This window comes from Aristolochia californica, unplaced genomic scaffold (genome assembly GCF_029961685.1).
Source record: "Aristolochia californica isolate CCGP_79_NKW_82.1479 unplaced genomic scaffold, dmAriCali1.0.hap1 SCAF_7, whole genome shotgun sequence".
NCBI lineage: Eukaryota > Viridiplantae > Streptophyta > Magnoliopsida > Piperales > Aristolochiaceae > Aristolochia > Aristolochia californica.
In genome coordinates this window covers 41,343,958-41,480,524 of record NW_027182268.1, presented here as the reverse complement: position 1 = coordinate 41,480,524, position 136,567 = coordinate 41,343,958, and the positions used below count along the sequence as shown (strand labels likewise).

The 136,567-nt window shown below is 39.1% G+C and overlaps 18 protein-coding genes and 2 long non-coding RNA genes across 33 annotated transcripts; 9 read left to right on the top strand and 11 right to left on the bottom strand.

The window, feature by feature from the left end:
- Positions 1 to 2,237: 2,237 nt before the first annotated feature.
- On the top strand, positions 2,238 to 6,833 carry LOC137936669 (grpE protein homolog 2, mitochondrial-like). Its single transcript, XM_068781486.1, has 6 exons — positions 2,238 to 2,553; positions 3,792 to 4,023; positions 4,112 to 4,296; positions 4,380 to 4,547; positions 5,780 to 5,908; positions 6,458 to 6,833. The coding sequence occupies exons 1-6, from the start codon at positions 2,410 to 2,412 to the stop codon at positions 6,542 to 6,544; spliced, it is 945 nt and encodes a 314-aa protein (XP_068637587.1). The 5' UTR covers positions 2,238 to 2,409; the 3' UTR covers positions 6,545 to 6,833.
- A 1,268-nt stretch (positions 6,834 to 8,101) lies between these two features.
- On the bottom strand, positions 8,102 to 9,273 carry LOC137936884 (ribulose bisphosphate carboxylase small subunit, chloroplastic 5-like). Its single transcript, XM_068781827.1, has 3 exons — positions 9,023 to 9,273; positions 8,691 to 8,822; positions 8,102 to 8,576 (listed from the first exon to the last, which is right to left on the bottom strand). The coding sequence occupies exons 1-3, from the start codon at positions 9,191 to 9,193 to the stop codon at positions 8,340 to 8,342; spliced, it is 540 nt and encodes a 179-aa protein (XP_068637928.1). The 5' UTR covers positions 9,194 to 9,273; the 3' UTR covers positions 8,102 to 8,339.
- Positions 9,274 to 13,506: 4,233 nt separating this feature from the next.
- LOC137937752 (uncharacterized) lies at positions 13,507 to 17,212 on the top strand. The gene is made up of 3 exons (XM_068782907.1): positions 13,507 to 13,712; positions 16,439 to 16,644; positions 16,827 to 17,212. The coding sequence occupies exons 1-3, from the start codon at positions 13,611 to 13,613 to the stop codon at positions 17,092 to 17,094; spliced, it is 576 nt and encodes a 191-aa protein (XP_068639008.1). The 5' UTR covers positions 13,507 to 13,610; the 3' UTR covers positions 17,095 to 17,212.
- A 1,647-nt stretch (positions 17,213 to 18,859) lies between these two features.
- LOC137937497 (protein NEGATIVE REGULATOR OF RESISTANCE-like) lies at positions 18,860 to 19,264 on the bottom strand. The gene has a single exon (XM_068782554.1). It carries the CDS (start codon positions 19,262 to 19,264, stop codon positions 18,860 to 18,862), a length of 405 nt encoding a protein of 134 aa, XP_068638655.1.
- Positions 19,265 to 23,405: 4,141 nt separating this feature from the next.
- Positions 23,406 to 23,714, top strand: LOC137937496 (protein NIM1-INTERACTING 1-like). The gene has a single exon (XM_068782553.1). It carries the CDS (start codon positions 23,406 to 23,408, stop codon positions 23,712 to 23,714), a length of 309 nt encoding a protein of 102 aa, XP_068638654.1.
- Positions 23,715 to 29,770: 6,056 nt separating this feature from the next.
- Positions 29,771 to 30,662, bottom strand: LOC137937693 (uncharacterized). Its single transcript, XR_011109636.1, has 2 exons — positions 30,200 to 30,662; positions 29,771 to 30,091 (listed from the first exon to the last, which is right to left on the bottom strand). It is a non-coding gene; the product is annotated as an uncharacterized lncRNA (long non-coding RNA).
- A 4,613-nt stretch (positions 30,663 to 35,275) lies between these two features.
- LOC137936759 (LOB domain-containing protein 41-like) lies at positions 35,276 to 36,681 on the bottom strand. Its single transcript, XM_068781625.1, has 2 exons — positions 36,319 to 36,681; positions 35,276 to 36,188 (listed from the first exon to the last, which is right to left on the bottom strand). Exons 1-2 carry the CDS (start codon positions 36,506 to 36,508, stop codon positions 35,509 to 35,511), a joined length of 870 nt encoding a protein of 289 aa, XP_068637726.1. The 5' UTR covers positions 36,509 to 36,681; the 3' UTR covers positions 35,276 to 35,508.
- Positions 36,682 to 41,619: 4,938 nt separating this feature from the next.
- On the bottom strand, positions 41,620 to 48,381 carry LOC137936930 (NADH dehydrogenase [ubiquinone] 1 beta subcomplex subunit 10-B-like). Of its 2 annotated transcripts, XR_011109587.1 has the most exons (4): positions 47,987 to 48,381; positions 47,869 to 47,906; positions 46,717 to 46,798; positions 41,620 to 41,789 (listed from the first exon to the last, which is right to left on the bottom strand). XR_011109587.1 is itself a non-coding variant. In XM_068781905.1 (3 exons), the coding sequence occupies exons 1-2, from the start codon at positions 48,270 to 48,272 to the stop codon at positions 47,875 to 47,877; spliced, it is 318 nt and encodes a 105-aa protein (XP_068638006.1). In that variant the 5' UTR covers positions 48,273 to 48,381; the 3' UTR covers positions 41,620 to 41,789; positions 47,869 to 47,874. The 2 variants fall into 2 exon arrangements, 1 of the variants encoding a protein (XP_068638006.1); XM_068781905.1 differs by lacking the exon at positions 46,717 to 46,798.
- An 828-nt stretch (positions 48,382 to 49,209) lies between these two features.
- On the top strand, positions 49,210 to 54,433 carry LOC137937730 (uncharacterized). The gene is made up of 3 exons (XR_011109638.1): positions 49,210 to 49,503; positions 53,638 to 53,991; positions 54,118 to 54,433. It is a non-coding gene; the product is annotated as an uncharacterized lncRNA (long non-coding RNA).
- Positions 54,434 to 58,932: 4,499 nt separating this feature from the next.
- On the bottom strand, positions 58,933 to 60,797 carry LOC137937495 (NAC domain-containing protein 92-like). Its single transcript, XM_068782552.1, has 3 exons — positions 60,644 to 60,797; positions 59,527 to 59,792; positions 58,933 to 59,436 (listed from the first exon to the last, which is right to left on the bottom strand). The coding sequence occupies exons 1-3, from the start codon at positions 60,795 to 60,797 to the stop codon at positions 58,933 to 58,935; spliced, it is 924 nt and encodes a 307-aa protein (XP_068638653.1).
- Positions 60,798 to 64,002: 3,205 nt separating this feature from the next.
- On the top strand, positions 64,003 to 66,538 carry LOC137937494 (uncharacterized). Its single transcript, XM_068782551.1, has 6 exons — positions 64,003 to 64,130; positions 64,227 to 64,594; positions 64,696 to 65,031; positions 65,117 to 65,491; positions 65,701 to 65,912; positions 65,994 to 66,538. The coding sequence occupies exons 1-6, from the start codon at positions 64,003 to 64,005 to the stop codon at positions 66,237 to 66,239; spliced, it is 1,665 nt and encodes a 554-aa protein (XP_068638652.1). The 3' UTR covers positions 66,240 to 66,538.
- A 1,092-nt stretch (positions 66,539 to 67,630) lies between these two features.
- On the bottom strand, positions 67,631 to 72,630 carry LOC137936826 (F-box protein At5g46170-like). Of its 5 annotated transcripts, none has more exons than XR_011109579.1 (3): positions 70,899 to 72,629; positions 69,563 to 69,651; positions 67,631 to 67,925 (listed from the first exon to the last, which is right to left on the bottom strand). XR_011109579.1 is itself a non-coding variant. In XM_068781729.1 (3 exons), exon 2 carries the CDS (start codon positions 71,950 to 71,952, stop codon positions 70,915 to 70,917), a length of 1,038 nt encoding a protein of 345 aa, XP_068637830.1. In that variant the 5' UTR covers positions 71,953 to 71,990; positions 72,144 to 72,630; the 3' UTR covers positions 67,942 to 69,651; positions 70,899 to 70,914. The 5 variants fall into 5 exon arrangements, 2 of the variants coding, with proteins under 2 accessions (XP_068637830.1, XP_068637831.1); XR_011109578.1 differs by lacking the exon at positions 67,631 to 67,925 and adding an exon at positions 67,942 to 69,506; XM_068781729.1 differs by lacking the exon at positions 67,631 to 67,925 and having other exon boundaries at positions 67,942 to 69,651; positions 70,899 to 71,990; positions 72,144 to 72,630.
- A 997-nt stretch (positions 72,631 to 73,627) lies between these two features.
- LOC137936996 (vacuolar protein sorting-associated protein IST1-like) lies at positions 73,628 to 78,818 on the top strand. The gene is made up of 6 exons (XM_068782000.1): positions 73,628 to 73,932; positions 74,332 to 74,464; positions 74,541 to 74,644; positions 76,024 to 76,195; positions 76,992 to 77,132; positions 78,192 to 78,818. The coding sequence occupies exons 1-6, from the start codon at positions 73,883 to 73,885 to the stop codon at positions 78,642 to 78,644; spliced, it is 1,053 nt and encodes a 350-aa protein (XP_068638101.1). The 5' UTR covers positions 73,628 to 73,882; the 3' UTR covers positions 78,645 to 78,818.
- Positions 78,819 to 79,466: 648 nt separating this feature from the next.
- Positions 79,467 to 86,118, top strand: LOC137936083 (caffeoylshikimate esterase-like). Of its 4 annotated transcripts, none has more exons than XM_068780622.1 (9): positions 79,467 to 79,614; positions 79,786 to 79,983; positions 81,547 to 81,576; positions 82,000 to 82,126; positions 82,205 to 82,351; positions 83,649 to 83,779; positions 83,866 to 84,003; positions 84,288 to 84,386; positions 85,490 to 86,118. In XM_068780622.1, the coding sequence occupies exons 2-9, from the start codon at positions 79,843 to 79,845 to the stop codon at positions 85,715 to 85,717; spliced, it is 1,041 nt and encodes a 346-aa protein (XP_068636723.1). In that variant the 5' UTR covers positions 79,467 to 79,614; positions 79,786 to 79,842; the 3' UTR covers positions 85,718 to 86,118. The 4 variants fall into 4 exon arrangements, with proteins under 4 accessions (XP_068636723.1, XP_068636722.1, XP_068636721.1 ...); XM_068780621.1 differs by having other exon boundaries at positions 79,778 to 79,983; positions 83,905 to 84,003; XM_068780620.1 differs by having other exon boundaries at positions 79,778 to 79,983.
- Positions 86,119 to 91,333: 5,215 nt separating this feature from the next.
- Positions 91,334 to 93,976, top strand: LOC137937493 (zinc finger protein STAMENLESS 1-like). Its single transcript, XM_068782550.1, has 5 exons — positions 91,334 to 91,353; positions 92,201 to 92,325; positions 92,538 to 92,669; positions 92,780 to 92,867; positions 93,287 to 93,976. Exons 1-5 carry the CDS (start codon positions 91,334 to 91,336, stop codon positions 93,747 to 93,749), a joined length of 828 nt encoding a protein of 275 aa, XP_068638651.1. The 3' UTR covers positions 93,750 to 93,976.
- A 6,589-nt stretch (positions 93,977 to 100,565) lies between these two features.
- LOC137936966 (cleavage stimulating factor 64) lies at positions 100,566 to 104,748 on the bottom strand. Its single transcript, XM_068781951.1, has 7 exons — positions 104,564 to 104,748; positions 104,397 to 104,474; positions 102,417 to 102,455; positions 101,794 to 102,333; positions 101,599 to 101,691; positions 101,036 to 101,221; positions 100,566 to 100,951 (listed from the first exon to the last, which is right to left on the bottom strand). The coding sequence occupies exons 1-7, from the start codon at positions 104,654 to 104,656 to the stop codon at positions 100,829 to 100,831; spliced, it is 1,152 nt and encodes a 383-aa protein (XP_068638052.1). The 5' UTR covers positions 104,657 to 104,748; the 3' UTR covers positions 100,566 to 100,828.
- Positions 104,749 to 105,680: 932 nt separating this feature from the next.
- On the top strand, positions 105,681 to 107,597 carry LOC137936622 (non-functional NADPH-dependent codeinone reductase 2-like). Its single transcript, XM_068781412.1, has 4 exons — positions 105,681 to 106,323; positions 106,527 to 106,770; positions 106,855 to 107,028; positions 107,141 to 107,597. Exons 1-4 carry the CDS (start codon positions 105,758 to 105,760, stop codon positions 107,363 to 107,365), a joined length of 1,209 nt encoding a protein of 402 aa, XP_068637513.1. The 5' UTR covers positions 105,681 to 105,757; the 3' UTR covers positions 107,366 to 107,597.
- A 279-nt stretch (positions 107,598 to 107,876) lies between these two features.
- LOC137936782 (caffeoylshikimate esterase-like) lies at positions 107,877 to 115,587 on the bottom strand. The gene is made up of 8 exons (XM_068781659.1): positions 115,127 to 115,587; positions 114,578 to 114,607; positions 112,047 to 112,176; positions 111,796 to 111,942; positions 111,300 to 111,430; positions 109,335 to 109,472; positions 108,797 to 108,895; positions 107,877 to 108,150 (listed from the first exon to the last, which is right to left on the bottom strand). The coding sequence occupies exons 1-8, from the start codon at positions 115,430 to 115,432 to the stop codon at positions 107,938 to 107,940; spliced, it is 1,194 nt and encodes a 397-aa protein (XP_068637760.1). The 5' UTR covers positions 115,433 to 115,587; the 3' UTR covers positions 107,877 to 107,937.
- A 998-nt stretch (positions 115,588 to 116,585) lies between these two features.
- Positions 116,586 to 126,910, bottom strand: LOC137936989 (synaptotagmin-2-like). Of its 6 annotated transcripts, none has more exons than XM_068781982.1 (15): positions 126,715 to 126,910; positions 125,496 to 126,349; positions 123,439 to 123,513; positions 123,176 to 123,283; positions 122,964 to 122,996; positions 122,784 to 122,873; positions 120,876 to 121,001; positions 120,552 to 120,695; positions 119,759 to 120,175; positions 119,531 to 119,665; positions 118,099 to 118,317; positions 117,700 to 117,975; positions 117,485 to 117,622; positions 117,062 to 117,367; positions 116,586 to 116,966 (listed from the first exon to the last, which is right to left on the bottom strand). In XM_068781982.1, exons 2-15 carry the CDS (start codon positions 125,682 to 125,684, stop codon positions 116,754 to 116,756), a joined length of 2,469 nt encoding a protein of 822 aa, XP_068638083.1. In that variant the 5' UTR covers positions 125,685 to 126,349; positions 126,715 to 126,910; the 3' UTR covers positions 116,586 to 116,753. The 6 variants fall into 6 exon arrangements, with proteins under 6 accessions (XP_068638083.1, XP_068638084.1, XP_068638085.1 ...); XM_068781983.1 differs by having other exon boundaries at positions 126,736 to 126,910; XM_068781984.1 differs by having other exon boundaries at positions 126,833 to 126,895.
- A 1,312-nt stretch (positions 126,911 to 128,222) lies between these two features.
- LOC137936037 (E3 ubiquitin-protein ligase ORTHRUS 2-like) lies at positions 128,223 to 136,088 on the bottom strand. Its single transcript, XM_068780545.1, has 9 exons — positions 135,564 to 136,088; positions 133,782 to 134,314; positions 133,285 to 133,410; positions 129,916 to 130,015; positions 129,661 to 129,722; positions 129,473 to 129,575; positions 129,159 to 129,300; positions 128,751 to 128,968; positions 128,223 to 128,674 (listed from the first exon to the last, which is right to left on the bottom strand). Exons 1-9 carry the CDS (start codon positions 136,035 to 136,037, stop codon positions 128,354 to 128,356), a joined length of 2,079 nt encoding a protein of 692 aa, XP_068636646.1. The 5' UTR covers positions 136,038 to 136,088; the 3' UTR covers positions 128,223 to 128,353.
- Positions 136,089 to 136,567: the final 479 nt, after the last annotated feature.

Genomic DNA, 136,567 nt, shown 5'->3' with positions numbered 1-136,567 from the left:
TGGACACACTTAAAATAGTTGGGGATTTTGCAAATGTTAACTAAGTTAGCTCTAAAGAAGATAAAAAATCTACTTTAAGGGTAATATATATTGGTACAAGGTAATTGTCACAGGTGGTTCCGGTCCACCTCTCTTGATTAAGTTAGCTTTCGGTACTTAAACGAATAGTCTTTTAGGTTGTATTGGCTAGCCTCTTTACATGGTATCAGAACTAGGTCCAACACGTCCCGCCTTCGCCTTCGAATCCCGCGGGGAGCGGTAAGGGGTAGGGTGAGTATTAAAAAGGTGGTTCCAGCTAAGGTTGGCATCGAGCCGAGCCGATGTTGAGCCAAACCCGAACCTGCCCATGTTCGAGCCGAGTTTGATTTTAAATATTTTGAACTCGAGCTCGAGCCTAAAATTGTTATAGAGTTAGAGCTTCAACATATATTTAAAATTTTTCAAAAAATATATATCAAATAAATTATATATATAATTATGCATACATTTTACATAAAATTGGGCATAACCTATATATATAATACCTATATAAGATTGGACATAACCTCTACTTAAAATTGGGCATAATCTATATATATAATACCTGTATAAAATTAAGTATAATCTATATATATAATACCTATATAAACACTCCATAAAATTGTTTATAAGCTTTATACACTTTGTAAAATAGTCTAAACACTTTATACACTGCATAACATTATGAATAAACTCCATACAATAATCAAACACTACAAAATTAAATAATATATTACTATCAATTTAAAATCACCCAAATAAAAACTATAAATCCATTATAAATTTACAAACTATAGTTATTTAGACCTTTCGTTTTTTCCTGAGAATAACATAAATAGATATATACATTCCTCGTGATTTGAGAAAGTTCACCGTATCTTGCTTTCCTTTAGTATTTGGATTTACTGGCTCTGACTCCTCGATTTTCTTTTTGTCCGTCTGTCTTGTTCTCCCTCGCTGCGTTAGGGGAGCACGAACATGGCCTCTGCAAACTGCAAACTCATTGTATCTGTAAGGGATGCCGATGGCAGCATTTTATCCTGAGAAATCTATTTTTTCCCCTGTTCGAGTAGATAGTGAAAGAAGAACGCTATTCAGTCCCCACAAAGGAAACTGGTGTGTGATTCTCTTTTTCAGGTTGAGATTGTGTTGATGACATTGACGAATAAGATTGATAATGGCAAGCAGAGAGGCGACAAAAGCTTCACATTTGAAGAATTTTTTTAGATTGAGCAATAAGCAGACTGTATTGATGAAAAATACGAATAAGATTGATAATGGCAAATGCTTCATATGTTGATGAGCAAAGAGACCGTAAAAACAAACTTCAAATTTGTAGTTCTCGTGACCACTTTCGGAGCGAGGCTTTGTTAAACCGTGCGTCTTACAAGAGATTTCCAAGTGGATTGTGCGAACGATATCCTGTCTTTCTCTGCGGACGTGCGTGCCTCACAAAAATGCCGCCCAACGACGATAGAAGCACATCATCTCGCCATCTCCATTGTTTCTCATTAATATTTCTCTCCCTTCCTCAGAAGGGTACGACGGTTTCTTCATTTCATTTACGCTTCGAGGGCAGAGACAAAATCCCGAAAATTTCCCAATTCCCCCCATTCCCGAATCGCGGCTCGTTAATCAATCGAGTTCGGCTCGGTTCTTATGATGTATGCTCCTAGCTTGTCTCCAAGTAGACTTGCTACATTCTTGATTTTTATCTGTTTGAATGATTAATATGCCCTCACCTTAAGTTTTGTTATTATGGACATAATTATAATCTCCTTTAAAGTAATAATTAATAACCGAGACATTAGGGGTTGAGATTTTTAACTTAAAAACGTGCCCTCTCTTTGCCACCTTTTCAACACTCTCTCCACTCAAATTTCTCTATCACTCCTCTCTTCCTAGTTGAAAATTATGAAACCCTGAAAGTAATAATAATAAACATTCATCGGATCACCATCGAGTATGCAATTGAGGTAGAAGCATAAACAGTGAAAGTAGATTTCCTGTAATAGGTATTTCCATTAAAGCGAGTTACAGAGAAGTGTAATTAGAAGAAAATACATGACTAAAATGAGAATAAAGTTGGAGATTAAGAAAATGGGACAGAGATGGGAATGGTTTTTAACCTTGAATTGGAAGGTTCGGTTTTTAAAACCCACTTCTTAAACCCAACCCTAGCCCCCGTAACGCCGTGCCGGACGCTAGTCAGAGAGTACAGTGTACTTGAGGAGTCCAGGCCTTAAGAGGACGGTAGTTGATCAACTTCCTTGCCAAGCAACTAGTGGCAGCACAGACATCCACGGTCCATCTGCCTCTAAGAAAGGCCTTGCGGTCGACTTTGGTTTCTCTCGAACCATCTGCTATTCCCGCTTCCTGTTGAAGACGACGATGGCTCTTAGGGTTTTCTCTAGGTTTTCTAGGATTGGTGTCGGTCAATTTCGATTTTTGGGCACTTCTTCTCGATCGCAATTGCTTCCTCATCGCTCGAATGATTCAAAATATGTACTCGACTCTTCTAATATTATCTACAAGGTCAGTTTCTCAATTTTGTTTCGTTAACTTTGTTACAGTTCGATATTCAACGGTTTGAGTTTTGTTCTTGGCTTGTTTAGTTTGGTGATATGGGCGCTGTTCTGAAATGCTCTTCCAAGGGGTTGTGTGTTAGGATGGAAAGATTTGCTTTTTACTGTTTTTTTTTCTAGTTAAAGGTGAAAGCATTGTATTAGAGGATCTCGGATTACTTGCCAAAGGAATAAATGATATATGGCTTTCAGCAAGGTAGGGTTTAGGGTTTATGAGAATCTTCCTGACCTGCAGCTTCTAACGAAAAGGAGAGGCATCCGTTCAGTTTTTAACTATTACTGAATAAGCGCCCAGTGTTTCTTTTTTCTTGGAGTGAGCACGGCGTGGAGATTCGATTACGTAGGCTATGGTTAACCGAGGAGTTCAGACAGTTTACTTGTTTGTTTGTATTTTTTCTGCGCTTTATCGTTTGTTCCTTCCTTAGCTGGATTAATGATCTTATTAATTCTTCACTTTTTTTTTCGTTATGCTTTATTGCAAGGTCCTTGCTACATCATTAGAATTTTAGTTAGCCCTTTTGGTGTATGGTTATGATCCATTAGGTGAATAGACAAAGGTTTTTCAGGGAAAGGAAGAAAACTTCTCCAACTTATTTGTTTCCCCCAAGAAAAAGCTCAACTGCTTGAAAAAACCAAATTTCTGCTTCCTTTTTTTATTTTTATTTTTTGAAGTAGAAGAACCGCGAACCCTGGCATAGTGCTTTTGGTCAGTTACCCATTTAAAGAATGCACTAGAGAAAGGAAGTAAACGCTTTGATATTCTTATTTCCTAAAATATTTTTTGACATTATTTATAGAGATATGTTGTGGAATCTGCAGAAGAAAGTTCAATCGTGAGGGAATTTCCAGCAAGCTGGATGGATCTGTTTCAAACTCTATTTGTTCTTATATTGGTTTATTTTTTGAAAAGTACCAGTATTTTGTAATACATATAATTGTTGTTTCTTCTTTGCATGTTCTTGTGTATTGACTTTGATGTTGTTTGATTTGTACCATAGTGTTCATCTGTTAGATTGTATTTTGTTGTTTATTGTTAATATTCAAATAACATGATGCCCAAGTTATTGTTTGTAACAATCTACTGATGAGGTCTGTGTTAATCTATTTTCTACATTATTTAGCTTGCAATATTTAGTGATCATATTGACGTTGCATTATTATATGTTATGTTTTCCTACTCTGTGGTAGTGGGCTCCACGGCAGGTGGCTCAGTTACATCATTCATACATTGGAAGAACCATTCAGCGATTTAGGTTCTCCTCCTCCGCAACCCCACAAACATCTGATAAAGAACAAAAACAACCTGCAGATGAACAAGCCACAGAAAGTGGTAAGATTTCTGATAACACCTCTCCAGGTGAGAAAAACACTGCCCCAATTAGTGAAGCTCCTGACGCTCGAGAGCAAGTAGAAGAGTCAGGTTCAAAAGCAGAACCCAAATTTTCAAAGACTCTTGTCTGCTAAGAAGAGGAGAATTATTCCTAAACAAACTGCATTTTTTGTTTCAGATGAGGAGGATCTCTCTGTTGATGATCTTGTAAAACTAATTGTTGAGAAGGAAGAGCTACTGAAAGCCAAACAAAAGGAGGTGGAACTAATGAAAGACAAAGCTCTACGGAGCTATGCAGAGATGGAAAATGTCATAGAACGGACTAAACGTGAATCAGTGAACTCTAAAAAATTTGCTATACAGGCATGTTTGTCATGAAAATTTCTCTGTTTTTGCATTAGACCTGCTATAATTATAATTTAAAATACATAGAAATACATGTGCAGAGCTTTGCCAAGAGCTTATTGGATGTTGCAGACAACCTTGGAAGGGCTTCTTCTGTTGGTAAGGATAGCTTGACAAAGGTTGAGCAATCGACGGATCCTGCTGAAGGTGCACGCCGTCTTAAAGAACTTTTGGGGGGTCTTGAAATGACAGTTAAACAGCTTACAGAGGTAATTACGCTTTAGTGAATCTATCCTACTGTATTTTGGAAACTCAAATGCAAAACTTAGTTAAGTTGGAGTCAATGTTCCAAAAAGAATTACAGAGTAATTTAGAAAAGCCAAAACCAGTATCTAGTGACCAAGTTCAAACAAAAAGTTCTTCATTTTCAATTCTTTCAGCTTTTGGATTAAAAAGAAAAAGAACAAGAAACCACTTAGTTTGCATTTGGGTGTTGGGGTACAACTTTTATGTCATTGGCAAATACATTCTAGGACAGACCTATATCATGTTGGTTTGATGAGGCTAAACAGTCTTTTTGATTGTACATATATCCTAAGTTCACTTCCTATTTTCTGTTAAGATGTTCACTGTTCAACAGCAGAGAATCACTGAATTTAGGAATGAAACGGCAAACAGGTTACACTATTGAATCATGGCCCACCATGAATTAAGCATTGTACGGTTACCAGCAGAATCAGGATCAGGATCCCCCCTTTGACAAATGGGTCCCGAAACCCTCACATGGAGGTTCCTTTTAATTGATTGATTCATTCAAGGTTGCTTTAGCCATTGACTGATGGTGTAAGCTAGCATCCCAACCAAAGAGACCATCATTTAGGCAGGTGCTCCTGCTGCAAGCTGCAGCTGAATCTCTCCTCATAAAATTTCCAGAAAGAAATGCTTGAAGTTTTAAAATTTGGAGTAGGATCAATTTTATCTGATCTTGACAGTCAACTATCAAGTGATTGACATGGAACTCAGCCATGGTCAAATTCAACACGTTGTTTTCATCTTCATTAATAGTGCTTAGTTTATGGCTTTTTTATATTATTATTGCTCTCTGTTCCCCTACCCAAAAGTGGATCTACTTGATATTCCAACTTCCCTATATCTTAACCATGAATTTGTGGCCCCAATCATTTTACCTTGATCTGACCCTGATCATTACCACTTAAATATATGTGTCTATAATCTAAGCATGTGATTTTGTATCTTATTGGTTTTATTTGGATTTGGTCCCAGAATTCTGAGGTTAGGTATGGAAGAACGGCATGAAGCTCTTAGGTAGAAAGGAAAATCTTTATATATTGTTAAGCATCAGTAATTCAAGAACATACAGTCAATTGTTTGTTTTTTTCTCTACTTTTGTAGGATACTAATGTCTTCCTCTTTTTTCTCTCTCATTCTTTTCTAATCATTAGATATCTTCTGACTCATTTTCTACAATTTGTTATTTTAGGTTTTCAAAAAATTCGGTGTGGAGAAATATGATCCTCTTGGTGAGCTGTTTGATCCAAATAGACATCACGCTGTGGTTCAAATACCGGATGCTTCAAAGCCACCAGGCACTGTCTCAACTGTATTAAAGGTATTTCTTCTTCTAAATGATATTTAGGTTGTGGAAGAGAGATTGGAGAGGAAAGGGAGTGTGGCGGCTGTGGGCTTCTATATGTTTCTTGCAAATCCTACTCGAAACCTGCCTATTTCTCATTTGAAACTTTCTAATATTCATTTAGTAGCCAGAGTTGTATGGTATGTGAAACACCAAGGTCTAGAAAAACTAAAGTACATAGACTATATTATACTAGGCTTTTGATTTGCTGTTTCTGTTAGGACAATTTATCAATTACACTGCTTGGAATGAAATTTTGGTGATATGGTTTCTTTAGGAGTGATGGATTGAACGAGCATAAGAAAATGGTAAAATAGAGGATGTAAAGGCTATATTCAAATGGTTAATGTTATGATTAGGGCACTCATGTGTTTACTTATTGTTTACACTCTCCTTACCCAAGTTTCTCTCCCCATTTTTTCTTGTAGTAGTAATTGAACGCTCTTGGATTGGCTCATCTTCAATTAGGGAACAAGAAAAGTGAAAATTGATGAATTTTATCTTATTTGCTCATTGTGGTTGCAGACTGGATACACACTACATGAGCGTATTATTCGGCCAGCCGAAGTTGTTGTTGTGAGTCAACAAGACCAGGTTGAAAGGGAGAGCTAAGCAACGTCCGGCGGCAACTTAAGCTTTGTGCGTGCGTTCAGGGCATGATGTAGGACGTAATCTAGGGAAGATTGTACATTTATTTGAGCAGAGTTATGTGAAAAAAGGTACTTTATCCGCCTGGATCAATGTTGGACGTAACTATCTGGTACGCGAGAACAAAAAATTTTGACTCATTATTTTGCTATAAGTTATTGCAGTGGTAGATGTGCGGTAACAAAGATTAGTCTGCCCTCTGACACGACATATTTTTGTATACAACATTGTTATTATCAATTCTTTTCCCGAAGTGCGATAAATTTGTTTGGTTCTGTCTGCTGCTGATAAATTCTGTTTGAGGAGGATCAAAAGGGGACCTTTTTCATCGAAGAACTGAGATTAATTGAGTTTTCCAATTTGTTCGAGAATTTTTCTGAACTGATCCGTGAGTTCCACAAGAAGGTATCCCCGTCATCACAAAGTTAATTAAGTTTGGTCAAGGCTTGAGTTCAGGTTAGGTCTAATAAAACTTGTCCTCGCTGCTAACTTTCATGGGTTTGTTCCAATCTCATTCCCACCATTAGAGGTAAGAACGAAAATTCGAACCCAACTTTTTCTGGTTTAGGTTGAGTCAGATATGCTCACCTCTTGTTGAAACCCAAAAAGCTTTGTGCAGTCTTATGTAAAAAGATAGTACAAGAGGATATTGTTTCTTTGTTCATGGAAACACACATGTATCGAGTAATACTACATTACATCAGCCAAAACATATCAATCTCTAACACCATGGTTACTCCCCATACAGTGTTTATCATAGCTAATCCAAATCTGGGGATGGTTCCCCTTCAATGCATATGCCCATCTCTCTAGAGGTCACGAAGTTGGCTTCTTGCAATCACTCACGTACTGGGGACGAACGAGACCCGTTTACATGGGAAATGAATCCTATTGATGTCGTCTATGTGAGCGGAGAGGTGCTTCTGAGATTTTTTTCCCTTTCTCACACCACAAAACCAGAGTCTCTCAGTGATGCAGGTGAATGTTAAATTGGGTCTGAGGCAATTTAGGAAACCTCTTTACGCACGGTATTCCTTCTTATACCATATTAAATTAGGTATAAGGCATTTCCCAAAATAATGAATCAACCTAAAAAACCTCTTTTTCAACGCCTAAACTTAAATTCTAATCTTACGTGAGACTATCCCTCAACAGTGAACAATCTCTGTCAACTATGGGTTAGCGTATGATTACACGCATTCGTAATTTGTTCGTGAAACAGCTCAAAGTTCGAGGAACGGCACCCACTAGTTATTTATGTAGCGGAATCGGATATCAGATATCGGAATCCCGACCCAGACCGGGTTCTCAACTGCACCTCCCAGCCTGTGGTCGAGGATAACTTCCTTATCTAATTGTGGATAAGATGGCATTCAGTCTTGGAACTGGGAACCTGTAACATTATTTTTTCGTCATTAAAAAAGGGAGATATTTTGCGAGTGTGTGGAGAAAGAAGATAGAGCGCGAGTGGTGATCGATGAGGCGAACAAAAGAAGCAGAGACAAGGTCATCACTGAAAGATTCACCAAACTCCAACCGAGTAGCAGTAGTATTTAAAATAAAAGAGCCACAACTTATTATGTACCAGGAGGTTCAAATGTTCGCCTCCACCAAAAGACGATCAGTTACACACCACTTGTGGCCATTCTCAACCGTTGGAGATTGGAAAAACCAGAAACAAAAGATGGAAGAGAACAAATAAACAAAGACGGTACAAAAAAAAAAAACGGGAATAAGATCCTAGGAGGCAGCGCGTGACTTAGGTGGCGGGGTTGGGGGGCTTGTAGGCAATGAACGAGGAGCACTGGACCTGGCGGACGTTGTCGTAGGAGATGATCCTGGCATAGTAGTTGGGGTACTCCTTGCTGCACTCCTTCAGCTCCTTGACCACCAAACCCGCGTCGTTGCATCCGAACATGGGCAGCTTCCACATGGTCCAGTAGCGTCCGTCGTAGTACCCTGGGGATCTGTTGTTCTCACGGTACACGAATCCAACCTATATTTTTCATCAAAACGCAACACTGAAATTAATTAATCCCCTGCTTCTTTAGTAATTGGCTTAATAAAATCCTTCTCCACCCGCCAAATGGAGAAGCTAGCGTAAGCATACCTTGCTGAATTCGATGGAAGGAATCCATCCCTCTCTCAGAAGGTACTCGACTTGCTTGAACAGTTGCTCGTCGGTGAGTGGTGGGAGGTAGGAGAGAGTCTCGAACTTCTTCAATCCCTCCGGTGGCCACACCTGCACGATCACATTTGAAAACGAGATGAGCAAATTCGTAAAGGACTCCTCATGCTAATCACCCACTTCTTTTTCCTCCTCCTTGTAATTGTTGTTTTTTCCTGTGTCCATCGATCTATCATCCATTATGAAGAAGCTCCCCCTTCTTTTTCAGGACGAAATTGAAGCGAAGAGCCGCTTTCTGAAAATCCATCACCTACCTGCATACATTGAACCCTTCCGCCGTTGCTGGGGAGGTGGGACAAGTCGTTGTTGGCCTTGCGGGTGGTGGGGAAGTTGGCAATCGACTTGAGCCCAGTGAAAGGAGCCACCCTGGTGGGTTGGACGGGGGAAGCTACGGCAGCTGAAGAGAACATGAGAGAGGAAGCCATTGTTTCTCCTTGCTACTTGGAGCTTTGAGAGTATAGCACACCAGCGTAAATCTCCTCTTATCTGTGAATGGCCTTCGTCTTCCTCCGCAATCGCATTTTATAAACTGCAAGCTCTCTCATTGCAGACTCTGCAGCTCATCGGACGACTCTTGTTGCGCGCAGTAGATCTTGGAACCCCTGTGGCCGTTGGATGGTGTGGTAATGGGCATTATCGCCATAACGACCACACATGATGGGAAAATTGGATGACATTCTTATCGTTAGGCTCCCCTCTCGGGGAGCCACGTGTCGGCAAGTGGTTCATCTTATCTCATCCGACGACGGGAATGTGTGATGGAGGTGAATGAATTTTATCAGTCCGGTTGCTGGCCATCCCTTTTGCCCATATTACCAATCTCTCAGCGCCTGCTTCAGGGGGCTTTTGGACCAACCATTTTTTTTTGGACTAGAACGAGAAGATAGACTGTTATTTGTCCAACAGAATTACTGGAAAGCCCCTCACTTCGAAGGAGCTGAATCCTCATTCATGTGTCCAGCAGGGTGTTTTAGGGGCTTATCAGAACTTAAAAATTTGAGAACCCGGTTCAGTTTTATTTGAAAGAATTTCTTTTGTATGAGCTCTTATCAGAAAAGAAAAAACAGGAAAAAGAGGAAAAATTAAATCGCTCAACCACATTTCACATCAGATAATAGGAGACCGATGGGCATCTCTCAGCCCTGTGTTTCTCTCCATAAGCATCCAAAGGCACCTAAGCCACTCTTACTCTCCTCCGTCATCTTCTCAAAAAATTTCCTCCTCTAATTCAGGGATCTGGGTCCAAAATATCTCGAGTCACAATTCACGACCTTCAATTTTTCTTGTTTTGATCAATTTCTTTCTTCTTGGCTTGTGGCCGTGATTCACTGCATAGCTCCGTCTGCTCCTTTTCGAGCTTCTACTGCAATTATACCCTGTGTAGCAAGTGAGTGTACATTGTTTCGTCCGATTCTAGTCCAAATAATTTTGGTTTGTTGTTACTTGTCTGTTAATATAAGCGCGCCGTTTCTGTATTTTGACGCAACCTGTATGTATCGCTTCTATCCCTCGGAAATGTTGAACTTTCTGTATTTTCACACAACCTGTATCCGTTGGAAGTTTGAAGAATACAGTTTTCGGCCCAGTCCGTAGCACATTTGAGGAAGTTAGCCATGAAGTGAATGACCGGATAACACCTTTGCAGTCTCAACTGTGTGTGAACCAAAACTAAAGTGATGACTTGAACCAAGACTGAAGTGATGACTAGAACCCAGCGGTTAAACTCAGGGAAAGGGAGGAGGCGCTAGGAAACGTCCATGCCGCAAATGTGGGTTTGTAGTCCTTTGCACTAGAATCGATCTTGGATCTTATGTTAAGCTCCGTTCGGATCCAGCGCGGTTCGTGGTCGTTTAAGTAATCGAACCCAACTCGAGTGAGCCATGGTTTGGTTCGCCAACCGGCTCAATTACTAAATAAATATCTCTTTTGACTTCGGGACTAACCAGACGGGAGGTGAGCTTTTCGAACTCAAAAGCCTGGAAGAAGTGCGTCATCACCAGGAAGACTAACAGTGTATGTTAAGCGTCAATTGCCGCGACAGCCTTGCTCGATTCATGAGGCTTTTATCTGTTCATCGCACTTCTATTTGATTTTTGCTCATGATTTTTTCAGTCTTGATGTTGAGTTGTTGATATCTCTCTTGTTCGATCTATCGTTTTCGATTTTCTTTTTCCCCCGTGTTTTGTCAAAGTAGGGATGTTGGTTTACTAATTCCTGATTTCCTTCCGGGCTTTTAAGGATTTCATAACAAATTGAACTATTTTTCATTGTGAATGATAAAATCTTAAATCTAATTTTTGGCATTGATGCTATGTTATTGCTGATCATCTGCTGTGGGGGGTTTGGTGTCATCTACGTTTTTGTAATATGCTGCTTTTCTTTTAAGAAGACTCAAACTGGACTAAGCGAGTGGAGTCGTAGGGTGAGATTTGTCTGTGTTCCGATCAAATCTCTTCTGATTCGCCCCCAAGTCAGGTCACTGAACTTACGAGTTCCGATCCGTTTCGGTTGGTTTGACTCGGATTTTTATATAACTGAGTAAAAAAACCCTGCAATAAACTACAAGAAGCCTTTCATCTTCAAAATTGATGCCATTTGTTAAAACAAATCCATCACTGATCCAAAGAAGTTATAGGTCCAACTGAATCTTATTGAACCCAAGACAGGCCAGTTAAGTTGTTTTTACCTAATTTTTCCTATTTTTTTTACCCATACAAGAATTATGGTGGGGTTGAACCCAGATCAATAAAATGGTTTGGTCCGATTAACTTAGTTCAACCGCTCTGGCCTGAGCACCATTTTTTTTTATTTTAACATGGACAAAAATTTGAAACGTTTTTTTAATTATTTCTAACTCTTACTCTCATTGAATGGTTTCGGCTCGTACTCTTGAAAAAAAAAATTCTCCCCTATGTACTAACCGTTCAGTATATAAGAATTCAGTTCATCCACATTAGTAGTGTGGTGTTTTGGCTCCCACTAGAGAGCTTATTCAAGTAAATGAAAACCGGTTAGGCCGGGAATTGTAAGTTGAATTGGTGGATTTATGTGGATGAGAGATTTGGCTAGAACAAATTTTATATAGGGTTTTTATGTATAAAATTCATATCCAATTTTAAGTAAAATATATGTATAATTTTATATATATTTTATTTGATATATATTTTATACAAAATTTTAAATATAAATTAGAACTAGAACCAAAAATTGGTTAAAATTATTGGAATAGAACTCAATTCTAATTTTAGGCTCGACGTGAATATCACCCCCCAACTAATGCCTCCTACAAAATGTTGCAACCATTTTTACTGTGCTCCTCTTTTGAAGAAACAACCAAACCATGAAGTGAATTTTATATTCCTTGCCTTCTGATCATTGGCACGGCAACTGGTTAAGATGCCATGTTCAGCTATGTCGTTGCGTATTTATTAAGTGGACCTTCACTCCTTTTGCTTAGCAGGGCGTTACGAGTGGACGTCACAGGTACAATTTTGTGGCACAGCCAGCGGCCCAATTTATGACGGTCGGCATCAACTCATGGTTTGGGGCCCACGCATAAGTGGATTCACTAATTCGATCACACCTTTCGAAGACCTAGTTTGGCAGTAGGCATCTCTGACTTAACATCTAAAACAAGGACCAGAATGATGATTCCCTCGGCCACAAGAAAGTAATTTTGCCGAGCAGTTCACCAACTACATCGTATGTGAAAAATGGATCTGGGAAAGGAGCATTTGCAGGTTTTTTATATTTAAAAATTATGAAAAATCTTACAAAATATAACTAACGATACATTTGTTCAAATTACGATAATTTAAAATAATTATCTTTCCATCTATTAGTTGTTTATGATTTTATCGACATATTTTTTTTTATCTTCTTAGTAAAATAATTTTTGTTTTGTTTTCTCTTTGTGGCTTACATGTTTTTGTACAAAACCACAAAAACTCACAAACCAAGATATAGAAGAATTTAATTTAATTGATGAATGTTTTTTACAAATTATGATTATTTTCTTTTCTTTTCTGAAAGGACGATTCATGATATTTATACAAAAATACCCTCACATAAAAACGGTTGACTCTATAAAAGTAAGTCACTCTTCAACATGTTTGAAGTAAGCGACTCTTTTTTATGTGATATTTGTATTAAAGCACTCAACCACTCTCATGAAACTGATTTTATGCGACGCTTCTTATGCAAGAGAATACTTGTTTTAAACCAAAAAAATTTAAAATTATAATTTACACATAAATTCATGCATAAAATATAAAATTTATCCTTATTTCATTAATACGAGTGAACTAAAAAGGCACCGGTGGCATTAAGTCAAACCGGCTCACAAATAGTTGGGTTTAAGCTCAAATTGAACCTTGAAATAAGATTTGTTAAATATAATAAGTCAAACTCGAGATTTTCTAATATTGGCTTGATAGTTCGTGAACTGTTAACACAAATTTTTTTATAAAAAGATTATTTAATTATTCTTTACGCCTATTAAGTTGATTATTATTCAATGATATTAAATTTATCATAATATTTTATTTATTTATTTTGGAAAAACTCAATTAAAAATTTTGAGTTCGTATTCAGCCAAAACCGGAATATTCATAGTGTAAGTGGTAGTTTTCGAAGTATCTCCGATGACCAGGGGCAATCTCTGACATACATTTGTCGGCTTGCATGTTTTTTTCCCAGCGATGACACAGCATTCTCATTTTCCCACCGTCGCCCTCCCCAAAACGCTTTTTATGCCCTCTTTCTTTAAAAGCAATATTCTTACTGTGCCGGAGAAAGGAGAAGTGCATGTCCTGCAAGCTGTGACACTAGGGGGGGAAGAAAATGGCAGAAGGAAGAGGCTCCACTTTAGTTCATTTGCTTATCGTCGTTCTTTGCTTGGTCGCCTTTGGTTTTGCCGTTGCTGCTGAACGCCGTAGAAGCAAAGTGAGCTTATCCTGTTCTAGTCCTTTTACTAGACTGCTTTAACTACTTCAACTTTCCACTTAAAATTAGGGTTTTACTGGTTTTAGGATCTAACTCCGCTGGAGTTGCATTTGTATTTCTTTTATCTATTAGTTGGATATTTCCCTCATGCGGACTCGTAGCTTATATTTAGAGCCTGTGTTCTTAGATCTTCCTCATCTTTCTGATGTTTTTTTCTTAATTCCAACTTTCGCTTAAAGAGAAAAGAAAGTAGCCTTTATCTTTTAAGAATCTCCCTTTTTTTTAAAAAAAAACCAATTATAAGATCATAAACTCAGGAGAAGCAATGCTAGTTCGTTGATGCTTCAGCTCATGTGCCACTATCCCTGTTTCTTCCGGAGTTTTATATGCGCGTGAGCGCGATTATTACGGTTTCCAGTGCTATACTCATCATTTATCATTTATTTGAAGAAGGTTCAAGTTAGCAAAAGAAAATTTTATTCGATCAAACCTGTATGCTGGATTTTCTGAACGGTGTGTGCCACTGCAATTCGCTCACATTAAAGTTTAATTCTGTAGTTTACCGGTAAGGACCCTGTTACATGTTTTGCGGTCTAATATTCTTGAACACAAATCCTTTAGTTGAAAAATCCTTTATCATATTATCTGATTCCTTTTCTGGACAGCGGGAATTGTGTGATGGTAGTTTGGTTGCTCGCTTAATGGATCTACGGTTGTTGCAGTTTCTCCTTTGACTTATACCCATTCTATCCTAGTTCATCAATATCATCACCATCTATGCTGTGAATTATCCTGACTTGGACTTTTTGCAATGCAAGCATTGCAGTAATATGGTTGTACATGATACAGAGGCTGCACTTGTCCCTGCCGTTCTATTCCATCATGTTAAGTGGGAGAAAGTATCTATCTTTAATTTTAAGTCATTTTTTTTAATTGTTCATGGCCAAATGATCCCTGTTGTCTCTATCAAATGAAATTTCAAAAGAGTGGAAATGAAAAATATCGACTAGAAAAAAGAGGCAGAAACTGATCATGAGAGAGTGAGGGAGAAAAATCAACAGTTATAAAAATTCGTCCTGGAAAAATATTCTGTGTTGTCTTTATCGTGCTTAGACCAAATTTTCTTCCTCTGCTGCTGTCTCAGTTTTGCATAAATATAAATGGAGCGAAGGAGTAAAAGAGTCTAACATTCATGAAAAAAATAAAAAAAATGTGAAGGTCTTCATGGAAAGCCATTGTGTGTTGTCTTTATTGTGATTAAAACCAAAGTTTCTTCCTCTGTTGCTGTCTCAGTTTTGTATAGATGTAATCATGTTTAGTATTCTGTCTTAATGCCAGCTTCCAGCTTTCTACCTTAACATCTTTAAAATACTTTGTCCACAGACTGGTTGTCACTCTTAAAATACAGTACGTGACTGGTGTGATATTGGCACTTGGAGCTCTGTTAAATAGTTAATTTATTTTATGGTGTGATTGTCTTGCATGACTTTGTTGTTAGTGTGACTCTATGCTCCTGATTAAGTTTTTTTTTGAAGGATAATGTGATTTCTGACCATAGGATGCAAAACTCTATCCTTCTTCTCACTGTTCAAGATGAAGATAAAGTTTAAACATTGATACAAGTTGAGTTTCTTTGCCTAATTTTTTTATAAGATTTATAATCTTGTAAATTTAATAGAGATTTAAAGTGGGACATTTGTTTGATGTAAAGAGGGAGAAAGTAGGCTTCCTTTATTATTGTTCTTGCTATAGATGGGGGAAGATTGTTGTGATCAGACATGGAAGCTCACTTTTGGACACCGATTTATACTATTATCCTAGGAAGAGTACCATGAAAATGGTGGGGATACCATCACCATGAGACTTGGCATGCCAAACCTTATTTTGTATGTCTTGTGGGAATTCCATCACCAAGACACTTGGTGTGCTAAAACTTATTTTGTACGTCAGTCATGATTTCACTTTTGTGCATCTTTGTGCGACAGTTACCTACAACCATGATTTGAATCTGTGTATAAGTTTAATGTATTTGTAGGTTTCCACTTTTCTGATGTTCATTGTGAACTATACTGTGTGATCCATTTTCCTGGTGAAAGTTTTAAAATTTTTGACTCTTCAAAGATAACACAGAAGAAAATCATGAAATTTTAAAAAATGCACTGAGTGTAGCATTCATTATTTAATAACCATATCAGCACAGTATCTCAGTTTATTCATATTGTTACGATGTGTCTGGTCAATCTTATATATTTATCTTTTGGAGGATAAGTGGTGTCTAGCATGATGATTGCTTTGCTTTAGGCCTATTGAATCATATTTATCCAAAGTATAATGCATCTTCTGGCACTCAGTTATCGTGTACTAGTGAGAAGTTCTTGCAAAGTTATATATGGGTCTGCTGCTGTATAAAACTAAAAATTCATTAGAGTGTGAGGCAGCCAATTTTGTTCCAAGTTAAGGTAGAATTAAGATTACTATATGTAGCCTGAATTCTACAAGGTAAGGTTTATGGAACATAGCATCTCAGATGATCTTGCAAAAGCTCAGTGGTAGGGGAATCCATGTCACTCTCTGCTGAGTATTGTGGCAAGGGCCTCCTAATATTAGAAGTATTATTACTTATTTATTTATGAAATAGTCCTTTGGGTAAAGAAAAAAACGTCTTAGTGCTTTATGGACTTGTATAGTTGATTTGTACACTAACAGATCCTTGTCTTCACCTGCAGGGCCACATAATCGCATTTCCAAGAGACAATACTACCTATTGTGCATACAGCTCTGATGTTGCAACTGGTTACGGAGTTGGGTCTTTCTTGTTTCTTCTTTCGAGCCAGTCTTTGGTCATGGGATTCACGAAGTGCATGTGTTTCGGGAGACCTTTAGCTCCTGGAAGCAACCGAGCGTGGTCCATCATTTATTTTGCCTCATCATGGTGTGCCTGTCTGTCTCTGTCTCTATGTTTTTCTTTGACTACTGACACAGTCCTTGAGCAAGTTGATGATACTAAGATCGTTAACTCTGTTGTTCTTACATCAAGTTTTGTTTACTCATAACACCCTGTTCTTCCATCATGTTTACTACTGACCTGTTGGTTTGTTGGACAAAAATTGGCAGGCTAACTTTTTTAATTGCGGAGGCATGTGTCATTGGCGGTGCTGCAAAAAATGCCTATCATACCAAATATCGAAGTGCCATTTATGCTCAAAACGTATCTTGTGAAACTCTGCGGAAAGGAGTGTTCATTGCAGGAGCTGTGTTTGTGGTTTTCAACATGGTTCTCAACGTTTACTACTACATGTATTTCACCAAAGCTACGAATCAGCCGGCGTCACACAAACCTAACCGACCCAACTCCTCGGTTGGAATGACTGGCTATCCTTAGAAGCCAAAAAATGTGTCCTAATTCCTGATATATTCATGTTGGCCCATGAGACTGAAATACAATGTACACTGCAATTGTGTTTACTTACCAAAAAACCGTATAGAGTACTGGTACTATATGAGATGGGAAGTGGTCTCTTCCGAAGTCGCAATCCTGTCCTCGGAAGTCCAAGTGCAGGCCTTACAGGTATCATCTTTGAAATGTTGTTTATCACGCAGGACTGGGTTGGACGAGCGGCTTGATCGTTACGCTTTTTGTTGCATGATGCCTAAATTCGGAGTCGGGTGAAGAGTCTCCAATGACACGCGTTGTTAGTGGTGGTCAGAGGGGGAAGTGTTGATAACTTGATGGCCAAGTTTGCTGAAGCAAGATGTCGAAGGTATTGCACCTCGGGGAAACAAACTCACAATGTCTCGTTAATTTAAAACTCTTCCCACACATCACAAGCAATCAATCGGACAAAAAGTCACTCACTCGTGATCATTCTATTTCAGCTTTGTTCCAGCTGTTGCTTCTCTCTGTATCACCCCCCCTTTCTACCATGTTGTGGGAGAGGAAAATGATTTAGAACTTGAAGTGAATTTCTACTTCTGAGCCAATTTGAATTGAACAATTGCGGTGGTGGATTCTTTTGGGTTTAGCGAGACAAAGTTCCTGAATAATTTTAGGAATGCCCAATGTTTGCGGCATGTCTGTTTGTTGTGACACATTCTCGAGCTTTGTGTCGTTTTGGCTGCACTCATTTAGTGTCGGTGGGATCATGTTGTTGTTTTTTGTGAACTTACCAACTCGGTTAATATATGTATATATTTAAAGATGATTTCGACATTTTTTAAATGGTTGGCTGATTACGAATCAAATTGTTATTAATTATTAATGGTCCACTTAAACTATTGTGATCGATACATTAAAATTTGTTTGAATGGTTAGAACTTGTGAGGTAACTTTTAAGAAAATATCTTCTGCAGTTAAAAATTTAAAAGTTTAACCATTCTATTAATCTGGTTCATCGAGAACAAGAAACTCCAACCCTAAAGTCCTCCAAATGAAGTCATCAAGTAAAAATCAAATAAAAGTTAAGTCAGATCAATAAAAAACAATAGACACGAGAGGGAACGGCTGAGGCCTGAAACGTCTGCAGGTGGGTCAACATTCCATGTTACAGAAATAAATAAATTATGGTTACTGGGAAATTGTAACACTTGGTGAATAAAAGGAGAATGGTCGTCCCTGTGTGCACTTCAACCCGTCCGCTGCAATTCCTCCAGTACAAACATAAGGTGCAGGGCCCGCTTGGCTCAGTAGTTCAGTCACTCCCTGCAGATCTGTGCCGCACTTTGATTGCAGGGAGGTTTCAGATTTAATAAAAGTTGAAATATGCAAAAAAACAGAAGAAGAAAGGAACATCTAAAAACAAATACAAGTTTGGTTGGTCGCATTTAGTGCACGTTAATGAAAGAGATCCGAAACTTCTTCGGTTTTTCATCACAATGGCCACATGCAAAGACGAAAAAGACCAAGGAATAAGATCCATATAAGTGCACATCGTTAGTATCTACGCTTTGCATACCGAACCAGACTGGGTTTTACTACATTTCCCCTTTGATGGACAAAGGGATACCGATTACAGACCATAGATCATACTACAGGATGAAGAAATATATTGAAGGAAACAATAGAAACAAAAGAGCAGGACACTTAATGAGCGAAAGAGTGTCGACTGCGAAGGGCGAACACGGAGACGCGCATTGAAGTCAGAACGGAGTCAACTCGGCTGAGTCTCCGGTTCGGGCTCCGTGTTCAAGTCGAGTGATCCCAAAAGCCGAGTCTTCTTCGCTCTTGCCTCACCATCGCTCTCCAAACCCACAGCTTTTCGGGCTGCATCAGAAAGGACGCTGCCTTCCTGGGATCTTAAACCCATACCACCCTCAAAATCCTCCCACTCGAACGTCGGCCTCCACTTGGCATCCGTAACTCCCTTGTGACTCACCCCTGCGCGGGTCGTCTTTCCTTTTCCAAAATACCTGGCAGCGGCGTGTATTCGCCGCAGAATCGCGAAGAACTCCTCCACCTCGGCGTCCGTAGCCGTCCCGCCTCCGTCGATGCGGACCCTCGCTTTCCGCCCGTCCTCCTCACCTTTCGCAGGCCGTTTCCGACTTTCCGTCTCCATGTCACTTAATCTAAGAGCGCCAAAAGATAATTCCGATCCCCCTCCGCCTCTACACCCTCATAGATGGTAAAACCCCTGCGTCCTTTCTAAGCCTTAAAACCCATCAGCTTTGTCTCTGCGTCGAGTGAGCTCCTCTTTCCTTTGGCGTCGTCTATTAAAATCGGCTTAGGTTGGGCTAGGGGCGGGTTACGCCAGCAAGCCGCGCGTCACACTCGTCCCCTGATTCCGGGTTATGACGCAAGGATGATGACGTCATTCCATCGATGGGCCCACCACTGCTTCGACGTTGGTTCCAGTCTATTCAGACAAAGAAAAAGGGTGACCAAGGTTGGTCAATCTATATAATGGAAAATGTGAGTGCCTTCATAATTAATATGCGAGTCTATTTGGCCCATAAAGGAAAAAGAAAGAAGACTCGACCGGCCATGCCAGCGGATGTGCGTCGTGGACACGCACGGTAACCTAAACACCTTTTCTTTAAACGTGTGAGTACCATCTCAAATCTGAGGGCTGCAAGTGCCCTTGAAGGATCTCTCGTATAATCTGTAACCACGCTTGATCCAGTCAGAGAGACTAGTGGGTTCAATTTCACCCATAGAAATACGTTTTCAGCCAGATATTTGATAAAAATGAAACAGACAGATCTAATAATTTCAAAAAGCCATTCATCACAAAACCCACAGAAAAAAGCCACTTAACTCTGATCTGTCCACTGTCGCACCAGACAGTTTTCTTTTCGCTTTTACTTTTTATTATTTACTGTTATTATCCTGTGTCAGGATATAATTAAAAATTAAAAATTAAAGTATTTTCATCCTAAAATATATATGAATCATAAATACAACATCTTTGATGTATGAATTATAAATTCATTAAATATAAAATCTATAAATTGACTAAATATTTAAAAATAATACTCATTTGATGTAACCGATCAATGCATTAAAAATTAGCTTAATTTAAGATGACCAAAACGCCGAGGTCTCCGTCTTAGTGGAGCGGACCATACTTTCTTAGGAGGGGGACCTCCCAATTTCCTCTGAAAAAGCACGTTCGCCGATCAAAGACGAACAACCATGGATCACGAAGCTTCAAAAGGTCAAAGTTGCTGACCAAATTGGAATCTACTTTTTCTCTACAGGCGAGAGGAGAGTAATTGCAGCGAAATTATTGAATTTCTCACTAGGTATTGGCTTCCATGTGTTATACGAGGGTCGATTCGATTCTTCCCGTAGACAACGACTCCAAGACTACCGAAAGTCTCACATATTGGCACCGACTCAATGGCCGACCGCAAATTTCACCAAACACTTTCTTTTCATGGACCCCTCCTGTCGAAGTATTCTCTGATCCAAGAACTTCTGTTCGATTTCCTTCTTCACATTGGGTTTAAACCAGAAGCTGCAGCAGTCGTGTGTTCCAACATCCATGGCAGACACTTTTTCAGCTTTTGACTAGCTAGAATTAACGGAGATTGATCTTCCCGTCTTACCCGTCCATTATTATAAAGAACTTAGCTACCTCTTTTGTAGTCTTGAGTAGATAATATTCTTGGCCATTAACGTAAGTAATTGTCTCACTGTCATTGCAACTTACGTCGCAAATTCCTGGGTGTTTCTCTGAAGGAGGTGAGGGGTTTGCCAAGGCGCCACTGACACGTCGAAACAAAAGCTACTAGTACTGTTATTCCTTTTCTATTTTTTGTTGTTGGAAACGATGGCCGAACGTCTCCCGCCTCGGAGAAGAAGTGCTAGTGCCTTTCTTAGTCTGCCTCATCTTTAGAAACCCTGTTGCTTGACCCGAAATATTTACTGGTGGCTACCAATCTGGATGATCACCACATAAAATCATGTCGAATAGTCACCGGCGAACCGTCGTGTTGTTTGCCGGAGAAATGACTCATGACGACGTTGCAAATGGTTTAGCTCCAAGACAAAAGAGTAAACATGGGTTCGCCGGTGACATGTCTCGTGAGATCGCGTGTTGAGCCTTTAGCAACTTGTTTCGCTCCTTCGGACGTATTTCAGTTTTAGGTTGTTGTAGCTGTAGACAGGTGCGCTGCATACAAAAACACAGATGTTATCTACGAAACGAGGAGGCGACAACCAGTAAAAGAAAACCAGTTCCTCAGTTTCCATTTTCTAACTGTTATCTAACCAAAAGAAGATGCACTGCACCTAACTTTTAACATCGATAGGGGGCGTCTGTGTCATTGGATGACATGAGTGATGAGTAGGAACTGGGAATTAATTTAGGACCCATTACTCAGTCATCTTAATCTAAGGAGCCTTGGGCGAACGAGTTTAGAGTTGTTCATCCGTCGTACATACCATCGAATCAAACGGATGAAGATAATCAAAGAACAGACCATGTGAAAAAGAGAGATGCATTTAGAAAGACTATTTTTTGGTTTGTTTTTTTCGCTTCATCTTGACCAGGGTGAAATCTAACCCAATGACCAGCGTGTAACCACAGACACTGACATGAAAAACGACCGGTGACGTCTACTCTTTCGAATCAATAGTTGTTGAACTACTGGATCAAAGTGGAGCAGACATGGTAGGTGATTAGTGGCCTTTCATTGGAATGGACAGAGAGTGATCATAGGGACTTTATAGGATTGAACAGAGCGGCTTGCTGGTCCGATAATCGCTGCACACTGGAAGGGCACAGCACACCATTTCGCCACAAAGAGTTGTTTCATTTTCCTTGAACAAATGCTATCGAAGTGCTCACATGGGAGAATAGGAAGGATTGTCGCAGCTCCACTATGGTTTCATTAAAATTGAACTTTTGAAAGTTCAGCTTTGCATTTCGGTAAAGGTGATTCCGTATGAATTCATTTCCTATTTATTTATAACAATTTACACTGGTTCTATTAGAAACATCTTTGGAATTTGATAGAAATACTCTCAGAACTTGTGTTGCCACGCGTTAATTAGAAAAAAAATGCGAGGAACTTTGTTTCGATACGAGTATCTTGCAAAAATATCGCTGTAATGAAACATTTAAATGGTTCATTAAATTGATCTGCCAATTGAACTTTGTTCTTGAATGATATGGTAAATCTGAATGCTTCAGCTCGATTGTTCTTAATGCACAGCATCAGCCTGAAGATCACTCTCGCTAATTGGACAATAAACTCAGAGAGTAAAGGAAGTTCTATCTGCCGCTTCCATTTGTTCTCTTTAAGTTTGTTTGAAACAGGGCGTTGTGCGGGATTTGACTCGATTTGGTAAAATCCGGGTTGGGTGCCTCAAGTTTAAGGCAAAACTTAAGGTGATTAGGGGTAATCACAGGAATATAAGAGTGACAAGGCCACCTCTGACTCTGACCCAGCTCAAATACATGTACGTAGAGCCGACTTAAAGACGAGCTTCATTTTGGAAATGGATTCAATTTTCGAGGTAAAAATAAAAGACGATAACTTGTTTGTGGAGAAAATTGTGCGTCGACGACTTACTAGGCCGAATTAAAGAAATAAAAAATCTCCCGAGACGAACCTCGAGTTTCACGTTTTCCTGTATTTCTGTTCGACAGCGAGACAGAGACAGGCGTGACGCCTAAGGCAAACTGATAAACCACTCAGGAATCTTGTATGAGGTCACCAGCTTGTGTCAGTCCAGACGCTAGGCCTTTACGTCACTTATTTGACGGCATTGAAAGCATATGTTAAAATGACTTACGTACCCTCCCATGCGCCAAACCTTGGCCGTTTAGTCAAAATGATGCAGCTGCATCATTCACCGCGAAAGGTTGTAAAAATTACAAACCCTCAGCTTGAATTTTGTAATTTGTTGATTACGTACCTTTCACGGTGGCACTGGACCAGGTTTGTAGTTCAATCCGAACGTCAAGCCCCATTCCTCCCACTTGACCACAAATGCTGCGCTTGTTGTTTTTAACTTTCAAGTACTACTTGGTCCTACCGCTGCCGCAGCCCGCGTGAAGGGTATTCACCGGAAGAGTGACACCATTTACGTGACATCATCACACGGCAGTTTCGTCCTAGAATTTTTCTTGGCCAAGTTCGGTATATATATCAGACTTCTGCAATTGAACTTTCCCGTCCGGAATTCTCTCTCAACCTGCTGCAAAGTCGCATCCGTGTATTGCGCCATTTTTGCGTATCTTTGACGTCATGAAGAGAGAGAGCTCAAAGAGGCCTGCGCGGCACGAAGACGAAGCAGACGAAGAGGAAAAGATGGATCGGTTCTACGCGCTGCTGAGGCGTATCAGAGCTGCCAAAGATCGTCTGAGAGCCGACGAGTCCAGCGAATGCAAAAAGAAGAAACTGACTGAAGGGAAATCTCCTTGGGTGCCTTCCTTCGAATTGGAGGACTTCACACAGGAGATCGACCTAAAAAACCCCGTGATTTTTTGGAGTCCCTCGAAGAAGATCCAAAAGATAGAAAAAGATCAGAGTTTAGACCTTAACCTCTCCCTGTAACCCAAATTTATAGATACCCTATCACCGATTTCTTTTTTCCTTCCTAGTCTCTTCCTTTTATCTTTTCAGTTATCACTGTAAAACAAAGAAGATGAATGAATGATCGACCTGCTATTAAATCTTGTCGAACTGAGACGAAAGCCCTCCTGCATGCATGGCGATGGCGTTCGTTTGGATTGATATCATAGGAAGGACCGATTCGCTAGTACTGGGCACCCCAATCCCCAACGGGGTAGTCATTAAGAAGGAAACATAAGCTAATTTCCTCATACGCTATATATTTTTTTTTTTCAATCTGACGATTGAATTATTAGACTCATTAGTCATTACCGATGCTTACCAAGCCGTCGATTCCCCAAAACGATCTTTGAGTTTTACGCTATTGAGCCGTTAAATGGAAATTGCCATCCAGAAATTGCAATTCTAATCAAATTTTCTTTTCCCTCTGATGGAGTTAAAATTTTCGTTTACCAACTGCTGTCGTCCAAGTTAGGTTAGGGGTTGTTGTGTCGACTACAGAATAGATTTTCTGGACGGCAGTCACCACACTCTCAACTTCGTTCCTTGTGATTACGTGAGCACACATGACGTATAAGGTTTGACGTCATTAGTTAATCAGCTGCATTGACACCTTAATTTGACACTGCGGGTGGAGTAACTCGTCGCCCTCCTCTTATTTATTTTAGCTATTTTTGCTCAAGAAGATCAGAAAGAGACAGCGCAATCGGCTCTGATCGGCCGTCTTCATGGAAGAAGATAGCTCGAAGAAGTCTAAAACTGCAGTTCCTCCTGCCCCACCTGAGGATGCGGAAGATGGACTCACAGACGAAGAAAAAATGGAGGAGTTCTACGCGTTGCTTAGACGTGTTCGAGCTGCTAAACATCTTTGCAGAGACGACTCAGGCGACTTCAAACAGATGAAGCGATTGAAGGAAGAGAAGCCGATTGACATTAGTCCTTCCTTCCATTCGGAAGAGAAAACGATTTGCTCTCCTTCCTTCCAATCAGAACGATACAAGGAAGAGATTGCAACCCCAGACGCCGTGGTCGTCCTTGATCCTACCGGGACCTCAGACAAGGAAGAGGAAGCGAAACAGGAAATACCCAGCTTGGACCTCACTCTCTCTTTAAATGTAAATCCTTCATCTTCAAAACTAAAATAAAATTTTCATTTCCTGTTTGAATTGGTTCTTACGAAAGAAGTATACGAAATCTGGTATACTAATCGATCTTCAATCGTAATAGAGAAATAGAGCACAAGAGCAGTGCCCAGATAATTCGCATGTAATCAATGGCCTTACCGGAAAAAGTACAGTAGCACCACTCTACTGAACTGAAAGGACTATTTTAGTTACAAATTATTCTAAAGACATGAACATCTACACTTTCTTTTTTTGAAATTTCGTCGCCGGTGAATGAAGTGGCGGTCATTTGTTGAACAAACAGTTCTCATCTGAATTCTGAACAGCGACATGGAGGAATCCTCTGTTCTTCGATTCTTTTTGCTCTGGGCGTATTTTTAATCGGTCCTAACACAAATTGTCGTCGTGGAGAAAGTTGAAATCTGTTTAAACAGTTCTTACAATTGTTTCGCCACAGGTTTGTTGGGATAAATTTAATGTCAGGTTCATGGAACCGGAGTTGAGATGAAGAGATTTGTTTAACCAGAGCTGTTCTCTTAATTTTTGGGTAAGAATTATTGAGAATCTTTTGAAAGATCTGATCAGATGAGATGGGGTACCCTGTCTACTTCAAGTTCAACATGCAATCCATGTCTCTCCCTTCTTCAATACGTAAAGAGGATTCAATCATTTAACATTGTCACTCAGACGCAATAATTATGAGAAAAACCTGCTTCATTCAGGAACGCCGGACCCCTATTCCACTTCTCATATGGGGCCCTTTCACCGCTATGCTGCTCCTATCCTTGCCATCGTTTTAGCGTTAATTCCAATTTTCAAGTAGAGCACCGAATTTTTACCGCCAATTATGTATAACTACACACTAACAAATTGGAATGTGGCTGGTTTGGTTACTTGTGCTCATGACTATTTCGTATTTACTCTATTTACAAAGACGCCACCGCTTAAAAACAGTTTATTTTGAATCCATATTGATTAGAATGCCAAAAGATGACTGATACGTAACAGCAATAAGATTCGGTATGGTGACTGTTCCTCATTATTCGGTGTAGACAAGGCCATTCGGAACAACAGGAGGCGAAATTCTCTCAATTATTGGAAGTTCATGATGAGATTCTAATAAGACGAAAAAAGGTCTGTGAACCCTTATCCTCTTCAATATTTCCTTCCGAGTTTGAGGCGGTGTATTTGTACGACTCAGTGAAACAGCATCCTGGTAAACAGTAACGAGCCTGTCAAATTGACGTCGCGAACACTGACGGAAAGAAGAAATTCCAGGTGTAGAAAAGTTTCCACCTCAAGCAACTCGTTAGCAAACCATTTACTCTAATTGATCTTGTTAATTCTCTCATTAGTTAGTTCATAGTTACTTTTATTTACCTCAAACCTTAAAATGATCGATATATATATATATATATTAGAGTTTTAAATGTAAGTTGGAGTTAGATCCCAACTCAAACACATGCTCAAACTCGATTAAATTTTTTTGCCTCGAACTCGATTCCAATTTTAGGCTCTAGACTGAGCTCAAGTTTGAAGTATTCAGATAAGTTAAACTTGAAGATATGTCGATTCAGTTTGGCTCAGCTGAATGCCACCCCTACATACGGGTACAAAACTCTGTACCAAATACAGATTTAAAGAGAAAGTTCAGGGGGAAGGATACCCAGAGCAGAGGTCAAAAGGTCAAGTAGATCAACTATAAAACAAATTGGATGCTTTGATGGACCCACCTCCACCATTATTTCAATAATAGCTCCAACGAATTCAAGTGTGTGATGATAAAATAGTTGTTGGCGGTTCCTTTGAGCCGTTTGCGATGCCTAAAGAGGAATCGTTTGATTTTGGGCCATAGTGACCTCACCCATGGGCTACTCCCAATTTCAACGATACATGTGGATCTTGTGACGCTAGCTCATAGGGCGTCTTATTATTTTTACGCGATAAATATTAGAGTTAACTAATAAAAACTAGTCAATTTAGTTAATTTTTTTTGTTAGTTCCATTCCCTGTAAGATATGATTACTTGTTGAAGCTGTCGGCCTACTTTAAAAAAAACGTCAGACAGAAATTAGCTGAAGCATAAAATATAATTATTCACTTATTAAATTTAAAGAAAATGAAGAAAGACTGATTTTTTTGGCTCAGTGAAAATAAAGCTAGAAGCCTGAGAAATGGTAGATTCCCTCTTCTTTGGGTTGTCAGGCATAGAAGGGAGTATGAAGAAGAGAAGGGAACCCTTTCAATTGCTTACTGACCCATTGCCTTATTATGCAATGGCGTAGGGTCCGGGTTCCAGCCTTCCAGCCTTTCAGCTTCCAAAACCCACGAAAAAACAGAGAATCAGTGAAAGTGTCTTTTCCAGCTTCCTTCCTCTCGCTTTTGAATTTTGCTATTTCCGTGTGAGGACCAGTCTTCACGTCTTGCAGATTTTGGCTCGAACAACTCTTCCACTCAAAATTAAAGTTCCATACCATTTATATGTAAACTAGTCCAGATTAGTAACGTTCATCAGACCCCTCTTGGTGAAGCGACACGATCTTTACGTCCCTCGAGTTGATTAGATTTATCGAGCAACTTCCTTATTCACTGGAAGCCGACCAGCACCTGCTGCTGTCCAGCTTGTTTGGGTGGAAGGCGATCAGTGCCAGCCCCAACGGTGTTCTCCTGATGGTTCATTGCTCTGTCACGGTGAAATCCTACGCGCTCTCATGCTTGAGAATATATAATCTACCACCGATAGGAGCGACATGAGAAGAGCTCCATTGAAAAACTTAAAAACTGTTCTGATTCCTTTACTGCTTTCTGCACTTGTGTTATATAGTTACCAAAAATTAACCGGTTTCTACTGACAAGGGATCAATGATTGGGTATAGTTCATTAGGGGCATCGCTTACTCTTTTTTACTGACGGATCTTGGCTTTTTTTTTTTCTGTTTATTTGTCTCTTATCTGCCTTCTCTAACTCATCCCTTGGCACATTAGGATATTAATATGCTAGCTGTGCAGTTTTCTTCTCCGTACTGGTTAAATCTTATACCCAGTTCTTGTTGAGAGATCAAATATGCTAGAGGGAGACTGAAAGGATTACTTAAATCATATCAAGGCAAGCCAAACACACGGGGTTAATGTCTGGTGGGCACCTTGGAATCTCGCCACAGAAAGCAGCTTGATCCAAAAGAGCGATGTAAGAGATCGAACCAGACTCTTGATCAGCAACCGAGTTGGGATCCTCTCCTGGGTGATCGATTTTCTGCTTCTTTCCTGATTCTCTGCTTAAGTGCGTCGTTATGATGTGTAAATAATGATGAATATATAGTTAGCGGAGAATTTCCTGTATCGGTTAACGGTAATCATAGGAAAGAGATGGTCACATGAAGAAGAGGAGGCTTCGAGCAGCGTGAAAGAGTTTCGAAGGAAGAAGTGAGAATGAAGGTCAAATTGGTTCCCCGTCCAAATCACAACACGACAAATCTCCGTTTTAACCTTTTCCGCCGCATCCGACGTGGCACTTCCTACTTTGGTATCTGCTACCCTTTTCGTCTCTCTCAAACTTCAAACTCAGTGACCAGAAAACGAGACTCGTAAGTCGCAAACGGGAACGCTCGCCATGACGAGACACCCCCTCTTTTGTTCAGAAATTACGCGTTCATGCCACTCAGTGCTTGTGCTGCGTTTGACCACTGTTTGGTCAAAACCTGGCTTGACCACCCCCGTCAGAGGAACGAACAGATCTTGTAAAGATTTCCAGGTAAATGCCAGAGTCACCGACAATCCGGCCCAGGTGTGGACAACGGAAACGAAGCTGTTTTTAAACAATTCTTTTCTATAGGTAATTATGAGGTACGCCATGTTCAGCGACGAAGAACATGGGAACGTTAACGTACATCTCGGCTGCCCGGCCAGCGCCGTACGACCTCTTATCCATGGAGCTCAGATTCTCGATCAGTTTCGGACGCAGAGACTTTCAAAGGGGCTCGACGATTCTTACTAGATTTGGTCGACAAAACTAAGTGCGGATTTAGACTATTAGATGCTTACAAATCCGAAGCCGACGATTTCCGACTTTGAACCCACAAAACGCGGATGATTAAGTCCAATCCATTAGCTTTCTCTTCGTCTCAAACCCGATTCCGAGGAACATTTTTTGTTTCGGTTGGACAATTTGCTCGTTTAAACCTTTTAAAATATAAGAGTAAAACCAAAGTGTGCCAGCCATCGTATATTTTCCTTTCCACCGGAGCTGACAATGAAACCCTGTAGATTAAAAGCAAGCTAGATTATGTGGGCACGTTGTAGTCGTCGTAGGCTGAGGTACCGGAGCTTCTCTTATCATCTGCGCCCACAGATTTAACTAGCAGTAGCTGCTAGCAGAGCAGAGGAAAATGGAAGGAGTTTGTTTCTGTAGCAGACTAGCAGCAGATATTCATGTAGTTCAGAAGATTCAGAAGACAATGTAACAGTTGCTTTACTTAGATGTTAACAGTTGATCATACGTGGAGTCCAAATAGATATTTCCCAGTGTGACCCTAACGAAGATCTTAATGATATAAAATGACAGAAAAAAATCATCTGCTAATAATGGTAGGATGAAAGACAAATAATTAAAGATTGAAACGTCCCATACATAAAAAAAAAAAAACATTCCAGAGTTAACAGGGCCAGCGGCCTGCTGCCAGTATGCTGTAATTTGTAATTCGCTATCGTAAACCTTCTCAGTTCCCTCAGAGAGCCGGCGAGCATTCACACCAAAAAATATAAAAAAATCTGAAAACAGATCTCTGCAATCCGAAACTAAGTCACATCAAGTATCTCTCTCGTACCGTAATACCCACAAAGCAGAGTGCCGTGGATCAGACTCAACCAACAGTAGATGATAAGAAAGAAAAAACCAAAAAAGCTCAAGTATTTACCGTAGAAACAAACCTTCTGTAGCTATTATTTTTTTCGTTTGTACTCGACATGCACAAGAGTAAAAAAAATTCTGTATAGGCGAAGACAGGCTTTGTATCGAAACAGACAAGAATCTAAGTAAAATTACATTTCTTTCTCCTCTTCTTCTCTTTTCTTTCCTGCTTCTTCTCCCTGAAACTCAATTTGCTCGTAATGACCACTACAGATTACAAAGATTCTAGCAATACAAAGTCCGCCAAGATTGTCTACTGTACACATGCTCGTCCGTTGGAGCCGTTCATTCACAGAAGGCCCAAAAACCAAAATACCCCCGGTTTTCCCACTGAATCAAAACAAGAAAAGCGTCCTCCTCAAAACGGGGCGATCAAATACCTGTTGAGTGACGGAAAAACGTGGGTATTTAGGGAAACGAACGTTCGGAAGAGATTACCGGTTGTGGAGAGGATCGGGGCAGCTCGGGACTCTACGTTTGCTCTCATCAAAATCTCCATTTCCACTCGAATTGAAAGTCACCGTTGTCGTCGTGAACTCCTTCACCCATTCCTTTGTCGAAAGTAACCGAGCTGCCATAGCTGTGCTGCTGTGAGAGAAGGAGATGTGCACGATAAGGGTCACAGAGAGAAGAAGGAGAGACAGAAAGATACGCCTGTGGCCGGCCGACTGCATTGCCGAGAAGGAATCGATTCTAACTACATAACCGGGAAATAAGCCTTTCTCCGACAAACATGATGCACTGATACTGTTTTCGTGGCGATTGAAGATTAGACTGGGAGAAGAAGAAGTGGGTTCTCGTTGATCTTCTATAGACAGCGAGAGGGCCTGCAACTGGGGTAGAATTTGAGTTTCTGCACATAATAAGCAGAGAGAGGGAGAGAGAGAGAGAGTGATGACCAAGTACCTCCACGTGATGACAGACAAACGCAGCAGCCTGGCTGTCTTAGAGAAGAGGTGAATGAACGTTTCCCCACCGTTTCCCCTATAAATAACCATTATGCCACGAGAGGACCCGGAGTTTGGACTCTGAGGGTGCATCGAAATAATGTAGTCCTAACACCTGCCTGTAGTATTGCACACGTGGGTCCCATTTATCTCTAAGTAGGGCGATAACTTAAAACCATCGTGTCGATACTTGATTTGCAGACTAGACTGCAGCTACCTGTCCGCGTTGTTTCCTCCAACGACGTACATCGGCTTACGTACTTAGTACATACTCTTTTTAAAATATAATATTTTAATATTTAAAAAAAAATCATTTTCAAATATAATGCCTTAAATATGAAGATGTAGATATCATAATATGATTATATCTTTATAATTCAAAGCTAACGAGGTAAAATTATATATTATTAGATTTTCTAATAAAAATATAATATTTATAGATAATCTTATCCGAATAATATATATTTTATAAAAAAGGAAAAACCCCTTCTAGAAAGAAAGGGAAGGGTCATCCTCCCCTACTCCCAAAGCTTTACTCCCTTCAAATGGCAATAATAAAGGGGAGAGTTAGCCTACCCTTTCTTTTGTGGATGTAGGGGACTATGAAAAGTTTGAAAAGTGCCCCCCCTACAAAAGATGGAGGAGGGAAACTTGTGGATCTCTATTGGGTTTATTTTTATTTTTTATTTTTTAAAAATAATATAATTGTAATAATTAATAATTAATTAATTTATAAAATTTTAAAATGTAATTGAAAATATATATCCTTTTCAACATTCATCAACCTGCCGTTTCATTTCATCGCCGGCTTTTATGAGAATGAGATGTGGCTTCCGGGTGCTTGTAACTCACCCAACTCGGTCAGCTGCCCAGAGTCCTATTCCTGTCGAGCTTGCTTGGATCTTCGGCGGGGATACCAATAATGGAAACTGGTGGCATGGCGGTAGTTTTGGGGAAGGACGGAGGGCAGAAGGGTTAGAGAGACAGGGACCAACATCGTTATCGAACATCGAGAACATACGAATACTAATCATATACATTGGCAGCGTTGTTTGGAAGCTGGTTCTTGTTTTTTTTTTTTTTTTCTTTTACTTCCGTTTCAGCTTTTCCTATAAGGGGCTTCTCAGTTTTCGTCCCCGATGCGGAAAAAGTTGGTTTTGGAACTGTCCATGGGGACGACCCAGAGAGACAATATAGACCAACCTTTTCGATCTTCTCGGCTTTTGCACTGTTTTCGCTTAATTTCTTTGTCCGTAGCATTCGTTGCTTTGCTGGCGAAGAGGGTTCAATCCAGTTATCCTGTAGTTTTGTTCTTACGCTTTGGGTGAGCGTGCAGTGAAGCGACACAAATGGTGAAGAGGTAAATGTACTCTGATACGCTGATCGTCCTCCTTCACTCTTTCTGTTCATCTGGACAACAAACAAATCAAATCGCTCAAATCTCTCAGACTGTAATTGTTCTTTTTCTGTTCCTAATCTCTCTGAACCCCTTTCAAACATGAACGAGTTTTTATTTATTTATTTATTTTTTGTTCTAGGGAGAAAAAGTATGCAAATCGATGAAAACAAACGAGTCCCTGGGGGGTGAAAGTGAGAGGTACATCATTGGCTTTTTTAAAAAATGGATTGCAAGACATGTTGATCAGTCCGGGCTCTGGACAACCCTTTTTCTCCAGTCTTTACAAAACCCCGAAGCCTATCTTACATTGGGAATGCCTCATCTACCTTTCAGTCACGGAAAGGGGCCGGTCGTAGAAGAAGAAGCAAAAACTTTTTATGAGAGGAGTTTTTCGAATCATGCACGCAAGGAGAATCGACTTCATATGGAAAAACCTGACTTGGGAGTTCGGGAAGTACCGACTAAGAAAATGCATCGAATATCCACGGGTCTCCTACTGGGATTGCAGAGACGGAAAGCCATGGACATGACCCTTCCGCCTCCAGCTTTGGATGTTCTGATATGTGACAAATATTCAAAGTGACCTGACGTGCTAGACGTCTCACCTTCGTTTGCAAAAAGATACTTTGCCCTAGGAATTATTTACCTGGAAAGTCAAGTGAAACATGCATTCTTATTTTCGACATGAGTAGGCAATTCTGTGAAAAAAATACAAGAATCAGTACCTTGCTTTTCGAAGTGCATGTTGTAGCTGGTTTAAAGCTTTGAAATCCCACAGGATCAAACTCTGGTACTGTTGTCATCCAACCCACTAGAGATCGATTCCGATTACGAAACCTTTTTGAGTTTTTGGTAAGAAGCGTCGCCCCTAGAAAAATGAATAAATATTTTTTGGATTTATTAGATGGGAAAAATTTATATATACGAGGGAAAGCATTGGAAAGAACCTGTAAACTCTCCAGTAACAAGTGAGAGCCCACTCTGGGATTGAAACAACTCAGAGACGAAGAAATTGAATCCATCCTGGACTATAATTAAACTCACAAGACAGAGAGACATTACCAGAATCAAGATAGAACTAGATGCTTTACTCTAGGATGATACAATGGCGAGAGTACCATTCCTAATTCTTGGGAAATATACCTCGGCGATCCACTTGTGGCTGTGGAACCTGAAAAGGTCTACCGTCAGGTGAAACACAAATTTGTACTAAAAAAATGGGCTGAGTTGTGTGATCAAGGCTTGAATGAACAAATTAGCCATTTGGTATTTGATGGGCTGCTGGACGTCCCGAACCAGAAACAGATTCGTGTTTACCCACTCAAACTCTGACCTTTCTGACCTTATTAAAATGGTAATTCATGTGACACACTCATTGCCGACAAAAAAGAGCAAATGGACTATTATTTAAACTGATAGTAGACACTACTAGTATTTAGATTAGAATCTTAACATTTCTTTAATCACTTAAAAAACGAACAAGAAGAATATGTGACTGTGGATCTGTGGTACACCATTTTTCAACCTCTCTCTTCTCTCTCAAACTTCAGATTTAGACTGAATCTTCGGGAGAGGGGATCTAATCAGAGTCTAAGACCCTGGTAGTTGAAAAGTCATCGACCTTTTGCAATTTTTAATCCGTTAATGATATCATCTCGGCATTGATAAATGAGTACCCATCGTCTTTATCTTGTTCATCTCGAAACGAAAAAAAAAAAAAAAAAATGAACTCCCTAGTGGGGTTGCGTCTGGCTGACAGCAGAGAGCCTCATCAATGGGTGTTTTTTTATTGAAAATTCTATCAAACGCAGAGATTCCGTTCACTCCAGTAGATATTTCCATATTTGTCGCCGTCGTCAATCGTCCGGTTTCTTGAATTTTCTAAGGGGTCTACATGTTGCCAAATTTTAGGCCTGAAAGTGAAATGTTTGCAGATGACAAAACCCTCTGACCGGAAGAGGAAGGAAGATGGCTTAAATTAATCAACCCACTCCAAAGAAGATAAATGCGTGCGAATGCTTCCAAGCTGTTGGTGGTGTTTGTTAAACGAAGCAGACGAAGGGAACAAAAGACGGAAAGGGATAAAGCATGGAAAGAAGAAGCTACCAGAACGTGCCAAAACTGATCGTTATTTCGTGGGACGGCTCCATTTGTCTATGTGGCATCTACTTCAATAAACTGACCGTGACTCGCATAGAAACTACTGGTTGTTTAAACGACCGATCCCCCCTTTCTTTCCCCGGTTTTCTCGTACTTAAAAAAAACTATTTAAAATTACTTAAAGAAACCTCTCCTTTGACCGATTTCCATGAAGTTTCACTCCGTTGTCTACCCAAGTTCCCTTAGAGCATGTGGCTTTAACAGCACATGGGACGGAGAGAGACTCGGTACGTGATCACGTACCCATGTTCATGCTTAAGAGTATGATTTGTTATTCAAAAGATGTGTGTCTTCTGCTCTCGAAAGTGCAACTACAGCCTACATGAAATGTTAGCTGAGAGTTTAAACTCCGCAGTATAATTAGGCTGTTAATTGCACAAGAAAATAAATACAAAACCCTAAACAAAAAGAAGGCTTATCTAGAAGACATTAAAAGAAGCCGATGGGTGCCCGCCGACGGTGATCGTGGGGAGCGACTTTGATCGACTGATTGCTAACAATCCCCACTCGCAGACTTCAAATGTCTAATCAATTCATTTTTTTCCGGAATAAACTAAGCGAGTGATGCAAAGCTCTCAATTATTAAAGTGACAGCCATATCCATCCGTCCCTTCAGTTTTTATAATAGCCCTCTCGTATTAATCCAATTCGGGACCTCAAGTTGGAAGGAAGAATATCAATTCAGGATTTGTATGATGAGAGTCTAGAAGAAAACTCCAAGTGCTAATTAAAAGAAATAAACAAATGGACCTGACGGAATTAGATTTGCGAATTGGTGCCTAGACCCAGTAAAATGGGGAAAAGATGGTCACACCACAGTACAGAGATGAAGACGATGAAACAATCATCAGTGGTCCCCGATGAAAAGTTAAAGAGGCCAATCATATCGGGATCCTAGAGGGGCTCACCCATTCTTACTGTACACAGATTCTGTGCATTCATTCCAACTGGGAACATTACACTCCCCCTGGGACAAATTTGCCATTTCTGAGGTCAAAACTCGCTCAATTGGACAGGTGAATAACGTTAACATGATTTATATAATAACAATGTGGAGAAAGAGTATTGGTGTGAATCTGTAGCATCTTTCTTCTATTCGCTATATATTTATATAATATCTGATTTATACAAGGAAGCAAAAAGACAAAAAGAAGAAAAAACAGAAACGAGCTTATTGTGATGGCTAGAAAACGAATCCCGCGCACCGCCAAAACTGCTTTCTCGCTTGAAGGACGCCAAAATTACGCCGGTAAATCAAGTCCCAGCTCCACCTTGCATGATTCGACGACTGGGCCGTTCATCTTCTCATCATCACTTCTTGCAGGGTAGGAGGGATGGGCGCGACTCCCGTGCTGAGCTTCGAAACCGAGGGTCAGCTCCAGCTCCACCTCGCCATCCTCGCCCACCGCCGGATCCGCTAGCCGGCTCACCAACGATGCCTCCACAGTCTCCACCGAGAACATGCTGTCAGTTTCCCTGCTCTCACCATTAGGTTCGGACTGCTGGCTCAGCGACGAGTCGTGGCTAGCGGCTCGCTCAAAGCCGCCGTTCGGGTAGCACCGGCGCCACCTCAGGTTGCAGACGGCCGCAGACTCGGGGTTCTCTGCTTCGGCTGCCGAGTCGAGCTTGGTCTTGGGCTTAGCCGGCGATCTCTTGAACCGGTTGCGCGTCTTGACTTTGTGCAGTTCCTGCCCCGCGGGGTTGTTTTCCTTGGAAACATGCCTTATGTCGTAGGCTTTGAGCGGAGGCGTGGGGGCAACAGCCGCCTCGGAGGGTATTTGCATGATCGGCGCGCCTTTGAGAACGGCCTCAACCGCAGACTGGCAGAGTTGCCAGCTGCCGGACCAGAGCAGCCCGACGGAACCGTAAATGGGATTTACGATCCTCCCGCAAGCCTCGTACAGGAGAGACCTGAAAATTGCTGAAAACCGAACTCCTTGTCAGTGAATGAATAAATCAATCAACCAATTACGAATCGGTAGATTCGAACAGAGACAAAAAGTAGAACCAGAGACCAGGACAATCAAACACGAGCAAAGCATGCAAATTACCTGGACGGAGATGTTCTGGACCGGCATTGATAAGGTTCATCAGTCCAGCGCGACCGTAGAATTTGGCGAGGAAGACGGTGGCGTTGGCTTGAGATTCAGGATTCTTGATCCATTGCAAGCAAGGTCTGATGCTGCAGTTTTCGCTGCATCCTTTGCGAAGGACTCGGCATCCGTTGCAACTCATCCGCATGGTGGGAAGCCCGAAGAGTGGCGCTTCGATGACTTCTCCGAGTCTATCGCACGCTACGAGGGAAGGGAAGGGAAGGGAAGGGAAGGGAAACAAAGGAGAGGAGATAAAAAGGAGTAGAGTGGAGTGGCGAAAAGAAGGGGCGGCTGTATTTTGTAGAGACTTGTGAGTGACGAACAGCGAATAGGAGAAGGTGGGTACATTTAAGTAGTAAGAAGCGAAGAAGAGAGAAAGCCGCGGGTTTGTAAGTTGGCCAGTGGTTTCCAATGTAGCGGTAGAGTTGGAAACCCGGTTTTATCATTTCGGAAAGCCTTGGGCTGCTGCCCACCACCCTATTTGCCCCTTCCCAGAGAACCTCGTCTCTCTTTACTTTGCCCAAATCGCTTGCTAAATTACCCTTTTAACCTCCTACAAAAATTCTTGTCTCCTTTCTCTCTTACAGAGAGAACCCTTCCGACCACATTGGATGGGCCGTCACCCAAATCCTTTGTGACATCTCTTCCTGCTGAATGAATCCTAGATATCTGTCTCGCCGATCATGAATGGTAGGTGTCATTTAGTCCCGGTTCGCTAGTCATATCAGACTTTAGTCCCCCTACGTAGTTTTCAATTCATTATGAGTCTATGACCTTTTCTCACCGAAGCAGAATCATTATCCATGACCTGGATGCGTTCAATTCAAAGCTCATCACTTGTGAATCCACTTACTTGATTGTTGGATGTACCTCTAGTGTAACACTTTCTTAGGAAACGTTATATTTAAGAGCGGTGACGGGAAAAAAACGTAAAGATGCCTCCCGGTGGTGCCCCTTTCCAAGCGGGAGAGAATCCTTAGGGTGACGGAGGGCAAAGTGGTCATGCAAGTGGGAAACGAAGGGGGCATAAAGGTCAAAGTGGTAAAGCAGATACCGTCGAGAGGCGCATGCAAGTGGGTCCAAAACCGTGAAAGCTGGGAAAGAGGCGCGTGTCAACCACGTTCACGTCTCAGACTGCGGGCGGATCGCCACATATCCTGGAAAGCACTCCCGGTTTTCTGGAATTCGTACAATACCACTTTTCCTCCGTCCGTAGAAAACCGCCCTACCCCGTTTCCAGTTTTGTTGCTCGACTGTGGGCGCCCGACGAGACTCGGTTAGCGGTTTTGCTCTCTAATGCTTATCTCTAAGGACTTTCCCTTTCTAAACCAACCCACCCTTTAAAGTATTTATTATTTTTTTTTTAATCTCTAGCTTCCCCCGGCCCCGTTCGCCGTATTGGGACCGCCTTTTTTTCTTTTTTCTTTTTATAATTTCTCGTGACAATCTCCGATGAGGGAATTTGGGCGACTGCGACCTGGGACGGGGTTGGGTTCGTATTTATTTGAGGTCATTGACTTTCGCTTTCCATGCTTTTTTATATTTTTCGGACAGGTATACCCGCAATTGTACTCCTTCTCCGTGTGGACTGAGGAGGGTATTTAGGCCATCTCGCCCGAACGAGGATAGCGCCACGAAATTGGTGAGCGGGACAACCGAATCAGTTGTGGTTCGGTGACGAGCCCAGGAGATGGAATTGCGAAGCTGCCGTTTGTAGGGAAGCGTCTGGGAAAACGCCACCTTCCCATGTGATACGGACATGGGTTGAAACGTGGCGAGTGGTTGGTGCGAAGTTTTGGTGGGGCCTCTGATATATTGTTGGAGCCTTTGGATGAATCCGTCACTTCTCCCTAGGTTTCTCCAGCCTCAAAAAATCAGAGCTGATTTGTTCCAACGCGGACGATGTTGAAAGAAGTGGATCTGACGGCCACTACATGGTTAAGGAATCTTGTTTGTCCCAATTGTGGGCCTTACTATTTTCGATTTCCTGAACGTGAACCACGCTTGCCTTTTTTTATCGTGTAAAAGAAAAAGAGCCTTGTAATTGGCACCAGCCCCATGGACCCTTTGGTTCGGTCATTTTCGGAAACTAACTAGCCATTGGTTCGTTTCTTCATTGAATGCATAATAAAGCAGTGTTAGGCTGGGTTAGTCTTTAAAGCGTCTCTCTGGAAAAAGTTCTCCCAATGACAATGGCAGAGTAAAGTTTTTTTTCCCGGTTCATCGGGAGAGTAGGAAGGTGGAAGTCTAGGAACCGGAGAGCCTCGTAAAGCGCTTCTCTCTCGCGAGAAAGATAGCCTCGCGGTGCCGGATCACGTTTCTCAACTTTTCCCGGAAACGGAATTGCTGCGTAGTAGTTTAGGAAGCAATTGTTTCGGGCGGATGACGGAATCAGGATTCGGAATAGAGCTGTCGGCCGGTCGGCCCTTCTTAGATCTCAATCTAACTACGCGTTCCGGCGAGTTCGTGGTGTCATCGAAGTTGGTCTGGTCAAAGATTGGGCGAATCAGATATCCCTAATGTTAACACTTCACCTTATAACTGCTTCCATTTCTTCCCAATCCCGCGTAATTTCGTTTAGATAATCCTGAACCTAATCAATTACTTAACAAAACGTGAATAGAGCTGTCGGATCCGACAGTAAATAGTTTCTGAAACCTGGAAAAGGAAGAATACGGATTAAGTGTCCTGGAAAGCGTTGCCACTATGAACGCCGTCTCAGGCCTCCCGTCGTTTACATCTCTGCATTCTGTCTAAATCGAACGGCAAGAACGATTGTCTCATGAGATGGTAGTCCCTTGCGATTCTCTCGCCGCCACAATCTCGATCTTTGCATTTTGCAGTTTGCAGTTTGCAGTTTGCGATCCTCAAAAATTGGAGAATCTGCACAGTCGAGCCCGACAAGAACCGGCTGTCATCCGCAATCCTTGCATACGTCCCGTATCCTGACTCCAACCTAATCAATGCGATCGCAGAATTTGCCATCAGGCCAGCCATGCTCCAGATTTACCAGTTCACTGCGACCGCTAACCTCACCCTCCTAACCTAGTTGTTTTCTTCTGTAGCTCATACCTGATCTGTAATTGTTCTCTCTAAATCGATTCTTAACGTAGTTGTCCTTATAAATTTGGAAATTCACCCATCGGACCTGTACAACTTCTCTTGTCTTACCTGCACGGCCGCACAACTTCTTGGCGGCTGGCCTCTCGAACGTAGACACTGCACGGAACGACGGAAAGTTTTTGAAGTTTTGAAGTTTAAAACTTTAATCGGACGCAACTTGGACAGAGAAGAGTAAACCAGGTTATGTCGTCGGTCATTCAAGGTAGTTTCAGAGATTGAGAGTCTCGAGGACCTTCCACATGACAGAGGCCAGAAGGGCTACCTTTTGCATTATTACATTTTCTTTCGTAGAAGAAATATTAAAAGTACAAAAAAGCGGGAAAGCACTACGCAAGAGGAGATTCGATAGTCAAATATATATTATCATGTCCAGACTCCAAATAAAAAGGAAAACAAGTACAAAAGTTGCTTTCCCTTGCGACCTGCGCCAAGAAGCAGAGATAAAAGTATACGTACTTGTGTCTGTAGGGCATATGCACACATCTCTTTCCATCTGTAATAACTAATGGGTTCTGAAAACATTCAGGCCATTTGGTTTTCCGATGCTCACGTGAACTCAGAGCGGCAGGCGCCGTATTATCTGCGAACAGATCTCAGGTCCCTGAAACACAAATCTAAGAGACACCAGATGAATCCCCTTTTTTGTCATCTCCCTAGCCCTGGCTCCCACTCACCGGTGTATCTCTTCGGCAATTCATTGCCATGCGGGAGGATTTCAATGGAAGAAACACTTTCATCTCTTCGGCCTGAAACTGTGAGTTTGGAAACGATGGAAAATGTCCGAAACCGTCCAAGTGCGGCCAACATAGAGAATAGTCTTAACGAGGCCTGGATTAATGTTATTACCGCCGGATAATACCATCCTGGAGCAGAATACGAACAAAATTTAGTACACACAATCTTATAGAAATTAATGAAAATCTGCAGATTCCCATAATTCGCTTTTGCATGCCGACAGGTCATAGTTGTCCTTTTACGGAGCCCAAAACCTGTATTTAAGAAGGGAGGGAGGCAATGAGAAACGACTCAGTGGTAGTTGTATATCCATTGTTGCTACTTTCGTAATCAAACGAGGACTCAACGAGCTCCATTCAGTTCAATGAGGAGGGCTGGAGAGTGGTTAGAGCTGCCACTTCGTGCATCCAGATAAGCATATTATTTTAAGTTCGATCAGTTTTCCGATATCGGTCTAAACAGATATATACTTACCTAATGCATGCGGTGGGAGCAACTCCTTCCACTTAATTGTCTCGCCAATTGGACTGAAGGGAGCTCCTTATTCACGGCTTACAAAACACTGCAAGTAATTCTGTGAACTTGGATTTCTGCGACCATTTTTCAAGTTACAACGAGGTAAGAAACAAACTGGTATTTTTTTTTCTTTCCCTTGCTCTAAGTCATTTAACCATAAAAGTGGTATTTCTTTTTCAGAAGTGACTCTCAAGTACTTGTTTACGGTGGGACTACATAGCTTGCATCATAGCTATAGTAATACATTTTTCTCATCAAAACATGTAGTATGTGATTTTCGTACTGTAGTCCTGGTCGCTTGCAACATGGGACAGGAGAAGGTCCCACCGCTCCACTGACCTGCGTGAGAAGTCACCTTTAAAGAGTCTTGTCTTTGGAAGGCTGCTTCACTTTTTTATCTGTTTTTCAGGAAGCGTCGTAAAACTGTAACTAGAGAGAGGGAACAAAAAAAGACATCGTCCTGTTAATCTGGATTTAAGCACCCGAAACAGAATTAGGTACAGCGAACAGGGCCCTCTACTCGATCAGAAAAAGAAGACTTCGAGCATAGATCCGCTACTCACATCGTTCACATTGCATTTTCGAGCGTGCAACCGCGCCGGTGACTCTGGCGGAGCCTCCCAACCTATAAGCATTGACAGGCGCCGTTTATTTCCCATGCGTACCGCTTTCGCATTAAGCTTCCTAGGGACATCCGCTCGAAGGCCCAGGCACCACCAGATTATGCTCACTGGTTTAAAGTTAAAGCCATTAGCAATCCCTTTTTTATGTGACTTTTCGCCTTCCAAAAAACCCTGTTTAGTTGTAGAACGTTCCCTTCTTACAAGGAGAGACAGCTTTCATCGATTCTATGAAACAGAAACAACTGGTAATCTGCGGGTCTCATGCATGAATCCATTTTATTCATGATCCACCAAAGTGTTACCTTCTCCATGCCCAAAAGGATACAAGAAGTATGTTTTAGTTTTAAATTCACAAAAGGAAAAAAAAAAGGATTTATCAGTTCATCATTCGCCTCCAAATTTAGCTTTCAAACGCTGGCTGATTCAAATCATCTGCATAAGAAAGAATTTTCAGCCCATGTTTTCTCCAAAAATAACTATTACAGTGAAGAAGTATACAAAATCTGATTTCTTTATGAACTATAAATGTGAATTTTACTGCGACTGAAGAACAGTGTCTTATCTAAATCTGACACCACATGAGGAATTATCCATTTAAAAAAATAAAGCACAGAGGACAACGAAAATTTTAAAATAACAACAAGGGTGCACTTCATAACAAATCAACAAATAGATTGGACCTAGCAATTTAATCAGTTTCAACCATTTAAATGTGAAACCTCGGCTTTCTTTAGCTCAACGAATTAGAGAATCCAACATTCCAGAAAACATCTCAAAATTTGATCAAACTGATGTTATTGCACTCTGAACCATGGTTCTATTCCAGTCGACAAACCAACTTTCTAACCAAACAAAGAGTCAATAAACCAACTAATGACAGCCACGAACTACAACGCAATATTCATGCAATCAAGGCCCAAAGATCTTCAGCGATTTGTGAACATTACTTACTGTTAGATTAGAAGAAAAGAAACAAATATGCATTGTGCAACAGAAAAAATGAAACCATGCTTCCATCATAACATGATAAGTTAAAATAAGAGACCACGCAAACAGATCTCGAATCTCCCTCAATCCAAATCTGACCAACCAGGTGCAATTAAAAGAGGACTGGCGAAGGGCATGAATCTCGACAGTGCTGGAGTCAGTAGTCCCCAGGGATCTCCTCTAACGGGGGCACAACCATCGAAGTTTAATTTAATAAACCTAGCTGACAGGGGCCTCCGATCCTCATTGTTCTTCTTCAGCGTCAAGAGGTGGGTGACTATTTTCCAATTTTCTCTAAGAATGCCACCTTGCAAGCTTCTAAAGATGGTAAATGACACACCAAATAGTCGAGAAATCAAGGGTTTCCTTGCTAAGACCCTAATGGGCACAGAGAAAAGAGGCAAGAGCCAAAGACGGTTGCTTGAATTCTTATTTCTTTCACCAATTGATGTCCAGCACAACCCTAAATTGATACTTAAGACAAAACATCTTCAAAGAGACCAAAATAACCCTATTAGTAATAACTTGAGAAGGGTAAAATGCCCTAACCCTTAAATATGAGAAAAACAAAAAAACAATGAAAAATAAATACTACAAGCAATAAGGGACTTAGAGCCTCATTTCTTCTTCTTGTCAGACACCAAGTGTTATCAAGTACTCAGCTTGCTTCTCTACACTAATCCCCTTCACTTGGAAAGAACTCAATCTCGAGTTCAACTTTGGAGGCCTTAGAAGGTAATACTCAATAGTTCAGCAACGTTGAATGTTTTTGGAAATATCCTTAAGAGTTGAGAATGTCAACTGTATATGCTTTATGATTGATTTTGCGGAGGACTTTATGAGGTCCAATCTTCCTAGGCTTCAACTTACTGTAAGTATCAGCAAGAAATCTTCCTTTTTGTAAGAACATCATCACTTCATCTCCTTAAACACCTTTGGATGCCTATGTTGATCAGCTGTCTCCTTGTACTTAGCATTTGCTGCCTCCAAAGATTCTTTCACCTCAGCATGGATTGAAATATTATGATCTGCAAAGTGGTCTACAACAATGCAATAACCTGGAATTTTAGGGAAAGACACCAAAATCCGATTTGGGTTCTGGAGTCCGATATGTATAACCTCAAAGGATGATTTGCCTGTGGACCTGTTCACCACATTACAATAAGCTAATTATGTTTATGTTAAGGCTAGAACTCATTGCCTTGGTCTACTACTTGAAAGATTGTACGTGCTGTTTCTAAAAGTTCAATTCACCACTTCAATTTGCTCATCCGTTTGTGGGTAACAAGTGCTGCTGAATTGAAGTTCATGATCAAATCTTCGCCATAATGTTTGCCAAATGCTGACTCAAGAATTTATTATCACAATAGGAAGTAACGATGTTAGGAATTCCACGTAGAAAACTACTTTTTTTTTTTAAGAAATTTTTTTCTACATATGTAGCATTCCATACCTTTAAAAAACAGTCATCCACAACAAACACCGAGTTACTTGTCTGTGTCCTTGAAAGCCCTAACACAAAGTTCATAGATAAATCTTCCCAAAGAAGATATGGAATGGGCAATGGCATATACAAACCTATGTTTTCTGAGTATCCCTTTGAAGTTTGGCAAATATGCCTATGAGCAATTTGCTGACATCCCGCTTCAATTGTGACCAATACAATTGCTTCTCTACCATTTCAACCATCTTATCACGGTCCAAGAGTCCTCCTAAGCCCTAATGTCCACACATATTTTCCCACTAATATCCTTCTTTGGGGCAAGTAACAAAAGGACCGCATAAAGGCTCATGCTCGCTTGCAATAACCCCTTTTTAACAACTTTACCACTTGTCTTTGAAGATGTTCCTTAGAACTCGTTATGTAATGGGGCAAGTATGCACCAAATCTATAACATGTTGAATGTCTCCCATCCTTATAAAACACAATAATGTTATCAATGGAAAAAGAAACTTTTATTGCTTTGTAATCTTTTGTGGTGTCTATCTTGTATCCAAAAAGCTATATAAGGATTTCAATGAGGCAACATATATAAGCCAAACCTGTCTACCACCACTTTTGCTATAATATTTTCTTTGCAACCATTGTCGATCACTAGATCACACACTAATCCTATGCATTTGGTTTGCAGCATTTTGTGTTGTTGTGAATCAGGTTGAAGCTGTATGGTTGTATGTAGGAGTCTTTTTACTATTCCAAAGCTTCTACTTTCATCAGCATAAACTTGGTTTGCAGCATTTTGTGTCGTTGTGAATCTGGTTGAAGTTGTTTGGCTGTATGTAGGAGTCTTTTTACTGCTCCAAAACTTATTCTTTCATCGGCATAAGCTCATTGTGCATCACCAAGCTCATCATTCACATCTTCACCATCATCACCCAAATCATCTATAAGCTGGTCTTGTTGGTCATCATTTTGCGAGCTAACAGCATTCATCCCTCTAGCTCGAGGTTGGGAGCAAGTATTAGACCTATGCCCCTTGTTAGCATGTATTCCCTCTCACGTATGCATGCATAAGGACTTTGCTACTGATTTTGTTGTTGTACTTGCTCACTTGTTGTCCTTAGGACTGAGAATTCCTCCTTTGATAGGTTTGTGTGATGGATGGATGGCTTGCTCTAGGCTGAAAGCCTACACTTGCTTGTTGGTCTTCCTTAGTAACTTTTTTGCTCTTGTTTTGATTTGCTTCAAACGTTGAAGAACCCCCATATGAGACCTCCAAACTAATTGACCTTTATAAGAATTTTTTTCAAAATGTGTTTCAGCCTTTGTAGTCAAGTGAACAGCTTCATTTAAGTTCCACACTTCTTGCATACACACTTTCTCTCATAAAGCAAGTTTCAGAGCTGCAATAAACCTAGATGCTTTTTTTGAATCACTTTCAATCAAATCATTATGAACTGATAGACGAAAGAACTCAACTGTGTTTTCTTGAACACTTTGTGTGCCTTGTGAGCAATTCTGGTATTGCTGAAACAATGATCATAATTTGTAGAAGAAATTGTGCGTGTAGAAGTTGCTTCATTTGAGGCCTTCACCCCTTAACCCCAATATACAGCAATCCCCTAGATTATTTCAACTCCACCAAAGATAGCTTTCACTAGTGAGCTGTTAAAGGTTATATCCTCACTACTGACCAGCTCATCAGAAGGGGGAAAAAGATAAAAAAAACAAACTTGAAGACTGCAACGCAGCATTTGTAAGCATATCTGTCCCTTCTTTTGCCACTTCTTTGCTTGCAGCAGATGCAGGCGTGCACTGCTCCCTTTCACCAACCTTGAGCAATTGGTGGTCAGTGGCGATGTTGTATGGCAAGCTAGCATAAACTATGGTTACACTTTATTACAACGATTTGAATGTCTGGAAGGTAAGGAATACAAGACTATGAAGGTAAAGGTGCTGCTCAATGGATAGGGTGATCAAGAAGACCATTCAACTTGTCACACCAGCACATTCCACAATCTCATCAATTACATAGCTACGTTATTAGAGACAATTCACAATGAATTGGACATTTTTTAGATGTTGATTATACCCCTCAAGGACCAGACTCCTCCCATGGTATGTTGCCTTAAACTAATTTTAGCGACTGCTCCAGGGGAAACCTTATGTCCATGAAGTGCACAAAATACCTATTTGGTTTACTCGGTCCTCTTTGGTCATTGGAGATACATAGAAGCAAGGATAAGAGCCTTATTCCAAGGGTTGAAGATCCTACAAGAAAATTTTCTCTCTTAGTAACAAAGGGGACTCGGAGGTCATCATCTGTGGTCTAGGGGGGACAATCATCCCCCCCCCCCCAAAAAAAAGTGTTTCCTGCTTTTCCAAGATTAATGATGTTAGCAACTCCTAATCTATCTCATAAATGCTCACCCCTAGATGTGCCAATTGCCTTGCCATTTCCTCTTGACAGAAATAGCACCTTCTGGCAACACCTTTTAGTGACAAATACTTATCAATAAACCGGTTATCAATTTCAATTTTGTTCGTTCTTTTTTTTTTTTTTTTTTTTGGAGACAGAAAATGCAAAATTTCAATTGACTTTCTCCTGAGAGGGTATCTAGAAATTTCATATGCCTTCTCTCATCAAAGAAATTTTCTTTCCATTTCGTTAAAAAAAAATTACTGACAGCATTAGGAGAAACGAAATAAAGAAAATACAGATGACTTCAGCAAATGCACCTTCTGATAACAAAAAATGAACTCTGAAAATTTTATGTTTAAGGTTATTGAATTTTCTCACTTTACTAAAACTAAGGTTCTGTAAGGGCATGTTTCGGTTTTTCTACACCAACGCATCTCTCCTCTTTGCTTCTAATACATTGACGAATAAAAAAATTCATCACTCAAAAGAATCGCAAAAAAGGTCATAACCTTTAGCTTTCCTTCTTAAGTTGCCTTTTGACCTTCAATGATTTTTTATATCTCCTTGTGCACATGGAGCGGTTGTCAAGACCTACAACAGCATGATCAAATACTTTAACGTAGACCAGAAGGGAGGTCAGGGAAAAAGCTGAGCCTAAATTTGAACAGGGATTAAAGCAAAAATAATAATAATAACAAACAATAGCAGTATGACTCAGTTTTCATTGCAAACCTTCAGGTTGGTCACAAATATGAAAGGTAAGGTAATTGTACCTTTAGTAGATACTGCTACAAAAGTGACCATCCCTGGAATCCAAAGTCAATGCTTCACAGTAAAATTGCTTGCTCAAATGATAACAGGGATTCTTCCAATAGTTCTCAAAGTTTAAAATGCTTTTCTCAGAGGGTTTTCTTTTTTCTTGCCTCTATTGAAGCAATATACACCTAGCAATTCAATATTCCAACATAATCATCTTACAACTGCAGATATTATAGTTTGACGATAATTTTAGCCTTCTCGTTTATTGGATACTTCGACAATAAAATGCAGAAGCATCAGGAAGAAAATAATAATCCTTTGGAACATAAATAATATTTATATCCTACTGAAAAGAATTTTGCCGGAAATTTAGCAGCAAAATATTGTTATCAACTTATCTCATGAGGAAACTACCCCTGGTTTAATTAAAAGGTCATACTACTGATTCATACAAATATATCCTGCATAAGCAAATGACCAAGTCCATGTAAAATTTCCTTGACACTTTCCGTTGACTCTCCTAAAACAAAGTTCCTTAGGACAAATAGCCACAAATAAAAAAGCATCAGCTCCACTATATCAATTATGAAGGTCCACGTTACCCTTTCAAGAAAATAATATTGACTGCTTTAAGTGGTATCCAATTCAGACAAATATATATGAAGTAAAAGTTACAGAAAAAAGCAAATATACAAATACTTAAATAAAGAACAGGAAACAGGAAAAACTTTAAAATGGAAAATGAGAACAAATCTGAAGATTGATCACATTAACAAAGTGAAATGATAACAACACATTATCCACACTGCGCCAAATGGAGAAAAAAATGCAACTCTATTTTTTCTTTTGTGTATGGCGAGTTGTAAGCGTCGATTAACTAAATAAGAGGATATACAAATTACCTCAAGCTATTCAACAGATTCACTCTCTTTCTTAGGACCTACAAAAGAAAGAAAATGAAAATGAAAATTATAAATATGATGAAATAAAATAAAAAAAAAGGAGGAATATCGTACTGACCGTGCAACTCATAGGGTCGATGATCCTTCCCCCATCCAATGCCCCGAGTTGACTCGAGATACTGTTCTCGGAGATGCTTACACTTCTGGAGGTGGTTGATGCCCTCGATTCGATAGCACCACTTTAGCTTCTCCCGCAGGATCTTTGCCTTCTCGATGTCGATCCACTTCTCCCGTACCAAATATTCTCGGTACTCCAGCATAGCCACCGGATCGGCATACGGATTGTTCGGATCAAAATCGTCCGGCGGGCCCTCGTCGAACTGAACCTCACGTTTTCTCACCATTTTTCTCGAGTTCCCTGCCCCGCGTCGGCTCTTTTGCTTTCTTCTGCGACTGAAGGCGAATTATCCCCAAACGAGGGGCGGTATCGACTATTATGTGGCTTTTGACCCCTAAATTCAAGAACCAAGCTTGTAAGACCCTGCCCGGCCATCGACCCTTAATTATACTTTTGCTATCTTTTAAAAGAACCGCTATTTTCAAATAGTTGAAAAATTAGACCACCTCTTTAATGAAGCAACCAATTCAAGCTTCTCTAAAAAGTGGATATTTTTTTTCTTTTAGAAATAGGGGACAACGAATATTGATTTAATAAATATACCCTTGTATGTTTACAAAATTTTATAACTCGTATAACTTGTTAGTCATAATAGAAGCCTCACTTTTGATATGGGTCATATATCTTTCATGCGCACCACTATAGGTTATATCGTATAATACCCATATATCATATACAAATTGGTTAATCTAATACGTATTTATACACGTGACATGGAACCTATTAAACTTACAGATTGGAGGACCTGATTCAGTATCCTGCCTTAAATTGAGTTATATAATTTATTATAAAACTTAAGCTACTAATTAAGGGTATTTTGGTAATTATATTCACAATATATGTCTTAATCTATTATATTGATTTTATTATATAACTTAAATACAATATTAGTAAAGTAGTTTTAAAATTATCTTAAGTACAATTATTCAATAATCTTTTACTTGATAATCATCGTGTATTCACCTCCTCAAAGTTAAGGTAGTCAATTGCACACTAAAATAATTTTAATTCATAATATTCTTAATTCTTATGTTTTGATTTCTTAAAAATCCAGTACAGTACAGAAAAAGGGAAAGCTGGAACCAGTGTTTTAGTTTGGAAGGTCAAAAGGAGGCTGTTTGATACTTGTGGATTGTAACAGTTACTGGTTTGAACTTTGAACAGAGGAAATGACAGTCAGGTATTGAAACCTGCAAGCATTCCTTTTAGACTTCAGAGTCGGTGTTTGTGAATTGTGATGCAACTGAAAGCACACGAATACAGAAGCCAGATTAGGAAAACAAAAAGAAAATTGCCTATGATGCTTCTCCTACACGAACACTCCTTAAAACCCACAAGCCCTAGATTGCCAGCCGCGACCTTCCACCTCTTTACTCGAGTTCGTGCTCCAATTCTATCGCCTATGGCCTTCTAAAGTCTAGCTACAACACGAGGCGCTTCTAGACGCACATAGATAAGTACGATTGTTTCTGTTCTCCTTATCACATTATCTCGACTACAAAAGTTTCCTTTCCATGTTTTGCCCCTTTTTTTTAATTTTGTTCCCTCCCTCCATCTGTGTTTTCTGTCCCATTTGAACACTGTCGCGTGCACTTGACCACCATACAAATAACACCAAATTTATCAGCTGGCTACTGTTTCTTGGCTGATTCTTCTAAAGGGTTCTCCAACATAGTGCACCGTATCAAGAACCCAATCGATCGAAAAAGACTTGTTCTGATAGCTTATATACAGAATAGAAGAGTAGTTTTGAAATTTGAGAGAATTGAGAGAAAGATCTTGACTGCAACTAGAATAAGCAAGAGGAGATTGAGAGAGTTGGAGAGCATTGTTGGACTTGTTGTATCTCTCTCGATCAAGTCTATTTATAGGCTTTCCAGAGTGTTAGAATCCAAGTATAAAAGTGACTCGGTCATAACTCTTGGATTATACTTGGATTATAAACAGAGTCAGTTTTATACTTGATTTCTAACACTCTGAAAAACCCACAAATAGTCTTGATTGAAATGGAGACCAATATGTTCATCAATGCTCTCCAACTCTCTCAATCTCCTCTTGCTTATTCAAGTTGCGATTGAGCTCTCTTTCTCAATTTGAAAAATCTCTCTCAAATTTCAAAACATTGTTACTTGCAATAAAAAAAGGTCTTTCCGAGCTTGAGTGGGTTCTTAATTCAGTGCATGTTTGAGAACCTAAATGTCTATTATATTTTGGGAAATGCTTGCAAGGAGGTGAATATTTTCTGAAGAAAATGATTAAACGACTCAGACCTAGCATACAGGTATTATTTAACTATTGATTTTCTGTAGTGTGTGAAGAAGCGGTTCGACGAAGAGGTCCACATCAGCACCGATTAAATTTTAGTGAATTTATTTTGTTAATTTGAATTTTTTGAGTGATAATTTCCTACACCAAGTTGCTGATTATTCATTTCTATGTCAGACGCCTGGCCATGAACATATATTGATTGCTCATGCTTCTAAGTTTTTCTCTCTTCATGATAATCAGATGATAGTCCATGCCTCTTTTATGCAGGGGATTAATTGTGCAATAATTTTTGAGAAGCTACTGTCATGGTGCTCATGGAATTTGTAAATTTCGTTCTTATTGGGTCCCATATTACTTGAAATTCCACGCGATGCGTTTCAGAAGCAGGTTCCTGTGGATACCATTTGAGTAGGAATTACTTAGAGGTGTGAGTGTTCATTTGCTAATACTATTCTGTTTGATTCCAATGCTTTGAACTTGTTTAATGTGACAGTCCTAAACTCGCACCGAATCTAGCGTTCTGTCCAGTTAATCAAATGAAAGGATCACGTGATCTCAGGGAATTTTCTCTTTTCTCAGTCCACAGGAATGAGAAAAAGAACAAGGTGGCTTCTTTGATCTGTATAGGGTTGAGTTAGATAGTCTAATCACCCCTAGAAATTCTTACACTCTTTGAGAAGTTGTACCAGAAAGTAAATGAGGTTTTCATAAATGTCTTGGGTGCTTTGTCACAGAAAAGGATCCTCTGTGCAAGAAATGGATCCTACATGTTAGACAAGTTACAGCCAAAGAATGCAGCAAAGATTAGGTTTTGCTCTATCTGTGGGCCCAAAGTTCATTCTGTCACAGGCCATCTTATAGAGTTGTTTCACTGTGGGGCATCCATATCTTCATAGAGTTGATAATTATATGACAGTATTGCATTTGCTTTTCAACTTTTAGACTGTTGACCCCCCTCCCCTCTCCAATCCACAAGAGTCTTGCAAGTTTTGATGGATAAAATTTTGAAATATATAGTAGATGACAATGGTACTTTTATCTGTGACGATGGTATTAGTTGCCATTATCTTGTTGCATTTTGATGTCCTTAGACTTCTGATGCTACCATAGCTTCATTAACAAGTAGATGTCCTCCTGATATTACGTGTGACCTGGGGGTTGAGATCTATAGGGAAGAGTACACGCATAATGTTGCTTGAATAAGACAAATGGAGAATTGATCACTTTTATCCATCCCCTTTTATCTGACAATGGGTGAAAGTTTCATGTCTCTAAAAATTTGGTGTGTAATGTGTCTTGCTCTTGTAAAATATATGTTGCTAAACTCTTGTAAATAGTATGTGTTTCTAACTTCTTAGCCATTCTTGTTTGTTCTTATCTCATCTTGTCCAAAGTATCGATGGTCACTTTGTGGCTTATTCTGGGAAGCGTTCTTATCATCATTGTGGCATTATTGGCATTAACCGAAAGAGGCAAAGACAAGATCCTGTCCACGAACATAATGTTACAGCTCTTAAAGTTATGGAGACCTTCTGTTGAATTCTTTGCCCTGGGAAAATGATTGGTGGTGTCACTGGAAAAGGTGGGACTATCATTAATGCTCTCAGAGATGAAACCCATGCTAACATCAGGGTTGCTGGTTTCATTCCTGGTTTAGATGAGATAGTGATCACAATTTTCAGCCCTCCAATAAAGAAAGTCAACATGTCCAATGCAAATTTGGATCCCGAGAAAGATGACAAACTCATGGATCCTCACTGTCCTGCACAAGATGCTTTGTTAAGAGTTCATGAAAGGATCATTGCAGAGGAAGATCACTTGATGCATGAAAACAATGAGCAAGAGAATGTTATTGTAGCACAGCTTCTAGTTCCTAGTACTCAGGTTTGGTGTATCCTTGGGAAAGGTGGAAATGTTATTCAAAAATTGTGTTATGATACTAGTGCAAATAGTTGAATTTTGCCTACAACATTTTTTCCTCATGGGGCCACGGGCAGTGATGAGTTAGAACTGGTAATATCCTTGTGTATCTTTTGTCATCTGTCGTTGATATGGTTCAGTATATCTTTGTCTGTAGGAAACTGTAATTCAGTATGTGGAAGTAAAGTAAGAGGTCAGTGTCCACATTTTGTCTAGGAAGGAAATGCCTGTTCTTATTGTTGGCATGCCACGAGTGCCTATTGGTATAACATGTGCATTTTGTTTGACAACTTGGGGTGATTATTCAAAAAGGAAAATGAGATTGCCTTGTGTCTGTAAAGGTCCAGTGAGACTCATGGAACCTTGCTATTCATTGCCTTACATTCTTGTTTGGCATAACATTATTAGTCCATATCAATATTTTTGGTTCTATGGTTCACAAAGACTGCTATGGAATTCCTCTGGTGAAATATTTGAGTGGTGTGCAGATGGTGAATGGTTATCTGATGTGAGCTAAGGTAGTTGGTGAAGGTGTTACAGAGTCCTTATGCTTGGCTCCATTCCATGAACATGGTTTGCAAGGGTGCTTGTTAAGATGATTTGGTTTTTTAGTATTCAGTCCATGATATTTTATAAAAGTTATTTCATTGTTAACTTCTTGTTAGTTGCCTGCGAAATCATTTTTGCAGTGAACGAGAAGCTTGCTGGGTAAATCATTTAGGCATATGTCTGGTTCTCAATACTTCAATGTGATTAGAAAAAGTGATACTTGCCTTAATTAATACATTAGATTTTCGAGAAGATTGATGAAAAATGAAGTATGCCAATGTTCATCTTTTTTATGGCATCTAAGCATGAAGTTTCACCTGCATGCACATCAGGATGTAATTTTGGGATATTTTTAGTGAAGATGAAACATGGCATTTCTGCTTGTGTGAGCTTATGAACATGTTTACCAGTTTTTACAAGTAATTTACTTTTATTTTGTTTCATTACTCTATTTATGACATTTCATAAAAGGTATTCTATTTGTTATCAATCTCTGTTTCTCCCTCTCCAATCTATATGTATGTACATAGAGAGAGAGAGAGAGAGAGAGAGAGAGAGAGAGAGAGAGAGAGGGATGGACACTGGAGTGATCATTGCATCAGGCTCACTTTTCTTATGTATGCTTATATGAAACATGTATGTATGTATAGATGTGTATAAATCTATTTGTATGTATTCCTTGATGGTTGATTCTGCAAATATGCACATAGCCTGGCTTCAGGAGGTTGGTTCTATGAGTGTCTTTGTTGTCCCCAATAACTCTAATTTTGGAAGGTTCTGTATGAAGTTTCTACTCTGTTGCACCAAAATCCTCATAAATAGAATCCACCTTTAACTAAAAATTCTTTACCCAGGGGTTCCAATAGTGTTGTTTGAATTGGTCACCTGAGCATCCTGGTGTCTCTCAATCGTGGTTTGGAGGAAACGAGATTGAAAGACCTGGATTTGTACCAGGTGGCTAGGTGGCTTTGGTCATGGCCATCCAGTTGCGGAGACACCAGAAGACTTTTCTTTGAAAGTTATATGCTTGTCTGATAAAGTCGAGGGAGTGATTGGCAAGGGAGGTTGCAACGTGTAACAGTTACAGCAAGAAACAGGGGCAAGCATTCTTGTTGAAGATGTGTAATCTGATGCAAACGAACATGTGATTGTTGTCTCTTCAAAAGAAGTGAAGTCTCTGATCTCCTGGTGGTTATGATCTCCTGAAGGTATCATACTGCGATGTTGTTGGTTTTAGTATTCATTCAGCTTGTAACTGAAACCTATATTTCTTCACGCTTCTAACCCTAACAACAGTTTCAACATACTTTACCTTTCTAATGTTTACTCAGCAGATTTCTAGCCGCAAACTGAAAAGTCAACCTGTTAAAGACTGGCAAAGGGGTATTTTGGTCATTTTATATTTTCATAAAGGTGTCATATTCTTCCAGCATGACAGTTTACATTTCATACACTTATCTTTCGAATCTCATTCAAATCTGACTTGTATAGAGAGGGTTATAGGGGTTATTGTAATCAGGGGTATTTTTGTCCATTCAACTTAAATTACTTAAGTGATATATTTAAGAGGATCAGTCTCGATTCTTGAGACTGATGAACACAGCATTCTCCCTGCTGCTTTCTCCATTCTCTCTTCTCACTTCAGTTTCTCCTTTCTTTTCTTTTATTTCCCCTTAATATTGCATCTTTATCACAACCAATACATGCAACTACCTTTATTCAAGAACTTCTTTTTATTAGTGACTTCTACCTCTTCTTAAAATTGATGCTATGATTACACAAATTTGGCTAGATTTTTTGTAGCTGAATGTGTATATTTTTAGCTCTTTTTCTTTGATGATGAAGTAGACAAATTGGACTCAAGTCAATTACCTTGGCTTAACTGAAGTATTATTTTTTCCTTGTGATTTTGCAATGTCCATTCATAAACATATGAAAAATTGTTTGCTCTTCAGTTCAAAACAGGTGCGTAATTGGATTGGAAACATCATTACAGGTTGTTCATTTCACATTTTTAAAAGTATTTCTAACTGTTCCATTTTGATAGTTTCTCTTGTTTGCTTATGTACAAAATTTGTTTTTATTTGGTGCCATTAGAAGGGTGGAATACTTGAAGTTGACGATGGTGGTCAAGTTTATCCGACTTTGTCTAATCCTACAGAGTACAGTTTACAGTGATGGGTACAACTTAAAGTATTTGACAGGTTTATATGAAGAATAACCTCTGTCTATCATAACACTAATAGTCCTTTGGAGGCACCAGTGCCACATAAAACAGTGTGTCCTACTGTTGGAATTGGTGGAGGCAACACCACTAGTATTCCTCAGGTACTTACATTTCTTTCTGCTGTCAACAAATACAAAGAAGTAACCCAGCTCTCTCTCTTCCTCATCCTTAAACAAAAGGAAAAAGGAAAAGAGAAGGAAATGTCAATGTTTTCTTTACCGAAAAAAACAGAAAGGACTTAAGGCCATGGAAGTAAGGTGCAGCCACTTTTTGATTCATTCTTTAGCTTGAAGTTAAATCACTTAAATGTCAACTCTTATTTTGCTACACCTTTTTTATTCATTATATTCTCATGATGTCCATTTGGTTTTCTAAAATTGAATGATATTGGAGGTAATGCTAGCGTTCTAAATATAATGGAGAAGGACACTGATTCTTTCTACATTATCTTTCAAAGATTGAAAAATAGGGTGCGGCCCACTGTTGGGAAGACTGGAGTCCATATTGCGTGCTATGGTGGTATTTTCTGTCTGCATTCTTCTACAATAAGCTACACTGCTAATTTTCATGTTTTTGTTGTTAAAAGTTCACCAAAATATTGAAAGAAAAAAAGTTCACTTATTAGGTTAAATATATATTTGTTACTTAAATTACTGGTATTTTGCAACTTCTGTTTCCGTGAAGGGAAATTCTATAATTTAAACTGTATTTTGCTATCTGAGCTTACATGTACTACCCTCCTGACTCTTAGTTTTATAAATTTAGCATGCACGTTGTTTGCAATGTATTCGTTCTACATCATTATCATCACCAACATACTGGATTGAATTTTTTAATGTTTTTTATAGCTTCTGTTGCTCTTTTTGACCTCTCTGTGCATCTGTTACCCCTTAAAATAAATGAGTAGACATGCCATTAACATTGATGACAAGATCACACTATGATTTGTGGAGAAACTTTTCATCACATACCAATGAGAAGCATGGTGGAGCCCATCATTCTTGGAACCTCTTGAAGTTGCCAAGAAAATTTTGAGGCCAAAAGATACAAAAACAGAAAAAACACCCAGTCTTCACGCTCCTTTTCTCCATGTGGCTATTAGACAAGTGACATTGTTACTCTCTTGATACTTGAGTAGCTTTGCTTCCTTCCAGCTTATGCTTTTGGTAATTGAGGATCTTGTGGTGGGGAGATCCCTTTCTTTTTGGTGTAGTAAGAGCTGTTCTAGGAAATCTAGTTAAAAAGTTCCACTGTTTGGGAAATTCATGCCAGGTAATGCAACTGTTACATGAATTGTCTGTTATCTTTGAATTTTTTTGTGACATTTTGGATTCTTATGCTCTTTTAGTGCACCAAAAATGGAGTTAAAAGATTTTTTATTTGTTGCTGAAAAATGCTTGATTAATGTGGTCGTTAGACTTTGCATCTCTGTTTGAAGAGAGCTTTTCATTTTTAGGTTGGCTTGCTTAATGTCAAGAAATGACTTTTTACACTTGGTAGTGACCAATCATTCCCATGGAATCTCACAATTAGTCTAATCACTTTTTCTATTTTCCCTTGAAAGAGTATACGCCCTTATGCAAAAGAACGGATTGCTTTGTGATGATTTTCAGGTTCCTAGTGCTAGTGTGAAACAACTGGAACAAATGAATGCAAAACAAAACTACATGTAGTCCTTCATTTCCTGCGACGACGCTGTAACTTCTCTTCCTTCACTATCCTACCACTTCCAGCGTCATTGAATTTTATATGTATTTTGGAATTTTATGGGCTAAGCCTCCTCAGTTGAGCATGCTTCATCGTTATCAAGTATTAATTCATGGCAGACAATATACTGATTTATGAAGCAATATTACATCTTCTGTTCCAAGGCAAAACTCCTCGTGTTCAAAATATTAGATAGAAAGTAACCCACCCCAACTTGAAAATCACGAATCGTCCAGATAGCAGAGTTGTGTCGGCAGGAGTCTCTTGAAGGAGTAGGAATTTTTGTTATTTCTTCTTACTTGAACAAAATTTGTTTATTTTTACTGAAACTACTAAGAAACAACTTGAATCATACAAAAAGATGAGCACATACCAGACGAAAGATGAGGACGAAAAGAACAAATCGAGTATAAAGATCCAGTTGGGCAGATAGTGGATAGAAAATTGCTGCTCCACTTGCAGTGATTGGTCATCCAGAAAGACCAAACAATCTTCAGCTGCAAGTAAGGAGACAAAAACAAAAGGATAATGCTAAATTCAACTCTAGTCGAAACCTTCTAACGGTGGTAGGTGAACAATGAAGATCCATCCGTGAATGCCGTCACATATGTGAAGAAAAACAACTGTATAAACAAACAGACAAGGAGATTTCTTCTTCGAAAATTCTCTTCAGACTAAAAAATTGACGTTGTTAACTTGCACAAGTGACTGCAGAAGCTTCTTTCTTTTGATATCGGAAACAAAAGCACTCAGAGCGTGGTCATGCAGTAGTATAAAGAAGGATATACCATCGTTTTTAACTGTTCAAACACGCCCCCTATCGGATCTATTCACTCGAGGAGATTGCTCCTTCCCATCAAACTCGCGGATAACACGCGAGGAAATCTGTTTTTGAATGTTTGGCATAAAGGGAGTCACTCGTGTGATTTGATGCCAATCATGTCTTTTGAATTTTTAATATTTATTTACTTGCTGTAACGTGAGGATGTCCCATGGCGAGAACAGAACGAATAGAATTTCTTTTAAAAATAATTGCAATCAAATCGATGTTGCGGCTTTGGTTACCGTCAAATTTTATTATGCCCAAAAAATAATTAATCGTTATGGCTGTGCTTTTTGAACGAGTGCAGAAACTACCTCATCTTCGAAGAGTATTAGTTTCTGTTTCATTCTTGGAAATCCATGGTAAAAGGACCCAGATAAGAAATCTGACTGCGTGTATCCGGCAACTGCTAGGCACCGCTTTCCTTGATGCAATCAAACCGCTCCTGTCCGTGTATCAGAAGAAGACTCGATATAAGATATGTGAGCGCCGTGCGCCAAAGGTTTAGGTACTTCCGAAGGAACAGTGACACCCTGCGTGCTGTGAACCACAGACCTAGCTTCAAGAGATCACGACGCGCCTACTTATGCTTAGCTTTAAAGGACTTCGTACAGGCGAAGAGCATTAATTGTTCCTCACTTCATCAGTTTGCAGTTTCTGACCGAAGTTCAGCCAAACTCCTGTTGCAAATTTCCTCACAGTAGGCGACTCATCTCGGACTTTATGCGTGGAGCTTTGGAAGAAAAATATGGACTTCCTCCCTCCTTACATAAGTTTTTTTTACCAGAAACTAATTCCATCTTGGGCAAAAAAGTATGGCCCTTTCACTATTCAACAAAACCAAAATGGTTCCAAATTGATGGATGACTAACGTAACAGCAACTAAGTTTTCTGCTAGTGGATCATAGAGATTAATTATCTTCCAATTCCTATTGTCACTCCTCCAGCTGCACCAGAAAATCTTCAGACAAAAAGGTAGAACAGTAGGCAACGTGCTTATAATTGAGACCTTCAAAACTGTTTATGATATCGTGTATTTTCAGCAAATCATGTTAGAAAACCACTGAAAAATGAAGACCTGATAAAATTCCTTTCGCTGTTTGGAACTCCTATCTTTCATATCATTGACATGGCTAACTTTTACAAAGACTACAAATGTCGTTTTTTCAGTAAGAGGAACGATTACAGAAGTGGGTGGTGCTTGTGGTTTTCTGCTACTTACATCTACGACCTGGTGCAACTTGCGTGCATAGGCTTGAGCCTTCGGCAGCCAGCTTTAAATGTGATGCCTGGACCTTTCTTCACGGTTTCAATAATTCTCATGTGACCTGACATGAATGAAAATGAGAAAGAAATTTTATATTTTTTTCTTACAATTTAACCTTCAAGCTTCTAGCTACTCCTCCATATGGACTCGAGATGGATCGTCTGTTGTTGGCTGGGATCCATGATCTTAGAGGAAGATGCTGGGAAATTTGAGCTCAAATTCGCCCCGCCAAAGCAATCATCTCCTTGTGCCACGAGAGAGTTCAGATTGTTGTTTTGTTCCTGCTGTTGATATTGGTTGAATTGCAATGCCCTCAACAATGCTGCATTTGTCACAAAATCTGAATTTATCAAGCTTGAATGCCAAGAGATGGGATCATTAACTGGTTCACCAGCAAAACCCCAGTTCATGTTCGTGTTCATTGTCATCTCCATGTTCTGGGTGTTCATGTCTTTGTTTTGATTGCTCGAAGAGCTAGCTAGACTACCCATGTGTGTCACATCGATTTCTTCCATCCGATCATTAAGTAAAGTATCACTAGAAGTCAAAGAAGGTAAAGATGGTGGACTTGACGGTGGTTTTTTGCTTGTGGAGCTCTTCAGAAAGACCCTGCAGACTACCCATTCCTCCTGTTCGCCATTGGTTAAATTTCCAGTTAAAAAGGAACTCCCAAAGTTCAGTTATAGGATGATTCAGAAGAAAACAAGCACAGTCATTACCTTCGTGGGTTTGTAAGGATACCTTGTCTGGAGCCTATATTCATGCATCACCCAATTGCTTTTCTCACCTTTGGGAGCTCTGCCTTTATAAAATACGAGTGTTTTCTTCATTCCAACAACAACTCCTGAATGGAAGATTTCCTTGTCTTTGCCAGTTGTTTTCCAGTAGCCTGCATCAGTGGCTCGGTTGGTTCTGAGACCTGTCGGGTATTTTCGATCTTTTAAGCTGAAGAAATACCATTCCCTCTCTCCCATGGTTGCTTTGCCTACAAGAGATTCAGAAAAAAGCACCATTTTCCTAAATTAATATATGCAAGTGGTAAATGTAGCAGGTGGATTTTCAAATATTTTGGGAGAAAACCCCGCAAGAACTGGCCATGAGGCACGTATAAAGAAATGAAAGGAAACCAAAATCGATGGCATTTGAAGTTTTGGTCAATAATGTCTATACAGGTGCTTCTAGAAATATTGTCCACGCATCCTTTTTTTTTTTTTATCGGATAAATGCGATTACTTGAACATCAAAGAAACAGATTTTCCTAAAATACCATGAAAGAGGAAGCTTAGAGCTTCCTTTCTGTAAGAAAATGATCCTACTGCTCTTTATGCAATCATTCTGAAGAAATATATTTTAGTGGCTGAAAATGATGTCATGAACTTCGTCTAGTTCATCAAACAGATACCATAACCTGCAACTTTTTTCTTCTGATTTTTCAAGAATTAACGGAAACCATATTCAAAATCTTGTTCGTACAAAAGAATAAAAGACATGACAACCCTTATGGGCAGGTTAAAAACTCAAAAATTAGTAGCTTAAGTTATTCCAGGCAATAACCAGTCCTTCGCGGAGAAGTTCGATTAAGTAGAAAGAAAAGGCCAACTCAAAACCAACCCTCAACCACCAAAAACCCAGAACTAGGAAAAGAAAACATCCGAAGGACGCCAAACCCAACACACTATCATATTCTCCGGATAATGTTGGCCTTTCTGCTTTCCGTTTTCTCTTCCAGGCAAAAGAATTCCATATCCCTTCCCGTTTGCATTATGAAATATATCAATCTGTTTAAAGAAAAGAAAGAAAAAAAAAAAGAACGAAAAAACAACAGACAGAGGCTACCTGGGAGGTCCCAAGGTTCGCATTTATTGAGATCCACGTCCGTAATCGCTCGAGTAACAAAATTAAAATCCGAAACCTTACAAGTAAGATAGTAAGTAATGAGTTCTTCATCTGTGGGATGAAACCTGAAGCCTGGAGGAAGATTCTCCTCCATTTCGGAGGCGACGAAGAAGCAGAATGAAGTTGGATCTCAGACGCGATCGTCCTCTACTCGCTGAAACCGAATGAGTTTCTGTAATCAAAGCAGAGACGATTGTTAAAAGGTTCTAATTTGAAGGACAGAAGGAGATATTAATAGAGTTGTGGCTTTGCTCGGGCCATCCATCACCAGTGACTGTGAATCAATTCTTATATCTTCAAATACCTTCAAATACCTAGAAAGGGACGTCCACGGATATGTTCCGTTAATTACAGAAAAAGCCACTGCCGGACAGGACAAAAGTACATAACTACCCAAATACCCTTTCCTTTCCAATTATTTAACTGATTAACCCAGTCATGCTAAGTGAACGTAGGAACCACCGATCATAGGAGATGGCATTTTGGAAGTTTTATGATACTCCAGTGGTTTTTCAATTTATGATGTTGTCTCGGTCACTACTACTCTTCTCCTTGCTCTATTCTCTCAACCACCTCCAACGATTCTACCCACCCAATTCACAAACCCCGCCAATGCCTCACGCTACTCCTAGCTCAACACAGCCTTCGGATTTCCCACCCAATGTTCCGGTGACACGTTTCATCTGCGTAGCCTCTCCACCGGTCGCTGTGCATTTACATTGTGCGGAAGTAATGTGGGTTTAAATCTGGCCCTGCGATTGATGAAGTTTGGTGGCGGTGATTCTTGTTACCGTTCGATTTAACTTTGGACGGCAAGAACTAAGCTAACTCAAAACCCTGCAAATCCTAACTGCAACTCCAAAGTCAAAACAAGCTAAAAACACATTCATAATTTCGAATGGAAGATCAATGGCGGACGAGCCCAGGGAAAACGAAGAAGGACGCGTTAATTTCGTAAAAGAAAAAGAGGATCAAAAACTGAAAAAAGGGTGTTGGATTTTAATTGGAATAAGTAAAGAAAAATCTTAAGCGGATCCAAATCCAAGTGATGAATCCAACCCGTCGTCCTGTACCCTCTACCATTCAATCAGGTCAAAATCTGATACAAAACAGGCCAAGAAAACCTCATCAACGAGGCAATTGCAAAAAGTACATGAGATTTTTCCATGGTTTCGCTGCCTGCCACGTTAATTCCGTCTCCCCGTAAGGGATTAATTTAATTCAGGTGGACGTTTCATGTCGTTAGGAAAATATAAACAACAAGGAAAGGTTTTCTGAAGAGATATGCAGGATCTCTGTGAGTGCCCCCCTCCCTACAGGATGAAAGGGTTGGGTACGAAACGCTCCGAGTCGACAAAAAATTACTAAGAGTGGTTTAACGTAGTCACCAACCAATAAGACCAAGGGGAAGGAGGGGCTTTGACATCTTCCCCCTAGCCAACATCACCCCACATGACGCGCGTTCTTGATTTGGATTTCTGTCATTTTCCTTCCTTTCTAAACCTTCTCTGCATTTTTTTTCAATCCTAACAAGGAGCTTGCGTTGATTTCTAAATCTCTATTCATCCAAGTTGCCGACTAGAACACTTCTAGAAGCAAAACTCATTCTTCCTCCGTCCTACTCATCTGCTCACTCTCTCGCCTCCTCCATGCTGGATTCGCTGTTCATTCCACGATTCGATTGCCCTTGTTGAAGAGGCCATGGATGCCAATGGATCAGGGCGGAGAGAAACGAGAATGGCAACTAATCGAGAAACATTTTTTTTTGGATTGAATAATAATCCATGTTCGTCGAGGAAGAAAAAATCTGGGGTCAACGAAGAAATCACGAGTGGGAGAACCTGTTAGGTACACTGTCGAGATCAATGCTCAAATTGAATCAAGACATGGGTTAGGCGGACTAATTAATTTTATCTCAATATGTGGCCTCTATTAAATTGTTTCATCATTGGATAATCAAAGGAAGAGCATGTTCATATTTTGTTATTGGAGACAGGTGCTAGTATCTTGAAAAAGACGAAATAATTTTCTGGGCACGTGTCAAGCGTGTGGCGATCCCCCATGATTAATCATTAATAGTACACGCTCAGATATAATTAACTTGAGGGGATGAATGTCGTTATGTCAATCAAATTGAAAAGCGTCATATCGATGCGAGTCTAATTTTGATTATATTAATCTATTATCAGTAACAGAGATTGTGAATTTGGGAAGAAACGAAACCAAAAAATATTAAATAAAAAAGGAGAACCATCTTTGAATTCGAATCTTCTAATTCAATTTTTAGGAGTCAAATTAATGATTAATCATAGGGTTAATTAATGATTGATTGAACTCGATTATTTCACTGTTTTTACTCGCTCTTTTGCATTTAAACTCTGATATCTATTTGGAAGGGTTCATTATATGGTAAGCCCGCCCAGAACCGCTTTCGTCGAAACCGGACTTCACGGTTGTGAGCTATGGACCACGGCCTCTTGCGACAGCCAGACCAAAAGATTCAGATGGGCCGAGTCATGATTCCACTTCTATTCAGTATCACTTTATCCTTCCGTAGACCGACAAGGGCCCACGCAACCTTGATGATTATACTCCATAGACAGTTAATTAATGTAAACTGCGATTATATCATATTAACCCATCAATCAAACAATCAAATCCGATTTGTCACGGTCAATCGTCAACACTTTTGAAGGCTTGTCTTACTTGAACGGATTGGCTATAATGGGAGAGTTGTAATTTTTTACCAAAGTTTGGTCATATATCGAACTTGAAAAAAATCAAGGTGGGCCTGAGGATCAACAAATGGGTGGACATGTGGGAAGAAATGCTCCTCCAGTGATCAAATGGATTGGGAGCTAAGTTGGCCAGATTAATTAAGATGCTAATCGCTTTTTAGGCGTGTCGTGCACGAATCCACGTGTGAACTTTATACACGTTATAAAACATAGGGCTCCACCTATACCTTTACAGGGCCCCGAAAACGAAAAACCTTAACGGGCAAGGTCATACGACACGTCTCGGATTGGTCTGAATCACGAAATTGCCCTCTTACTGATTCTAAACTCTTTGCAGCGGAGACGCACGATCGTTTTTGGCATTCATCTCTTGGAAATGGTTACGATGGTCATTTCGCTGAACTGGACGGTATTCTTCTGGGAGCCAAGATCTTAAAACTTAAAAAAAGTTTTCGTAAATAAGAGCAATGGAGAAATCACTTTTGAAAGATTGCTTTCTCTAAGAGGCCACCGGGAGCCCATTTCCATGGCAGCTACACGTTCTCTTCAAGCTCCATAAGAATGGGCGTGATGCTGTTCTTTCATGTCTCCACCCCTTTCAACTTGCTCTTCCTCTTCTTCTACTTCTCATCCATCTTCCTTGCCAAGTTCCTCCTCTCTCTCTTCAGAAAAGCACCAACTTCGACAAAGTTAATCGAGTTCCTCACTCTCCGTCCTCTTCTTTGATCTGTCTCTGTGTCTCAACAGTGTCCTCTCTTACTCTTTATATCTCTTTAACTTTGCAGGAGAAATGATTTCGATGGTCTTAAAGAGGATGGTCCGGAGTTCGAAGCCTGCGCGGAGAAAGAAGATCTTATTGCTGATGTCGTTCATGGCGGGGATGATCTGGTCTTCTTGCATTCCAAGGTCCTCCTTGAGGATCCCGTACTCGTCAAAGAAGATGATAATCCCGAGGAGCAACATGGGACCGCTACAGTAGAACAAGTTTCAGAGGTCATATTCCCATCGGGAGCAGAAGATGGAAATGAAGTAGAATACCACGCCGCTGAGAAACTGGAGTTGGAGGCTGCTGAGCAATCACGTCCAGAGACTCCCGTACCTACGGAACATCCATATTTTGAAATCTCATTTGGTAGAGAGGCTACTCAGACAGGTACGTTAACTGAATAATTTACGTTAGTAGTTGGTTGAGAAAAACTCTGCTTCTTGGATTCTAGCTCACTACTAGGGTTCGAGTTACGTTTCTGATGACAGATGAAGTCGACCTTCCGAGAGAAGATAAGAAGGTCCGCAAGGATGAGAGTTTCTCAGTCGGTGATCATCATCGTAAATTTGATGTTGCAAGGTTTTTTGTCAAAGAAGACGAAGGAGAAGAGATTCCTGCCGATTCATTCACTGGAGGATCAACTTCCAACAGCTCACGCGATTGGAGGAGCTCAACAATTTTCCGTGATTCAGAGACTGATGATCCCTTCTCGTCTTCCTCCAGGAGAAGCGCCTCACACTGGGAAACCTATACTGTTTACAAAAAGTATGATGAAGAGATGATCTTCCTAGATCGAGTCAGTGCTCAAAAACTTACTGAAACAGGTATAGCATCTTGTTTTTCATTACATCTTCTCATACATACTTCTGAAGCACTCTTTGTCTAAAAGCTTGTGAACTACCATTTCAGAGTCTCTTAGATCAATAGAGGTAAACCCAAGATCAGTTTCTCAGAGGATACTGCACAAATTAGCTTCAAGAAACAAGCATGTTAAGGAGATCAGTAAGAGCCCGTATCACGAGCTAGAAGCGGCTTATGTAGCTCAACTTTGTCTGGCATGGGAAGCGCTTAATTGGAACTACAAGAACTTCTGCAGACTCAAAGCTCAGAAAAATGAGGAAGATCCCGGTTGCCCAGCTCAAATTGCTCAGCAGTTCCAACAATTTCAGGTCTTGTTACAGAGATTCATTGAAACAGAGCCGTTTGAAACCGGTACTCGACCCGAGATTTACGCCCGGATGAGAATGTCCAGACCAAAATTACTCCAAGTTCCTGAATTCCACGGTAACCATTTCTCCTTAATGTGCTCAGCATTTGATGATTACTTACAACTTGCAAAGTGCTGTTTTCTCTATAGTTGTCCGTAACACTGTTCAGCTTCTTTTAATTTTTTATCTTTTTCTTTCTTCAGAATCAGAAATGAATGATTAGACTCCATACAGTAATATTCTAGTTCTCTGCACTGTTTGGAATTTATATTTGGCTTGCAATAGGTTCAGAAGGTGATCAACACAAGGAAGGTATAGAAACCAAAGTCCCATCAGCGGAGTTTCTCTTGATACTGGAAGATGCCATTAGAACATTCATGAATTTTGTGAGGGCTGACAAAGAGAGCTACTACAGAAAAATAGGATCATTTTTCAAGAAGAAACAAGGCTCAGTGGATCCAACGTTACTCCATCTTATCAAGAACGCCAACAAAAGAGTGAGTAGCAGCTTTCATTCCATGCCATCCTTTTCCCACATTGAAATACTGTGCTCTCATTCTTTTTATATCCCTACGCAGAAAAAGAAGAAGCTTAAAGACCTCCAAAGAAGTAAGAAGTGCTTTAGGAAGAAAAGGCTGAAAGATGAGGAGGAGATGGAATTACAGATGAGCACGATAGATTTGAAAGTTGTTTCTAGGGTTTTGAGGATGTCCGATCTAAACGAAGAGCAGTTGCACTGGTGCGAGGAGAAGATGAGCAAAGTGAGAGTCTGGGACAGGAAATTACAAAGAGATTCCTCTCTGCTTTTCTTCCCTGCACATTGATCCCACTTTCGGATACACAGAACTAATAAATAATGTTACAAAATTTCTTGATGTCTGGGCTTTGAGCATGACATGAATATTCACTGTAAGCTTCGGGGAATGTTTCCGAATACTGTATGTTAAATAAATAAAGTAAGAGTCAGCTATAGACGTACCCACATGTGGGTGACATAGATTTTGAGGATTTGGAATCTACGAAAGAAGAGTAAAGGTGGATATGTCTTGTGATCTTGTGTACAATGAAAATGAAATAGATATCAGAAAGAAGAAAGAAAAAATGAAAAGCAGAGAGAGACAGAGAGTGGTATAAGAGTTTTGGGATAAGCTCAACTTTAACTTTGCTTTTGCTTTTAAGTGGGGTTTTCATATTTTGGGAGTATGCATGCATGAAGAAGAAGATGATCAACTTTGGAAGACATTAAAGAAATGGAGGTCATTGAACAGGAAAAGTTGGCCTAAAAACATCTCCCAAAAGCCTCAGATCATCCTTGAGCTCTCATCTCAGTTATTGACCTCAGCAAAAGGAATTATCCAGATAGCATATGGCAATCAACAATAGAATTATTTAAGAATGAAGGTAGTCTCCTGTTTTGAGAATGCTTAACAGCTGAACAGCATCAGTAACAATCCAAAATTGCTTACGGTTTGACGATGGATCAAGCTACGGGGGCACCCAAGGTCATGGCTTACCAGGTCACATACATAAAGTGCTCCACCTCCTTTCAGACGAGGCAGAGTGGTTCCTAGAATTTATTAAGCTCAGACACTAGGAAGAAACAATGCAAGTGACCAAAGAAAGGGAAAAACAAGATCAAACGTGAAATTCAACAGCTGAAATTGCTTACGATCTTTTCTTCTTTTCTCAACAGCTTTCCTTTTCTTTCATGTTTGAGATTTCTGTGCATCCAGATTTCGTAGAAACCGATCTAAGCCAAGGTTGATTTGCAGATTTTGCTACAGTGAGGCTAGAACAATTTGTTGGTAAATAAGTAGCAATTCTACCAGGTCACTTTTTCATCATTTTACCAATCTGCATACTGTATTAAACAGAATAGCCATTCGGTTTTGTGCACAAAAATTCACTTTTTTTGTAGTTCCCCCTTTTTCTTTTAACTTTTCCAAAACATTTGTGCAAAAACTCAATCATAAGCCATAATTTGCCAGTTTTTAAGGTCCCTAAGCCACGCTTTTCGGCTTTTTTTTGCGTCCTACGTATGCTTCAGTAGCTTATAAGAAAATTATACAAAATATTTGAGACATTTCAACCAAGTATTTGTCACTTTATCTTGTTTAAAACTGCTTAAATGCTTGTACTAGAACATGCTCTCTCTACCAGTTTGTTCAACCAATTTAACGTCTCCTACTTCAAGACACTGTTGCCTGCCAGAAAGTAGAAGAAAGTGTATATTTTATATACTACAGAAGCTGAATAATATAAGTAACTCTAAAGCAAAGCGTAGCGTATAGAATGTTTCCGTCTTCATGTTCCAGTTTACAACGTTTGAGCAGGATTCAAGTCATATGAGGCAGGCATTCAAGTAGCACCGTTTCTGCGTCTGAACCATCACTCTGACGCCAACTTTGCACATGCCGATAGATCAGTAAGAAGAGAGTAAACTGTAATGTTTCCATATGATGATAGTACTAGAGAAAAATGATCACTCAGGCAACTGCATCTACTCGATTCTGCAAACGATAAGATGGCATGGAGATCTTAAAGCAAGGCACCTCAAATTGGGTATAAGAAGATACACCACTGGCATCACCAGAACAAAACATGCATCTCAAATTCATACAATTACAGTTGTTAAGAGCAAAACATGTACTACAGGGTTAACAAAGCAGAATGTCAGCTTGCCCTGTAAACAGAAGGCTTATAGCTCCGGCACCAACAACACTATGTGAAAAAAGCCTCTGCCAGGGTAGATTGATATACCTTGTTCTTTGTATTTTTTTCTCATTACATGATTAGAACACAAGTACTATGCTTGAAGGATAGTTAGAGAGTTGCGCAAACAATCAAGCCAAGGTCCGTGATAGCTTAAGTTTAACACAACATCAAAACCAAAAATAAGTCCATGTTACCAGTTCAAGAACGAGTCCCAGTCACAAAATTCAAGAAATCAAGCAAGCCAAGCTCCCACCAGGCAATGCATAGGCCCTCTAAGATTTAACTCTATGAGTCATGTTATTTAGACTCACAAATCATGCTCAATCCAGAGTCTTCACATTTTTGGCTTGTTTCTGTCTCCAATCATGCTCAAGGTTCACTGTTTTTGAACTGTCATTTTGAATGCACAACAACTTCGTCCAGAAAATTTTGCTTTCCAGACAGCACAATTTCACCCCATGAAGCTACACAAATCGTCTATCTGTTTTTCTTTCTTTTCCAAAACCATAGCAGGCACACATTGTGTATCCCCAGTTATTCATGTTTGCTCAGCTTTTCTGATATTCACAGCTTCAAACAGGATTTGTCATAAAAAATGAAATGATTAGCAGCAAGCTTAGAATTAGAGGGAGAAACGTCTTAACATAATTCATTCCTTCAAGTCAACATGTCATATAGATAACATAGTAGTTTATGTAGAAGTTGAAAAACTAATCAACAGCAAAAGCAGCACTAAAAGAGGGCTCCAAGAACCTGGAAACTCACTACAATGACATGTGAGATTTTGGAGAAGATTTACAAGGGTGGAGCTAAGCAGGGGTCTAATTCTCTCTCATGTGGCCTGAATTACAAACTAATGAGGATCTTAATGCTTAAATACCAAAAAGTATGATGCAAATCCTCAAAGCGTTTTCATTGTTGTTGTTTGGAGCAAAACAACAGAATTATGAGTAATGATTAGCATCAGGTATTATTTACATGCATCTTTATTCAGTTCACATCAACCATTCAAAATCACCTTCCTACATCTCGACATTACTTGAAGAAAGAACAAATTCTTTTGTCAATTGACAAATGGATCAATTACCCCCAAAAGTCAGATCTCTCAAAAGTAACTGAAATACCCTTAGAATTAGTATGCCAATTTCTGTTTTATCACTTGAAACTTGGTACTTGAAAACTGATTCAACCACCAATAAAGCAGCAATCATGATAAAATGTACCATTTCTAGCACAATATGCAATATAAACTGTGAAGTCCACTAGTAGATCACTCAATCCCATGAACAAATGTATGGGATGTTACTGCAATTCTTCTTTCCTTGAGATACCAGTCACTTTAGTTATCTTAAAAGGTCAGCACCTGCTGGATAATTCTGTTCTACAGTTAGAACTGACAAAAAAATAATGGAAAAGACAAGTAGGAAGTTACCTCCAATTGAATCTGGCAACTTTGGTAAAAGTCAAGTAGGACGTTTCCAAGCTAAAACAAACTCGCTTTGAGATGACCCTTGAAAAACTCTGCAGAAACAGCTCCAAAACCATTAGGGCACTTCTTGAGAAACCTTCTAGTACCAACAAGAACTACTGAAAAAGATGTTCTTCCAAAAGTAAAATCTAGTTCACATTACTGAGCAAAAACAACATACAGAAGCACCAAGAGAAACATCCAAAGCGTTCAACATTTTCTCCCTAATCATTTCAAATGATCTTACCAGAAACCAACAAAAGCGGATCTACTGAAGCAGTAACAAGGATAACTGCACTTCGATTCATGTTTCTTTTTTTTGTGCCCATGGGCCATATCAATGCACAAACCAGAGACTTTTGATGTCTTGTCCTTTTTAACTGTTTCAAGAAATTGTCCTCGACGGGTCCACCGTCCTCAGAATCCCAGTGAATATTTTCACTTTTTCACCATTTGCTTTTGATCAAAAGCAATATTTTTTTTGTAGAAGTTACTGGATGAAATACTGTGCTCCCAGGTCTGACGACTGATGGTATCTGCAGCTATGGTCATATCTGTTTCTTCCTGTTCCTAAAGAAGTAACCGGACCTAGTAAATGGGGGAATGGTTGAAATAAATAAATAAATAAAAAGAGAAAAACGAAGCATAGCTATCGAGATTCCAACAGATGCTTTCCTCCTAAGCTCGTTGGCAACCACACATTACACCTTAAGAAGAGCTCTTATCTCAAAAGCAGTTTTACATACCACAGCAAATGTAAAAAGAGAAAAACAAAGCATAGCTACCGAGATTCCAACAGATGCTTTCCTTCTAAGCTCGTTGGCAACTACACATTACACCTTAAGGAGAGCCCATATCTCAAAAGCAGTTTTACATACCGCAGCAAATGTAAACAACGAGCCAAGAAAATAGAGGACGAGTATGACCCTGAAACAACCTACAGCCCTTTACTTCGCAATTTCTATCCAGTGAAAGCTCCTCTCTAGTGATCAAAGACATGATGGGTCAGACTAAGCAACAAGGAAACATTTGGATCGAAAAGACAGGTATATGTTCATCAATGACACTACATATGATAGAGGTGAAAAGAAAGCATACACAAGAGAAAGATCATACTGAATGACAAAACATTGGTAAAAGAGATTCAAGTCTCAACTCTTCATGGAGTATCAGAAGCCAAAATCTTAATTGCTATGTCAAGATGGCAATACAGCAAGAAGAACAACACCAATTGGTCGGGACAGCGGCTATCCCCAGTCCAAAGAACACCAAATCGTGCCACATGTAAACCAATGTTTACCTCCTACAAAACACACTTAGAACGGATTCATTTCCAGCAGGTAAGTTTTCCTCTTGACCATGGCCTTCACCGCCTCCCCGAAAGGCTCCTCAAAGGCGCTAGTGATAAACCCATCACTCTCTTTTCTGATCGGCCTATCCACTGGTCGGATTGCAACAAGCGTTGCACCCTCCATGACATGTCCCGACCCCAATTCCAGCCTTGGGGCATACCACAGCTTCATGTTGAGGGCAGGCACCTGTGTCCGGTTCGATGACGTCGAAGCCGCCACTGGAGCACGCCGGAACTCGGCAAGCTGATCTTTCTCCATACATAACATCCCCTGTCCGTCCGCATCGGTCAATACGAGGCTCTCGAGGGTCGGATGATCGGCCACTATTGGCTGTAAGAGATAATGCCGAGCCGAAGCGGCAATTAAAGACGTGATAGTCCAAACTACCCGCAGCTTTAAGCCACCATTGGTACAAAAAGATTCTGGAATGCTTCCCTGACCGTCATTTTCCTGATAATTCGCTATAACATCAGTTTCGGTTTTCCTCGTGAAGGAGGTGGCCCCGAGGATGACACAACTGTCGAGGGAGCTACCAAACTCCGCCTTCCATTTCAGGAACCCTCCACCGTCCTCGCCTAGCTCACCGGCGGGGAGTTCAATGCGAAGAGATCGAATTTCACCAAAATTTTTAAGGACCTCAACAGGCGAGTGGTGAGAAACCTCGGCGAGTATAACCTTTTTGGGCCCAAGGATCTGTTGGAGGACCTGCAAAGGTTTGAAGAAGCTGCCGAGAAGAAGCTTGAAAAGATTGGAGAAGAGGCTGCGGGGTTTAGAAGCAGGTCCGCCGTCGGCTTCGGAGATAACGCAGTCGACGCGTACGACGACCGAGTCAACCTGAAGGGCAACCGAGTTAAAGCGCTTAGAGACCGCGCAACAGCGACCCAACGATTTGACGTCCTGGAGGCGATTAAAGATGAGAAGAAGGAGAGAATCCGGGAGGTGGTCGAAGAGGTCCTCGTTTGCTTCCTCCTCGCCAACCCCGGAAATCAGATCTTGCGACATCCAGGAAGAAAACTCCACCTCCAAATTTCCAAACTCCTCTTCAAAATTTCAAGATATGGACAATCAAGGTTAATAAGGCAAAATTCCCAGGGAGTGAATTTCAGACAGAAACGAAGCTTCCAGACAAATGCGCGGAGTAAAATAGACACTTGCAAGAGAGAGAGAGAGAGAAACACGGTCTCAGCTCTTACGTCTTTGGAGGCGGCCGGGTGCCGGGCGGACCGGGCGTCATGCGGGACACCCTTATTTTCTTTGCTTACGTGGCAATTTTCGCTCCGCAAAAAATTCAGTAGATCGTGCGAGATACGGCGGATTCCAGTCTCAGACCCAATCCGTCTCCGGTTGCCGTCAAGTGCCAACTAGGTTGGGCACTCATCACTCATCAGGTGGGCAAACGGTGCCTGAATCCAGATCCACCGTCCGACATCCGTAGATGGTAGACCTTTTACCAGACGAAACGAAGCACAGTGAATCGGTGCTGCATACTTGATACTTCGACATCGGCAATCCAAGTCCGGCGAGAATTTGTTTAAAAGAGACAAAAGAGGGCGCCAGTTGATCACTGGATCATCACAGACTGCGTACATCCAGATAGAACAAATTGTAAAAACAAGTGTCGTATTTAATATTTTGGACTTTGGGAATAAAATAAGATCGGGTTGATTAACCAAGGTCGACAACATTATAAAGGATGTCGGGGTAATGGTTGAAGCCGTCTGGTTATTTCTGGACGATGAACGGCCAAAATGGCTATCAAATATCACACTGTAACTACACTATGTCAGAGGCGTTAGAGAAACGGCGCATCCTATCATTTGCATCTCATCAAATCTTTTCCTGCATTGAACCACGCCTATTGATGAGAGATGGCGTGGATGATCCTTTGTAATTTGGATTTATTTCTCTTATGATATGCACTTGGATAATTGGATTCCAAATCAATACTTGTTGGAGCTACTATCTCAATCAATCATTTGGAATTGTAACTCAACTCTTGTAATTGTAAAATTTTTGTTCATGAGCAATTTTACTACCTTAGAAAATTTTCATTATTTGTTGATTATCCAACCTTCTTTGATTATCTCGCCAAGTTTAGCTTTTATTTTCAAATCAAAACTTCTATTCAATTAGCATTATTTGAATTTATTTTAATATTTTATTCTCATGCCACTAATCTAATTGGAAGTTTCACCTAGGAATTAAAGTGTAACACTTTTTTGTGCCAAATGTTATATTTGTCTATTTAAGAGACCGATTATATTTAGAAATATGGTATATAAGAAAGTTGTATTTAAAAATTACATTTTTTAGTAAAAATACACTCAATTAGATGTTTATATTGAGTATATGCATGGTGTAATGTCCCGCAAACAAAACAGATATAAATATTGAGTTTTTAATTTTTATTTATTCAGGTGCATTGGATTTACATGGGGCAGTGCTTTCTGATCTTAAGATCAATATAACCTTATCTATAGAAAAACAAGTATTAGCAGAAAAATTAATCAAATATGGACAACGTTATTTCGTTGGAGAAGATGATGATAGCGTGAACTTCGTGGTTACGGAGCACTATCTCACAGAACATGTCGTGATTATCGGTGCTTAAGAGAAGATGTTGCGATTAAAAGACTCGAAACTGGGGTTAGTGCTACTCGTGCTTGTCTCTCGAGGAAAATGATCGCGGTACTGGCCACGCTTGAGACGGGAGTTATATCTAATTTATTGTTGAGCACTAGCTGTGGCCTGTGAATGTCTAGCAAGTGCCCAGAAAATAGATTAACCGAGACATCTCGACAGTTCTCCGGCCTCAGCATTAGACCCTTCTCTGTTGGCAGGCTGGGTCTAGAAAATTTAGCAGCTGATTTTCGCCGGCGGTTGCAACTAAGACAGATCAGTATGCCTTCTGTAATTTGACGGGTTTCCAACCATGTCTCTCCTCAATTCATTGTTCAACAGGGGCATTCTTGGAGCCAAATGGTGGGTCCTAATTCTTTCTCACGCCAAAGTCTTCGCTTCAAATTACCGGATCAAATTCTTACTTCATTTACCCCATTTTGAAGTCAGCTATGAACAAATAACAGAATACAAAAGCCTGTGAATTCTCTCAAAGTCTTTTTCTTTTTGGTTTTCTTTGACTACTTTTGTTTAATTTTGCTCATGGAGACTCTGTAGTCCTTCTCGTTTGGATTCGTCGGAGAGATCGTTAAATTCCTATGCTCGATTTTAGTTTGTTCTTTTTTGTAAATATTCAAATAGTTTTAGGGGAAGGGGTTGAACGATTAGTACTATACACTTGTTAAAGATATCCTAGTAAAAAGTTTTAACATCTTAATTGTAGTTATATTTTTTCTTTCTAATTATATTCCATCGATTTAGCAAAACTTGCTTGAATCTGGCAATCTCGAGAATCAAGCATTTGCGAAATAAGAGAGAGCTCCAACTAAGAAATATGCGCAAGGAGGTTGCCCAATTCCTTCTGACTGGGCAAGAGGCCATTGCTCGAATTCGGGTAATCCTACTATCGCTTGAGTTACAACTCTGATTTGTGTTTAGTCACTAATATATCTGCTACAATCTTATGCCAGGTGGAACATATCATACGTGAAATGAACATATTGGCTGCTTATGAGATCCTAGAGCTGTTCTGCGAGCTTATCTATGCACGTGTTCCGATCCTTGAAACCCAAAGGTGAGTTCTTCATTCCACTTGCTGTACAATGATACCTGTCCCAGTAAAGGAAAACAAAGACTTTTCTTTCGTATTTGGAACTTCAGCATTGTAGGAAAAAAAGATTGGCATGCCTAAGAGTTTAAAGTATTACGTTAAATGTCTAAGGAGATCTGATTGTCTAAAAAGCACGCCTACTGGTATCTGTAAATAAAGAAAAAGGATTATTGTATTTGAATATTAGAAAATGAAATTATATAAACTTTGGGCTTTTTGTCGATTCTCCTAATGAATGTGGACAATCTATTAACTTTTTAAATCATCATATGATCAGCAATCATTGTGCCACTTAAGAACCTAACCACACCATATGCAGATGGACTCAATGTACTTTGGGTGCATAAATTTCTATTTTTGTCATTAGATTTGGATCCAATGACTTAGATTTAATTTTTTTTTTATTTCTACCTTATTTGTACTCTTTGGTTCATGGTCGATGTTCATTTTTGTTCTTAATCCTTCCCAGTTCTGAATGATGAGAGAAAATTAATAGCATTCTTGTAGACATCATGGAGTAAGTGCCAATATCATGACTCTAAAACGAGTGAAACAGGTGGGTGAAGCCAAGCCTCCTTGCTTCTTTGCATATTCTGTTGTAATAAAAGTTTACGGCAGTCTTAAGGATGAAAAACTACATCATGTAGAGGTGAAAATCTCAAACTATTTTTATGACATTTTATGTTTTGACAAAACTGAGCGATATTATCAAACATGGCTTTCTTAGTCAAAAGTTGATTGCTTATCTGCATCTGTGATATGAAAAATCTCTTAAGCAGCTGTAAAGTTGACCACTCGCTGAGATGCTTCATTCACATTTAGAAAACCTCTACTTATGTTTCCTGATATGAAGTTTTTGCATATAAAGGATGACATTTTTTTCTTCAACTTCTATCTAATTTATGATGAATTATTTTTAGATAAATCATATTAAAAAAAAAAAAAAAAAGATAGATGTGACCATCTCTGGGTAGTCTCAAAATGCTCGAGTGTCATCCTCCGTGTTTTATTGGAGTACAGAGTCAATGCTGCTCTCTATTGTTGTTTTTTGTAAGTGAAGGAGCTTAAGTTGGATAACATTTTTTATCATTTTTGTGAAGAATATTGTAGTAAAGTAGCCAACTCATCATTAAATAAGTCAATTTGAATTGTAGTCAAGAAACCTTCCAATGTGGGCATTGAGGCTAAAGTTTCACTCTGCATGTGCTTACTTGAACTTATGAAGGGAGTTATTAGTGCACTTCAATTATAGAGCTTTATTTAGATAATAATATGCTCATCCATAATTACCAGTATTACACCTATATTATTATTATTCTTCATATGTGTCTGACATGTGTCAGGGAGTGTCCTCCAGAACTGCAGGAAGCTATTGCAAGCATAATCTTCGCCGCGCCAAGATGTCTAGATTTGCCTGAATTGATGCAAATCAGAAATTTGTTTGGTACAAAATATGGGAAGGAGTTTGTTTTGGCTGCCTCTGAGCTTCGGCCTGATAGTTGTGTCAACCGTGGTGTAAGTTCCTTTCTTCACATCTCAGATGTAGTTTATGAAAATCTGCCTCAAGGGCTAAGGAAGTTCTTAAGTTTCAAGAGACAACCATAAGTTGTATCCAGCACAGCGAAGTTTTACCACTGGGAACAATATTTATAAAAAAAAAATCCTTTTTTTCCATGGTTACAATTCCTACTATCTCAACCTAATCTTGAGAATGACAACATTCATCTCCCTCTACATGGTCATGTATTGTGACTCTGTTGTGGTGAGCGGTCTCAATGTTAACTGGAAATGCTAGGGACATAGATGACATGACAAATAATGACACGGTATCATGTAAAAGCTGTCAAATTTGACATTAATCCCTTTCAAGTGGTTCCTTAACCATGGATCCTTAACATGGCTTTACAAATTAAAATTTAGGTATTGAAAATAGTCAAATTGTGGTCTTAAAATAAGTCAAATGTTGGATAGTGTAAGCTAGATTTGTCCTCTCAATACTGGACGAATTATCCTAGATGGTCAAAATATTTTTTGCTGCATTCCCATTCCATATGTTCAGCTGCTTATGGAGTGGAAGTTTAATGGGAATGTAGGTGTGGTAGGGAGTCCTTGATAATGTTTTATCATGTAATGTTTTTCAACTTCTCAGAGGTAGATTCTTCTTCTGTTGGAATTAGTCTCTATGGTTTTATTTCAATTGGATGGTCCAATAGCTAGTTAAGTTACTCTGTTCTGACTGTATTTGTAATAGAAAAATCGAACAAATTTCTCAACTTTCAAGATTTTAAACTTTGTCTTGCTATATATTCAGATAATTGAGAAACTTTCTGTTAAAGCTCCACCTGTGGATGTGAAGCTCAACCTTTTGAAGGACATAGCTCAAGAGTTTGACCTGGAATGGGACTCTTCTAGTACAGAATCTGAGTTCAATAAAAAGCATGAAGATTTATTGGTATTTTCTATTTCCTCTATATGCTGCTGTTTATTGTTTTTTTTTTTAATTTAAGTGGGTCACGTCAATATCTGTTAATTGACTGACCTGAGCAGGTTTTCTTGTGCTTAAGCTTGGGGAAAGCTCATTTAGGGAATCCGTGCTTGAGTTCTAGCTAGGCTTATTGCTATGCTAGCACATGAACAACCTCAAGCTCTATTATAGAACCAGCCAGGGCGACATTTACTTGACCCAGCTTGATTCAGTACAATTTATTCTTCTCAGACTTGAGCTACTGATACAAATACGAAGTGAAACTAGGTTTTGTTTCAGCCCAATTTTTATTGATCTTATTCATAAGAATGCTTTATTCATAATTTTTTGTATTTTTTATAAATTTTTAATTTTTATCTTCAGCTATGTGTCGTTGTCTCTTCTCAGTAGGAGTTCACTGAATCAAGTTAGCTTTACCATCTCTAGGAATAAGGTTGGCATACAGTGGGGGTTCCTTATGTCCATTATGGGGTGTAAATGGATCGGAATATTACATTTCTGGATCCAAAATTTCGAATATCCTAAATTATAGATCCGTCGGATCTTAATTGGCTATCTGATAAAGTATCTTTTGGTTATGAAGCTGAACCAGAATCAGATTATCCAGATCCGTAATATTCTCCGGTTACCATCTAGATTTCCCCATCCCCCAGTTTCAATTTAAAATTTTTTAATTTCTTTCCCCGCAAAACAAATAGGGACAGGCAGTCTTTTAGGTATGGAATCTTTACTCTAGTTGTCAGTGAAAACTTATGAATATATGGTGTGTCCTGACATCTTTGCACATTAACCTTGCCATTCCCACCAATAAATTGTGAGAATTCAGAAGATCTAATAGTTACCATTTTTTTGGGAGGGGGAATGTGAAGTTCTTTGGGAGAGTGCATCAATTCAATCCCTGTGGCTGATGGAAACTAAGCTGATGGGTGTATTCTTTTCTGGAGACTGATCCGCCAAGTCTGTCTGATTTTCATAATTTGGCTCTTTCACAGCGTGTGCATTTAACTATAGAAATCTTAACTGTAGGATGGCTCAAACCAGATCTGCGGTCCAGCTGCAGAGTTACAGGCACCTGTGTCACAGAGCTTTTTTGATCTTTCGCTGGCCAAGGAAGAGCATTCCAGCAAACCTGAAAGCCAAAATCAAGGAATTCAAAGGGTGGAAGTTTCATCCACGGTTGAGAGAACGTCTTTTGGTCCGACTACTTCAGTGGGTATGGGTCATCATGCTGCAAACCCGGATGCTGTTGCTCAAAGTGATAGACCACCAAATGATGGGAACACGGAGAAAAGCTCTCAACCTTGTGATGTGATGGAGAGAGCACGAACTGCCATTGCCGCAGCAGAGAAGGCTTCAGCAGCGGCTCGTGCGGCTGCTGAGCTTGTTAAAAGGACGAGGAATCATGCTGAGAATAGGAAGACTAGTGATGCTCAAAAAGGTGAGAATGGACAAATTTCTAACGATGGTAGAGTAATTTGATCTTGTTTCCATAATGCTTTTAATTATTCGGATGTTAAGCTGTGGTCAAATATTTGCGGCTTTGTTCAGTTTCGCTAACTTCATCCCTTCTGGGGAAAAGGAGAAAAACCACGCTAAGAGAATGCTGCTGGTATTTAGCGTTTAACAACACATGAATAATTATAAATCTCGAGAGTGGCTTTTGTTCATTATCGCTTACCATATTAAGAGTGGTTCTACGTGGATCCACATTAGAACGTCTTTCTTGTGTTAGCCTATGAAAATGCCACAATTATCCGTTTTTAGTTAGCCCATTTTCACTAAATAAAAAATGTCCTAAATATGTATTTTAATATATACTCTTACTAAATAATTTATTGAATAAATAAAAAAATTAACTATAAAGTACTTTTAAAAAAATTATGTCTACTTTTTTTTGGTTATAAATACTCAATTTAACACAATATATCTCAATTGGAGGAATTAAATTTAATGACACTGATTTTTAGTATTCCTCTTTTTTCAAACATCCGATGACTCACTTATCATCAACCTTCCACGGCATCCCAATCTCCTCGTTAAAGTGCTTTTCTATAGCAATCAATCGATCAGATGGTTATGTTCCCATAGCTATCGCAGATGTCAAGCTTAACGATAATGGTCTGTGAGGGTGGAGGATTTCGTGAAATTTCAGAAAGGCAAAACTCGAAGATATATATATAATAAATGTACAACAGGAAGGCTTGCTCTCGATCTCTATCGCAGGATCTAACGGTTCCATTGCTTTCTCTAAAAGTCCTAATCTCTACGAAAGTTCTTTGGAGCTGTGACAAATGGCGTCACACCACCCAAACCACTGGGATTTCCCTCTGTCCCGCACGTCTTCTATGCGGCTCCTCACCAAGATCCCTTCTGCTCAGTCCTTAAGTCCCTGCAATGGCGTCAAACCTTTCAGCTTTCACTCAAACTCGCCGGCCTGATCTCGTCCTCGGTAAGGAACCTCATTCAGAACCAAGATCACCATGCAATCATGACGCCTGCTTTATGCTTTTCTTATCGTATCATCATCTCGTTTCTCGTTTGTTCGTCTCCCTTAACCTCTTACCTTTATTTGGCATTTAAGAGACTGTATGAAGACCATTGACTCGTTGTAGTTTCTAAGATTGAGATCTGGACGCGCGGGAACTGTCGAAAGAAGAAGAGTAGGACGGTTCAGCTAATGGCAAACTTGGGACTGGAGGGTGTAAGCGAGGAGTTACGGAAGCTTGCAGATGGTAACCTCGACCTGGCGCCCGAGAGGCGCAAAGTTCGTGAAGCTTTTAAGGAAATTCAGTTGGGAATAGATTTCTGCTTGTTCAAGGTATAGGAAGAATCGTTACCTCTCTGGTTCTTCTCATTGGTTCTTTATATCAGCCGTTGAAGTGTTTTTGTTCTCATTGTTGATGTTCTGTAGTCTCGTAATATACTACTTCGATTCAGTGGAATTTTCTCTTGTTGGTTAAGAGAGGCCTGAGCGATTGGGTGCTCTGATTATCAATAACTGGAATGGCCGTATCACCGACAGGTATCGAATTTGACCCTGCTCGATACCTGTCGGCGATACGGCCATTCCAGTTATTGATAATCACAGCACCCAATCGCTCAGGCCTCTCTTAACCAACAAGAGAAAATTTCGGTCAACTCAGGCCGAAACAAGGACAGCATCGACCGATATGCCCGATAGGTATCGGATTGAACCCCCGATAAGTAACGGGAATCCGATACCACTGCGCAATAAAGACTTTATCTTACATAGTTCATTCAAAAATCTATGTTGCTGAAAGCCGGAAACCTGGTTTTAGAATAGGGGAGGGACCTGTAGATCCCATAAACTATTCCACTTAGGGGAAAAGTTGGTAAATTTGCTTGCCTTTTGAGGAAAGTTTCACTTGAAACCAACTCGAAGTCCCTCTTTTTTGGTGTTCCATCTTCATTTACTCCCGAATTCATGTTTACAAGCAAGTCACTTCAGTCACATCCTAAAGCATAAACTCTGTATGTTCACCAAAGCAAAAATCTTAAGTGAAACTAAGACTTAAGATAAGTCAAGATTGCAGATAAAAATAATAGGATGCAGGTTTTTAACAGAATGAGTTACTCCTAAGGTGGGAGAGCAGATTTATAACAAATCCATCATCTAATTTGATCATGAAGGCAGTTGATTATTTTAAAACAGGGTTGGTTCCTGAGCCTTTTTTTGTGCATCTTGGGAAAATTTAGCCACCTCATGAGAGAATTTTTTCTTTCTTGAGCGGCTGTTGATTTTTATTACTTCAGATTTGTAAAATTCTTGTCATCTGTATTAAGCATTATTAAGAGTATGAAGTCATTACTCACATATGGAAGTTTATTTGGATGATGACGTTATTTACTGAAATAAGTATTCTGCAAAAAAATAGCAGGAGATGCATTTCATGCATCTAGCAGAGTCATCCTTATGAAAGCACACCTCGTGATTGCTCCTGTTTGTGGGCTCTGTGAAGTGTTTGCATCTTGTGCCTATGGCTCCATACATAAGATTAGGAAGTGGTGATTTAAAAGAAAAAAAAACGACATTTGGTCATTTGGAGGTAAATCTAAGTGGTTTTGGTTATATGAATCGTTGGACTGTAATCTGTATTCTTCTTCTCACATGTGGATGGTCTCCTTGGGCAAAGTATGGTAGTCTGGTAAACATTTGTTTCCTCTCTATTGTCCTCTTCTATTGCAAGTTAATTCCCTTCACATGAGTTTATCTCGAAGAAGCTTATGACTTTATGGCGACATACTTATTAAGGGGCATAATTTGTATGAAGTGTTTTAGTTTCAAATCTGTGTTTTAAATTTTGTATTCCCTGATGCAGCACAAGATGATTATTATTTTTTGGTTTTGGATTTTCTGCAGGCATCTTGTACAGGACTTAGAATGAAGGAGGTATACAGCTTCTGAACTTCATTAACTCAGTATAATTTCTTCTCCTTGGGGCAGTATTTTGGTGCAAAATTGAAGATCTTTGGTGACTGTCCACAATTTCCCAGAACATAGGTCATGCATCATATCCATGATCTCATTTCTTGGGAACCATTAAGTAGACTTCAACTGTCTACATAAATATTGGCTGTTATTTTTCCTGCTCTAGATGTGCTCATTCTGTGTGTTACATATTTGACATTATTGTCTATGTCAAAGCAGATGTCTTGTTAGCCAATTTAGTCTATATCCAGAAACAAATCTCCACAAGAAATTATCCTAATATATACTCCGCTTTAGTCTTGCATATTGTCCTCTCAGCTGCAGAAGAATGCATTGAAACTTCTTTCTTGAACAAAACTAAACATTTTGAGGGTATTGATGCAGTCATATGAGGTGAACTCCAGAGGATTGGAGATTTTCACCAAAAGTTGGATTCCTGAGAAGTTGCCAATTAAAGCCATTATTTGTTTTTGCCATGGCTATGGAGATACTTGCACATTTTTCGTCGAAGGCATGTATCTTCCTTAATATGCAAAATCTTTAATACTTATTTGAGAAAGAAGTATGATATGATTATTAAAACTTGCAGGAATAGCCAGAAAGTTAGCTTCATCAGGATTTGGTGTTTTTGCAATGGACTACCCTGGATTTGGGCTCTCAGAAGGTCTTCATGGTTTTATCCCAAGCTTTGACAGGCTTGTTGATGATGTTGCTGAGCACTACTCTAATATTAAAGGTCTTGGATACAACTCATTTCATGCTTGATGTGCCTTTTTTCATTCTATTACAGTGAAATTAACTAATTATAAGTTCGTTCAGGAGAGGTAAGATTTGGATAATATCACTGTACACACTCTGATGGGTCTTTATTTTCTTGTTAGTTTTATTTTGATATATTATTGTTACTTTTTTCTGTTTGAAAACATCCCAGTATTTTGACTTACTTTTCTTCATTACTATTGCGAATTTTTTGCATAGTGGAATGAAACTATAAATTCAAAAAAGTGGGATGTTAAGGAGACTCATGAAGACATTATTTGGTATTTTCATTGATCAGAAGAACTTTTTTCTTTGGAAGAGTAATATTATACATACTATCAAGTAATCTACTATTTCATTGTGTACTTAAATTGGTTATAAGACATAAAAAGTGATAAGGCTTTTTTTTTCTTTTTCCTTGACTGAAATTTATATGGAAGAAAATGAAAGTTCTTGAGAGAAGGCTTGAAGATGGCTGAACCCATCAAAAGAGTTAGCAGATAGACTATAATGTTGGAGAAGAATTCATTTAACTTATGTCTACATAATTGATTAAAAGGGTTGAATATAATGTTCAACAAATGGTGACTGATATCAAGCTTCCATGAATGTTCCCTAGACAAATTGTTGTTTTTATGAAGCCAATAATTTGTGGTGAGTTACATTTCATTCTAGAATCAATCTAAAAACAGCCAGTGCTCCATTTAGATGTGAACACATGATAGCATCCCATGGGCAACCTCATTTTCAGTAGTAAGAATTTTTTAATTGGTTTTTTTCTTAATTGTATCTCCTATTAGCCATTCTAACACTTGAACATATCCTGTCACCTTGACAATCTTATCTCTGTCTAAAGGTGGGGTTTTAACTATCATTTCAAAGTTTGCACTATTTAGTAAGGGCAATCTGGTGAATTGACAATTCTCCTGGCCACCATGGCTATCATATACATCTATGGGGACATTTCGTTCCTCAGGAGCAAAGTGGGGGAGCCAGTAGGCACCTCTTTATCCGGACTTGGTGCCAACCCGAGGGGATATTTAAAATATTATAGGGACCGAGGTCTCAGAACTTTCTGCGTGCAGTTAAAAATGGATAAGAGGGATGAGCACAGATGGTGATTGCAAAAATGCAGAGCACTTAGTGACAGATGCTACGTTTGCTTCATTTCATTGACTAAAAACTGGAGTGGATTACATATTACACCTAAATGACTGCAACTGTAAGAGAAATTATCCTTTCCTGAATATTTGTAGACTTGCTTTGAAGGGCAGAAAATCCAGAATATAGAAGTCTTCCAAGCTTCTTGTTTGGGCAGTCTATGGGTGGAGCAGTTGCTTTAAAGATGCACTTGAAACAACCCCATGCATGGGATGGTGCAGTTCTTGTTGCTCCTATGTGCAAAGTAATGTTACCAACTTTTGTACCTTAGCTGATTCAATATTATGGTTTTATGATATGGAGGACCAGTTGAACAATGTTTCGTGGCAGATTGCAGATGATATGGTTCCACCTTGGCTGGTGACTCAGATTTTGATTGGCATGGCTAAACTCTTTCCAAGAGGAAAGCTAGTTCCACAAAAGGATTTTGCTGAGATGGCCTTCAAAGATGTGAACAAGAGAAAGATGGTTTGTCTGTCTGCTTATTATTGTTCTTATTTTTCTTCTTTTCTTTCATTTTTGAATGTTGATACATTGAAGACATGCCAAGCTTGTGTGAGACTTGATCCAAGATCTCAACTTAAGAAAAACTCTCATGTGGCCGTTGAGCCAAAGACTGAAGCCGCATATCAGCATTGTACTTCTGTTGTACTTGGTCCACTTTTGCATAAAGTGCATGTTATGATTTAAGACTATCATTAATTTCTTTATCTATTTTTACTCTTCCATATGCATGTGATGTTCTGGTGCAGACAAAATACAATGTGGTAGCATACAAGAGTAAGCCACGGTTGAGAACTGCTGTAGAGCTTCTCAGAACCACCCAGGACTTTGAGAATCATTTGGAGGAAGTATGATAGTGCCTCTCTTTCTTTTGTTTCTTTGTGATCTTATCTCTCTCTGGTATCTCAACTATAGATTTGATCCCAGATTCTAAAAGTGTTTCCTTTAGGCTAAATCACTAATTTTATTCTAAAATTTCTGCATGTTTATTGCATAAAAAAAAATCAAAAGGTTTTATTAAGCTAAACAACCCAGGCAAGTAGTCACCCTCTCCTCAACTTTTCAGTATGCTTGAACTTAACCAATGAAAAGACAAATTCAAATTGTCTAACCTTGATGTCCATGAATTAAGTGATTGACTTTATTAGGTGGTATGATCCCAAACCAATGTGATTCTTTTCTTTTTCGTTGCTAAACATGTCTAAAGTACAGCCAGGATCTTCCACCTAATTTAAGAGTGATGAGAAAATTCAGACGGAAAATATGGTCTTTGACTCTTGCCTAATGATTATTAGAATGTGCGAGTTGCTTTATTCATTACCTCCCATAGACTTACGAAGCAATCATTGTTAGAGTATGCTTTTGCCGCTCAAACACCTCTGGAATCTCACTCTTTTTCTCTATATCTCTTTCTCTCATTTCCACAATATTGCATGAATTGATAAAAGAAAAAGTCTGACCTTTCAAGAGGTCAAAGACACCGGCATCTTGTGCATGGTAATGGTCTATCAGCAAAATGGACAATTTCGTTTTTTCTGTGGACTTTTGTAGGAAAAGGATGATAGCTAGTCATTTGTTCTCAAACTGCCTAGTTCTTGACTGTCCATTTTTCACATTACTGTGGCTACCCTTTGAGAGCAGAGAGGAACTTTTTGAGCTTTGACTCCAGGAATAGTGCTAAAGATGCGTTTCTGGTGTCATTTTATTTGGAGCCATGATTTTCTAGTTTCTCTTGCTAATGATTTTCTGCTTACGGCATCCTCACCCCCTAGTTTTTATTTGAGTCATTGGAACAATTAAAACTGTCTTATTAGATATTTGATCTTTACGTAGTAGCCATGCTTTTATTCCCTTTATTTTGATGGAAGAGGTTTCAAGGTTTAGTGTATAAAAGGATTAAATTTGTTTGCTCTTTCAACCTTACCCTGATGCGAAGCTGTCTCATTTCCAGGTTTCATTGCCTCTTTTAATCCTACATGGAGAGGCCGATGTTATAACAGATCCATCAGTGAGTAAGACCCTGTATGAGAAGGCACGCAGTTCAGATAAGAAATTCCACCTCTATAAAGATGCATGGCACTCTCTTCTGGAAGGTGAATCGGATGAGATGATATTTCAGGTTCTCGATGACATAATATCTTGGCTGGATGAGCACAGTGTCATAACTAGAACACACTGATCAGTTAAATGAAGTCAAAAGTTTCAATGCCACCTCATTCATCTCTATGACTTCAGTCATAGGATACTCATTTCTTACTTTAATTGAATTATACGAATATGATTGTGATTATTTACTAGTGATTTTAGTTTGCCTAAAGCTGTACCCTAGATACCTAACGAGTGTATGTGCTGATTGGGCAGCTGCTTGTAAAATAAATGTGCTCTTAGAACAGGTGCATTGATGTGCTTGGGCAAGTCTGATGATCGCCTGTTGAACTGATGCTTTCATGAATTGATCCAGGTCAAGCTTGATCTGTAGTTGTTTACTAGAGCTCGGTTATTAAACTAAAGGGCAATTTTTATTACCCTTTTGCTGTGAACTGTAGAATCATGCTATTAAACTAAAGGGTAATTTTTTTATTTCGGTTTTCTTAGATATTACAATTTTAATACTTGTTTTTCGATGTGATTAACTTCAAAATACACGTTAACTATGATGGTAATAAGATTACTAAAATTTTAATAAAAATTATCAAGAAAAAGATTAAAAAAAAAAGGACCCACATAGGGCTCTGTTTTACAAAAATCGAGCGAGAGTGGAGCCCTCACTGCTCTTTTGTTTGAACCTCTCTATGGGCTCGGTTCGTTTTAACCATATTTTTCTTTTGTATGCTAAAATATAGAATATTTAAAATTAAGGATTTTTAAACAATTTTTATTTTTCTACTAAGTTGCTTTAATAGCTTTGACTATAATTATCTATTAAATTTTAACTTCCACAATTTAAAAACTTAGATTAGCATTAACTGGTCCGAGGCCTGAATACATATGGACCAGGTGACAGGAAAGATAGACGTACGCAAATCATAGTCCAATTGATTGATTTCTCTTTCATCGAAATGCAGGCCGAGATGTTCAGGTCTTGGCAGTGTCATTGTGACTGAGAAGGATATGTCGTAAATAGAGAACCTAATCCTCCCAAATAAAGGAAGTTTCCTTTAAACACATTTAAGCTAACATTCCCTAGAATTCCAATATCCCATACAAGCTTTAGTGTTGGAACTGCTGAATAATGTGATGTTAAGACTCACGATTCCTGATAGCTCGTTGAAGTTCTAAACCAATTAAGCCCATTTCTTTATTCTATTTGTGCTGTGTGTTCGTGGCCTGTTAGAACTATAAAACCCTCGAGTTTGTGAGATCTGTTATCTGTTAGTTTTAGTTTTTAGGGTTAGTGCTACCCTGCCTAGGCTTGATTGTTCAACCATAACCATTTATTTTGTGGTTCGCCCAGTAGCATGCACAAACTGATTTAGCTTTACTGGTTCAGAGAGGAAAATGGATTTAGTTCTTGAAAAAAAACTAGAAATGCTTCTAGTTCGGTTTCAAGGGGCAAACCAGCTGGTTAGGTTCAGTTCTTAGGACACCGTTGCCGCATAGCTATTTAGAATTTCTTTCGAAATGTGTATTAAATACCTTACATATCTTATCTTTATGCTTGAATTTATAAATATGAATCGGACGGATTTCTATCCCGAAAACGACGTTACTTTGAAAGACATTCTCGTATCTACCTCTGAGTGGACTCAAAGTTGCATGGAATCAGACCATCCGCTCATGTGGGTCTGCCTGGGAAATCTCAGGGGTTCTGAATGGAGATTTCTTTAAAAAGATAGGGGTTTGCACTTATTACTGAATACCATGAACCTAACAAGCAGTGATGGGCTAAGCAAAGCTTTCGTTTGAAACGAGAAAAAGGAAGGCTGTGATAAAAGCCTCGCAGAAGAACGCTGAGGCTAGTAATAAACCAACCTAATTACCTCTCTCTCGCTGAGGATAAGAACTCAAAATCAAGCGCTTTGAATGAACAAAGATGTCCGCTAAATTAATATTTTCGAACAGAAAAACGAAGTAGAGGGTATTCCGCTTTTGAATAAACACGAAATAAAGAGAAACCACTTCGAATACAACTGAAATTTCTCTACGAACATTATATACAGTGCAGGTGTGGTTAGAGAAAAGAGCTCGAAAGTTCTCCATCAGTAGTTTAACAAGCATCGGTTATTGTGATTTTTAACCAGGAGTAAATGCACACAACTCCTGTAAGTGATCTCGCACTTCCTTTTGGATGAAAACAATGAGAGGGACGTAACATTCTCTTGCCTATTGAACCTAGCCCCCTCTCTCTGCTGCTATTCACTGCTACTTTCAGTAAGTAGCAGCAGTTGGAGGTTTTCGGTACGGGTTTACCTTGATTATATACTATTTCACGCCTCAAAGATCGAACGGTGCAACAGATAAAGCCAAACGTTGGAGAGAGGACAACCGGCACGCAAGTCCTTTTGGGCTAGTTTATCTAGAGTAGCTCAGTTCACTGTAGCATATTAATTATCTCCAGGAAAAAAACAGCAAGAACACAACCATCCAGTCTAAATGCAATTCGGTAGGACATTTGTTCCGCTGTAGTCTATACGAAATCATTATAAAAGGATTTGAGATAACTGGAAGCTCCAGGTTGACTCTACAGACTCGGCAACTCAGAAGCCAACTCGAGCAACTACAAGTTCCAATTGGCATTACCCTGAACGCTTAGATCGGCTCTTCCCGTAGATAGTGCTCAAGAGGTACTAGGATAGCTTCAATGACTGTCTGTTTTTTCATTCTACAAGGCATACGTCTGTTGGATCATAAACTTGATCCATGATCCATGATCTGGATTCATTAAAATGACGGTTCCCGCGGTTTAACTCGTCCGATTCTTACTCAACTCAGCCAGTTCGGTTCAACTCAGTGAGTTGATTCAACAATCTTCTTGTGGCCCGTAAAAGCTCATTTGATGTCCAATTGAAGTGATTTTGGAGGCGTTGGATTCATATCATCGAGAAATTCGATATGATAAGGTGTAAAACTTGAAACAAATTTCCAAAGTTTTCTTTATTGAGAAATATGACAGGTACCCCTCCAAGTGTTGACACTCAGTAACAATAATTACGACAACTGGAGTATCAAGATGAAAACTCTTCTTGGAGTACACGATGTCTGGGGCATCATTGAAAAAGGCTTTAGCAATCCAGAAAGAGAGGATGAGAGGATGCTCTTACACAAGATCAGAAGACAACTTTGAAGGATTTAAGAAAGAGAAAAAAAAAAAAAAACTTTGTACCTCATCTATCAAAGATAAGATTATGGTGTCAAGTGCAACCTCCACCAGAGAGGCTTAGAAGAAGTGGAAAACCTCTTAGAAGGTGAAGAAGGTTTGTTTCCAAGAGGTGAATTTTAATCCTTACATATGAAGGCATCTGAGACTAGTTTAGAGTAACAATTGTCTTTAAAGAAATGATGAAAAGTTAAGAAGATGTGAGAAGATACTCTGCATATCGTTGTGATGATGAAAGAAACCAAAGACTTGGAAGAAATGATGATCGAGAAACTCCAAAGAAAATTGCAAACTTATAAAGAAAAGTACAAAAGGAAGTAAAAACTTCAGTAGATTAAGGAATTTATTTGGAGTTAAAGATCAAGTTTAAGGGGGATGTTGGATCATAAACTTGATCCACGATCCATGATCCAAGCCCAACTTAAGGAAACTTCAAGATTAAAAGATAAGTCAGTAGCTTAGTTGGTTTTCAAAAGATAAGGCCGTTGAGATGGCAAAGAAGTTTGAAGAAACAGAAACATGTATGAAAATGAATTTGCCATGTAATAGAGAATCATGTGGTGTTTATTTACTCTTGTTATCTATAAATACCTATGTAAACCATGTAAAACGATAAAAAGAAGATAGAGAATAATACAAAGAGAGTTATAGAAGATGTTCTTCTTCTTCCGTCTCTGTGAGAAAATTCAGAAAGTTACAGAGACGTTAAACAGAGAGAGACAGAGCCTTAAAGAAATCGTTTATTTCCAACAAGGTCCTCCTTATAGGTTCCGATTCTAATAATTTCAGATCCAGTGATTATAGAAGTATACATTTGCACTTCCAATCTACCTCCTTGGATACTATTGTTTGTTCCTTGATGATCATTCTGCATTTTATGTATATTTTCATGCATCTTTAATTACATCTCTTTCTTATTAAAGGAATGGTTTCGTGTCTCTGTAAATTTTTTTACCTGGTCAATCTCGATCTTTCTGAAGTAAAAATAAAACCTTATAATCTTTTATCTGCAACTGGGTATAAAAAGGTCAGAGGAAGCAATAGAGTCAATTTTACATAATTACTCATTTTGAGAACAGCCTAAAAAAATGAAATTAAGGTAACTTAGAACAAATGCACAAAGAAATTTTACATGTTATATCTTTTTCCAGGTTGTTACCAAGGCATCATTGAAGCTTTAATTTAATTTTTATCTTTTTCCAATACAAAGACAAACGACTACCAAACTTACTGAATAGTTTCTTATTGATTAATTTTCTGACGGAAAATTTATCTAAGCACGAGATCTTTTCAAAGGAAATTTTTTCTAACCTGCAGCGGGAATCCGCCCAAAGTAATACCTGTGGTTGTAGTTGCTATTACTTATACTTCTTTAATTAGAAACTGGTTTAGTGATTGTTGTTGTCTGTAGCAAAAACAATGTCCTCAGATCCTAATTAACAGGACCATTCAAATTCTGCGATTACCCCCCAGGAAGCTCGAACCATCTCAAATTCAGAGCAGACACCAGTTACTGAGCTTTAGCTCTCGGACGGAGTAACTGGAGCTTATCTTAGAACTGTTTACTGTAGTTACTTTTTTCCCTTACAGTCAGCGCAGACAGTCCAGCAAGATATTCCGAGAACTAACCTCTTGATGGAACAGAAAACAAGGAGGTGAGAGGCATAACGGGCTATTTTTATACGTTTTGCTTCATTGCTTCGTCCTGCTTAAGACACAGTTCAGCAGATACAAGTGGTCTGCATTTTGGACGTCTTGGCAGTACAATAGGGGATTTTTGTGCTCGTGCTCAGGTAACTATCCTGACCCTTTGATAAGACATATCAATGCAGATTGCCACAAAACGTTAAATAGAACTTATCAAAGTTCCAATAAAAACAAAAATGCTTGTAGCAATTAAGCTGCATAATATGGGATGAATACTGTTTAGGAGTAAACATTTGGGAAATCGTGTCTCCCATTTCATTCTTTCTGTCAAATTAAGAACCTGGAATAAGATGCTGTAAATATGACTGGAGATTACATTAGAGTTGTAAGGCTTGACATAATTGAAATAATTCAGTCTCACTCTCTCTCTCTAATGTTTTAGAGTGGTGGTGGGGAAGACTCAATAAGATATCTTGATATGTGCTTAAATATGAGACGGCAATGAATGAACGACCTGATTAATTTATCAGAAGAAGAAGGCCTTAAATATTGCGGATCAGTCACTAGGAGTATTTATCGTTCAATTTGAGCTACATCCCGTTTTCCATTTCCACAGGTGACACTGTTGGGCGTCTGTCTTTTCCTCTGGGGCTTCTCTAGGTTGTTAAAGAGAAAATGTCGCTTGCCTCCATCAACCCAGACCACATCACACTCACAAAGTCAGCCAAAATGTACAGTCAGCACAACGTCTCGGCCCCCCCCATTAAAGATGCTCGTTGGATGGAAAGAGAAGTGCAATTTATATCAGTGCAGTGTCGTATCTGAGCCCTAATGACCCTTGGACTGTCAGGGTATTGTCTTGGAGACAAGCGATTACCATTACCATGCAGATGGGTTATTAGACTAGATCAAAGAAGAAGAAGGGTAGCAGATATCGATCGATAGCAACAATTCCATCCAAGGTAAGGCCCAGGTACCCTTGAAGCTTTTAACATAGACAGGTAGCTTACAGCCGTAGCCATGCCCTTCTCCAGTTAGTAACAGCACAGGATCTTGCAAGGTTTGGCGTCTCTTTATTGCCAAGATTGAATAAGTCTTCTACGCTCATCCAGACATGCTTTAATGTTAAAGTTCAAAAAGGACATGGAAAAATTTGATCGCACGTTTTCTTGTGCAAAGATTTCTTACAAAAATCTTATCTTGATTTATATATAATATTCGTTTATCATTGGGCATGTTACTAGCAGTTGTAGAAGTAGGCTGTGTAGGGTCTAGAGAAGCTATAGGCTTCCTAAGAGAAACGTTACGTCCCTCTCATTCCTTCTCACCCTAACGAAAGAACAAGATTACTTGCGCAATCCCGAGAATCGATGTCTCTACAGTCTTGCCCTTCCATAAGATAAGTGTAAGAGAGAGATATACTGTCTCAGTGTCTCTTGATGGCCAGGCAGAACTGATACAGAACTTTCAAAACCCTTCCTTCTCCTCCCACCATTTCACTAGGCCCTTTTGCATTTCAGTCTCAACTGCAGTCCTAAATTACAAATTTTTTTGTTTTCTCCGACTGTCTTCCTTTTCTATTTACTTCGGGCTTTCACCTCTCTCCAGGTGCCGATGTAAGCTCTCTTCTTCTTACCACTCTTCTTATCTTCTTTTATTCGTTTGCCCATTTCGTTTTTATGTGTTTTCTGTTGGCAGGAGGGAGGAGGGGAGCCCTTTAGACCTTAATAACCTCCCGGAAGAGTACGGAGAGAGATATAGAGAAGGAAAACAGGTCTTGGAGGAGAGTTCGACGGCGTCTGCAGAAGCTTCGGATTCAAACAGTAAGAGCTTTTCCATAGTGCATATGCTATTTTACACAGCTCAGCAAAAGGGTTGTAATATTTTTCAACAGTATATTGATTTTCAGTTTATTCTACAATTTTCCTGACGGAGAAAGTGGTCACCTGTTCTACAGATGTTTCCTAATTTTAGTTTGTGCCTGGTTTTCTTTCTCGTTTTTTACTTGGGAGTTGTTATTTTTGAGGTATGATAGGGCACAGGAAAAAGAAAAGTGGAGGAAAGGAAGGAAAAGACGAGTGCGAGAAGGTGTACGAGTGCCGATTTTGCTCTCTCAAGTTCTGCAAATCTCAAGCTCTTGGTGGGCACATGAACCGCCATCGCCAAGGCAAGAAATAAAAGTATTAAAATATAATACCAAAGAAACTTTGTCTTTAGAACAATATTATCATTTCCAGTTGAAACAATTTGACTTTGTTTTGATGTTTGTGGGGACAGAGAGAGAGACGGAGACTCTAAATCGAGCTCGTCAGCTTGTCTTCAGCAACGAAAGCCTAGCAGCGCAAGGCCCTCTTTCTCATTTAGGGTATGGGAACCAAAAAGAAGGATTGCCCGTCTCTTCTTGCTCATTCTCATTTATTTATAGATAAAACATCCTTGGTGTGAGTGCAACTGCAAATCCTGCTTTGCCCTTTTCATACTTCCGCCTCCCAGTAGATTACTTTCGATTTTATCATTTTCTTAAGACAAAACTCACAGAAAAGTAGACAGCTCCATGGCCGCTCTAGCTCGCTCTTTCTCCTGAGGCTGAAAAGAAAGAAAAGAAAGAAAAGCAGGAAAGCCTGAACAAGGAAAAAGAAAAAGAGTGAATCAGGATATCGTGTCCACTTTATAAATTAGTTCTAGGCCTCCTTCGTGATCCACACGAAGAAATCGTCTTGTTCTTTGTCTTGTACATCTTTGAAACTAAATCGCCTTTTTTTTTTTGTGTGTTAAATCTTACAGGTGCAGCGCCCAAACCATCCCATCTGGAAATTTCCACCAGCGAGGAGTGATGGGAGATCCATCTCTGCCCTTGAGGACAGTCTACACAAGACTCCCTTCCCCTTCCTCTCCTTCCATCCTTCCACCACCTCAGCCTTACATGTACCCATCCTCTTCCCGCCTTCTTTCCTACCCATCTTCCTATCCGGCACCAGTGACGGATTATTTCATCGGCCATGTTGTCCCCAACAGCTCTCACCACCATCAACATCAGAGCTACGGTGCAGAGCCAAATTACACATGCATGGGCGCCCCAATCGCTCATGGGTTCAGTACCACAGACGGGATGCGAGGGACGGCATCATCGGCAACCAGAGGTGGAGGGCCCCATGGCCGGTTTAGTGGAGGAAGTCTGAATTGTAGCTACCCGGAGGAGCAAGGACTCGAGCCACCTTCGATCCATCGTTTTCGTGACGATTTTTAAGACGAGTGAAAGTGGAAGTTCTGCTGTGGAGGAAGCTATTCCTCAATGTGAACTCAACCAAGTGACAAAAGAGTGATCTCATGAAAGTGGAAACCCTCCTTTTTACAGGTAGGACAGACGGGTCTGGCAGCTTTTGCCACATCCGCTACTTTGGCTTTGAGCTGCTTCTTCTGGTTTTTGTGTACTATGGGTGGTGAAAGGAAAACAAGAGATGAATGAAGCAGATGGACAAGGAGTTAGATGCCTCTCCTTTTTATTTTCAAACAAGTCGAGTTTGTTTTTGCTTGACTGATCATACTTTGGCTTTCTTCTCGAGTACTGCTGTCACTTTTTACTTTTTATATCATTTTGACCTCAGGCGCCAGTGCGAGCCAATAAGAAACCCTAAAGCCTCTCCACCCTCTCAAAACGTATCGGGTATCTTTTATTTCACGCAACGGAAATATCATACCGTGCTTGCACATTTGGAGAAAAGTCGAGAGAAGGTTTTTAAATTTCCATGACTCTTTTGTTAGTAAGCCTGAATAGGGCTCCCAGCGGATCTAACCCTAGTAATTACTTTTTACTTCCCGAATTAGATCGATCATTAAATTCCTCCTTGTATGCGGTGTGGATCTTTCAGACTACTCAAACTCCCGGAGTGAGCAATTCTATAATCCATTCATGCATTGAGAAAGAAACCTAATTCCATTACTCGCCTACAGTCTGGTTCATATTTGTACTTGGTACATGAATTTGCGTGAATAAAGGAACCACGATCCGGGGGATACCTGAAGGGGACCACTGCTTCCTCCTACCATTAGTGTTTTTTTTTTTCTTCTCTAATGCACCCTTTCTTTCATCTTCATCCTTCACTTGATCCTGTTAATAATTACTTGAGATCACCGATTCTAAAACTTGAAGCAGACGACAGCGTGAGAGAAACATTTAATTCCGGCAGATGCAATTGTAAACTTGCTGGAGTCGGAGAGCAGAAGAAAATCACAACAGTTACGCAACTGTGTGTACTAGTACCAGTTACGCAACTGAAAAGATTATTGTCACATCATCCTCAGGCACTAGAAAACAAGATGCTGCGTGATCAATGCTCCACCAAAATCGTCAGCGGCTTCAGAAGGCAATGGTTCAAGAAATTCTGCAACTTCTGCAGATCATTGGTGGTTGGAATGCCCCAATCACCGTACCTTAATACGCCTTCGATGCAGAGGCAGTAGTTTTCATTACTTAGTTGATGTACTCTTCGACAACTACAATTTCTTCATCCGATTTATGTATATACTTCAAAGCCGGTGACAACGTCAGGTGAGGAAACAAACAAAGAAGAAATAGCTTTTAATTGCAGAAGGAATATCTAAGAAACCATGAACTGGATGCTGCAAGATTCTGAGTTACACCATGTAGTCTAGTTTGCAAAGATATAATAAGAAGATAGTCTTCGAGTAGTGAGGGTTTTAAGGATGGCAACAGTGGACAAATTGAATGGGGGAGGGGACCCTTTTCGGTCATGTTTGTCATTCCAAAGGGGTCGTAATGGTATCACTAGTGCTAACTGGTGTTCTTTAAATGTTTTTTGTTTCGCTTTTTGAAGTTTTCATAATGGTTGGTTTTGACCCCTCAAACTCACATAGTAGTATTAATTGCATAAGCTGAAGCACTGTGAAAGTCATTATGGACCAGTTGATTAAATGGCCTATGATATAGTCGCTTTTGCATAAGCCAAGTTTTTTCTTCAATATTTGAAGCTTCTTTCTTATTCTTTCACCAGATTTCCGATCAACTCTACGCATCATAAGACGGGCATCTCCATCTTTTGCATGTTGAAGCAGCCAAAGAATGAGGTTAAAAAAAGCCCACAGTGGTTGCTTCTGTCTTTTTACTTCGTTTCATCGCTTCAATTGGATTCTTCATCATTCAAAGACCATTTTGACTTATTCCAATAGTTCAATTCTATTTTTGAGGTTGTGAAATCTAATATCATATCCATTTCTGATTAGTACACTAGTTTGTAAAATTCTTGATGTTAGATGAACACCAAACAAGAGAAAGACTTAAATATTGAAATCATGCTTCATAAGATTAACTATAATGGAGGACATTAACATAGCTAACCCTTTCGTAAAAAGATTTTAGTACTGATGATATTACTACTATTGATTATTTAGACAATGTGGCTTCTACTAAGTTTAGCATAAATTAAGAAGAAAGAATTCTTTTTCATGAATGAGATGTTGTTGAGGTGCAATCGGATCAAATTCTGATAGAAGATCAGTACAATAAAAATGTTTAGTAGCGGTTGTTCATTGTTTTTTTCTTTTTTTGGGTAATGATTTCTCTGTAAATGTTCTCACAGAATACAGCTTCATCTTCTTCCCCTCCGCTCAAAGCCTCCCGTTCGAGCTTAAAAGTCTCACGCTAAGCACTTTTTGGCAGCAACGTCTTGTAGCTTTCTCGAATGGCTCGAGACTCATCTACGTTGCGTAGATGCATTAATTTACACATGTTCCTTCTTTACGAGAGAAAGAAGAGAGAGAGCTTTGATAAACGGATGAACCAATCCAGTGAGCGCTGCAGGCAATTGTCTTTCACTGAAAATTTAGATCATAAGCACGCGGTGAAGTAGAACGCCACCGAGTCGACTTTTACTGCAAACAAAAAGGGGAATGTCCATGACTCTTAAAAGTGAACGCTTTAAAGATGTATCGCCAGCAGCACGAACGATCAGAAAAAGAAAGCCTCCAAGGGCCTTTCGCTCTATTCTTTTGCTTGATTTTAGACGCATTGGTGTTCATCGTAATGATTCCGTAACGTGCTTCTACTGCCAAGAAATCCCTTACATCTTCATCTTTTTTTTTTTTTCTGTGTTTTTCGAGCTCCTTTGTGCAAGGAGAGGGGGAAAGCGCCTGTGCCATTATAAATAATCGACCGTAATTATATGCAGCTTTATTTGTCCCATTTCTGCCTGATAGGTTTGCTTTCCCGGCGCTGAAAAGGGAAAAGCATAGGTTATGTTAGCCAACTTTGAACAAGTAGCATTTTACAGTGGCTGCTGTCAGCTATCCTTTCACTTTTCTTCTTCTCCGTCGAATGGCGCCAAGTCATGTCAATACGTGCGCAAGTACTGGGGTGAATCCCGATTCGTTAAGTCCCACTTCTCTCGACTCTCGAGCGACATGCAGATGCTAGTCTAGTCTTCTTCCTGCTCCTGAATGAGGAACACTTGCTTGGCGCAGCCCAACAAGAACAACGACGGGGCCAGGCTAGATCTCATAGCAAACGCAGGAGATACAGGTCACTGCCGGAAATTCTGATTTAGCGGCTGAACACCCAAAAATTTACCCTTAGTAATTTCCCAGTCGACTTGAATAGGCTCAATTACTGCGGCTTTTGCAGGAAACTTTTTGCGGAGTCTCTCATGAAACGTCATGTTAAGCTCAAACTGAATGGGTAACTGATCAGAACCTGGGACTCTTATGTGCAGAACTCAGTTCAGAATTCAACGGTGAAAGAGACGAGTAAAATAATCTTTATTTCAACAAAAAAATAAAATAGTAGGAAAAGAAACCAAGGATGAGTAGTACTTTACAAGTTAAAAGGCTATTATGAATTGAACTTTCGCTTGATCCCCTACAATACGTTTAAATGTCATATGTACCTGGCGATGGGGAAGACTCCAACACTTTCATAAATGATGGCAAACCTCTGCAAGCCATTGTTGCCTATGGATCGAAATGTTTGTCCTGTTCAAACTCTTTAGAGCGAGAGTAGTTCCCGCTGAAGCCTAGGCCTGACTGATCCTCAAACTGCTCCCTACCATCCATTGAGCATTGTCAACCACAACAAAGCGACTATTTAGATCACAGACGAAGCATAGCACTCGATAGCCATTTCCCCGTACCGAAATCAGCTACCTCTTCTCTGAGTTACAAACTCAGAGCAGCTTTTTACCATCTCCCTCTAGGGTTTATATATATGCATTGCACGCGTTTCTGCTATTAGAAAGCCGCACCGATATTTATCGTTCTTCCTTCCACGCACAAGACGCATTGAGTGAGATCTTAACGTTACAGAACTCGAATCTCCCTTGAGAAGAAGACCCATTAAATTAAACTAAAATAAAAAGGAAAACTAAACACTTATTTCTGTAAATGCGGTCTCTCGCTTGCTCTCGTCTGGTGAAAGCGAGAGAACATGAGATATATAACAGGGAGGAGCTGATTTTATTGAGTTCGTCAGCCGTCCTTTCTACTTCTGGCATACCTGGAGGCTGGAAGCTAAAGAATCCGACACATCGTTTTCCATAGGACCTACTCCTACGCTCCATTTTATATGTAGATCAGAACAACGCAAAAAACAAACAAAGCTCCGTTTTTTTTTTCTTCTGGTCTGTAGTCTGTTCTGTATTTTCATCGGTTTGATATGCTTGGAAATAACTTTTTAACAGCTCAGTTTATACCCCACTTGAAAAAAAAAAATCTGTACTCCGCTCTTTATATCCATGTAATTAAATCCAACTGTGAAAGATACTTGAATCTAAGTCAGATGTTAACTCTAGCTTTTGTTTTTCTTCCTTCCTCGTTTCTCTCTTTTGTTTCTCCATGATACCGAAGGATGATATCACAGAAGAATAACGTTATACCAACTTTCTAAAGGTGCCTTCAAAGTTTATATTATAATTGTTGTTAAAGCTTACATTAGAGTTTAATTTAAAGGTATCATCTTCCGTAACCTTCATTAAAAAATGAGTTGCAGGCGAGGGTGGAAGGAGAAACTCCCTCTCCCATTGACTAGAGGTAGGCAAAGAGCCTTCATCCTCTTAGGCAAGGAGTGGGGTGACAAACATCTTCCAGATTTACTTAATTTCTTAACTCTTTCTTGGTAAAAATGTTTCATAAATTGGGAGACTCAAATGGTAGATACCAAAGAAAAGCATTATCAATATTTGAATATTGGTCTAACCAACCTATCTGACTCTAACAAGGATTCCTCCTATATCTCCATTTTTCACTCATACTCAAACTTTATCTTGTTCAGGTGTTCCTAACAACTGAGTTTGATCCCAAATAGGAGTCCAAACATGTGAGACCCATTGGCCCTAATTTTCATAATAATTTAAATAAAAAATTCTAATAAAAATTTTAAAAAATATTTTAAGATAATTATTTATAAGCTATTATGAAAATTCATAATATCCACATTTTGAGTTTAATCAATAACTTTAAAGTTTATAGATTTTTCTCAAAATTATGATTTTGCCCTTGGGAAAGCTAACAAGTGTGTCTTAGATCAAGTTAAGATCAACCCAACAATATCTCCTATCAATTTCAATGTTTCTAAGGATTGGCGAGGTATTCTTGCCATTTTATCATGGTGATATTCTTCTTTACCTCTTTTAGTTCTTGGAAGTAGACAAAATGATTTGCTCCTCTAACTACAATTTGAGATGTCTTTCTAGAAAGGAATACCTTTAAATTGGTGGTGGTATATTAGAAATTCCAAAAAGAAATTACCTTTAAAGGTATCCGATGTTATCAAACGTAAAATAAGACCACCGATTGTACTTAATCTAATCAAGTACCCAAAGAAAGATCTTCTCTCCATTTTTTGACATATAATGTTGAGCATCCATTAGTAAAATTTGGTTGAATCAGATTCAACCAAACTCAATCACCTCACAGGGTCACTGAGTTACTACACTAAAAATATCGGTAATAAATTTATTAAATTAATATTTATGATCAATTAAGATCTTACTACGTCTTTGTGTGAGATAGTTTTCTTGTGTTTCTAAAAAGACAATAATGTATATTCTCCGACATGAAACAATAAGAGAAAATTTTTTTCTTAGTGAAATAATAAAAAAAGGATTTTTTTTCTAAAATGTCAATACTAAGTATGAGGGTCCTATGTGCAGACTGTAATGGAATGTATATTAGCCTAATTATAGAAAACTAATCATTTTCATTAATATGTGATTTTGTACCTTGATTTTAGGATCTAAATTAGACCTAAAATAAGGATGTAATGTCTTATAAATTACCTCATAAGCGGAGAAGAATACATCGAAAAAATATTATTTGAAATCCTTCATGTTTTACAGGTCCCTATTTCTACTGTATGATATATAATATGTACTGAATTATTTATTTTGTTTTAGTTGCATATTCTCATTATTTTCTGTCCCTCCAATCCTGTGTTGGACCGCTTATTACTATTGGAGAGTAAGGTTTGCCCATGGTTTTAGCTAGCAAGCTATAGGTGCCACAAGGGGTCGTTGTTGCCTTTATGAAAAATGGTATCAAAGTTGAACATACTGCGACTTGCACTGAGAGGTTTTGATAAAAGGTGATAGTGATCATAAATATCATGGTCCCCACTTACTCCCTCGTGCTTAGGATCAACAGATCTTCATTAGACTTAATCCGTTCTGTTAGTCGAGCTGATCACGTACAGTTCATAAGGTGTTGCTAACCCATCTGGTTTTCGCTTTACCTTCAACGGCCCATCTGAATATTTAAGCATACCCTTTTCTAGCTTCTAATGGCATCAGAGAGAGACTGAAAGAAAGTCCGCCTGCCAACGCCTCGAGGGGCAACCTTGATCCCTGAGCTCAAAAGTTTCGACAGCAGACAGAATACTTCATTTCTTATTTGCTTTTTGCTGAAATAAATACTGTAATTAATGCAAGTTACACATCATCCACCATTATCTATTGATACGAGTCGCAGCGCTTAGACTTCCAAACAGATCGGTCCTGCAGTTTTAGAAGCTCAATTAGACGCAAACCAGTATGATTCAGACGAATGATTTCCATTTCATAAAGGACCGAGGGGAAACAACATGTATATATAAAGACACCACTAGCGCAGACAATCACAGTTAAATCAAACTAAAACAATCCCAGACTCTACAGTAAGGGTCAGTAACCATCCCCACCAACTTCTCTCAGGTCAGCCATGCGTATCTAACACATTATGCATGGCTATTTCTAAGCCATAATATTACATTCGTCCGTACAACAAGTTAGACCAGCCAAACTCTTCTACCTGCTCTCGAGCCAATGCATCATCACTCAATTGCCGCTACCCAAGCATCTGCTGTAGTTGCAAAACTTGCTGCCGTTGCTCTGGTGGGAGAAGATTAATCTGCTCTGGGGTAAGGCTCATCACTTGCTGAAGCACAGCCTTTTCCATCTCAGGCGTCAACTGGAAATCAATGATCAAAGCAGAAATCATGTATGAACCAAGCTTAAGACACCCCACGTATTGAGTAGAAGCTGAGAAACTTACCTGTGGAGGTCGAGGATGCTGGACACTAGAGGCCATCTGGGCTGGAACCAATGGTGGTGGACCAGGTAAATGTGCTCCACCAGCTGAACTCTCTGATGGTCCAGACATCCAAGGAGCTCCTCTATCCAACTGCATTGAATTTGCTCCTTGGTTACTGCTGTATTCTGCTGCCCCACGTCCACCTACCTGAAAGGTTCAACGTGATTAAGCCACAAATCAGCTTAGAGTGAACCCACCCCGTTAAGTAAAGAGTCTAGACCACAGATTCCTCCACGTCGCAAAAAATTGGTAGAAGACACACCATAACAATTGGTACAAGCTTCAGGCATACACAAATATTAGGGAGGGGGAAGATAAAATTGGCTCCTTTCAAGAAGCAACAATCGTAATTCCAATTCTTTCAGGCAAAGTAACACTAAAGCGGTCCAGTAGATTTAATATCTTAGACATAACCAGTGGAGTCACAGGAACACCAACTGAATAACAGGATGTAGAATCACAAATCAGTTTGCATAAGTAAAGAGCGATGTTATTAAAAAACAGAAAGAGGCTATATGTAAAACCTGATAGAGCTGTTGAGGCGGTGGTTGACTGCGCAGAGGTGGTTGCCCATGGGGGAATGAAGAGCCCATACCAGCTTGAGGGTTGACACCTGACTGAAATATATGGAGAGCTATAAGTTTCTGTATGATGGGACATATATTAACAGAACCAAGAATAATCTGCACATTCCTAGATTTAATCTTAGCCCAACTTACATGAAACATAGGTTGTGACATGAGTTGTTGAGGCGGTTGGTATCCTACACTGGGACTCACTTGTGAATGCATCTGGTGTGAAAATGGCTGCAACGAAGTGGGCCTTTGTTGTGGTGGCTGCAGTGGCTGAAGGTGTATTCCAGGGGCTTGCGAAGGTTGTTGTTGTGACTGACTTGAAATAGAAGGTTGAAGAACAGAAGACTGTGGAGTAGCAGAATAATGTGGGGCAACAGGAGGATGGTGAACTTGGGAAAGCTGCGGAAGTGATGTAGAGGATATTTGTGCACCTAAGTGACCCTTGGAATGTTGTGGACCTGACTGAGAGGGAAGGGTCAAGGGTGGAGCAGAGGCAGTTGAAAATGGAAAAGATTGACTTGATTGCTGCCTTGATGAGTATTGGAGCTGGGAAGAGCTTGGTTGACCTGCAAGAACAGACTGACCAGGAACTGCTTGAGTAGAAAGCACACTTGTGGGCTGGCCGGGCTGTAAAGGTGGTTGTTGTTGAGAAGCCTGAGATAATGTTTGCTGAACATTTGGCATCTAAACAATGTACAGGAAAATTTAGCTTTTACATCCAGATAATGATAAAACTAACAGAAATCAGCAGAAAGTTGAAAGCAAACCACTTGAGGAGGTTGCACCATTCCGAGCATTATTTGCGCCTGATAGCATAAACCACAAATGGATCAGAAATCCACTTAAAAAAACAAAAGGCCCACTACGTTGCAGGACTTCGCTTGTTCACAATACCAGAATCCTTTTGTTTAAATAGAGGGTTTCTGAGTAACCTCATACGACACATCCAAATTACATGTTTGGTTGAGAAAGTAAAACCAATATTAAGACCCTTGACTAGATCATCTTTACAAAGAAACAAATGCATGAAACTCACATCTTTGGATTAAAATAGATGAATTTCTGTGAAGTTAGCACCAATATACTCCAAAGGAGAAGAATAAGAAGAAGACAATGCTCAGTCAAACAAGTCTGACACAGACAATTTTACTGTTTTTTGAATAATCAACTCACTACAACCTCAGGAAGAAATCCATATTATAGCAATACATGTTAACCACTCAAAAACGTAAATATTGGATTATTCAGATTACAGTTTTTATGTTATACAACAAAACTTTTCCAGGTAAAGCTCATGAAGTACACCAAATAGAAAATGTCTTTCAAATGTAGACGTACTGTGAACAGAATCCAGGAGTCTGACAAACTTTCTAGAGTCTCTGGGAATTTATAGACAGTTTGCGCGATGAGACTATGACTATAATGAAGTCAGACCAATTGCTGATCAAGAAAAAATAGAAAAGGAATCACATTTTTTTCTGGTCAACAGCTATATGGATGCATTGCACTTGTCCATCTCCACCACTGAAATAACCAATTTAAAACTTCACCTGGAAGGCTGAATTCCAATACTTGCCAGAGTGACTTGGAGTGTAATTCAGCATTTTTAAAGGATAAAAAACTTATCAAACAGCAAAAACAAAGATTAAAAGAGCTAAGAGAGGGTGCCAATATTCACAACAAGATGCTGAAGGAAAAACCCCTCTTTTTAAAATGCTTATAGGCAAGGCCATTGACTGACTGACACACATGAGACCAAACAATGTGAAGACAATACATGAAATCAAGAATTTGTAACATTTGGTTAAATCTCCATGGAAAATCCTCAATCTTCTTGCACAAGCTGATCACCAACACTGGATCCTCTTCAAATATCAAATTGTTGGAAGAAAAGCACTGCTTAAAAGTCTTTAAGCCCATCAGAACCAATCTGATCTTAGCCTCGCTTGGATCAACAGTACCAAGGTGGCCCAAGTAGGAATGGCACTAGAACTGCAGAAGATAATCCAACAACCCGGCGGCCCCTGACTGCCCTTAAAGCTAGCAAACTATGGTTACAAAAGACAGCAAAAGATGCAAGATATCTAATTGCTGAAGCAAGACTTTGACAAAAACTTCATAAGAAGAGTTATCAACTCGAGCTCATCTTGTATCTCCTCTTTGGTAGGAAAAAATCTTTGTTCTTGCTCGAACGATCAGCACAACAAATGTTCAATGTTCATTTATTCTTTCACAGCCCAATAAATGTTGTACTTGGTAAATGATGAATTGTGACCATTTCACATGAGGCAACTAATAATTTGATCATTCAGAGATGAATGAAGGTTACTATCACCAACCAGAGTTGCATCTCCAGCCAAGCAAACGAGAAGCAGCGTGAAATTTATAGCTGGCTTCAAACTTGTGATAGACGATTTTCCAGCAGCAACCACCATACCTTCTACTCATAAGAAAGAATTCTGCATATTTCAAATTTCTGAAATCCTTTTACTGTAAGAAAGAACTTCCATATATATCGGTGCATGTTATCTTTTCGTATTGTCACCTCAAATTCCGATCAAATACTGAATTCACTAGTCTTGATGCGAGGTAAATAAAACCCTAGTTCCCTAAACTACGAGATAAAGGCAAGCATCAAAACCCCAATTTCCAAAATATAAAGTCGAAAGTTACGAATTGCAAAACCAACAAATTATTTTAAATTAAAAAAATCATAAAGAGGGGAAAAAAAAAGGAAAAACAATTACCTGGAAAAGAGCTTTTGTAAGAAGAGGATTTTCCACGAGGATCTGTCTTGCTTGCTGCTGGTTCTGCTCGGTCAAAGCCTAAACGAGCGACGATCAGAACCACAATATGGAATTTATAAGAAAATAAAATAAAAAGATGAGAAGTTGTAGGAAGAGAAGATCTTTACTTTCATCTGGGACATGACATCATAAAGCTGATTCTTAGACATTCCTGCAAGCTGAGATGTCAAATTGTCACCGGCAATCTGCTTCCCAGCCATGGCTCCTGAGAAATCTTCGACGAGCGAGGAAAGGGCAATGCGATTTGGTAATTCTTCGGGGAACACTAATGCGATGGAAACGGCGGGACTGAACTTTGAACTATGGGAGTAATTATAAATAAATAAAACAGTGAGAAGGATTTACTAGAAAACGGAAAGTAATTCGAGACGGACGTCGGGTGGCGTTTTCTGCGGTTAACAGGCTCACCACCAAAGATTACGGCCATGATTCCTTGCCCGCGATTAATAAATTAAAAGATAATTTCCTAAAGAAATATTAATTATTTTAGGGACCTCTTACGTGAATCTAATTTTTAATCAAATTACTAAATTCGAATTAAATGATTTAAAATTTTCTTATTATTTTTATTAATTCTTTTCTAGCCAATTAATGATCGATGTTGTTATGAGTTTTGCATCAATTTTAATCAAAAAATAAAATAATAATATTATTATAAATAAGTAAAATAATATTATTTTTAGAAGAAATTGGGTGTAACTAGGTAGATTTAAACACGATCAAATAAATGACACTTTTGCAAAGTAGTGTGAATATTCTAATGAAGAAAAAAATTATCTTAATTAGGGAAAAAAGGTTGTAATATAGTTATGGTTAAGCCAAAATTAGGATAATTCTTTGAAAAAATACCTTATAGAAGAGCGTATAAGGGAACCATTCATGCTACTTAGGGATTAACAGAACCTATGCTCAACAGCTCCGGTGGCCTAATTGCCAGAACTAGCGATTTGCCATGTCAATTGTCACATCTTCCAAGTTTACAAAATTCCAACCGAAGACAAGGGCACCGTCTAGTCACTCCACTCTACACTCTGCAGCCGCCTCTGTCATCAACACCGGAATCCTTCGTTGGCTTCCAGAGGCATATGTTGACGGGCAGTTGGTCGTAGGAGCCCCTTGACAGGCGAGTACCTGACAAAGGAAAATATGAAAGATAAATCTTTGAACGGCGGATGCGGAGGGGCCTCGGTATTTCGTGTCAATATAAAAATGGAGCCAACACGTTCTGATTCTCACTGCCATCTCTTGATCGTCAACCAAAAAATTTGAGAAAGGAAAACCAAGAGCCAGCCAAAGTCGGCATGGGAGGTTTGGAGATCACAAAAGGTGTTGCTCCTGTCTGCGCAGCCCCGGCCCCTGCTCCTCCGGTCGTAACTGAGAGCCACAAACTTATGCCGGCCGAAGCTAATGACCAAGGGAAAACCGATAGTGTGCCTTCTTTGCCACAGGAGAAGGAAACCGCCTTGCCCTTGGCAGAAGAGAAGAAAGAAGAAAAAGTCGATGACGTTGTTGTGATCGAAGAAGCTGTAAAAGAAGAGGAGAAGAAAGAAGAGAAAATAGTTCGGGGGCCGGAGTTGACTTTGAATTCCGGAAGGAAGATGCCGTTGCTGGGTACGGGGACTGCCTCGTGGCCGTTACCGTCAATTGAAGATCTCAAAAACGCCATCTTGGACGCCATGGAAGTGGGCTACCGCCACTTCGATTCGGCAGCTCTCTATCAGAGCGAGGAAGGCCTGGGAGTGGCCATAGCTGAAGCTCTTGAGAGAGGGATAATTAAGAGCAGAGACGAGCTCCATATCACTACTAAGCTATGGTGCAACAACGCCACGCCCGAACGTGTCCTTCCGGCTATTCGTGAATCGCTGAGGTAATCGGACTTTATTCTCTTGTTTACTGTCCTCCATTTCCACTTCTTTTCCCCTTCTTCTCGTTCATTCTCTCCGTCTGGCCATGAGTTCTTCTCACCTCTCTTGTTTACGGTGCTTCTCTTGAAATATCACAATTCTATGTTGCTAATCTAACTGAACACTGTCTTCTCCCGTTTGATTGAACCATGTCATTATGTTGCAGGAAGCTGCAGCTGGAATACGTGGACTTGTACTTGATTCATTTCCCTGTGCGCTTGAAGGAACATGTTCTGGACATGACCTGCGAAAAGGATGACATTCTTCCCCTCGACCTGAAATCAACATGGGAAGCCATGGAAGAGATACATAAGATGGGTCTGGCCAAGTCCATAGGAGTGAGCAACTTCACTTGCAAGAAGCTCACGGACTTGCTCTCCGTAGCCAAGATCCCTCCCGCCGTTAATCAGGTTAAACCCATTTCCGGCTTTTGGTCATTAGTTATCTGAGCGTTTATTGGCGACGACTCATCGCTTTAGTGCTGATCTGTTCAGGTTGAAATGCACCCAGTTTGTCAACAGAAGAAACTGAGAGACTTCTGCAAAGAGAAAGGCATTCATGTGAGCGCATACTCCCCTCTAGGAGCTAAAGAATGGGGATTCGATGTAGTCCTCAGCAACCCTGTAATAAATGAAATTTCCAAAGCTAAGGGAAAGAGCGTGGCTCAGGTAAATTGGATGTACCTGATCCTTTTAGCTTAATCTTTCTTTATCTAGATTTCGTCTAACCAGTCGAAACTCAAAGTGAACCAAAAACTTAAATTGTTTATTGTTTCAATAGATTGCCTTGAGATGGGGATTACAGCAAGGAGTTAGCCTGATACCCAAGAGCTTCAACAAAGGCAGGCTTGCACAGAATTTCGCGATATTGGACTGGGAACTGACTGAGGAAGAACTGCAGAAGATCGGTGAAATCCCCCAGAAAAGGATCGCGACGATACCGGAGTTCATCTTTCCGGACGGAATGTTCAAGTCACCGGAGGAATTATGGGACGGAGAGATGTGAATTGTGAAAACACCATGGTAGATGTACTACTATAGGAGCAGAAATAAGCGCCTTGATGCGTGTCCTGGTGTTTTTATTTGTGCGCGTTTTTTCTTCATGGCTTTTACAGAGGCTAGTCCGTCTGTTCTTGAATTTTCTGACATGAATTGGAGAAATGGGCAGGTTCAGTTTGTCACTGTAAACGGCTCATGAAACCTTAATATGGAAGTCCTTCCAAGGCGATTCCTGTTTCTGTTAGTGGACTACTAGCATTTGGCTGGTCTATTAAAATTAGAGTACCGGTTAGGAAAACGTTCATTTAGTGAGAGTTTGCAATCCCAACCTGGACATTGCAGCTCTTGAAAGAGCTACCTCTATGAAAGGTGACATTCACGAACAACACAACTTGAAATAAGGGAAATAAGAGGGCCAATGCTGGACATGAACTTAAATGAAATACCCATAATCCATGGTTTCAGTTAGGCAGTAAAACATTATTATAAACAAAAAGGAACAAAAAGGAACAAAAAGGTGACAAAATATTTATTCTTGGATATGAACCACGGCAAAAAAAATAATAAAAGACTATTAACTCAATGACTATGAGAGTCTAGCCAGGAAATAATATCATTTATTACTGTTAGTATCCTCTCATCAGACTCTCCTTCCAGTATTGAATGATAACCTCCTTCATACAGCTTCAGATTTTTATCTTGACTGCTCGCCTTCTCGTAAAGGAATTTACTCACTAAAGGATCAGTCACCTTGTCAGCAGCTCCATGAAGAATCAAAAGCGGAGCACAAACCTGCACAATCTGTAACAGGTTAGCGATTTCTCCTTCTTTTTAAACCAGTGGCAGAGGTTTTAAAAATTATATAAGTGGGTAGTTTGAAATTGGAATTTGGAACAGCTTGAATCCTAGAACACCAGTAAAACGGACTAAAAAAACTATAATGCATTAACTAAAGTGGGTGAAACATTTAGAAAGGCAAATTTTTAAACACTAAAAACTTTTTCAATAACTTCTTGTACTGAAAACTCCAACTAACTTTACTACTGAAGTCCCATTTTCAGAATTACTCACGGTAATCCTTTTCTTCTCTTATCAATCAGATAGTGATACTACAAGACATCCGAGGGGCTACCATTTTTGGGTAATCTATATCTGAGGCTTTAATAGAAGAAAGTGGGACAGAATTCACGGCCACAATTAACACAATGACACTTGATTCAGGGTCTCAGATCAGCAACCTTAATGGGAGAAGGCCCCACATGGTGCTCACCTGTGTTAATCCTGACCTGCATTTGTGATTGACTTGCTTTATGTTGATTGAGAAAAAAGCAACAGCTCATGGTCATTTTCTACCAATATTTAAATCCATCAAATGTTCATCAAAATATTATGAGAGAGTAGATATCTACTAATAAAGCACTTTAAGAAGGAAGCTTACCTTCTCTACCTGTGACTCGATTTCTCCTGTTGTCTTGAGAAGTTCAACGGCAGTCTTTAACCGCACTCGACCAGAGTAAGAGATGACATTGTAGGCCGTCTAAAACATTAGAACAAGTAGAAACTCAACTCTTAGATCTTCCGCATGAAGGGGTTACTCTTTAGTTAAAAGAAAGAAATTCAACTAACAGTTACATTCTTTAGTCCAATGTGTATACATCCAGTAATTCATGCACACTGCTACTACTTATAGAGAAGAAAATATTTTTAAAAGCTCTTGAATTACAGGTATTTCCAATTTTCTAATGACAACACAAGAACATAGTGGTGTTGTCTATAATAGAGCAGAAATGGGGAAAAAGACAACTAAACTCGAACAAGTAACACCTGGAAATATAATCTCAATTTTGTGCCAACATTTCAAATTTGATGCCTTTGCCACTTTTTGCCATGAAAATTAACTCTTTGAGCTTTCTAAGATAAAGATATATCATATTCACAGCTCAAAATTACTGAAGCCAGATTAGCAGAAAACCAACCAGTTCTCTTTTCACTGGATCTCTGAAGGCTAGCTCCGCCAGATCTTTCACAGGTAACAGCTTTGCTGAGGGTAGCACTTTTGACAAGAGAGTCATCAATGTCTGAACTGTCTTTGGGGGCGTGACATCATCTGCAATCTAGTTGGTTCAATGATATCAACAAATTCATGTTCCAATTTTCAGTAAGGTCGTTTCATCTAACGGAGCAAAATATATGAATCTTCTAACAGGATGTCAAATAAATCAAAACGCAATATCCTAGCACAGTCTTCATCACTCATCATAAAGGGAACCAAGGAAGTTTTATGAGCCAATACAATTTCGTAACACTATTATATAAATAAATAGGGATTACCATAAATTTGTATTTTAGTTCTGAAATTTAGTTTGCAATAAGTGTCATGTTTCAGACCATGATATGGATTATACATTTGCTGATATAGTTTTCATGCAAATGGAAACTTGGGTCATTTGTAGGCAGACTGATATGGTCATCATATCCTTGTTCATCTGGATGGAGACATTCCTCATGGGTACACTTAATTAGGGTTTATCAGACAAAATCTCAACGATATCTAGGATTTTAACAGAAAAAAACTTGGATCATCCTGACTTCTGGTAAAAAAAGTGTTCAAGAAGGAAATATATAAATTTTTAAAGAAAAGATAAAGAGATTCCTATTATGCATAAGCCAATATCCAGGAGCAGGAATTGTAGTTGTCAAATACAAGATAAGAAAATTCTTATTATGTTTGAGCCAATATCCGTTGTTCTTCTTCAGAAAAAATTGGCATTTATGGCCATACATGAATTTCACCTATGCTTGAATAGCTATATGCTTTAAATCTGCTTTTTCATGCAAAACAGAAATTGTGATTAGTTGTAGCAGCACAGGTTATGAATTGGATCTGAAGGCACCCCCCCCATATAGAGGTGTCGTTGATTAGACAAGCTTGGCTCCCTTTACTAGGCTAAACCTTGCAACTCATAGATATTGACAAAGTAGAAAAAAGCTACAAAAAACAGGAAAAGGTAGGAGAAATAGAGAATATTTGCAGGAGAATCAGCTCAATTGGAAAAATGATAAAGTCTCACTACTCTATCATAGTAATGTTTCAACCTTTAAAGTTGAATTTTCATAGTCCTTGTCCTATGGAAACTGACCTCTACATTGAATTATTGTGGCCACATACTGATTCTTGCAGATGACTATTGACTTTGTCTGAATAGACTATATAAGTTGTTAGATTGGGCTTGGTCCATCCCACAATGACTGGCCACTTTGGAGTTCTATTGCTCAATCTTATAATCCAATAAAATTTCTTAATATTTCTCAATGTGGGACACTCAACACTCCCTCCTCACGTTAAGGCTTACACATATTGGGCTTGAGATGTGGGCACAAACTCTCAATGAAATACACAAACACCAGATGGAGCACACAAACTTGGCCTCGGCTTATGCATACATTCTGCTCTAGTACCATTGTTGGGATTGAACCGAATTCCATCCCAAAATGACTGGGCACTTATGAGGCCTATTTTTCAATCTTATAACTAAATAACATTTCTTAACTTTTCTCAATATAAGACTTTCCCACTTAACATATGTTTTATTGTGCTGCTCAAGTAACACAAGGTATGCACTTACTCTTCAAGTTGGAAGTCCTTTTTTTTTTTTTCCCTTTTTAGTTGAGTCGTTTAGATGCTTTTAAGTCAATAAATTTATTATATTTTCAGAAGTTCTCCATGATTCATTCCATCAAGCAACTTGGCAAATGACTGGTTATTTTCAAAATTCAGAGATGGTCTTCTACTTTTTAACAGTAATTCAGAAACATCAAGAATCACTAGTAAACCCGCGTTTCCTCCAATATAACAAGAGAAGGTAGAATTATATGAGAGAATTATACAATGAATTGAAAATACAGATAGAATATAGAGATGAATATTGTGATGGTCTTACTTTACACATGGGTGCAACAAGAACAACTCCATCCCATGCTTGAGGTTGTTTTAGATGCACCTTAAGAGCAACAGCTCCTCCCATTGACTGTCCCAAGAGAAAATGGGATATTCCACTGTTCTCTGGGCTTGCTGCAGGTTGCAATACAAGTCAACATCAACTATACAATATATGGTTCCTATTTGCTTTTCCTATGCTGTTCTCAATTTAATTGAGGGATTATGATATTGGAAAAAAAATACTGCAAAAGTTGCCTTGTAATACAGAGTTTTTCTTCCTTAAACTAGTTGCCCTCTTACTTATTAAGATAATAAGCATAAAATAAATACAATAGGCCAAGAAAGGCAAATCAGCAAAAAGTCAGCTGAATTGAGAAGAAATTAGGCTAAACTGAATATCTTAGCATCATATTGAAGAAGCATAAAAAATACATATCCTGTTTGAAAATAGAAAAGCGGAGTAGCAACACATAACAGAAGGGAAATAAGCAACATACACTTAATGTTGGTATAATGCTCAATTACATCATCAACTAATTGATTAAAGCTTGGAATGTAACCATGTAGCCCTTCTGATAGGCCAAAACCCGGATAGTCCAAAGCATAAACTCCATAACCAGCAGCAGCAATATGCTTGGCAATTCCTGAAATTCCATATGCATTACCATTAAGTTCAACTACCAACATTCCAAACTACACGGAAAGAAAATTATGATCCGCTACTACCAAACCTGATGGATTTTCTCACCTTCGAAGAAGAAAGTGCATGTGTCACCATAGCCATGGCAGAAGCAGAGAATTCCTTTCATGGGTACTTCAGGTCCTGGCAACCATTTCTTGCAGAAAATCTCCAGCCCTCTAGAGTTCCTTTTATAGTTCTGCATGCGTATGAGATAACCACAATTACATCATCAACTTCAGAAAACAAATCAGTTCCAATAGGTCAATTATATCGGTAGTGGACATAATAAAATCTTCAAAAGCAGGCCCCCAGTGGATCCTACTCATTCACAATGATTGGAACATACAGCCATTCAAAATCCCATTTTAATGATGATTATCGCAGAAATGATCGAGCCAACAAGGAATCAGACTCTTGCTTGCTATCATTTGCAATTTCCTAATATTTTTGCCATGCATTAACGACTCTTGTTTAATATTTGATAATGGATACAAAAAACTGCAGTAAAAGGAGCAACAACTTGGGATCCTTCCATGTGACACAATTGCAGTCACCATGTGGTGTTTCCCATCGAAGGACACATGATTCACAATCATTTGGTCTCTAACCGCTTGTGTACAGAGTTGCTTCAACCGAACTAAATTGCAAACCCAAAAACACTTAACCAAAAGCACCTTCCTGGCTCCCTGCAGCTGGAGGGAGCTGGACAGTGGGAACCCACCCTGCGCTCTCCTTCCAAATCCTTTCCATTTGGAAAGAGAGGAGTGCAGGTAGCAAGAAAGAAAAGGAAGGGCAGGGCCAGAAAAGGGACTCCCCCTCCTCCCTTTCTAGTTCCCTGGACAAAGGAGACAGGAAGGGAAGAGGAGAAGGCCCTCGTGCCACCAATGGGAGGGCCTTCCCTACTCTTTAAAAACATAGAGTAAATAATTATGTTTAATTGTGAATTAAATAATAAATTGAAGAAAATATTGCTAAACAATTATGTTATTCGGACAATAAATACAGATTAAATAATTATTTAATTGAGAAGCACAAGCCTAGACCTACTAGCATGGCCAGGCCTCAAAATTTATAACTGAATCGTTCACTTGGAGGTTTCTTTTTGTCCATAGGGATTGCCATTTGGCAGTTTCAACCAGTTATAAACTGTAAGACCAGGATATGGTCATTAAGTCCAGGCCTATTTTTCTCTGTTTAATTTCCTATAGAAAAATATTCACCATGGTGGCACTAACCCACCCTTAAGAACTTGAGGCAATAAAAAAATTAGAATACTATAATCAAAATTTAGGTTCTTACATATTCTTCAGATTTATGGATTTGGACCTTATCATGGAATCAGCAACAACTACAATTAAAGATGCAAATTTTGCTCAACCTGACAATCTAAAACTAACCCAAACTATTTATTAAACTTAAACTAACCATAAGAAAAAAAACTAGCTAGAGTATAGGTTGAATAGCTGGAAGCAAATTCAACATCAACCCGGTCTAGGACCTTTTTATACAAAAAATTAAAATATAAATAAAAAAAGCCAAATTAGACAAATCTAGGTCTCCTTAAGCACATAAAGACCATGTCATCACCTATGCAATCAAAACTAATTATTGACAAGGACAATATTATGCAAGAAGAAAATCCATTGCTGACTGCAAATATTGAAGTCCATATTCCTAATAAGATCTATTCTAACACAAGAATTGACCCAAATAAAGCTCTGGATATAAAAAATTATCTTATTTAAGGAATCCTCTATACTTTTTGCATATAGGTAAGAAAAAATAAAAGCTCACGTTTATTTTTTTTTCTTTTGTGCTCTGTATAGAATCTAGACAATTAGATGGGACCCAAATAAGACTATGTCAGTGCACATGTAACTTGGTTAAAGAGCTGTTTTTTTTTTTTTTTTTGGATCAATTTCTCCTATTTCTTATTTTTTTGTGAAATTGATTTTCTTTGGTTTTTTTTTTTTTTTAGACGGTCAACGAAAACAAGCCACCTGAGGTCGGGGTTAAGATCAGATTTTTGTCAATCCCATTATAGATGGAATCAAAACAACCCTACTTGATCCCAAATCCAAGTCTGAACCATGTAATGCAACTAAGGCCCTTACAAAAATTCTAGCTAGGGGTAGCAAAAATTGATTGACCGGATAACTCAACCAGAGACCCTTAAATCTATTTGACCAAACCCAATCCGATTTGTAAATTGCTCAGGTCCAGTTTGACACAGGACCCCACAGGTCATGTTTAATTATTTAAAATAGTTAAAGCCCAACCATCAAGATACGGTTTCAAATATGTAAACCTGACTAAACCGGGTCAGGCAACCTACTCATTTTTAATACTTAAATAACTTGCCAACCATTATAGTGTTTTAAGAAATTTATATCCCGACTTTTCTTGCTTTATAATTTATATACATATGTATCCTATTTTACGTATTTTATTTTTATTTTAAAACGAAATCGACTTATACCAGACCCAACCTGGAGGGTCCACCGCTAGATCCAAGTTATAAACTGACGGCGCACAACTCACAACGACCTTACGACTTGAAAGCATATGGCCTCAGACTTCGTAGCCTTGGAAGTTACCTCTTCGGTGCGAATTCCTGACGGCGCCATCTGCAGAACCAGTTATAAAAATACTGAAATAAGTTTTAGTGTTGAAAACGATGGAAAGAAAAAGACAGGAGAGGATATATTCCAAATAACGCATAATAAATCAACAAAGTAGATAAGTGCAAGGAAGGCTGGGCGGAAACGTCTTTTCATTTTTTGGTAAGTCATGGTACCCGTTGGGCTATATATTCTTCACGGCATGTATGACAAAGCCCATTAAGGCCTACCCCTACCCCCCCCCACCCCCACCAAAAAAAAAAAAAAAAAACAGTAGTGGCCTAGTGGGCTCTATCAAATGAATGTGAGATAAGCGCATAAATCAGGGCGTCCGAAGCAGAAGAAAAAAATTGAAGGATCGAATCCGAAACAGCGATAAAGAGTCCTTGAGGTATCCAATTGGTCTACTGTCTCCCCAATGGTTGAGATCAGGTGCCTGGGGAATTTGATCTCGTGAAAATAACAAGACTCAGACTGTATCATAGAGTAGATCGGACGGAAGAAGTAAGGAGATGGAAGAGAGACCTTGAAGAGCAGATGATCAAGCTGCTGCTGCAGTGGAGTGAACGCCTCCCTCACGCTCCTCCTCGCGGATGCAAAGTCTATGTTCCGCGACGCGATCGCGTTCAGTTCTGAGCTAACGCCCTCAATCGCCTTCCTCTTCGCAGCCATAGCCACCACCAAGGCCGAGCACGCCGACTTCCTCGTTATTCTATTGTGATACAAAAGCAGCGAGCACTGGTGGAAATCTGAGGACCGGTTCAGAAGTTTAGATCTCCGATAACAAGCTGGGAGAACGACTGCCGATGAATGTGTGAGTGTGAGCTCCATGCGAGCAACTATGAGAGATTGAAAGAGATGAAGAAGGAGATCGAGATCAGAGCAGAGAGGAAAGAAAAACAGGCGTTTTTTATTATAAGAGGAGTTCGGCCACGTTTATCAGAAGCAGTTTTCCATTTTCACTTTTCAAAACGGAGACTAGTAACAAGATGCGAGGTCCTTTCGGCAGGAAAAGACATTAGAAATGAGGGACTGAGGGAGGGCCACCGGCCACATGGAAAGCACAACGGTGACGTACACTATTTGGCGTTTTCGACCGCAAAGAAAGTTCAAGAACAAATGAACAATCATTCCATTTACCCATGGAAAACCTAGACTTCCTGGATTCTGAGACTCGGGCCATGATTGATACAGATAACACGTTGCTCTGCATCCTGCCGATACAGTTCCGTATGGTCCTCTTAAGGATCTTCGAATGTATGTATACAGATTTTAAATGTGGAATTCATCATAGGGGTTTGCTGTCTGAATTATCTCATTTATTGCATAAACTAAGTCATTTTTAAAAGTATGAATTCAAGAGATACTATAGGTCTCTAGCGAGTCTGGAGAGCTTCCAATCCGATTATAAAAAAATAGGGTAATTTTCAAATACACCATTTTGCATACAATAATATTCACCATATTTGTTTAATATCTTATTTCTAAACATATCAAATTATAAATAGAACTAAAGGAGCATGTAAATATGGAATGGGGAGGAATGGGGAGTACCTAGATCTTCCCCCCCAGTTTTTTTCCCTCCATTTTTCCTTCTCTCTTTAGAAATAAATTTTCAGAGGAGAAAGAGACGAGGAAAGGGTAAAGATCTCTCCCTTTTCATTGTGTGAAAAGAGGGCTAAGCCATCATAGTTAAAAATACGACATGTATATAATTGAATTTAAAAATTAAAAATATATGAAAGAGAATAAATTAAACAACAATTAACTTGATCATTAGTAACAAATTTTATTTTTTTCCACGGCGTTTGTAAGTCCCAGATGCACACTTAGCATGGTTCACTGTGCTCTCCTCAGTCACACCCCTTGACACGTACCACTACCTTCAAAATCGGGGACCCAGCCTAGTCACGGAACCATGAGAACAATCATCATCACGCTATTTTGCTCTCCTTAAACTTACTCTACCACAAATTTGCCCTTTCTTAAAACATTTCTTCACAAAATTAATACAACTATACAAGGAGTGATTTCATATATGACTTGTTACTGTTTTATGTGCTATATAACATCTTCGTTTCTATCCCCTAAGGCTCATCGTAAATACAGTATAGTACATCGAAATACAAGTAAGGCATATAACCAGTATGTGCTAATTTTTTCCGTTTGAAGAAGTCAGGTGTTTGCTCATCTCACGATCAAGCAAGCTGACCTTACTCAGGAGCATAGCTTTCTCCCGTTCAAGCTGCAGCATGTACTCATTTTGTTCATCTAGTAAGCTTTCTATTTCAGTCAGTCCTAATGACAAACTTTCAGCATCACCATCTTCTGCTGGAGTTCCAAGCTTGCTTAAGATTTCACTAACCTGCAAAGCATAAACCCGGAGAACACAACTTACGCGCAGACTCAACTAGTAGCAATGGTGAGAATAAGTGCAAAGAGACAAATAGCTCAACTCACCTGGGTATACAGTTGATTTGCTTTCCTAGAGGAAGAAATGTCAGAATCAACACTAGAATTCCTCTCTAATTCTGGAACTTTCCTCGTTATCTGCACATGAATCTCTCCTTTCTTTACTCCTTGAAGAGGTATCCATTTGTCAGCCGTTTGGTTCGGAGGCAATCTTTCATATTCAACTACACAATCACCTATACTTGATGTGGGAAGCAAGGCATTGTGGTCCTTCACATGCAGTCCTAATGGACTCCCATCGTCAGGAAACTCCAATGTTTGGTTCCATTGGGGACTCAGAGTTTTGTACACAACCTGCAATTGAAAATACCACATTTGAGATTTTTAGGAAGGATTATTATAGCACATACAATTTGCAACTTGTGTACTTGCTTTTTATCACAATAACATCATTGAGCGACGGTGGCTAACCTTGGTTCTTTTCTTCATGTTTCCATAATGTACCCTTACATATGGATCACTTGTTCCCCTCAAGTCAGCAGCTACAAGATCTTTTGCTTCAATTAACACTAGTTCAATCCAACCGTTCCCTTGGCTCTTCATTGAACGCTACATAAATCTCCACAGTGGGTGTTAGAAGTTCTAAACATATAACGATAGGTCAGCTACCATAAACCAGGACATACCTGTGATCCTTCAGAGCCATCACTGTTCACGGCTTCAATTTGTAGCCTCAGCTCCCCTGTACTCACTTTTTCAAGTGGCACCCATACATCCTTTATCAGACCTTCTGCTAGCCCTTCCAAATTAACACGAGCACTCCCAATGTTCTCATCCCCAAAGATGTCGGAACTGTAGCATTTAATCTTAAGATATTCACCCCCTCCTATCTCACCAAAAACAAACTTCTGGTTCCACACTGGATATGAGACATGAGAAATTGTTCTACTCTTGTGAAGGGTCTGAAAGATAGAAAAAATTACAGATTCTGAAGTTTATTTTATTCCCGAATGGTCTGATCAAAATTTCATGCAATACAAGAATATGAACCATATTCAAAGGTAAAAAAGAAGAAGGCATTTTACCTTCCCATACTGAAGTTTTACATAAGGGTCACACTTTCCAGATCTATCTTTTCCAGCAAGGTTCCGACCTTCTTTAACGGTTATAATAAGTTTCCTGCCTGTTCTTGGCTGAAACTGAGGTAAGCCACTGCCATTTTGGGAACTAACATATGCAGACCTATCCCCACTAGCAGAACTACCAGCAAACTGCCACTCTCTTACAACAAGCTTGACAGTTAACTATGACATTACAGAGGGAAAAGTTAGAATAGTGGTTATATATACAAGAGACATAAAGATCAAACCAACTTTCTAAAAAAAGGTGAATATATAATTTCAAAAGCAGTAAATAAGGTCTCGAAAATTCACTATAATGCCTTACGTGGATATAAAACAAGTAGAGCAAACCAATATAATACAGACTTTTTCCTGTTTCTTTTAGTTACAGACCAATTCTCACCCCCATGCTTTGCAGCAGATCTTCACCAGATGACATTTTCCTAGCATTCTAATCTCAAGTACATAGTCATCAGTTCTAAGTCCTTCAAAACCACCATTAAGGAATAGGCAGGCCTGTGCCATGTAGAGGAGGCTTACTGGGCACTGCACAGGGGTTTTGCAATGACCCATGATAGATTGTATTAGAGTCAGATTCAATGCGGATATCAAAAGAGAAGAATGTTTATTCATGGAAATGAGCATCAGTTGATCTAAGCCCACTACGATAAGGGACAGTTGCAATTCAACAGGTTGGCAATTTCAAGTGGGGCAACAATGCACAGTGAAAGATCTCAGCAAAAGGTGACAACCGTTACACACTCAGTTGAAGATTGGGCATGAAAGGAAATGATCAATGGAGATTTTTAAGCAATCCAAAGTAGTTGAGCAAAGAATGCATATCATTCTGAAGAAGCTTTCAAAATAGGTGGAGGAGAATGTCATTACCGATTCTCTACCTCATAACTTGGACAAGAAAATTAACCCTGTCTTCCAAGCATTTTAGTGGTCATTTGTAATATCCCAGGTAGGTACACTCATCAGCTCTTTGTCCTTTAGTATCATGTGGGAGTTGGTTTGTTTGACATCATTTGGGAATAGACTGACCATGGCCAGGGGGATAGATTACAGGGTGCCATAAGGGGGTCTTCCGCTGACCCTTGACACTTTCACTATATTCAGATTTCCTTTCCTTTAACTCAAATCCCTTGACTTTGACATTTTTACACAATTATTATTCTCTAGCAATCCTAAATGATGATTATTTCTCTTAATAATAAAAGGAAATTATTTCTTCTAAACTAATACTTCACAAGGTAAGTCCTACCACAATTGAATTAATATTTTAGAATACATCATAATACAACTTATACAATAAACGTATCACACTCAGAATTCATGTTCAATGAGTACCATTTTACCATCATTTTTGTCTCTAACAAGTGGAAGATTGTACCTCTCCTTTATTGTCTCCTTCAAATGGAACTACCATAGCAACTTCCTTTCCACAGCACTCCACTTGTTTTGCTAATACACTGGATCCATGTCCAATTGCCCAAAAGATCGTGGAGTCATCTTCGACATACCTTATCTGTCCACAAGACATAAGCTCAAACAATACATCATTCATGCAAAATTCCATCACAAGAAAAGTCACTTCCATTCAAATCAAATGCTAGAGTACCTTAACTTCACAGCTGGTTAGGTAGTCATACTTCACATTGTTTGGGGTCCACTCATACAGGTGAAACCTGAGAATTCCAGAGCTTTCATGCAAAACCATGTTAAAGGATGCATCCCATGTAGGATTGGTACCTTCACTGACATCTGTTCTCCGGGTTAACTCTCCAAGTTCTACTTCAACAAGTGTTTGAAGAAATCTACCACTAGAACACCCAACTGAAGGATTCGTTCCATTTGATGATTGCCACCTTTCTGCACTTCCTTTGGTGCTTCCTCCATGTAGTTTACTTGCTGAAACAACCATGACAGACAGTAGTCCTCCCACAGCTTTTTTCCTTAAATTTACAGATGGTAATGCATAGCATCGGCGTCGAGGCTCCACCAATGTCTTTGATAAGGTCTCTGTAAAAATCTTTACCTGCACATAAGCAGCACACATCAAGAAGTAAAAGCTAACAAGTTTTTTTTTTTTTTTTTCATACCAGATGTTTGGATTATTTTTGTAAAGAACAGGAGAAAAAGTTAAGAGTCGGACAGCTCAACACGTGAATCAACAACTTCTAGAAATTGAAAAGACAGGCTCATTTTCATTGCCAAAATAGATTTAGGTAGACCTAATCACTTAAGTGAAGGAGGATGTCAGCCAATATTTGAACAATGTTGACATTTTCAATTTGAGTTCTTGGAATGTCGGAGATGTAACCAAAAGTAGGTTGTAGAAACCTGCATTGATTAGCTTTTAAACTTAACGTAACTAGTATGAGCTTGGCAAATAGTCTCAGAGACAAACATACCAGCCATGTTGAGACACCTGGCAGTTCTGTTGCAGGAAGCCCTTGACTTGCTCCACTTCCAAACACCACTCCTATTCTCACCTCTGGAGTTGATTCAAATGAAAAGAGTATTGCTTGTCCATCTAATATTGGCATGATGAGAAGCTGGTGTGACACATTGTAAACAGAACAGTTGAAATGAATGATCCCATGACCCATATAACAAAGCATAAGAGAGCAAATATCAAGTTTCATAAAAATAAATAAATGTCAGCTCAATTTCATAATCAAGATACTTTTTACAAAATTTATATAAAAAAATATGAAAAAAAAAGAGCTACTTGCCTCTCCTTTGATATGGAGATTGTTGATGACAATGCGAGCCGTCCCACGTAATGGCTTTGCCAGCTTAGCAAGAAGCATAATGCTCATATCATTCGTGTCCCAGTCAAAGCACATACGCATGATCCGCTACCAACACAGAGACAAAAAATTAACTCAATATGTCAACAAGATTAAATTCTAAGATGCAGATTTTTTTTAATACATGCAGATTCACTAGTGCAACAGAATTTTAAAAAAGAGAAGAGAGAATAGAGAGATAAGGGCAGAGAGTGCAGGTGACGCACACCTTAGAGTCTCAAAAAAGTCGATCTCCTCTTCTTTAGATGACACTTAAGTCATTACATGAGTAATTACAGCATTACCCCTCATATCCTCCATACACAATTTCATGTATACATATCAGATTTTAACCAAAACTGAACCATAGCTTCATATCATGATATATAACTTACTGTTGACAACAGACGTAAATACTAGGCACTGGAAATAACTAAAATACCCTTCAATATATTTTAACACTACCCCTCAAAATGGAACATATAAATCGAGAAGTCTAAACTTGTTGCAGAAATGTTCAAACTTTTTCTTGCCCAAAGATTTAGTAAAAATGTCACCAGTCTGATCAGTTGATCTAACATATGAAGTGACTACAGCTCCACTCATAACTGCATTACAAATGAAGCGACAATCCATCTCTACATGTTTGGTACACTCATGTAATACTATTAAGTTCTACTGTTATAGTCTTCCCTAGTTTTTTTATAGAAAAAGGTCATCTTTTAGATTCGTTTGGAAGTATGAGTGGAGTTTTGTTGTCCGGGTAGGAGTGATTTTCTTCTCTCACATTGTGTTTTATCCAAGTTGGGTCTCTGTCCTTTTTATCCCCCAGCTTGAGGGGAGAAGTAGAAAAAGTAAAAGAAAGAGGTATTTTGGTCCACATGATGTGGTAATTTTTATGTGACCATAATATTCAAGAAAGCGAGAAATAAATGATGAGGATTTAACACCTATGAAATTTTTTTAGCAAATAAAGATTGAAGACCGAAAATCTTTTTCATTGCAAACTGAAGTTATAAACTCCAACTTGAGGGGGAATGTTGAAGAACATATATGAAAGTCTTACATGACTCTCACAGTAAGAAGTTTCACAGAGCCAAAATTAATATGGAGGAGTCTTACAGAAGTCTCACAAAAGAGTCTCAGTTAAAGGTGTTTTAGTTATGTTAACCTTCTATTTATGTTCAGTTGTTCAATTGTTCTAGGACTTATCTTTTAGTATTTAACTTTATGTGTAACTAGGATAAGGGTAGTTTAATTGTAATTGGATTCTACTTGTTTCCTTTATTATAAATAGAGGCTCATTATACTCAAATTACATCAAGTTAGTGAAGTATTTCTCTAGTACAAAAATTCAATATGGTGCCATCACATTTTTGTGCAATCATCCAAATTGAGACCAAATGACACTTATCACCGATATTGTACGCCGCGGCTTACAGCTTTTGGCTTTGGCTCTCCTTATGTTTCATCATCAAACCTTTAAATGATAGCTCTGATTGTCTGAATTTTGTGATTTGAGACACTCCATCCATGCATATTATGATCAACATCTTGACCACCACGTCGCTGAATAAGAATAAATATCTACACCTGAACTCATGAATTATCTTGTTTTCTTATGCATAAATGTTCATTTCTTTCGTTAAATGTGATATAGATGAATAGGCTTGGGGCAATTCTACTGTATTTCTCTAAACTGTCCAAGTTCATAACATTTTACACTCTAGGCAAAACAAATGAACAATAAAAGCATCGCAGAGTAAAGATATAAGGATATCCTGTCACCCCAGCAGACCCCTACCAACATTAGCAGTAAACAATATTATAGCTTAAATACTACAACCGTACTTGCTCACCAGAAGTTGCCCAATGAATCCCATGCATTCCGAGGCTAGGGGGGCAAGATCCAAGGGATAATTCCTCCAACTTGATGCTTTCCTGACAGGACAAAAATCTTGCTTAATTCATCTTGAGTTGTTAATAGAAGGATAGATGCTGTATTACACAAGGAAACATAGAAATGCTTACTATAAGTCTTGGTCTTCTATGCTTTAAGCGTCTCTGCAAGCACAAGGTCTAATCAATAAAAATTCTGATGCATGGATACGTCAACATACTACCTAAGCGTTTTCTATTAATATGGGTAATTAAGTGAAATTTTTTGAATGCTAGCAACTGAAAAACATGATTTGTTGAAGATGAAAGTCAAAAAATAGAAATAAATAAGCATAGAAAATCACCTCCACAATAGATGTAAAATTACTTGAGAATTTTGGCTCCAAGTAGTTAGGCCAGACTTCCATCAATAACTTGTTCAGCCATTCACAAGGTTCCAAAGGTGTTATCGGCTTTAAGATATCCAGTAACAGCAACAATCAGACAATATATAGATATAGATATAGATATTAAGTAAAGGGAATTAGATGTCATCACATTAATATCATGTTCAAGGTACAAAAAATAAAATGAAAAGAAGCCATTCAAAAAAATATCAAAAGTGTACCAATGTGTTCAGGATAAGCCTTGTCCACTTTTTGTTCAAGTCCTCCACAAGTATTCGACGTTGGAATTTGCCATACTACAAATAAAAAATAACCCAGATTACCTCAACCTGTTCAGAATGTAACACTTAATTCTATTAGTTTAATTAAATATCTGACCTCTTCAAACTGGTTTTTAAGGTTCATCAAGTAATGCTACTTATGATGGATCAAATACCATATTAGTCTTTTTTCAGTATATGAGCTACAGTTACAAATTAAATCATATGTGATTCTTACAATAACCTCCTTATATGTAGCAGTTGTATGTAAGAAGCAGAATGCCTGCAGTTCATTCAAGGCTTGAAAAAAGTTATTGAGAAACTTCATGCAAAACTCAGAACAAAACATAGAAGAAATATTATGCAGGAGGATAATAAAGAAAGTAACAAAAGTTGTCACAATTCCCAGACAGAAGATTTTAAGGCACCCAGTTATCGAAAATCCAACTCAAAATTGTAGCACGAAGTACCATCCAAAACCATTTCTCAAAAAAAAAAAAAAAGGAATAATCACGATTACAGAATTCTGCAACTCGCTGAATATATTGGAGACAAACTATCACATGCTCAAACTAGGAAGTGTCAGAAAGCACGATAATAATTTAATGTCAAGCAGAAATTCAACTGAAAATTAAGTGATTCGACCATCGTAAAAATATTTCATTTGAGAAAAGGACTGCACTTCAACATGCTAGCAACAAAACTCAAGGGTACGCCACACTGTATACTGCCCAAGACACCCCATGAGACGAACCTGATACCTTACAATAAGGAATCCCCATACAAATTTTGTGCTAGAGGATCAACCACAAGTTTGAGTAACTGCTGGTAACCAGTCACAGAGTGTTGCATAGAAACTAAAAATTTCTCAAATGCTCAATTGTTCATTAAGTTCTATTTAAAAGACAAAGAAGAGCATAACATTTGGAGTAATGTATTCAACTCAAAAAATTTAAGTTTAGTGGAGACCCCAACCCAAGCTTGTCCATTAGATCATAGATTGATTACTTTCATAAACAATTTGGGATTTTTTTCAACACATTCCCTAACTTCGCGATCCCATTCTGACTTTAAACACATCGCTGGCCACCAGTAGAGATCCACCAAGCATGCTCTAATAGTATTCCTTTTGAAAAGTCGAAGCTTAAAGAGTAGAGGTCAGATCTAAGTTTTTAGACTGACTTATGGATTAGTATATAACTGATGTTGGATTTTTCTCAACAGATTTCATCATTGTCTCAAAGATGATTCAAATGCAACAAAAACTAGAAATATTCTTGTTTTCATCACGAAGCTAGAGAATACCCTCATCAATCAAAAATGAAATATCCAGATTACAGAGTCCCCTGGTCTATTCTATCTCCATAATATAACGTGAAAGAACATAAGACTCGGACCAACAAAGTTAGATGCGTCAACTGCTAAATTCTGCTAGCCACAAGTGAAAACTTCACATTACAAGCTTGCAACAGTAAGAGAAAGGAAAATGAAAGTAGGGAACGCTAGAGAAAATGACCTACTGCAAAACACGCTACAGCAAGAAAATATCAATACCATGAGCTCTCAAATTTCCTTTCCCCTTGGGTAGTAATTACTTCAACCCAGAGAACGAAATTCAAATCATAAATAATGACAATCAGAACAAATCATCGAAGAAAAAGTAGACAACCAACAGTGTTAATCATAGTATTTTGTAATCATCGATGATTGTGGCAATTACCGCTAATATTATAAGAAAAAGAATAAATTCATATTTAGATTAAACCATGAACATCTTCACAAGAGAATTGATTGTGGCAATTACCGCTAATATTATAAGAAAAAGAATAAATTCATATTTAGATTAAACCATGAACATCTTCACAAGAGAATTGAATAAAACAGTTGCAAAATACGGAGAGACAATACAAACTAAATTCTATTAAAAAAGTGTATATCGAAATGAAAAACGCCACATCAGAGTATAACTGTACAGAACTCACGAGCCAAAGAATACTTAAGAGTGGCAAAAGGCGAACCTGGATCATTGCCCATACAGCAACGGCAAGAGGAACCCAATTGGAGAAGCGCACGAGCCATCTTTCAAGAGCCCAAGCAACAAATACCAACGGGACTATGAAAGGCAACAAAGGACGATCCTCCATCACATGGTTCAAAAAGTTGACGGCCTCTTTACTGTAAAAATCTCTTAATCTCTTCCTTGGCATCTCGCCAGCACCTATAATTGCTCACTCGCTTCTTCTTTTATCGGTTCGCAGCTAAACCGAACTTATGCAGAAGGAGACGTTAAAACAGAAGAATAGCAAAAGCCGGAGAGATTGATTTTCCGCTTTGAAATCAGATCAAGGGAAAGAATCAGCAGTTCAGGATGTAACCACGAGAAATCCACCCACAAGAAGAACTTCACGCTGATTTTTTTTCCCGGAATTAGGAAGGAACGGTAGAGAATCTAGTGGTGCAAGATGAAGAATAACAAGTACAGAAGAAACAAGAAGCCTCTGAAGAGAAGTTGACTACGTAAGAGAAGAAATTCTAAGGAAAGAGGAAAAGTCAGGCACAATGCAGAAGAAAACAAATCATTCAGAAACCGTCCTTTGAAGACCAGTATGACGGCTTGTCCTTTCAGGCAATGACGATTCCCAGTGTCGTCTCTCTAAGCCGTTGAAACATGAAAACCGGCCTGAGGCCGATACTCGAACAACGTGTTTTCCGATGGCGGATCTCACCTCAAAGCCTCGAAGGAATCGTGGGCCGACGACGGCATCACCAATTAAGAAACAATCTCAGCCGATCTTCCCTTCTGTTACCACTTTCCAGCGTCCAGGACCAAAATCAAAGCAGAGAAGAGAAGCTCCAGTCGACGGATCCACATCTGAAACAAAACCTTTTCTAATTAACTAAAAAAGACATCTTCATAAACAAATGAAAGACAAAAAATTTAATCACTCCATTAAATAATAATTCTAATAACTTCAGGGAAGACGACAGTCAATACTGATATGATAAACACTGACAAAGAGCCATAACTAGTTGGACGAAATTTGCCAGCTATGCTTAGTGGGACTCCGATTATCAATAATGCGAAATAAAGCAGGTCATCTCCACTAAAAGGAAAGAGATGGGAGAGATGAAAGTAGACATGCCGACAGAGTTCAAGAATCAAATCGGTGAAGTATTGCCAAAGGCTAGTTCTCAAAAATATCTGAAGATAATTGCATCAAGAAAGCCGTGTACTACAGAGAAGAAGAAGAAGCAGACGGTGTGATTTCTTTGCGCACAGCTACTATCTCTACATGATGATTATAACTGAGTCTTTGCTTCTTCGCATGATTAGGATAGAGGCAAAGATCTTTACTGAAGCGATGAAGCACATAGCACCGCGCCGGCAGTTATTCATTTATTTAAGCTTCTAAAACTCTTTCAAATTCTCACGGGCCGACAATGACGACCTTTTCCAACGGAGGTGACGATTAAAAGCCTGGCATGGCGTGCTGCACATATCCTTTTAGAGTGACTCTGGCTAACTATTTGTTTGGATATTCCAGTAAAAGATATCGATCACTGCTTGCTTTTTAACGTAGTAATATCCCAGGTTTGCGTACTCCCCCACCGCAAACAGACCAATAATTACTTCTTACAGCTCGCTCGGACGGAAATGAGCCCGCGGATTCTGCTCCACTCCAACTGTAATTGACTAAGCATCGCATCTCTACTCCCAACTCAAGCTACCCCACAACAAAGGTTGATTTTTCAACTTCATTCCAGTCTTTCTATTAATGATCCTCAACAGATGATTCACATCAATTAATGATCAAGATTGAAAGTATTTAAACACCAATCAAAATTAGAACTGTTTAACAATTAAAGCATGAAGATTTTATTAACGGTTGGTTTTAATGATCAAAATCACAATTTTGATCTAAATATAGATCAATCATTGAAACAATAACCCAATTGTTAAGATGATGATTATGAAAGACCACCGGCAAAATTAAATCATAGAAAAGTGTCATCTAAGCAAGTCATTAACACGTAGCATTTTATGAGATTGCCGCAGACACAGTAACTGACGCGTAATCGCTACTTTCAAGAAAAAGACAAATAAATTGATGCCTGTGTAAGACGATAAATATTATCCAATTAATCACTTTACATACAGCACATTCCCATGGACGCAAAAGATCAACCAGACTAGAAAAATGTGCCACGCACCCATGGTCAAAGATAGGAGAAGATCGTAGAAAAAAGTGGGTGGGTGGGTCATCACAAACCTTTGACATATAAATGAAGGCTAATTCTCTACGAAGATGAAGACTTTTGGAGAAGACAATTGTTAGAGTAATTTAGAGATATTTGATCCTTACCATTTGAAATCAACAAGATCACACGCAGGAGCTACCTCCTCAATAAGGAGAGCACCCGCACAGTCATCTCCCATGATATGTGCAGGTCTGGTCACTTTGAAGTCAAAAAGCCTCTCCGCCAATATCCCTCTATTAGGAAGGGAATGACAACCAAGATATTTTCTTCTCGCCAATAACCTTGTATTTTTATAAATAAACCAAGTTATGCTTAACAAAATTTTCCATCACCTCATTATAAGGACCTTCCAGCCTGCTGCTCTCAGATACAAACATTTAATGCAAAGTTTCCATAGTAAACCAAGTGACGAAATGTTGAAGGGCAATGGAACGGAGAATTTACAACAGACTTTAATGTGCGGAGGACAACAAAAAGGCAAGGAGTTGATAGTTTAGATGGCGATTTTAATACCTGTATACGATTTCAGCAAAAAGATAAAAATGAAAACTGTATTAGATCTTAAGGCCTAGATCCCTAAGCTTCCAGCTTCGTCTGTGCTGCAGAAGCATCCCTCTCAGGAGTCGTCAGTATCAGAGCGAACATGAAGCGGACTCGAAGGAGAATCATTTCCTGCTTCTAGAACCTCATCAGAGCTAGTGCTCTCCTTTACTATGCAACTTCCGTTTTCAGTTTTCTTCCGCTTCTGCGGAGTTCGGAGGTCCTTGTCACCTACTTCAAACATATCACGACCTTCGGGGCCCAACTCATTACTGGCGTCTTCCAAATCGGGCTTAGAGTCTTCAGAACCATCAGGAGCTCCCTCCGACGATTCCCCATTTTCATCCTTGTTCTGACGTTGCAGTGATTCAATGAGATTCATCAGCTCTCTGTTAACCTGCCACAGAGAATTGAAGTGTGAATAGAAAGTCCAGTTGAAAAACCAGTTGCCCATTTTTAACGCTTGATTCCACCTGAGGATTTTGAAGGAAATCAGAAATGTCAGTAGGACAAGAGGGACATTTCATCACATTCTTCTGGGCCCTGAGGGTCCGCCCTCCCTCACGTGTCCGCTCACGAACAAATTTCTGACCAGCAAATGCACCCTCCAAACACAGCTTGCAGAAGTTGTGAGCACAGGGAGTCGTCAGAGGATGAGTCATTACTTTCCGACAGAGATGGCAACAGAACTCTGAAATATTTAAACATATAGGAATTATGACATGCCAATAATAATGTAAACTCTAAAAACAACAACAACTAAAAATATCGTTAAGAACAAGTCTCAAATAATCACGTTTTTGCCAAATAAGGAATGACAAACCCTCAGCAGACACGACTAGATGAAAATTCCACTGCAGTAAGACCGGCATTAACCATACCTTTCAGAAGTCTTTCCCTGACCGAGAGATTTTGTGCTTGTCTTATGGCCTTCCTTGCTCTCTTCCTGTCTTCAGGATTAGCACTTTGAACTGCTTTTCTGCTTGTCGGTGGGGACCTAGTCCATCTCCAACCATGTTCTTCCTGAAAGATACCAAATTCCTAAGCCAAAATCCTAAAAACAACAACAACAACAACTAGAAAACACACTCTTCAGCATTACAAACTGTCCCTATTATATTATCTACACTCTAAAAATTTTGAGGGACAAAGAAAGACATAGCAGTTAGTGCTATAATATTGTTGTTCTGCATACATTATAATCCCAAGCCGGTGTCTCCTTCCTCTCGATAACATCAGTTGCCTTCTTCAGCTCTTTTATTACAGGAAGAGGCCTTGGGTGGTCTCCATGTTCATCACTGCAGCCAAAATTCCACAGAAGCAAAATGATAACTGCCAAATTGAAAACAAAAGCAAACCAGAACCAAAAACCAAGACACTAACCTTGTCCATGGTGCCGGTTCATTATCGCATCGAACAAACAGATATCTGCAGACCTTAAACCCCTGAAACAAATCGTCAAAGATATAAATACACAGAATTTAAACTGAAGAACCAACAATAATGCATTAGCATTGAAATTAACTAATAGACTAATACGTTAATTCTCATTAACTGAGAAAAACCGCAAAGAGAACTGCATTCATGCCTTCAGCATCTTTCAGCAATATACTAAGCTACTTAAGGAAAAGACAGCACCTGAATTCCTATTTTGCGCCAGCATTTCTCAATCCTGTAAATGCCATCATAGCGCACCCCTGATTCTGGAGCATAGGCTGAACGTTTCTCTTTGTGTGACCTGTTCAGAAAAAGCTTCTTTAAACAATTGCAACGAAATCGTAGTCACTAAGAAAGCAATTGTCATTGTTTTCCAAAACAAAAAGAAAGATATTTCCATTTCATTAAAATATCTAAAAATCAAATCTTTATTTGAAAGGGAAAATAAAACCAGCTATGAATAAGGAAGTTCCTTAACAAGGGTACATTGAACTAAACCAACCAATAAGACTTTCCTAAAATAGTGATGATGAGGATGATCCTAAAATAAAAATAAATGGTAATATTAGCAGCCATACATCTGCCAAGCATTTCTCTCCTTGGTTTAGTGAAAGAGACTAAAAAATTATATAATCAGAATAGAACACTGAACCCTTTAATGAAGCTGAAGCACATATTTGAAAAAATAATACTGGATCCTCCAGTTGTCTTCTGGTTACATACTTCAGATGGGTTAATATGTCCTTCGTTTCCCTTCATTATGTCACCCAATTTATTTCTTCAAGAGAGTTTGTGAACATGTACCATTGAGAAGCTCAAACCTAAACTAAATAATATCCTGGAATGGAAACTCAGCCAATGTAATTTGAGGGCAAATATTATTTTCAAATAAAACTGTATACCCACTAGATCATCAGTTATACTAGCTTCATGAGTAAAAAAAGTTCAGAACCCATGCATGCTCTATTTAAATGAAACTGGCGAGTGAATCTGCATTCAAATAAATATAAAAAATGCAAAATAAGAGCAATGGTTTGTATAGGTATTAAAGTCTTTGAACATGATGGAAGGCAGCATCAAAACCCATCACTGCCCCATAGAAAGAAAAAGGAAATCACCCACACCCTACTAGGACCATTTTCAATCTTAAGACTTCAGTGAGATTTAATACAAAGATAAACAGAACAACAAAAAGGAAAACAACAAAAAAAATTACCTAATCAAAATTACCACACAAACTTGCAAAATGATGACGTAAACTGAAGAACTAGTTATATGTATCATCTGTGTGTGAAGTGATGTAAGCCTCTAGAAAGTTGATTATTAACGAAATTAATATGAAAAGACGGTCTTCCCCCATCGCACACAAAATAGAATTTTACGTTTCCTTGTCCTTGTTACTATCCTCAGTCTTCCAACTCATTTTATTCTCCTAGCTACACATGTAGTGCATTTCAAGGGAAAAATTGTATTATTTCAAAAGTTAAAAATACTCTATGAACATAATAACTTACAGGATAAGAGAGTGGTTACAGGATAAGAGAGTGGATAGTTAACATTTCTTCAAAATTGCCATATATGCCACTAACTAATATCTCAAACTAAATCTTGCAATTATGCCTGGAAGACAGCCTTGGTTTAAGACATTAATAATCACATAGTAAGTAGGTAGCTTTAATGCACCAAAAAATAAATTAAAAATAACATGGAAACAAATTTGAAGAAAAATCCAGTCTGGCCATTGGTAGAAAACCAATTTATTGGCAGAAACAATAGGAAGAAAATTTTCAGTGGAAATATCAGATACAAAACTAAGAGAAATTATTCAGCTGAAAATATCAGTTTGGCAGAAAGAAGTGATAAAAAGGAAAGATGCTGACCACAGAAAAATCCTCGACTCAATCATAAAGCAACTCAGCCGTACAGATTTCTGTTCTAGATTGACAATTTCAATGGACTCCACCATTTATATTTAAAGAATTTTTCAATAAAAATAAAATAAAATCTATGTCAATAAAAAATAAAAACTATAAGAAATATTATGATTCAATTAACTTAAGGACAAGAAATAGTCAAACACTACAAAGCTGCCCCCAGCAACATGCCGACAGAAAATTAACTTCATGTTTTCCTTAGGTGTCTGTAAAGCTATTATTAGAACAAAGCCTAAGCTGCCAGGTGACAACTAATAAAAAACAAAGATCGATTATTTCATAAAAAATGTGTTCTTTATGGAGGCCTGCTATTTCAGACATCCTGCTAATGACTACAGCTGAGAGACCTATTACCAGTGGAGAGAATAATCCCTGGGTAAGGGACTTAAAACCAATGAGAAGGCTCTGATCACAGCCTTAGCAGAGCGACAGCTACAAAGAGCAATGATGATAAAGCCATTATGTTCTCACATTGCAATTCTTGCAGCAACAAGGTAGGACGTCCAAGAATCCTCCGATAAAAGTCAATTTCAGCAAACCAGCCGAGAAAGGATGCAAGGAGTAAGGGAAGAGGTGATATGATCCATAAAATCAACAATGAGTGCCCAGCACCTTCCAACAATTGGGCTTGGGATTAGGGGGTCCCTTGCAGGAATTATACAAAAGAAGGTATCGTGCAGAATGTCTTCAACAGCTTACAAACTAGAGCTACAAGAGAAGTGGCATGTCTGTCTTAATTTCCTCTTACATCTCTATAATCCTACCAAATATCAATATTCAATAAATTTCCGAGGAAAAGATAATAAAATCACTCATAGCCACAGCTCCAATATGTTTTTCCCATCTGTATCATTAAAGCAAAAGATGATTCTCTGAGGTACTTGTGAATATATGGGATAACGTATTAAAAACCATATGATTCTCTTTGAGAAAATTATCACCAGATTTAAATGACTCAATTTGATAAAGAATGAGATCTGCTTCACCAATAGTTCCATGCAAAATGACATTGTCCATGTCCAGGGTTGATATTACTAACCCCGTTACTTAGTCAAGCAGACCAAGCAAGTCAAAACATATTGCCACAAAGTAGAATGTCCTTGCCTCGCATTTCTAAACGAATATCATCAATAGGGACGTCCTGATTCATAGCCTACAAACCAAATGATTTATGGTTGAAACAAAGTGAAACCATTTGGTCCACATTTTAATTCTGCTTCTTTTTGTACTTGATTATGTTCCACGGGTATTGACACAAAGCATCACACAAGAAAAAACTGGTAAAAACGCAGCTCAAGTAATTTCCTTTCCACATTTGGTGGTGCACAATCTTTCATATAATGAATGAACAACGCATTTCCAGAAGTTGACATTCCATATTTTAAGACATTACATTCTATGCTTTATAGTGTCACCTACTAGCAGGAAAGATATCAAAATGATCTTAAGTGATAATTGATTTCACCAACCTAAGTAGAAAACTGAAGCCACTGATCATTTAATGGCTGAATAAAAATTTCAAACCAGTATCCAAATAATAAGCGTATTTCATACAGATGAGTTTTATCAAATCGCAGACGTCAACAAGAATAATAGAAAGTATAGTCCCTGACATAGAAAAAGTTAAGCTGCAAACCTAACAACACGAACTGGATAACCTTTCTTGCAGCTGACGCGCAATGCCTCATTCAGCTTCTCAAATTTCTGATCAAAGGACTGTTCCTTATTTGTACGCTTGTTCCCACTCAAATCACGCCCACCACTGATTAGTTGAAAATAAAATGATTAGCATATCATGGAAGTTATGGAAAGTCGACTCCAACTGCCCCAGCTTACTGGCATTATCATTTGTTGGATGTCGCATACTATCCCCATGAATCTAATTTCCTCTCTCAAAGTGAAAGATTAAGCAATCCAAATAGTTAAACAAGCAAATAAGTAAATAAAGACAGCCTTTTGTCAGCTGTAACTATCATGTTATGTAGGAAGTTAATTTTCATAACACTAGCATGACATCCATCATTCAACAAAATAAAGAGTACATTATCAAAATAGTATAATTAGCATGACAACCAATATAATTGTGAAAACAACTATCAACTATGAAGCTGACCAAATAAAAAGAAAACAAACCTTCCAGTATAGAGAAACCACTCTCCATGATCCTCATCATCTTCATATCCTCCAGAAAGAGCCACTGACTGTGCCCCATAATCTGCCTGCCCGGCAATCCCTGCAACATGTGGCAGGTGCGCACCCCATTGTCTACATTCCATGCGATCTTCCCATAACTCTCCGACCAACACACCTTGATTCCTCTCCGGATCATTCTCAGCCAAAATTGGGCCAAAATGATCAGGTGCTACAGTGACAAAGATTTTACCACTACATGCATTAGCTTTCCCTGGTTTCTTAGCACGCTCAGTTGTGAAAGCCTTGTCAGGTCTATCTTGGTTGTGCATGAAATGGTAGACTTTGTCAGGCATGGCTGAACTAGTAGATTTTGCTGCTCTGGCCATTCTAATAGCAACAACCAAAGCCGAGTTGATCCTAGGTTGACTTGCCATCTTTGATGGAATAACCGCACGACATTTTGCGCAGGTTCGCTTTCCTTGTCCGACCCACTTTTGGAAGCACTTGAGGCAGAAATTGTGACCACATGGTGTCTAGAAAAAGGAAAACAATCTTTTACTAAGTAGACAAACACAATAATTTGAAGATGAAGTTTTCTCATGGAACAGAGCTCATAAAAATAATAAATAACAAAATCTTCACCAATCACTTGCTCTATGGCAAGACCACATGAGTTAGTTCATTTCCCTGAGCTTTCCAATTGGTGACATAAAACAGATTAATGATGATCTACAAAGGAAATGTTCTTAAGATGATTGGCATTTAGGAATTTAGATTTATGCCACAGAATCCACAAGAAGCAAGAATAATAGGGTCAACAACTGCATTTTTATATATTTACTTGGTTTTTTAGAGAACAACTGTCAGGCTAAGTAATAGAAACATTTTTATAAACATGGCATTTAGACATATCTTACAACACCCACTAATGGAGAAAACAAATCCTATAAGTTTGAAGTCAGTTGGACCCATGAGAACAATAACTCATTAGCATTGGTAGAATTGTAGCAGGTTTGGCTATTTCTGTACCAAAAAAGATATTCCACAGAAAAGACTTCAAAACAAAACTACGTTTTACATGAAGATTCTCTCCACCACAGAATGATCAAAATTTGCTGAAAAGCAAGAGAATGAAAGAAATAGAGCAGATTTACTCTAACAAAAAGAAAAAAATAAACGAGAAAAGAGTTACAGTGTAAACAAAGAGGTAGCAGCAGTGATATATCTGAAACTATGTTTCAACGACGTAGTCAAGAAATGAAAAATAATTAAAAAGAAAAGAAGAGTTTCATAACATTAGTATCACTTAAATGAGTACATAATTCATAAAATAAAATAAAATATCATCATAACAACTTTCTCCCAGCTACGTTGGGCCAATAATGCGAGTTATTTTCCTTTAATGAAATCAAACATGCAAGATTATCCTTTAACATATTTCCCCCCCCAATTTCTAACGATAGCATTTTCAGGTTTCCTCTACCATTCCATCAACAGAAAACTAGAAACCCCTCACACCAAGTATAGAAACCTCAGATCCATTGTCACGTACCCAAACTATTTCAAACGAAAAATTCAAGTAAAAAAGGATGCACAAAGCATCTCATGGATAAAGAGAAATTTGGATGCACTGCAGAGGAAACAGTGACAAGCAAAACCTCATCAATAAAAGTATGTGTAACAAGTTAAAAATAAGCGCATATGAGCGAAATAACATCTACATTCAATCAGCCCGTGTGGGAAATTTTGTTGGAAAGTTGAAAAGCGAAAGACAACACAAACCGTGACAGGTCGCTCGGGCAACTGCATGCAAAATGAGCAACTAAAAGTCCCACCAAGAACATCTAAAAAGTCTTTATTCCCATTCTGCTTCCCATTTTCAGTATCATCTTCAGAAACCACGCCCCCACTCATCAACTCCTGTCTCTTTTTCGCCTTCTCAGGATCCGTCAGTGACTTGTCCGCCTCGATCGCTCTTATCGCAGCAATCAGATCCGCATTCCCGCCGGCAACGACGTTAGTATTCACCGAAGATGAAGCTTGCGTGGCATTTCCAGTATTAGGCGAAACAGGAGAGCAATCTGGGCACTCCCACTGGAGGACTGAGCTCATGGATTCAGGGGGATGAGTCAAGCAGGAGACATGCCATGGCGTGACACAAGTCTTGCAGAGGAGCATCTCCTCCTCCGGCGGCGTTTTCTTGCAGAGCATGCAGACGCCATCGCCGTCGCAGGGAAGCTCGCTAGCGTGCGCCATTGGAGATCACGGTAAGAAATTTCTTGACGTCCAATGGGCGGAGAGGTTTGGGTTTCCTGACAGGAAGATAGAGGACAATATTATAGCAGGAGGAGAGTGAAGGAGAAAAGAAAGGGCGGGATTTTGAAAATTTTCGCCCTTTTAAACATGGTAAGTTGCCGGCGAGGAAGATGGGTCCATGCCGCCACGGTCGAGGACGTGTATTTTTATGTTCACGACTAAACACTCAAAAATTCTTCTAGACGAAGGTACCCTTTCTTATTTTGTTGACACCTCGTCATCTCCTTTTCCAACAGAAAAAATAATTTGCGGTCCGGGTGGAAAAAAAGAGAGGGATGCCAGATCCAGACCAACTGTGAACCGGAACTGGTTAGCCCGGTCCAATGAGCCGTTGAGGTGTATATCTTGTTATAGGTGGATACACCAACATAAATGACAAAAGAAAATGAAAACGATTGAAATAAGAATTGTTCGTGTCACCCAGTCACTATACAAAATACTAGTCTATAATTTCACATATCAATCCATTC

Coding starts and splice junctions, on each gene's coding strand:
- LOC137936669 (XM_068781486.1), top strand. CDS start 2,410: ATGGCTCTTAGGGTTTTCTCTAGGTTTTCTAGGATTGGTGTCGGTCAA. Junction 4,297..4,379: donor CTAAAAAATTTGCTATACAG/GCATGTTTGTCA, acceptor ATACATGTGCAG/AGCTTTGCCAAGAGCTTATT. Junction 5,909..6,457: donor CTGTCTCAACTGTATTAAAG/GTATTTCTTCTT, acceptor TTGTGGTTGCAG/ACTGGATACACACTACATGA.
- LOC137936884 (XM_068781827.1), bottom strand. CDS start 9,193: ATGGCTTCCTCTCTCATGTTCTCTTCAGCTGCCGTAGCTTCCCCCGTC. Junction 8,823..9,022: donor GAAGGGTTCAATGTATGCAG/GTAGGTGATGGA, acceptor GTGATCGTGCAG/GTGTGGCCACCGGAGGGATT. Junction 8,577..8,690: donor CTTCCATCGAATTCAGCAAG/GTATGCTTACGC, acceptor TGAAAAATATAG/GTTGGATTCGTGTACCGTGA.
- LOC137937752 (XM_068782907.1), top strand. CDS start 13,611: ATGGCAGAAGGAAGAGGCTCCACTTTAGTTCATTTGCTTATCGTCGTT. Junction 13,713..16,438: donor CTGAACGCCGTAGAAGCAAA/GTGAGCTTATCC, acceptor CTTCACCTGCAG/GGCCACATAATCGCATTTCC. Junction 16,645..16,826: donor ATTTATTTTGCCTCATCATG/GTGTGCCTGTCT, acceptor AAAAATTGGCAG/GCTAACTTTTTTAATTGCGG.
- LOC137937497 (XM_068782554.1), bottom strand. CDS start 19,264: ATGGAGACGGAAAGTCGGAAACGGCCTGCGAAAGGTGAGGAGGACGGG.
- LOC137937496 (XM_068782553.1), top strand. CDS start 23,406: ATGAAGAGAGAGAGCTCAAAGAGGCCTGCGCGGCACGAAGACGAAGCA.
- LOC137936759 (XM_068781625.1), bottom strand. CDS start 36,508: ATGCGGATGAGTTGCAACGGATGCCGAGTCCTTCGCAAAGGATGCAGC. Junction 36,189..36,318: donor TCCAGAACATCTCCGTCCAG/GTAATTTGCATG, acceptor TTCGGTTTTCAG/CAATTTTCAGGTCTCTCCTG.
- LOC137936930 (XM_068781905.1), bottom strand. CDS start 48,272: ATGGTGAGAAAACGTGAGGTTCAGTTCGACGAGGGCCCGCCGGACGAT. Junction 47,907..47,986: donor TCGACCCTATGAGTTGCACG/GTCAGTACGATA, acceptor TTTCTTTTGTAG/GTCCTAAGAAAGAGAGTGAA.
- LOC137937495 (XM_068782552.1), bottom strand. CDS start 60,797: ATGGAGGAGAATCTTCCTCCAGGCTTCAGGTTTCATCCCACAGATGAA. Junction 59,793..60,643: donor CGAACCTTGGGACCTCCCAG/GTAGCCTCTGTC, acceptor AATCTCTTGTAG/GCAAAGCAACCATGGGAGAG. Junction 59,437..59,526: donor ATCCTTACAAACCCACGAAG/GTAATGACTGTG, acceptor AATGGCGAACAG/GAGGAATGGGTAGTCTGCAG.
- LOC137937494 (XM_068782551.1), top strand. CDS start 64,003: ATGGGCGTGATGCTGTTCTTTCATGTCTCCACCCCTTTCAACTTGCTC. Junction 64,595..64,695: donor TAGAGAGGCTACTCAGACAG/GTACGTTAACTG, acceptor TTCTGATGACAG/ATGAAGTCGACCTTCCGAGA. Junction 65,032..65,116: donor TCAAAAACTTACTGAAACAG/GTATAGCATCTT, acceptor CTACCATTTCAG/AGTCTCTTAGATCAATAGAG.
- LOC137936826 (XM_068781729.1), bottom strand. CDS start 71,952: ATGTCGCAAGATCTGATTTCCGGGGTTGGCGAGGAGGAAGCAAACGAG.
- LOC137936996 (XM_068782000.1), top strand. CDS start 73,883: ATGTCTCTCCTCAATTCATTGTTCAACAGGGGCATTCTTGGAGCCAAA. Junction 73,933..74,331: donor GGCATTCTTGGAGCCAAATG/GTGGGTCCTAAT, acceptor CCATCGATTTAG/CAAAACTTGCTTGAATCTGG. Junction 76,196..76,991: donor ATAGTTGTGTCAACCGTGGT/GTAAGTTCCTTT, acceptor CTATATATTCAG/ATAATTGAGAAACTTTCTGT.
- LOC137936083 (XM_068780620.1), top strand. CDS start 79,560: ATGGCGTCAAACCTTTCAGCTTTCACTCAAACTCGCCGGCCTGATCTC. Junction 79,984..81,546: donor TAGATTTCTGCTTGTTCAAG/GTATAGGAAGAA, acceptor GATTTTCTGCAG/GCATCTTGTACAGGACTTAG. Junction 82,352..83,648: donor GCACTACTCTAATATTAAAG/GTCTTGGATACA, acceptor TTTGAAGGGCAG/AAAATCCAGAATATAGAAGT.
- LOC137937493 (XM_068782550.1), top strand. CDS start 91,334: ATGACCCTTGGACTGTCAGG. Junction 91,354..92,200: donor ATGACCCTTGGACTGTCAGG/GTATTGTCTTGG, acceptor TTCTGTTGGCAG/GAGGGAGGAGGGGAGCCCTT. Junction 92,326..92,537: donor AGAAGCTTCGGATTCAAACA/GTAAGAGCTTTT, acceptor GAGGTATGATAG/GGCACAGGAAAAAGAAAAGT.
- LOC137936966 (XM_068781951.1), bottom strand. CDS start 104,656: ATGGCTGGGAAGCAGATTGCCGGTGACAATTTGACATCTCAGCTTGCA. Junction 101,222..101,598: donor CGCCTCAACAGCTCTATCAG/GTTTTACATATA, acceptor TGAACCTTTCAG/GTAGGTGGACGTGGGGCAGC. Junction 100,952..101,035: donor AGCATCCTCGACCTCCACAG/GTAAGTTTCTCA, acceptor ATTGATTTCCAG/TTGACGCCTGAGATGGAAAA.
- LOC137936622 (XM_068781412.1), top strand. CDS start 105,758: ATGGGAGGTTTGGAGATCACAAAAGGTGTTGCTCCTGTCTGCGCAGCC. Junction 106,771..106,854: donor TCCCTCCCGCCGTTAATCAG/GTTAAACCCATT, acceptor TGATCTGTTCAG/GTTGAAATGCACCCAGTTTG. Junction 107,029..107,140: donor AGGGAAAGAGCGTGGCTCAG/GTAAATTGGATG, acceptor TTGTTTCAATAG/ATTGCCTTGAGATGGGGATT.
- LOC137936782 (XM_068781659.1), bottom strand. CDS start 115,432: ATGGAGCTCACACTCACACATTCATCGGCAGTCGTTCTCCCAGCTTGT. Junction 112,177..114,577: donor CAGGAATTCGCACCGAAGAG/GTAACTTCCAAG, acceptor ATACGCATGCAG/AACTATAAAAGGAACTCTAG. Junction 111,943..112,046: donor ATGCACTTTCTTCTTCGAAG/GTGAGAAAATCC, acceptor ATGGAATTTCAG/GAATTGCCAAGCATATTGCT.
- LOC137936989 (XM_068781982.1), bottom strand. CDS start 125,684: ATGCCAAGGAAGAGATTAAGAGATTTTTACAGTAAAGAGGCCGTCAAC. Junction 122,997..123,175: donor ATTTTACATCTATTGTGGAG/GTGATTTTCTAT, acceptor TTGTGCTTGCAG/AGACGCTTAAAGCATAGAAG. Junction 116,967..117,061: donor CAAATCAACTGTATACCCAG/GTGAGTTGAGCT, acceptor TATGCTTTGCAG/GTTAGTGAAATCTTAAGCAA.
- LOC137936037 (XM_068780545.1), bottom strand. CDS start 136,037: ATGGCGCACGCTAGCGAGCTTCCCTGCGACGGCGATGGCGTCTGCATG. Junction 129,301..129,472: donor CACCGGCTTGGGATTATAAT/GTATGCAGAACA, acceptor GGTATCTTTCAG/GAAGAACATGGTTGGAGATG. Junction 128,675..128,750: donor ATTTCCTTCAAAATCCTCAG/GTGGAATCAAGC, acceptor TCTCTGTGGCAG/GTTAACAGAGAGCTGATGAA.